Source organism: Dendrobates tinctorius, unplaced genomic scaffold (genome assembly GCF_039654945.1).
Source record: "Dendrobates tinctorius isolate UK_male_01 unplaced genomic scaffold, ASM3965494v1 ptg000162l, whole genome shotgun sequence".
Taxonomy (NCBI): Eukaryota; Metazoa; Chordata; class Amphibia; order Anura; family Dendrobatidae; genus Dendrobates; species Dendrobates tinctorius.
In genome coordinates this window covers 66,509,460-66,653,638 of record NW_027361829.1, presented here as the reverse complement: position 1 = coordinate 66,653,638, position 144,179 = coordinate 66,509,460, and the positions used below count along the sequence as shown (strand labels likewise).

Genomic DNA, 144,179 nt, shown 5'->3' with positions numbered 1-144,179 from the left:
GTAGGCAATGTTTTTTTTTTTTTTTCTTTCTTTCTTGTCCATGCTATAAAGTACACTAGTGGCTAGGCCACTGAAAGGCTTGTGAGGAAAAGGGAAGTGATCCCCATATAGTGGTGCATTTGGAAAGTGCCAGTTGAGAAATCTCTCTGATCTCTCGTCCCACTTCTGCCGAGAGATGATATATTTAACAGTCCGGATACCTGCCCACGGTTTTTAGTGGCGAAACTTACTACATCACCAGTTTTTTTTTTTTTCATTTTTCAGCAAAAACGGACCATGGTCAAGATTGGTAGATCAGCTGACACAAACGCTAATAGTGGGTCACAAACAACCAAAAAGATGGAAAAATGTATCACAAAACAAAGTGGACCTAAACAAGGGCCATCGCTGTATAAGGACCCAGATGATGACCCAGATTTGGAGGAATCGCGGGAGGATCCTTCTGACTTTGCAGACTCAGATAAACCTATTTTTAGAAGCTTCATTAAAAGTATTTTGTTGTCAGCCTTGGCCCCCCTTGCAAAAGATTTATCTACAATTAAAAAGGACATTCAGCAAATTGGCAGCAGTGTGGAGGAGCTGGAGGAGGCGCAGTCAAAACTGTCCGCCTTCGCTGGGGATCTAAAAACGGGCCTTCAGCAACAGGAAGATCATATTAATTCCCTCTATACTGCAATGGGAGATATTGAAAACAGGAACAGAAGAAACAATCTCAGAGTCCAGGGAGTGCCGGAGGCGACCAACCGAGAGGATGTACCAGCCATTCTTTATGAACTCTTTCTGCCTATGCTAGACACAGAAGAAGGAAAGATGTTAATTCTTGAGAGAGCACATAGGGCACTAAAACCCAAGCCCAAACCATCAGAATTCCCTAGAGAGATAATTTGCAGAATTCTGGACTTCCACATGAAAGAGAAAATTCTCAAAAAGACAAGGACACTAAGCTCATTGGAATATAAAGGCTCTACAATTTGTGTTTTCCAGGATCTGGCACCATCAACCTTGTCTAAGTGATTCTTATTGAAACCCTTTACAGATGCCCTCAAGCAGAGACAGTTTCCTTTCAGATGACTTTTCCCATTCGGTCTATTCATCACAGCAGGTGGCAAGAGATTTACAGTTAAGTCATCTTCCGACATTGCCAAAGTATGTGCAGAGCTGGATATTCAACTCGACTCGCTGCCTGATCTTCGTCTCGCCCGCACTAATTTCAGTCTTCCGGATCTGCCATTGCAAGAACCCTGGAGAAGAGCGAGCAACTCTAAAGAACAAAGAAGCAGAAAAAGACAAGCAGGGAAGCCGCATTCCTCCAGCGATTGAATTAGGGACCCTTGTCTCCTAACCATTTCTGTATGGATCCTTTAAGCTGATCCACAGTGACTGCCTAGTTAACATATGGAACAAATTGAAAAGTTGTCATGTTTTCTCCTTTTTACACTCCCTGATGGGTATTACAGTGGTATTTATAATTTTGCTTATTACAAAGAACGTTGCTAATTTAGGGCAACAAGCCCTTTTTGTTGAATATATGCTAATGTTTTTGTCTTTTACATTTCTCTCTTCCTCTCCCCAACCTTTCCCATGTCCATCGGCGAATCACCTTTCATCTTGTCCTGAGCCCCGGCGCCCACTGACCCGACATGACTGATCGTATGCAAGAAACGACAATAGCATCATACAACGTAACAGGACTGAACGCACCATTTAAAAGAGCTCAGGTATTGGCACATATTAAGAAATTGGGGGCTGACATTGCACTCCTGCAGGAGACCCACTTTATACAGGAAAAAATCCCGAGTTTTGAGAAACACTACTATAATACATGGTTCCACTCGTTTCCCTCTTCCAGGAAGGGGAGGGGAGTGGCAATCACTCTTGCAAAAAATACACCATTTCAGTATATCGACATGGTTCATGACAGAGATGGTAGATATATTTTTATAAAGGGGAAGTTGGCACACAAACTGGTCACGATAGGATGTGTATATGCCCCCAACAGAAAACAAGACACCTGGTTTTCCAGAATTATGAGAGAGACAAGTCAATTTGTAGTGGGCACTTTTATCCTGGGAGGTGACCTGAATGTTCCTCTTGAACCACCAATATACTCCTCTACTGGGAAATCTAGTGTTCCTAAGGCCTGTTTCACACATCAGTTTTTTCAAATCAGTCAAAATCCGCCAAAAAGTGAAAATGGCAGATCCGCTAAAAATGTGTAAAAACGAATGCCAGCTGATGGTACGGATCCGTTTTTTGACGGATCCGCTATACGGATTTTTGTACGGATCCGTCAAAAAGTGGATCCGTTCCATCCGCTGGCATCCGTTTTTTCCATCCGTTGGATCCGTTTTCTGGCTGATCCGTTTTTCCACACCTCCAAAATAGGATGCTCCCAAATATGATTGGCTCTTGGAAAATGCTCCCAAATGTGATTGGATACTGGAAACTAGGGAAAACTATATCTAGGGTGTTGTAATTCAATATCTTTGAAAGGTTTTAGAACTGGTGGCAGCGATGGAAGGAGTTATTGCGAGTATTAACAGCTTCTGTGTGGACTTTGATCTTCACTTCAATCGGTTGGCAATTATTGCTCTCCAGAGGGAGAAAAGAAGACTGCGAATCTTGCGTCTGAGGAGATGACAGCAGTGGATTCATCCGATAAATGCACAGAGATTTACCTTTGGCGTGTTTTCTACACTATACCTGGAATTGAGGGATAACCCGGACAAGTTCTTTAGCTATGTGCGCATGAGGCAGGACTTGTTCGAGATATTGGTGGAGCATGTTGGAGCACAAATCCGGAGAAGTGACACCTACATGCGGTTTTCTATTTCACCGGCGGAGCGTTTAATGGTGACCCTTCGGTAAGTTATCTATTTTTTAAAAGGTTTCAGATTCTGCAGACTTTTTTATTGTTATGTTATGGCTTGTAGTTTTTATTAATTTTACTTTTTTCCCTTTTTTTTTTTTACAAGTTTCCTGGCAACTGGAGAATCATTCACCTCCCTCCATTACCAGTTCCGCCTTGGTATTTCAACTATATCTGGAATTGTACAACAGACCTGCCGGGCATTGTGGGATTGTCTACAGGAGGAATACATCCCACAGCCAACACAGGAGAGGTGGCTGGAGATTGCCGACAACTTTCAACAAATCTGCCAGTATCCAAATTGCGTTGGTGCTGTAGATGGGAAGCATATCAGGATTGTGAAACCCATCGGATCTGGATCAGAATTTTACAACTACAAGAAAATCTTCTCCATTGTACTTATGGCCATTGCCGTGGACATTGGTGCGTATGGGCGTTCAAACGATTCTCAGGTCTTCAAGATGTCCGCAATGGGCCGTCGTTTGTATGGAGACAATTTTGACTTCCCACCACCAAGACCACTCCCTGGAACAACAGGCCCACCAATGCCATTTGTGTGTGTTGGTGATGATGCATTTCAGCTGTCCAAACAACTTCTCAAGTAATATGGTAGTCGTGGATTGACACACGGCAAAAAATTTTTTAACTATCAATTGACCAGAGCGCGAAGAGTGGTGGAGTGTGCTTTCAGGATTTTAACTGCAAAATGGAGAGTGCTGTTAACAGCAATAAAAATGAAAACAGAGACTGTGGATGAGGTGGTGAAGGCATGTGTCATCCTGCACAACTTTGTACTTTCAAAGGAACCTGTTTCCATGGAAGAAAATTTTTCTGAAACCACCTTGTGGGATTATCAGCAGCCAACTGTTCGGAGTACTGGGTCAGTGGCAAGAATGTGGGACACATTTGCAGATTATTTTCTGACACCAGAGGGAAAACTTGACTGGCAAGATGACATGGTATAATTTTTTTTAATTTTTTTATACCAATTGTGGGTAATAAGTGTGTTTTTTTTTTTTTTACCTTGTACACCACTGGTGTACTTTTGAAATGTTACCAAGTGTTTGTACACCACCGGTGTACTTTTGAAATGTTACCAAGTGTTGTGTTTTTTTACCTTGTACACCACCGGTGTACTTTTGAAATATTGCCAAGTGTTTGTACACCACCGGTGTACTTTTGAAATGTTACCAAGTGTTGTGTTTTCTTTACCTTGTACACCACCGGTGTACTTTTGAAATGTTACCAAGTGTTGTGTTTTTTTTACCTTGTACACCACCGGTGTACTTTTGAAATGTTACCAAGTGTTGTGTTTTTTTTACCTTGTACACCACCGGTGTACTTTTGAAATGTTACCAAGTGTTTGTACACCACCGGCGTACTTTTGAAATGTTACCAAGTGTTGTGTTTTTTTTACCTTGTACACCACCGGTGTACTTTTGAAATGTTACCAAGTGTTGTGTTTTTTTTACCTTGTACACCACCGGTGTACTTTTGAAATGTTACCAAGTGTTGTGTTTTTTTTACCTTGTACACCACCGGTGTACTTTTGAAATGTTACCAAGTGTTGTGTTTTTTTTACCTTGTACACCACCGGTGTACTTTGAACCTTTATAAAGAACAAAAAAGAAACTACACAATAAAGTTCTTTTAAAAAAAAAAACCTTGTTTATTTGTGAAATTTTTCAGTTATATATTAGAAAACTTTGTTTATTTTTTGGTGGAATTTTTTTAAATTTTTTGTAGAACAAACAACATTTTTTATTACATCACAAATGCTGGTACCGTTGGGTGGAGATACTATCAGAGAGGTTAACACGGTTGACCACATCGGGGGGGTGGAGGACTGGGAAGGGAGTTGGTGAGGATCAGAAGTGGAAGGGGGGTTGAAAACATGAGGTTGGGATGGGAGTGGATGGACAGACGAGGTTTGTGGGAACATTGAAGGTGTGTGTGGGGGTGTGTATGGTGAGGGCATTGGGGTATCATGCAATGGGGAAGGAAGGTACTGGGAAGAATGGAATGGGGAACTAGAGAAAGGAGAGGGAGGGGTAGGAGGAGCGATGGTTGTATGATGGATGGATGGTGGAAGGATGGACGGTAGAAGGATGGACAGAGGGAGGATGGACAGAGGGAGGATGGACAGGGGGAGGATGGACAGGGGGAGGATGGACAGGGGGAGGATGGGATGCTTCAGAGAGTACCTCCACTAGAGCATTGTGACAGGCTTGCATCACACGCATCTGCTGGTGAGTACTTAAACCTTCCTTTTGCCAGACAACTGATTGAAAAAAAATATGTATCGGCGTCTGGTATGACTCTGAATTCATCCGTTCCATGTATCCTCTGAGTTCCATGATACTTTGATTGATCATGGTCAACCCAGAAGATAACTGTTGTCCATAAGTGTGGAAACCCTGCTGGACGGATGTGTTCATACTCCGTCAGTCAAGGTCATCCTTTCCAGACCTCTCTGACGCTGCCGGCCAGAACCAAAAGTTGGTCGAGATGTTGCGGCAGTGTCAGAGGGGTGGGGTAAAGGGTACTGTAAGTCGTCACCAGCAGCTTCATGTGATGAAGTCTGCCCTGCTGCTCCAGTGCTGGTGGAGGGGATAGAGGGACGAGACAAGAGGGAAGGTAGAGAGGGTTCGGATACCTCGATGTGGTCACCGGGGGGCAGTCTCACAAGGGATCCCTCCAGAGGGAGGCAACTCAGATGCAGGCTCCCGAGTGCTGCAGACGATGCTAAAAAAAGAGAAAAAAAATATTAATATATTGATATTTAAATTAACTTTGCTGAAAAAAAAATTGGTTAAACATTTGTACTACAGAAATGGTGTGTGGAATATTTACCTTCTGCTCACCATCGTCGACCGGAGGAACAACAGGGTTCTGTAATTTTTATACTGGGTGCTCCAGCGTCCTCCCGATCCACTTGGGGCCTGCATCTCCTTGTTGAAGTCCCTCTTATTATTTATTATTATTATTATTTATTATTATTTATTGTTATAGCGCCATTTATTCCATGGCGCTTTACATGTGAGGGGGGTATACATAAAAACAAGTACAATAATCTTAAACAATACAAGTCATAACTGGTACAGGAGGAGAGAGGACCCTGCCCGCGAGGGCTCACAATCTTCAAGGGATGGGTGATAATACAGTAGGCGAGGGTAGAGCTGGTCGTGCAGCGGTTTGGTCGATCGGTGGTTACTGCAGGTTATAGGCTTGTCGGAAGAGGTGGGTCTTCAGGCTCTTTTTGAAGGTTTCGATGGTAGGTGAGAGTCTGATATGTTGTGGTAGAGAGTTCCAGAGTAGGGGTGATGCGCGAGAGAAATCTTGTATGCGATTGTGGGAAGAGGAGATAAGAGGGGAGTAGAGAAGGAGATCTTGTGAGGATCGGAGGTTGCGTGCAGGAAAGTACCGGGAGACGAGGTCACAGATGTATGGAGGAGACAAGTTGTGGATGGCTTTGTATGTCATGGTTAGGGTTTTGTAATGGAGTCTCTGGGCAATTGGGAGCCAGTGAAGGGATTGACAGAGGGGAGAAGCTGGGGAATAGCGGGGGGACAGGTGGATTAGTCGGGCAGCAGAGTTTAGAATAGATTGGAGGGGTGCGAGAGTGTTTGAGGGGAGGCCGCAGAGCATGAGGTTGCAGTAGTCAAGGCGAGAGATGATGAGGGCATGGACTAGGGTTTTTGCAGATTCTTGGGTGAGGAATGAACGGATGCGTGAAATATTTTTGAGTTGAAGTCGGCAGGAAGTGGAAAGGGTTTGGATATGTGGTTTGAAGGAGAGATCAGCATCAAGGATTACTCCGAGGCAGCGAGCTTGTGGGACTGGGGAGAGTGGGCAGTCATTTACTGTAATTGATAGGTTCGTAGGGGGGGTCACGTGAGATGGGGGAAAGATGATGAATTCTGTTTTGTCCATGTTGAGTTTCAGATATCTTGAAGCGATCCCTGATCGACCGCCACCGTGTGATAACCCTGTCACCTGTGAAGGAAAAAAACAAAGTGGTTAGTATTCAACACTTCACATGCTGTAATATAAGTTACTGAAATTGGAATACTTACGCACAAAATCCCTGGCCCTCGCATCGAGCTCCTCCCAGTTTTCAACAACCTCCAAACACACCTCATCCCAGAGCCGTCGGGTGGTTGGTTGGTCGGCGTGGTATCGGTTTGCCATGTTCCACAGCGGCTCCTGAGGTTGCACTGCCTGGATGAGGTCATCCACATCTATTATCAGAGCCTCTTCCAATGCTCTCTGGGGAGCACGTTGTGAAACCTGTGAAGAAAAAAAAAAAAAAAAAAAAATTATTACATTCAATTCAAACACATGAGGTTCATTAATCAATCACCCAAATAAAGGGTTACTTACCGTTCGCCGACCACCAGAGGCAGCACCTTGACGACGCTGGGATGTCCTGGGAGTCCTTAAATCACAGAGATATGGCACAAAAAAAAAAATAAATAACATTTCCCATATGTTTACTTTACATCAGCACAATTTTGGGACCAAAATTTTTTTTTGTTAGCAAGTTATAACGGTTAAAGGTTGACCAGCGATTTCTTATTTTTGCAACACCATTTTATTTTTACGGACCACATCACATTTGAAGTCACTTTGAGGGGTCTATATGATAGAAAATACCCAAAAGTGATACCATTCTAAAAACTTCACCCCTCAAGGTGCTCAAAACCACATTCAAGAAGTTTACTAACCCTTCAGGTGCTTCACAGAAATTTTTTGAATGTTTAAAAAAAACATGAACATTTAACTTTTTTTCCCAAAATAATTACTTCAGGTCCAATTTTCTTTTATTTTACCAAGGGTAACAGTAGAAATTGGACTGCAAAAGTTATTGTGCAATTTGTCCTGAGTATGCTGATACCTGGTATGTGGGAGGGAACCACTGTTTCGGCGCATGGCAGAGCTCAGAAGGGAAGGAGCGCCATTTGACTTTTTCAATGCAAAATTGGCTGGAATTCAGATCGGACGCCATGTCACATTTGGAGAGCCCCCGATGTGCCTAAACAGTGGAAACCCCCCACAAATGACAACATTTTGGAAACTAGACCCCCAAGGAACTTATCTAGATGCGTGGTGAGAACTTTGAACCTCCCAGGGCTTCACAGAAGTTTATAACGCCCGGGCGTGAAATGAGCAAAATCATATTTTTTCCACAAACATGATCTTTAAGTCCTCATTTTTTTATTTTGCCAAGGGTAACAGGAGGAACTGGACCCCAAAAGTTGTTGTCCAATTTGTCCTGAGTATGCTGATACCCCATATGTGATAGAAAACTACTGTATGGTCACACGTCGGGGCTCGGAAGGGAAGTAGTGACATTATGGAATGCAGACTTTGATGGAATGGTCTGCGGGTGTCATGTTGCCTTTGGAGAGCCCCTGATGTAGCTAAACTGTGGAAACCCCCCACAAGTGACCCCATTTTGGAAACTGGACCCCCCAAGGAACTTATCTAGATGTGTGGTGAGCAGTTTGAACCCCCCCAGTGCTTCACAGAAGTCTATAATGCCCAGGTGTGAAAATAAAAAAAATCATATTTTTTTTCACAAACATGATCTTTTAGTCCCCATTTTTTTATTTTCCCAAGGTTAACAGGAGAAATTGGACCCCAAAAGTTGTTGTCCAATTTGTTTTGAGTATGCTGATACCCCATATGTGGGAGAAAACTACTATATGGGCACACGTCAGGGCTTGGAAGGGAAGTAGTGATGTTTTGGAATGCAGACTTTGATGGAATGGTCTGCGGGTGTCATGTTGCGTTTGGAGAGCCTCTGATGTGCCTAGACTGTTGAAACTCCCTACAAGTGACCCCATTTTGGAAACTAGACCCCCAAGGAACTTATCTAGATGTGTGGTAAGCACTTTGAACCCCAAGTGCTTCACAGAAGTTTATACCGCCCGGGCGTGAAAATAAAAAAATCATATTTTTTTTCCACAAAAAAGATATTTTTGCCCCCAATTTTTTATTTTCCTAAGGGTAACAGGAGAAATTGGACCCCAAAAGTTGTTTTGCAATTTGTCCTGAGTAGGCTGATACCCCATATGTGGGGGTAAAATGCTGTTTGGGCGCATGGCAGAGCTTGGAAGGGAAGGAGCACCGTTTGACTTTTTCAACGCAGAATTGGCTGGAATTGAGATCAGACACCATGTTGCGTTTGGAGAGCAGCTTATGTGCCTAAACAGTGGAAATCCCCCAATTCTAACTCCAACCCTAACCCTAATCTCAGCCCTAACCCTAATCTCAGCCCTAACCCTAATGGGAAAATGGAAATAAATGCTGTGTCAGATCAGCGATGTGACAGGCGCTGCGCAAGGCCTCCTCATGCCTGCACTCTGCAGGCAGTGAGGAAGCCGCCTCCCTGCAGGCCTCCGAAGGTCCCCGCTGCCATATTGGATCCGGGGACCTGCAGGGAAGGAGGCCCCCAGTGCAGGGCAACACATCGCGCTGCGCTTGGGGTCTCAGGGAAGCACGGAGGGTGCCCCCTTCCTGCTGATGCGTCCCTGATCCTCCGGTACACTGCGATCATGTTTGATCGCAGTGTGCCAGGGGTTAGTGTGCCAGGGGTTAATGTGCCGGGGGCGGTCCATGACCACCCCTGACACATAGTGCCGGGTGTCAGCTGTGATACTCAGCTGACACCCGGCCGCGATCAGCATACTATCCTGTCCCCGGTCATAGGGGCCCGAGTCCCGTAGACGGGATAGTACGTCAGATGTCAGGAAGGGGTTAATTAATGCAGTTCTGGGACCCCTGGTTCTGCTAGTCTCAGTTTCTGTTTTCAGTTTGTTTCTGCAGCCTTCTTTGTGTTCTATGTTAAGAGGTGACCCGTTTTTGTACCCAGCCCTTATATCATTCAGGGACCCCCTTCCCTCTATCTATAGGTCTTTGCTTGAGATTAGCCTAGGATCGTCGGTGGGTCTATTCACAAGAAATAGGTCACCCACTCTATCGTAGGGCATCAGCCTAGCCGCAGTGCAGGGTCAGTTTTCCCCCTCCTACCCTAGTCCTGTGCTGCAGAACCGTAACACCTCTCACACATCCAAACCAGATCTCACACTTTGCACTGACGAGGGGCAGTACCTCAAAACACAGTGTCTGCAAATTGAGATTCTGGCTTAGCTTTTATCCTAAGTCATGTAACAAGGCTCGTTAAAGGGTCAACATTGACTTTTAGGATTGCTACTTCCAATAGGTGGCGTTCTCCTCTTCCTCTCTGAAGAGACAATTTGTATAATTAACTTATGATTTTAATTTTTTTTTCTGCTGCCAGTCTATATTTGCTGCTGTGTAACTGTTTGGGTATGACACTTGCACACCGCAAATACTGCAGCCATAGGAGACTAGAGACGCACAGACCACAATCTCCTATATTGTGTCTGTCTCAGCTATGGACTGTGCATTCCCCATGGGGTGTCCAGTTCACAGCTGCGGGGGAGTCAGGTGCCATTTTATTGTAGTCCAGAACTGTGCTCTTGGCTACAATTTACACCCCCATATCAACAGCTCACGCAGCTGTTGGTGACAGGAGGTCTGCACAGTAGTTGTGAGATGTGGTGAGCACAGATCAGGAGCCTGATGCTGTACTAATATCAGGCTATTGAGCAGCTCGGTAGCCTGGGATTAGTCGTACAATGTCAGGCTGCTGACCTGTACTCACTTCAGTATTCAGAGTTCATCATCACACTGCTGTGCTCTGAACACTGACTCATCTCTGCTCAGTCAGAGTAAAGCCTTATTCAGATGTCCCCACATTATACATTTGAGTGAGGCTTTACACTGAGCACAGCCATGTATCTAGTCCCATCATGTGTGACGGTCTGCTGAGCCATGTATCTCATGCGGCCACTGAATGAAATGGTGCGCAGCCCACCTTCAACTAATAGAATCAGTGCTAATGACCGACCTCTGTGTCACTTTCCACTTGTCAATACCAATTTGCCGCCACTAACAAAATGGCTCCTACACTTCGTCCTGTCTTATCCTTTGGCAAACATCTAGAAGGCGAGGAGTGACGTCTCACACATGGAGCAGATCCCACCAATGTGTACTGCAGTTGCACTATCTCACATTACACTAAATTTTTACGGCAAATATCAGCAGTTGCCCCCACTCCCTCCAGTTTTTCAAGTTGAAAATATGAGCAAAAATTGCTATTTTTTACCATTAAAAATATACGTTTTTGCATTTTTTTTTCCAATTGTTGAGAAAAAAAATGGACACATTCCCTTTAAATCTGCCAGATCCATTTATCATCTACTGTAGATTATAAAGGGAATGTTGCTGATGAAATGTAGCCATTAAAATGAAGTGTTATGCTCTTACTGGAACTAATTGTTCTTTGTTCTGGCTCTGACCGCCGTGAAGCCTAAATGCCTGTAGGTCCACTCTGATTGTCACTTGGGATCAGGAAAAAACTTTATTTTTTTTAATAAAACCAATCGGTTCATGTTTTGTACTCCTTTAAGTCAATAAGGTAAAGCAAAGTTCTATGATCAACCTCCCACCCTTCCTTCTGATGTCTGCTCCTTCTGACATGAATATATTCTCAAGGTCCATACAAGAACATGGCCTAACTATTATTGGCATAGTGTGTTTTTTTAACCTATGCGTTGTCTTAAGCGTTTTGGGTTGAAAAATAACCTGAATAAATGTTCGGCAGTCCTCACTAAGGAATTTGGCAGGAGATAGCAGTAATTACATATACTACTACTACTTTTTGAAGCTATCTACAAGGATGCAGAGGGCACCATCAGATAATAAGACTAATTAGAGGGGATCCAACCACAGTATGTCCAAATTGCATGTAAATCACAAAAAAAAGAACCAAGAAGACATACATCAAATGCAGGGATCACCATAGAAAATAGCTTAGTTACTCACCGATAACGGTGTTTCTCGGAACCCATGACAGCACCACGGAGAGAGGGGATCCGCCCTTCAGGGACAGGAACCTACAGATAAAAGGGCGGTACCTCTCCTCCGCCTTCAGTTGGTTACAGAGCATCAGAGGGTCTCCAGGTTAGTTAGACAACAGAAATACATACACAATATTATAATACTGCTTACTTATCAAAGCACCGTGCCTAAACGGAAACACTCTACTAACAATAACACGTGCTCACTAGAGTTGAGCGACTTTTGGTTTTTTAGGGTCGCGTTTCGTTTCATGAAACCCGACTTTTCCAAAAGTCGGGTCGAGCAAGATCGTCCGATTATAAGGAAAAGTCGGGGTCATCCCGAAACACGAAACCCAATGTAAGTCAATGGGGAATAAAAGTCGGCAGTGAGAGGAGGACAGGAAACACACCTACAGTGCCCATTTGAATGCCAAAAGCATCAATTCTTCTTACTTAAGCTTGTCAACCTTAATTAACTTCATAATACAAGTTACGCACTGAAAAATGGGGGTTATTTGGCTAAAGTTGTGGGGGGGGGAGGGCTGGCTGCAGGTTTTCATGTGCCCTGGGCGAAAGAGCGCCCCTTTAACACATACCACAACTCATCATGCTCCGATACGGCAGATAAATAGCGGTATAGTACAATGAAAAATACCTCACTTTTTACATCTCATGACGAGGCCCATCTATTTCTCCATACAGAATCATTGGTCCCATATAATGTTTGAAACAGTATATGATGAGCTCCACATAATGCTACAGTATATGTTGGTCCCCATGGATGAAGCTCCACTCTCTTATGGGCCCAAATAATGCTCCAAACATAATGGGCCCCATTTCTAATGCTCTAGTGTATAATGGGCCCTGTAAATGCTGCTCCAGTGTCTGATGTCCACCTTTGGAATGTTCCAGTGTATGGTGGGCCCCATCTATCATTCTCCAGAGTATAGTGCTCCCCAAAAATTGCTGTCCCAACATTGAAAACAATCAAATAAGTCTCCTCGCTAGGGAATCCCTGTACTTGTCTGGACAGGTGCTGTAGCTTGCTTAACAGCTCGCCAGCCGTTCTCACGCCCAGTATGGATTGCACGTGATTGCACAAAGGTTAGAAAGGGTACCGTATCCCTGGATAACATGTATGGATAGCGTACACATTCAAAATATATGTCTCAGGAGGCAGGCTCAGACGGTGTTAGGCCCAGTATGGATTGCACGTGATTGCACAAAGGTTAGAAAGGGTACCGTATCCCTGGATAACATGTATGGATAGCGTACACATTCAAAATATATGTCTATACAGCATGAGGCAGGCTCAGACGGTGTTAGGCCCAGTATGGATTGCACGTGATTGCACAAAGGTTAGAAAGGGTACCGTATCCCTGGATAACATGTATGGATAGCGTACACGTTCAAAATATATGTCTCAGGAGGCAGGCTCAGATGGTGTTAGGCCCAGTATGGATTGCACGTGATTGCACAAAGGTTAGAAAGGGTACCGTATCCCTGGATAACATGTATGGATAGCGTACACATTCAAAATATATGTCTATACAGCATGAGGCAGGCTCAGACGGTGTTAGGCCCAGTATGGATTGCACGTGATTGCACAAAGGTTAGAAAGGGTACCGTATCCCTGGATAACATGTATGGATAGCGTACAAATTCAAAATATATATCTATACAGCATGAGGCAGGCTCAGACGGTGTTAGGCCCAGTATGGATTGCACGTGATTGCACAAAGGTTAGAAAGGGTACCGTATCCCTGGATAACATGTATGGATAGCGTACACATTCAAAATATATGTCTCAGGAGGCAGGCTCAGACGGTGTTAGGCCCAGTATGGATTGCACGTGATTGCACAAAGGTTAGAAAGGGTACCGTATCCCTGGATAACATGTATGGATAGCGTACACATTCAAAATATATGTCTATACAGCATGAGGCAGGCTCAGACGGTGTTAGGCCCAGTATGGATTGCACGTGATTGCACAAAGGTTAGAAAGGGTACCGTATCCCTGGATAACATGTATGGATAGCGTACACATTCAAAATATATGTCTCAGGAGGCAGGCTCAGACGGTGTTAGGCCCAGTATGGATTGCACGTGATTGCACAAAGGTTAGAAAGGGTACCGTATCCCTGGATAACATGTATGGATAACGTACACATTCAAAATATATGTCTATACAGCATGAGGCAGGCTCAGACGGTGTTAGGCCCAGTATGGATTGCACGTGATTGCACAAAGGTTAGAAAGGGTACCGTATCCCTGGATAACATGTATGGATAGCGTACACATTCAAAATATATGTCTCAGGAGGCAGGCTCAGACGGTGTTAGGCCCAGTATGGATTGCACGTGATTGCACAAAGGTTAGAAAGGGTACCGTATCCCTGGATAACATGTATGGATAGCGTACACATTCAAAATATATGTCTATACAGCATGAGGCAAGCTCAGATGGTGTTAGGCCCAGTATGGATTGCACGTGATTGCACAAAGGTTAGAAAGGGTACCGTATCCCTGGATAACATGTATGGATAGCGTACACATTCAAAATATATGTCTATACAGCATGAGGCAGGCTCAGACGGTGTTAGGCCCAGTATGGATTGCACGTGATTGCACAAAGGTTAGAAAGGGTACCGTATCCCTGGATAACATGTATGGATAGCGTACACATTCAAAATATATGTCTATACAGCATGAGGCAGGCTCAGACGGTGTTAGGCCCAGTATGGATTGCACGTGATTGCACAAAGGTTAGAAAGGGTACCGTATCCCTGGATAACATGTATGGATAGCGTACACATTCAAAATATATGTCTATACAGCATGAGGCAGGCTCAGACGGTGTTAGGCCCAGTATGGATTGCACGTGATTGCACAAAGGTTAGAAAGGGTACCGTATCCCTGGATAACATGTATGGATAGCGTACACATTCAAAATATATGTCTATACAGCATGAGGCAGGCTCAGACGGTGTTAGGCCCAGTATGGATTGCACGTGATTGCACAAAGGTTAGAAAGGGTACCGTATCCCTGGATAACATGTATGGATAGCGTACACATTCAAAATATATGTCTATACAGCATGAGGCAGGCTCAGATGGTGTTAGGCCCAGTATGAATTGCACGTGATTGCACAAAGGTTAGAAAGGGTACCGTATCCCTGGATAACATGTATGGATAGCGTACACATTCAAAATATATGTCTATACAGCATGAGGCAGGCTCAGACGGTGTTAGGCCCAGTATGGATTGCACGTGATTGCACAAAGGTTAGAAAGGGTACCGTATCCCTGGATAACATGTATGGATAGCGTACACATTCAAAATATATGTCTATAAAGCATGAGGCAGGCTCAGATGGTGTTAGGCCCAGTATGGATTGCACGTGATTGCACAAAGGTTAGAAAGGGTACCGTATCCCTGGATAACATGTATGGATAGCGTACACATTCAAAATATATGTCTCAGTAGGCAGGCTCAGATGGTGTTAGGCCCAGTATGGATTTGACGGCCCAGATTACACAGCGGAGGAGCAGGGAGAGGTAAAGATTGCAAATGCTGGGGCCCTGCCCAAGCAAGGGGGGCCCACTCGTGGGCGTCGGTACTGGCACTGGGCCCCTCATAGTACAGCGGTGTGTCTGACGGCGGGTGTGCACCACCACCGTCAGAGACACTTGATTGCACTATGAGGGACCCTGTGCCAGTGCCCGCGCCCAAGAGTCGGCCTACCCACCTGTCCAGGGCAACGGCACTCGCACGGTGTCGTGCGCTAGGTGTTGACCCCGGCCATGGGGGGGGAGGCAGCACAGTTAGGGAGTTTTAGAAAGTGGCATATGTTGATGTTGGACATTCAGCTGATGCAAAAGGCGAAATAAGTGAAGTACCAGGAAGAGGTGGACCAAAGCAAGCCATTTTTCTGTCACCCTATGTGTCATCAGGGGAAGGTGGGACAAAATCCTTGGAAACCCATGCGTGGTTCATTTTAATGAAGGTTAGATCATCCACATTTTGGGTTGACAGACGGGTCCTTTTTTCTGTCAGGATTGATCCAGCTGCACTGAAGACTCTTTCCGATAGCACACTTGCAGCTGGGCAAGTGAGCTCCTGTAAGGCATATTGGGCCAATTCAGGCCAGGTGTCCAGTTTAGCGGCCCAATAGTCAAAGGGGAATGACCTGTGTGGGAGAACATCGATATAGGAGGAAAAGTAGTTTGTAACCATAGTTGACAACTGCTGTCTCCTGTCACTTTCCATCGATGCAGTATTACCAGTTGTGTGAGCGGTATTTGAAAAATCAGTCCACAACATTGTCATGAAACCCCTGTCTCCAACGCCACTTCTGCTGTGTGCACCACGAACACCTCTGCCAAGCTGCCCCCGGCCCGTACGGCTCGTGTGAGAACCATCACCGCTGCTGTGTGCTGGGAATGCCTCAAGCAACCGATTTACCAGAGTTGCTTGTTTATTAGCCAATATTAGGTCAAGGTTCTCCTGTGGCATGATGTTTTGTAATTTGCCTTTATAGCGTGGATCCAGGATGCTGGCCAACCAGTAGTCGTCATCGTTCATCATTTTGGCAATGCGGGGGTCCCTTTTTAGGATCCGCAAGGCATAATCTGACATGTGGGCCAATGTTCCCGGTGTCAATGATGCACTGCGAGTGCTGGGTGGAGGAACACTTTCTGGCAAATCCACATCCCTCCAGTCACGCACAAACCCTGTACCAGACCTTGCCACGCCAACATTTTCACTTGCCCCACGAGATGCATCCTCCTCCCCTAAGTAATCATCCCCATCATCCTCCTCCTCCTCTTCTTCCTCCACCTCGTCCAGGAGAGGTCCCTGAGCAGACAATGGCTGAATGTCATCAAGGATTCCCTCCTCCTCTTCCTCCTCATCAACATTGGCTGCAGACGCCTGCTCCTTAAGGTGCGTCAAAGTTTGCATGAGCAGACGCATAAGTGGGATGCTCATGCTTAGGATGGCGTCGTCTGCGCTTACCAGCCGTGTGCATTCCTCAAAACACTGAAGGACTTTACAAAGGTCTTTCAGCTTCGACCACTGCACGCCTTTCAACTCCATGTCTGCTCTCAAAGTGCCTGGCCGTGTATCCTCCCACAAATGCATTATGGCCTGCCTCTGCTCGCACAGCCGCTCCACCATGTGCAGGGTGGAGTTCCACCTTGTTGCAATGTCGATAATGAGGCGGTGGTTGGGAAGGTGGAGCAATCGCTGCAGCTTCTGCATACGAACGGAGTGTACAGGCGACCGGCGGTTGTGCGCGCACAGTCTTCGCACCTTCTGGAGCAGGGCTGTTAACTCCGGATAATTTTTGAGGAAGCACTGCACCACCAGGTTCAAGGTGTGAGCCAAGCAAGGTATGTGGCTGAGTTTTGAAAGGGCTATGGCTGCCACAAAATTACAGCTGTTATCACTAACTACCTTGCCTGCCTCAAGATGTACACTGCCCAGCCATGACTCAGTTTGTCACTTCAAGTACTCGGCCAGCACCTCGGCGGTGTGTCTGTCGCCCAAACACATCATCTGCAACACAGCCTGCTGACGCTTTCCATTAGCTGCTCGATAGGGGGACACATCGTGTGCAACAGTGGCAGCTGCAGATGGAGTGCTCGTACGACTGCGCTCTGTGGACGAGCTTTCGCTTCTGGAGGAGGAGGAGGAGGAGGAGGAGGAGGATCGAACGCCTACAGCCAACTGTTTCCTATACCGTGGGGTAGGCAGCACTGTCCCACCACCGCTGTCCCCTGTGGACCCTGCATCCACCACATTAACCCAGTGCGCAGTGATGGACACGTAACGGCCCTGGCCATGCCGACTGGACCATGCATCAGTTGTGAGGTGCACCTTTCCGCTCACTGACTGCTTGAGTGCATGGACAATGCGGTCTTTCACATGATGGTGGAGGGCTGGGATGGCTTTGCGAGAGAAGAAGTGGCGACTGGGTAGGTCATAGCGTGGTACTGCATAGGCCATGAGTTCGCGGAAAGCTGTGCTTTCCACCAACCGAAAGGGCATCATCTCAAACGAGATTAGTTTGGCAATGTGGGCGTTCAAACCCAGTGTACGCGGATGAGAGACTGAGTACTTTCTTGACCTACTCATAGTGTCTGGGAGGGTGAGCTGGACTTGAGAGCTGCATATGGTGGAAGTAGCGGTGGACAGGGCGGACTGAGAGAGGGTTGATGATGGTGATGGAGTTGGTGTTCTTTCTGATGGCCTAGAATCAGTCTTTCGTTGATATAACAGTGGGATTCCCTGACTGCTGTGGTCTTGCAACGACACCTCAACATTTGCTGCTGTGCTAACCGGTGGGCTTACAGTGGGGGAAACAATGTAGCGTTGCTGACTACCTTCGTTGTGATCAGTTGCACATGTGGCACTTGAGGTTTGGTGTTGTGTCCACGCTTGCAAGTGCATGCTGGTTAAATGTCTAAGCATGCAACTGGTATTCAAATTTTTCAGATTTTTCCCTCGGCTAAAGGTCTTTGCGCACTTCTTACAGATAACCTTGGCCTGATCATGAGGATTTTGTTCAAAAAAGTGCCACACTGCACTCTTCTTACTTTGGCAGACATTTTGCGGCCTAGCACGCTGTGATCTTTTGACCCTCTGGACAAGCTGTCCAGCAACTCTTTTGATGTTTGGAACCTGTCTTTGGAGTGCTCCGGGCCTGCCAGATAACAGCTGTTGCGATGTCTATGTCTGCTGTGGATGCTCCTCATCTGAGCTATTGGAAGCAGCACCCTCTTCCCCCAATGGATGCCAATCTGGGTCAACAACTGGGTCATCCATCACCTCCTCTTCTATGTCATGTGCACCTTCCTCTGTGTCACCGTGTATGGTGGTATAGTGTGCGGGAAGGGGCACCTGAGTCTCATCAGGGTCAGAATCTGGCTCTGTACACTGCGAGGACAATGTAGTGCTCTGAGTGAATGTACCAGCAGAATCATCCATCAGCGGCTGTGCATCAGTGCACTCCATGTCAGATTCATCTTGGCCTGGGTAATTCACCATTTCACTTGATAATCCAGGCATGGTATGTGAAAACAGCACCATGGAGTAATCAGTAGTATGGCCTGCGTCATCCTTCAATCTTGGTTGGGGTGAAGGACACAAGGAAAGGTGTGGTTCATGAACATGAGCCTCCAATGACGACTCAGTGCTTTTACTTTTTACAACTGAAGAAGAGGAGGCGATAGAGCTGGAGGCTGAGTCAGCAATGTAAGACAAAACTTTTTCCTGATGCTCTGGCTTTATAAGCGGTTTGCCAACTCCTAGAAAACTAAGCGTTCGAGGCCTTATGTAGCCAGACGATGACGCAGGGTCAGCACCTCCTGCATTCGGTCCTATTTTGCTGTTGCCACTACCATCAGATCCACCACCAACACCATCATTACCAGCTGCCAACCCCCGCCCAATTCCACGGCCTCTTCCACCAGCCTTCCTCATTTTTGGTAGAAATGTAGACAAAATCCGACAAACTATATAGTAATGTAAAACAAGGTACAAGGTGTCTATAGGACAGGGGAGATTTAGAATTTCTGCACACACTTGTGGACAGTGGACACTTTTGGATTGTGTGAGGCCCACTGATATCTGAGCGCTATGTGACAGGCTCGATGGCACAGCTGTGACCAAAGTGACGAGAGGATAAGGGAGATTTTGAATCTCTGCGCACACTTTTGGACACTGGACACTTGTGGATTGTGTGAGTCCCACTGATATCTGAGCGCTATGTGACAGGCTCGATGGCACAGCTGCCTGTGACAAAAGTGACGAGAGGATAATGGAGATTTTGAAACTCTGCGCACACTTTTGGACACTGGACACTTGTGGATTGTGTGAGGCCCACTGATATCTGAGCGCTATGTGACAGGCTCGATGGCACAGCTGCCTGTGACAAAAGTGACGAGAGGATAATGGAGATTTTGAATCTCTGCGCACACTTTTGGACACTGGACACTTGTGGATTGTGTGAGGCCCACTGATATCTGAGCGCTATGTGACAGGCTCGATGGCACAGCTGCCTGTGACAAAAGTGACGAGAGGATAATGGAGATTTTGAATCTCTGCGCACACTTTTGGACACTGGACACTTGTGGATTGTGTGAGGCCCACTGATATCTGAGCACTATGTGACAGGCTCGATGGCACAGCTGCCTGTGACAAAAGTGACGAGAGGATAATGGAGATTTTGAATCTCTGCGCACACTTTTGGACACTGGACACTTGTGGATTGTGTGAGGCCCACTGATATCTGAGCGCTATGTGACAGGCTCGATGGCACAGCTGTGACAAAAGTGACTAGAGGATAAGGGAGATTGGATTGCTTTTAAAAAAGCAGTTTGCGGAGCAGTGGGTAAACAGCAATGCCAGCATGTCAGGAAGCCTTAAAAGGCAGCCCAACAACCAACACCACTGATACACCACTATATATCCTCCCCTTGCACTGCACACACAGTGACTTGTGTGTTGTGCAGGCCAAATCGCTAGCAGCAGAAGCAGTTTTTTTGTCTTCTTCCCTGCCTAACGCTCTCCCTACAGAATCAGCAGCAACCTCTCCCTATACTAAGATCGGCAGAAGTAAGATGGCGGTCGGCGTGCACGCCCTTTTATACCCCCTGTGACGCCCACCAAAGCAAGCCAATCACTTGCATGCCCTTCTGAAAGATGGTGGTGACCCGTGCCTAGGTCATCACGTTGCCCACAGTGTCCGTGGATCCTGATTGGCTGAAAAAGAGCGCAAAACAAACTTTTGAAACGCGACTTTGGCGCGTAAGTCGCCGACCTCGTGGCCGATCTCATCCTAGGGTCGGGTTTCGTTTCATGAAACCCGACTTTGCCAAAAGTCGGCGACTTTTGAATTTTTTCGACCCGTTTCGCTCAACTCTAGTGCTCACCATACTCGTGAAGGGGAGGGGAATAAGCGGGTGCTGTCATGGGTTCCGAGAAACACCGTTATCGGTGAGTAACTAAGCTATTCTCTCTCACCCATGACAGCACCACGGAGAGAATTTCAGAGATTGGTAGCTTAGGGAGGGACCACCGCCTGAAGGACCCTTCTCCCGAAGTTCAGGTCAGATGTAGAGGCTAGATCTAATCTATAGTGCCTAAAAAAGGTCGAAGGTGATGACCAGGTGGCCGCCTTACAGATTTGTTCTATTGATACCTCAGATCTTTCAGCCCATGAGGTCGCCATTGCCCTTGTGGAATGAGCTCTCAGCCCCTCTGGGATGGTATTCCCGCTGGATGAATATGCCAGGGCAATCGCATCCCTTATCCACCTTGCCAGGGTACTCTTGGATGCTTTGAGCCCCTTCCGAGGACCCTGGAAACACACAAAGAGAGAGCCTTCCTTCCTACACTTTTTGGTGGCCTCTAAGTACTGTACTAGGCACCATTTAACATCTAAAGTGTGGAACTTTTCTTCCCCCTTATTTTTTTGGATTTGGGCAGAAGGAAGGAAGGACTACCTCCTGGGACCTGTGAAAATGTGATGACACTTTAGGTAAATAGGCTGGGTCAGGTTTTAAGATGACTCTATCCTCTAGAATTTTTGTAAAAGGAGGCCCCGCTGACAAGGCTTGAATATCGCTCACTCTTCGGGCTGATGTTAGTGCCACCAGAAGCACCGTTTTAAGAGAGAGGATTTTTAGGGGTGCCGAGTGAATTGGTTCAAACGGAGGGCCTGTCAGTGTTGAAAGTACAAGATTCAGGTCCCATGATGGTAATCATTGACTGGCTATTGGCCTCGATCTGGTTGCGGCTTTAATGAACCGTGCTACCCAGGGGTCACCTGCCACATCATGGTTATAGAGGGCGCCTAATGCCGCTATTTGTACTTTTAATGTGTTGACCGCCAGACCCTGTTCCAGGCCCACTTGTAGGAATTCTAGGATCTTATCAATCTGAACCCCGTCCTGAACCTTTGCCCTAGAGGTGGATAGAAATTTTTTCCATATTCTACCATAAGCTCTCATTGTAACCGGTTTCCTACTCTTTTGTAGTGTAGTTATCAGGTTTTCTGAAAAACCCCTGTCGCTCATCAGTGCCCTCTCAAATTCCATGCTGTTAAATGGAGGTTCGGTGCCTGAGGATGTAGCACTGGGCCCTGCGATAGCAGGTCCGGGAGATCCGGTAGGACCCATGGGTCGGTTACTGAGAGCTTTCTTAGCCAGGAAAACCAGGTTCTTTTGGGCCAGAAGGGGGCTATCAGTATCATTCTTGCCCTGTCCTGCCTGACTTTCTTTAGGACTGCTGGAATGAGCATGATTGGGGGAAAAGCATATGTTAGATTCTGTGTCCATGGGAGCATAAATGCGTCCAGAGTTAGAGGATTCCCCCTGGGATCTAGGGAGCAGAAGGCGTCTACTTTTTTGTTTTTGAAGTCGGCAAACAGATCCACGTCTGGGGTCCCCCACATTTTTACAATCTGCCGAAAAATGGACTGCTTTAGTACCCATTCCCCCTGTCGCAATTGGGTGCGGCTCAGAAAGTCTGCCCTTTGATTCTCCGTACCGCGGATGTGTAGGGCTGTCAGAGATAATAGGTTTGCCTCCGCTAGTTTGAGGATTTTGGCGGATGTGTCCATTAGGGTTCGGGACCTGGTTCCCCCCTGGTGGTTTATATAGGCCACTGTGACCCGATTGTCCGAAAGGATACGGACATGGTGGTTCTGGAGTAGGGGTAGGAAGTGTGTTAGGGCATAGCCTACTGCTAGAAGCTCCTTTTGATTTGAGGAGGCTCTTAATTCTTGATTTCCCCATTCGCTCTGAGTCACCTCGTTGTTCATGTGCGCTCCCCATCCCGTGGGACTGGCATCTGTTGTCACTACGTGTGTTATCTTTGGTGCCCAGGGGAACCCCTTGGACAGGTTCTCCTGGTTTCCCCACCAAGCTAGGGAATGAATAGTGCTTGAATTTAGGGTAATGCGACCCTCTAGGTGTCCCCCTACTACTGCCTGGTTGGCCAATACTTCCCACTGGAGATTTCTCGTGTGTAACTGAGCCCATTGAACTGCTGGTAGGCAGGCAGATAGTGAACCCAACAGTGACATGGCTTTCCTTAGTGTTATGGAGGGATTTTGGATTGCTCTTGCTGTAATTTGAGCGATCTTCTCCTTTTTGTGGTTTGGGAGGCGACACTCCTGAATGCTTGAGTCTAGTGTTAGGCCCAAGAATTCTTGTACCCTGCTGGGCTCCAATCTTGATTTTTTTAGATTTAGAAGCCAGCCCAGGTCTTGTAGAGTGTTCATCACCCTGTCTCTCTGTTCCCTGCATTTTTGAGCCGAGCTGCCCGCTATTAGGAAATCGTCTAGATATGGGATTATTATTATATCCTGTTCCCTTATATGAGCCATCATTTCCGCTACTATTTTGGTGAATACTCGCGGGGCTATCGATATTCCGAACGGCAGGGCTCTGTACTGAAATTCTTTGACCTTGCCTTTTATTGAGACGGCTAATCTCAGATACTTCCTGGAGTCTTTGTGGATAGGGATGTGATAATAAGCGTCGCTGAGGTCCAACACAGTCATGTAGCAATTTGGGAACAGGACTTTGGTGGTAGATTTGATCGACTCCATTTTGAAGCTCTGGTTCTTGACGTATTTGTTTAGCTTTCTCAGATTTATAATTGTACGAAAGGTGCCGTCTGGTTTGGTCACTAGAAAAAGAGGGGAGTAGAACCCTCTGCCCATATCCTGCAGGGGGACCTCCTGGAGGACTCCTTTTTTTTACTAGGCCTAGAACCTCGTTTTCTAGCGCTTCCTGTTCTCGCATGCTGGATCTCAGCGGCGTTGTTACATATTTTTGAGGCGGGAGAGAGAAAAAGTTTATCCTTAGGCCCTCCTGGATTAGGTTTATTATCCAGGGGTTTGTTGAAATTCTCCTCCAGGCTGGAAGGAAAAAGGATAACCTTCCTCCCACCCTTGGCGTACTGTCACTTGGAGGGCTTTTTGTCCCGGGGAGAGTTATTAAAGAAGAAGCCTCTATCTCTTCTTTTATCATCCCACTTTTGTTCCCTTGGTGGTCTTCTCTGAAAAAAACCTCCTATTCCGAAAGGGTCTTTTAAATGCCGCTGGCCCTAAATTTGGGAATCCTTTTTTCTTGTCCCCTGCTTTCTGGAGGATGTCATCTAACGTTTCCCCAAAAAGGAATTTTCCTTCACAGGGGATGGAGCATAATTTCATTTTGGTCTGAAGGTCCCCTGGCCAACTTTTAAGCCATAGTGTCCTTCGGGCCGCGTTTGAAAGTGCTGCTGTTTTGGACGACAGTCTGACTGAATCGGCCGATGAGTCTGCTAGGAATGCAGCCGCTCCCCTTATTACTGGGATAGAATCTAGAATTTTATCTCTAGGTGTCCCTTCCCTCAGCTGTTTCTCAAGTTGGTCCACCCATACCATTAGGGCTCTTGAGGTACATGTCGCCGCTATCGCTGGCCTGAGGTTACCGCCTGCAGACTCCCAAGCCCCCTTTAGAAAGGTATCTGCCTTCTTTTCTAGGGGGTCCCTGAGGGTGCCCATGTCCTCAAAGGGAAGGGCGAATTTCTTTGAGGCTTTAGCGACTGCCACATCGAGTTTCGGGGCTCTGTCCCAAGACGTGGATGCCTCCTCCTCAAAGGGATATTTCCTTTTAAGGGAAGGGACTGTAGTATTTTTCCTGTCTGGCTTGTCCCATTCCCTTTTGATTAGACCCTTGACGATTTCGTTTAGCGGAAATACTCTCCGTTTTTTCTGGCCTAGCCCCCCGAACATTATGTCCTGGACTGTCTTATCCGGCCTCGGGTCCAATACCCCCATGGTAGACCTTACAGCTTTCACCAGTTTGTCTACCTCTTCTAGGGGAAAACAATGGCGTCCTCCTGTTTCCTCGTCTGAGGATGAGGAGCCGGATTCTGAGGATTTAGTCGAGATTTCTCCCGATGTGGAAGAGTCTGACTGGGAGGTTTCTACCGTGTCTTTTTTCCTCGTTTTATCCTTATGTTTAAGGGATTCAAGGGCGCTCTGAACCTCTGATTTAATTGCGGCCCTTAGGTCAGATGCGAAATCCGGAGTCTCCTGACAAACAATCTCTTTTGTACAGGACTCGCATAGTTTTTTCTCCCATGATACCTGTAGGGGTTTAGCGCAAGTGGGACATTCCCTGTTCTTCTTTTTAGCCTTCTTCTTTCCCTAATAAGGGAGAGGGATTACATTACAAGGGTGACATTCATGAAGATCACTTACCCCAAAAAAAGGCGCGCGGCTGCAGGTACCGGTTCGGGAGACGGAGTCAGGTCCTGTATAGGCTGATCTCCTGGTGGCGTTCTGCTCCTCGCTGCTGACGTGCTACGCCGCGTGGAGTGACTGCTGGAACAGCACTCTGTGTTTCGTTCCTTTTGTCGGTGGTGGTGCTGCTGCTGTTTCAGCTGCTGCCTCTGCTCCTGTTGCTGGTCGCTATCCTCCATTGTTAGGATCGCTTCCAGCCAGGAGTTTCTGCACCTCACCTTTTTTAAACTTGGCGCCGCGTGACGTCACCGCTCCCCCTGCACGCGCTGGTCGGGAAGCGCGCTCCTGCGCATGCGCCCGGTTCCGGGACCCGGAAGTCGTTGGTCTACTTCCGGGGCAGCGGCCATCTTGGTACTCTCCGTACCATGGCGCTGCCCACGCTCCACTGGGTCCCGCTGAGCCCCGACCTCCTTTCCGGAGCGGCGACTCCGGCGTCTCCCCCCCCGCTCACTCGGCAGCCCGCATCGGCCCCGGCGGTGGCGGCTTCGGGCACCGCACCTGCCGTGACAGGGGCCTCCCCGCTGCCGGTACCCGGACAGGCCGGCCCCGGACTTCTCACAGGTACGCCGTACTGTGGGTCCCCCCGTCAGGGACAGGAACCCAACTGAAGGCGGAGGAGAGGTACCGCCCTTTTATCTGTAGGTTCCTGTCCCTGAAGGGCGGATCCCCTCTCTCCGTGGTGCTGTCATGGGTGAGAGAGAAATTGTCAATTTTGTTACATGGGATACACAAACCACCAAAAAAAGATTAAAAACATTTAAAATAGACAGCGGTTATTAAACATAACCTATAATCATGGGAGCAGTAACAAGCTCTATATAACATCACACAATTGTATATGTATAATGTGTGTAGCTAGTCCACATAATCAATATAATGTGTAAAATACACTAAGCCCTATGCAAAAAAAAAATTTCAGATGTATATTGTTGCTAAATGCATTAATTTAAGTACATCAAAAACCATGTCCTGAGTGCAAATGTTGAGAAGTATATATGGAGGGAGGTTTACTATTGATTTAATTTATAAGTGTTTTGGCTCTCTTTAACCCTTCAGTTCTTTTTCATCTACTGAATACGGGTTAATATAGTGGTCCACATCACAGTTTATTATACTGGACTAATATTTGATGCCACAATACCTTACCTTGATGTGCTTTATTGTGATCTTATCGTGTACTTCTTACATCTCCTCTCCCTTCATATATACAGTACTTCTCAACAGGCTATCTGACTATGGAGCTAGCCTGGTATTTATCTCGACCCATGCGCCAGACCACAGACTATTTAAAAGTTATTCTTTGCAGTCTCCATTTGGACTACAAGCAGTGAGCTAGATCCATTTTTTTTCTTTCTTCTTGATGGCTATAACTTAATTACTTAATCTAAGCTCACATTGTGTCTTTGTCTACGGTCGGGGGCTTGCAGCTGAAGCCCTAGAAAAAAGTTTTCCGATGTTTGTGTTAATGAAGCCATTGATTTTAATGATGTAGATGGAGTCACTGTGTGCTCTGTAGGACATAATTTTTGGCCTTGTATGCCTTTTTGAGGCAGACACCAAGATGGCATCTTGGTGCCTGCCTCAAATAGGCATATAATGATGCCAACATAGAACACTGACTCTGCCTGCATCATTATAGTCAATGTTCCTGTTGGTGCGAACATCTGAATCCCATTCTCCGAGGCTTCAGACACAAATACCGACAGAGCCACTGATCATAGTCCAACGTGAATATAGTCCAAGTAGGACTGTGCTAGGATGTCCAAGTCCTACTGGTTATGCATGTCTCTAGAAGCTTTTATAAGGGAATAATTGTTACGGCTAGATGATGACCAGGTCACATCATCTCCCACATTGGCAAGTATGTACAGTCATGGCCAAAAGTTTTGAGAATGACACAAATATTATATTTTCACATGATCTGCTGGCCTCTGGTTTTTATGTGTGCTTGTCAGATGTTTTTATCACATACAGAAATATAATTGCAATCATATTATGAGTAGCAAAAGGTTATATTGACAGTTAGAATGAGTTAATGCAGCAAGTCAATATTTGCAGTGTTGACCCTTCTTCTTCAGGACCTCAGCAATTCTCCCTGGCATGCTCTCAATCAACTTCTGGATCAAATCCTGACTGACAGCACAGCAGTCCATTCTTGCAAAATCAATGCTTTTATTTTGTCTGAATTTGAAGGTTTTTGTTTGTCCACCCGTCTCTTGATGATTGACCACAAGTTCTCAATGGGATCAAGATCTGGGGAGTTTCCAGGCCATGGTCCCAAAATCTCTATGTTTTGTTCCCTGAGCCATTTAGTTATCACCTTTGCTTTATGGCAAGGTGCTCCATCATGTTGAAAAAGGCATTGTTGATCGCCAAACTGCTCTTGGACGGTTGGGAGAAGTTGCTCTTGGAGGACATTCTGGTACCATTCTTTATTCATGGCTGTGTTTTTAGGCAAGACTGAGAGAGAGCCCATTCCCTTGGCTGAGCAGCAACGCCACACATGAATGGTTTCAGGATGCTTGACAGTTGGCATGAGACAAGACTGGTGGTAGCGCTCACCTGGTCTTCTCCGAATAAGCCATTTTCCAGATGTCCCAAACAATCGAAAAGGGGATTCATCAGAGAAAATGACTTTACCCCAGTCCTCAGCAGTCCACTCCCTGTACCTCTTGCAGAATATCAGTCTGTCCATGATGTTTTTCCTGGAGAGAAGTGGCTTCTTTGCTGCCCTCCTTGAGACCAGGCCTTGCTCCAAGAGTCTCCGCCTCACAGTGCGTGCAGATGCACTCACACCTGCCTGCTGCCATTCCTGAGCAAGCTCTGCACTGCTGGTAGCCCGATCCCGCAGCTGAAACAATTTTAAGAGACGGTCCTGGTGCTTGCTGGTCTTTCTTGGGCGCCCTGGAGCCTTTTGGCAACAAGGGAACCTCACTCCTTGAAGTTCTTGATGATGCGATAGATCGTTGACTGAGGTGCAATCTTTCTAGCTGCGATACTCTTCACTGTTAGGCCATTTTTGTGCAGTGCAATGATGACTGCACGTGTTTCTTTAGAGATAACCATGGTTAACAGAAGAGAAACAATGATGCCAAGTACCAGCCTCCTTTTAAAGTGTCCAGTGGTGTCATTCTTACTTAATCATGACGGATTGATCTCCAGCCCTGTCCTCATCAACACCCACACCTGTGTTAATGGAGCAATCACTGAAACGATGTTAGCTGGTCCTTTTAAGGCAGGGCTGCAATGATGTTGAAATGTGTTTTGGGGGATAAAGTTCATTTTCTAGGCAAATATTGACTTTGCAAGTAATTGCTGTTAAGCTGATCACTCTTTATAACATTCTGGAGTATATGTAAATTGCCATTAGAAAAAATAAAGCAGTAGACTTTGTAAAAATTAATATTTGTGTCATTCTCAAAACTTTTGGCCATGACTGTAGTGAGTAAAGGGAACTTGTCACCTCATTTTTCAGCTATAAGCTGCGGCCACTGCCTTTCTACAGCTTTCTAGAATGCTGTAGATAAGCCCCGAAAGGCAGTGGCCGCAGCTTATAGCTGAAAAACGAGGTGACAGGTTCCCTTTAACAATGTTAGCCTATGGAGCATCAGAATAAGGCGCCATAGGCTTGAATTATAGAAGAAACTTCTCGCTCACGCCGAGAGTATACAGTGAGCTAAAGAGCGATGACAGGCGATTCCGACAGCTAAATAGGAAAGGGTTATTTACAGTTAGAGCAGTCCCACTGTGGAATGCCGACCACAAGAACTAGTAATTGCAGACACTACAGCAGCTTTTAAAAAGGGCTGGATGATTTCCTCAATACACATAACATTGTGAGTTATATTTAATTTAGTGTCAAAATGGACAATTAGTGGAGAAAGGTTAAACTTGATGGACCTAGGTCTTTTTTCAACCTATGTATGTAGCTATGACATCACACAAAAGTGGAGCCGGACAGAGCTTGATCCCAGAGAAGACGGCAGTAGGGAAGTATATTACCCCACCACACTACAATACATACACGTTTAGTGAAAAAACAAAACTTCATGAGGGTGCTTCAAACATGTATGACGTACAGTATTGGTATGCCATATATTTCAGAAATATTCTATTACAAAGGAACATTAATTAATTCAGAATTTTTATTTTATTTTTTTAAAATTAGGAATTCCCCATCAGTATGTCTTTGGTGTGTGGGAGGAAACCGGAGTACCCGGAGGAAACCCACGCAAACACGGGGAGAACATACAAACTCCTTGCAGATGTTTTCCTTAGTGACATTTAAACCCAGGATCCCAGTGCTGCAAAGCAACAGTGCTAACCACTGAGCCACCGTGCTGCCCAAGTACAGCTTTGATGATGGACTTGCTGTACTAGATGTACAGTATATGGTGCCCTAATGACAGATTGGACACATGCATCTTCTGATGCTGCGAGCGGCCCTGGATAATCCTCGCCGGCAGGATGATATAATCCGGCGGAAGATGGAACCTAGGAGAAGAGATATAAAACTAATGTAGGTAATGGAACTCCATATTAGAGGATACTGCTTTGGTGTCATTGTGGCAGGACGGTAGATAAATCTTATCCGTGCAGAGGAACAGGATCATTGTCAGTCATCATACATGTGACAATCCCACCACTGACAGATAGCATCTTCTCCACATGAATTATTCTCACTGGCCAACATCAAACAATATAGACTTTATTATCACACTTACGTCTTCTAGGTTTTCGCTCTTCTACTATTTGGGCATTTTGCTCTTCTACCAATATTATTGCAGAGTTATTTTTCTTCTCAACTAGAAATTCATATAAAAAGTAAAAAAAAAAACAAGTCAGTGATCATTGTCAATCATCATACATGTGGCAATCGTATAACTGGGAGTTAACATCTCCTCCTCGTGAATAATTCTCAATCGCCAACATCAGACCACATAGACCTTATTGTCACACTTACCTCTGCTAGGCTCTGTCTCTGCTGCTATTTCTGGGTCTTGATCGTCTCCCAGTTTTATTGCAGATGTATTTTTCATCTCAACTGGAAATTCATGTAAAAAAGTAAGAAAAACAAGTCAATGATTATTGTCAGTCACAGATGTGAAAATCCCACCATTGACATATAATATATCATCCTCGTGAATTATTCTGTCGCTGACATCAGACAACAAAGACCTTATTGTCACACTTACCTCTGCTAGGCTCTGTCTCTACAATTATTTCTGGGTCTTGATCTTCTCCCAGTTTTAATACAGATGTATTTGTCTCAACTGGAAATCCATGTAAAAAAGTAAGAAAAACAAGTCAATGATCATTGTCAGTCATAGATGTGAAAATCCCACCATTGACATATAATATATCCTCCTCGTGAATTATTCTCAGTCGCCGACATCAGACAACATATACCTTATTGTCACACTTACCTCTGCTAGGTTCTGTCTCTACTACTATTACTGGGACTTGCTCTTCTCCCAGTTTTAATACAGATGTATTTGTCTCAACTGGAAATTCATGTAAAAAAGTAAGAAAAACAAGTCATTGATCATTGTCAGTCATAGATGTGAAAATCCCACCATTGACATATAATATATCCTCCTCGTGAATTATTCTGTCGCCAACATCAGACAACATAGACCTTATTGTCACACTTACCTCTGCTAGGCTCTGTCTCTACTACTATTTCTGGGTCTTGATCTTCTCCCAGTTTTAATGCAGATGTATTTGTCTCAACTGGAAATACATATAAAAAAGTAAGAAAAACAAGTCAATGATCATTGTCAGTCATAGATGTGAAAATCCCACCATTGACTAATAGTGATGAGCGAGTGTGCTCGTTACTGGAGTTTTCCGAGCATGCACGGGTTTTCTCCATGTATTTTGAGCGTACTCGTGAATTAAGTTTTAGTCCTTGCAGCTGCATGATTTGTGGCTGCTGGAACGCCTGAATACATGTGGGGATTTTTGCTAAAGAACGGGCAATCCCCACATGTATTCAGGCTGTCAGCCGCAAATCATGCAGCTGCAGGGACTGACTGTTTGATGTCGGCAACTGAGAATAATTCCCGAGGAGGATATATTTTATGTAGTGATGAGCAAGTGTGCTTGTTACTTGAGTTTTCCAAGCATGCTCAGGTATTCTCTGGGTGTTCTCCGAGTATTTTGGGTGTGCTCTGAAATTAAATTTTAGTCCCCGCAGCTGCATGGTTTGCAGCTGCTAGACAGCCTGAATACATGCGGGGATGACTGCTCGTTTCTTCGGAAATCCTCACATGAATTCAGGCTGTCTAGCAGTCTCAAATCATGCAGCTGCAGGGACTAAAACTTGATTTCCGAGCACGCCAAAACTACTCAGAGAACACCCAAACATGTTCGGAAAACTCGAGTAAAGAGCACACTTGCTCATCACTACATATAATATATCCTCCTCGTGAATTATTCTGTCGCCGGCATCAGACAATATAGACCTTATTGTCACACTTACCTCTGCTAGATTCTGTCTCTGCTACAATTTCTGGGTCTTGCTCTTCTCCCAGTTTTAAAGCAGATTTAATTTTCATCTCAACTGGAAATTCATGTAAAAAAAAGAAAAACAAGTCAACGATCATTGACAGTCATAGATGAGACAATCCACCACTGACATATAACATCTCCTCCTCATGAATTATTCTCAGTAGCCGACATCACACAACATAGACCTTATTGTTACACTTACCTCTGCTAGGCTCTGTCTCTGCTACTATTTCTGGGTTTTTCTCTTCTCCAAGGTTTAATGCAGATTTATTTTTGTTCTCAACTGGAAAATCATATAAAAAAGTAAGAAAAACATGTCAATGATAAACTCCTATAAGATTAGATTCATATCAAGTCATAAGATTAGAGTCATATCTTTATGGTTGCTGATGCTGGATTGCTATGAGCACAACCCTGTGGTCGGCGTTCATAGCACACCTGTAATTCTGCTACATAGAGATGATCTATGCATCTCCTCTATGTAGCAGAGGCGATCGAGTTATGGCAGTTTCTAGCCTCCTATGGAGGCTATTGACGCATGCCAAAATTAAAAAAATGTAAAAAAATTAAAAAAACAAGAGTTTAAATCACCCCTCTTTTGCCCCATCCAAAATTAAACAATAAAAAATAATAAATCTTACACATATTTGACATTACCATGTTCAGAATCACCCGATCTATCAATAAAAAAAGGATTAACCCGATCGCTAAATGACTGAGCGAGAAAGCAAATCGAAACGCCAGAATTGTGTTTTTTTGGTCGCCGCGAAATTGCATTAAAATGCAATAACTGGCGATCAAAAGAACGTATCTGCACAAAAGTGTTATCATTAAAAACGTCAGCTCGGCCTGCAAAAAATAAGCCCTCAACCAACCAGAGATCACGAAAAATGGAGACGCTACGAGTCACAGAAAAGGGCGCAATTTTTTTTGCAAAGTTTGGAATTTTTCTTCACCACTTAGATAAAAAAGAACCTAGACATATTTGGTGTCTACAAACTTGTAATGACTTGGAGAATCAAAATCGCAGGTCAGTTTTAGCATTTAGTGAACCTAGCAATAAAGCCAATCAAAAATTAAGTGCGGGATTGCACTTTTTTTGCAATTTTACTGCACTTGGAATTTTCTTCCCATTTTTTGTTACACGACTTCATAAAGCCAATGGTATTGTTCAAAAGTACAACTCGTCCCACAAAAAATAAGCCCTCACACGGCCATATTGACCTTAAAATAAAAAAGTTATGGCTCTGGAAAGAAGGGGAGTGAAAAACAAAAACGCAAAACCGAAAACAGCTTTGGGGGTTAAGGGGTTAAAACATCTGTGGCACATTAAGGTTATATATAGGGTTAGTTTGGGGCCTGATCGAGCCATGGGCAGATTATTCATGATCAGTATCAGGCACCAGACTGTATGGCCCCTTATACCTTTAATGCACAGCACAAAAGAGTGAGAATTTTATACATTAACGTGTTGGATTGTTGTTTATTTTAAAGGCACAAAAAAGCAGTGATTTTCTGAGCCCTCATGTAACATTTACAGTACACCTTTTGATCAGTGACGACAACAAGATGTCCTATAGACCTGCACATACCTGACAATATGGGAGAGGGTGACTTGTTTTCAGTAGTGAAACACTGATTATCACCATCATTTCTAGTAGGAGAAGATTCTTTCTGCCTGTTTGGTAGAAGAAAAATAAATAAATTACAAGTGAAAGCAATTAAAAATAAAAAGACTCGTTTTTTTATGGGCAATTAGGACACTTGGACAAAATGAAGGGTATACCTTGCACAGGACTGCCTTCTGTCAGCAAGAGAGAAGAATAACTAGTAATAAAGGGCTTTAATGAAATGGAAATGAAAGGCTGGTCACAATGATCAGCTGTTATCTCCAGCGTTATGACAAGCCAGACATTACAGTGATGATCAATCATGAGGCGGTAGGTTCTGGATTTAGTATTGTGTCATATGCGTCTTGTATTTGGTATTCTGAAGATATGTCAGTACTATACCCCATAATAATAATCTACTCACACATCTGAGTGTTTTGTGCTGGTCTCTAGAGAACAATCTGGAGATGGCTCATTATCTTCATTGCTCATCATCCTGGTATTGGTTGCATATAGCTAAAATACACAGAGTAAAATTAAATATAAATATATATACATATAATATTTTCATACTATTTTAGTTATAGTTTTGTGTATTTACAGATCACATACTTACCTTAGAAAGTCTTTGAGAAGATGACACATAGTTTAGGCTTTCTGGCCAATCACTGACCTCCTCATTTGTGTCACACTCATCTGAATCCATATGTTTGGGTCTCTGAATGCCAGCTACAAAATACAAGTATTATCAGAGATTATTAATATAATCACAGACAGTCACCATGTTATTACTAATAATGATGGAAACATATTGTCACATAAAATAAAAGACAAGACAAACGGCAGCTTTAACCAGATGACGTCTCATTCTACTTACTGGGAAAGTAGTGGGTGTCCTCCTCTGACCTAAGAATTGGCCTAAACTCTGGCTCCTGATTTTCAAGATTCTCAAAATCTAACTTACTCAGGAATGGATGACTCTTGATTTCATTTGCTCCTCCTGGAAACGGAAGACAAGAAAAAAGTGATACAGACAATGTTAGGAAGACTGTACATTTTATGGTAATCTAAACTGAAGACAGAGCAGAGCCAAAATATACTGTAAGTCATGGCATGAAGAATGGGAAATAGACAAGGAGGTAACGCAGAGACCTCAGTGCTGATCCTCATGGAAATGATCTATTTGTCAGGTCACAGAGGAGTTATAAGTCATTATTAATACTACTATATACATTACCTGTCCCGAGTCTATGTGTTGGATCTTTTCTGAGCAGCTGAGTAATGAAGTTTTGAGCATCAGGATGAACAGCAAGATTTTTAAATTTCAAAGTGATGTCATCTGTTATATAAAAAGTAAATGTTACCGAAAAGAATGTCTCTACATTTACTATCATTTAAAAAAACTATCAAAACAACAAGTAACTAAACCAAAGTATGAACCTAACAACTGAACCAAATTACTATGGCATCACACAGCATTCAGATTATTTTACTTACCCTTTTTAATTCTGCGCAAAATCTCTTTTTGGCAGCTTCCGTTAAATGGCAAATAGCCGGTAAGAAATTCAAATGTGATGATCCCTATTGACCACCAGTCAATAGGCCTTCCATAGCCCTTCTGTAAGATGACTTCTGGGGCCATATAATGCAAGGTGCCTCTCCTCTGGAAACCAACAGAACAATGAGAAGATGATCAATGAAAATTACTGTGACAAATAATATCAGTGGAAAAGTTTTCTATGTGAGAAAATATGAGAGAAGCAGAAATAGATCAGATCTGTAAAGAATAAGTTTTCAATCTATAGCTAACCTCTTTATCACGGAACTCTCTGGCGATGTCTTTAGTTCGAGCCTTGTAAATGTCTGATGTTGGTCTCATAAGTCCGAGTTTTGAAAGCCCAAAATCTGTGACTTTGATATGTCCAGATGATGATCTTATGAGGCTGTGAAAGAAAAGATATTGTCAGCCCTAAGTAATAACCCATAGACTGTATACCAAACTATAACTGTCTCTCCCTTTATTATACTGCAGCGTTCACTTACTTTCCAGGCTTCAGGTCTCGATGAACCACACCAAAGCTGTGCAGATATTCCACAGCAAGAACCGTTTCTGCAATGTACAAGCGGGTCAAGGCGAGGGGTAAACGACCATATATATCAATGAGAGTCTGACAGTCTCCTCCTAGAGCAGAAAGCAAATATGACAGGTGAGAGTTTGTTACAATGTAAATTACACATGAAGAGTGTGAATGAGAAATAAGCTGAGACATTGGGGCAGGGAGTCAATCATAGAGATACACTGTGTGATGTAGAGCATATACTGTATCCTGCAGAGTAATCCTATACAAAAAGAGAGCTGAGATCTGCCCCTGCTGGTAAACGCTTACATTACACTGTGAATCTCTGACAGCGGCATTTACAGCAGGTGACCTGGAGGTGAGCTGCTCTAAGCACTCATCGCCCCCATTCCATGTCAGTGGTTTGCTATGGCTGCTGAGTGTCTGCGGAAGACTACTATCCTTGCCATTATGGTACTTCTGTGAAGCTCAGTGTGTCACTTGGCTTCATAGGGGACCAAGATTTTCACCATATTCTGCAATGCCCATATTGCAGTACATAGTAATTACGATTATATAATCGCAAGTTCAGGTCCCTTATGGAGACTAAAAAATAAAATAATAATAAAAATATTTGGGGAAAGAAAATAAATATAAAAATCACTTTTTCTCCATTCAAAATAAATAATAAAAAAACAAATAAACTCAGATGGAATTGCAGTGTTTTTGATCGCCCAACATCAGAAAAAAATGCAATAAGAAGCAATGAAAATTATTATCTGTCAGAAAAAGGCAACCTTCCTAAACTGTTCTTATGAGCATGTAGATTAATGACATATAAATACATTGGTACCTTTATATATTTAAGCAGAAATGGGCTTAATATATATGCAATGGATATGTCTTACCTGCTTCAAAGTCCATGACCATACAAAGATGTCGTTTAGTTGGGAAGGAACAAAGCGTGGAGACAACAAAGGGACAATCAGCGAATATTGCGATGTCCCTTTCCAGATAGGCCATTTCAAGATACTTTGGAAGTTCCAGTTTACTCCGGTCTTGTTTCTTCATGGCGAATACCTTGTTTGTGTCTTTATGACGCACTAAGTTGATGGCCCTGTAGAGGAGAAAAATCCATAATTTATACAGAATTCTTACTAACAGTCTGTCTATATGTCAAATGATCCTAATAGTTAATAGTGATTAATAGTGATGAGCGAGTATGCTCGTTACTCGAGATTTCTGAGCATGCTCGGGTGGTCTCCGAATACTTTGGTCGTGCTTGGAAATTTAGTTTGTGTCACCGCAGCTGCATGATTTGTGGCTGCTGGACAGCCTGAATACATGTGAGGAGGATTGTGTGTTTGTTAGGAAATCCCCACATGTATTCAGGCTGTCTAGCAGCCACAAATCATGCAGCTGCAGTGACACAAACTAAATCTCCAAGCACATCCAATACTCGGAGAACACCCGAGCATGCTCGGAAATCTCGAGTAACGAGTATACTCGCTCGTCACTAATAGTTAATACTAGATGTATGGCCGTCACTAGAAATCAATGTTTGGAAATACACAAAATAACTCAGCATAAATGATCACTTATGGGAGGCTTTCATCCATATCACATGATAACTGAGCTGAATCGTGACAAATAGATGTGGACTAGATGACTAGATGTAGATTAGATCTAGTGCACAGTGGTACCGATAACAACAGCTTGACACACAAAAAACAAGTCCTTACAAAGCTCTATGGGATGAGAAAATAAAAATGTTACGGATCTTGGAATACAGTAACATTTAGACGTGGACTCAGATACAGGAATTTCCATAAGGCAGGACATATAGACAGAGGCATCATCATAAGGAGTTTGGGAAAAATGTAGATTATACATAACGCTCACCCAAAAGATCCACTGCCGATCTCTTTGATCTTGGTATAGTCGCTCTTACTTGGTTTTCTCATAGGGGTCAATGATCTGAGTATGGCCTAGAAGAATAAGAAATGACAATAAGATATATAAGTTGCAGGAAGATAAAAGCTGCAGATGCAGGAACTTCTCCACATTCTGTCCCCGCTGATTACCCTGCAGCAGATGTAGAGGACATGATACCAGCAGGACGCTCCCCAGACACTATTATATTATAGGGATATCCTCCATACACATGTATCATTGTATGGAGGGGATGGTAAGGGACATCACACAGAGGAGACAGGAATAATAATAATTGGTCCAATCTACATTAAGAATAGAGTTAACCCATTGTACTCTGGGGTGTAACATGTGAGGTGTAATTCATACCCCGTTATCTGATGATATACAGATGTTTTCTCTGATACTTACACTGGCAGATTCGGGGATCTCTGGTGTCTCAGATATTCCACCATCAGCAGTTGCCGGCTCAGTTGTCTCTAATATAATGATAAAATAATGAGACATCATGTATTAGACGATATCAGTACTTAATATATAACACATCGATATAAGGAAGGAAAGACAAGTAAATGGTATAATACTAGTTATATGAATATTCTGCACATACTGTATATACTTATGGCACATCCATAGATAGATATACTCTACCATAAAGGTGTGATTGTTCGGGATCTGACAAGGACTTGGATGGGGACCCTGTGAGGTTCTTTGTGCATTTTGGGGCTGAGAAGATCCCAGAAGAGAGAACCAGAGGGGTTTTCAGATTTGCATGAGACCTCTCCATTACATTCTATAGGAGGTTCAGGAACCATCACCGGCCTCATACAGAGGAGTAAATTTATATATACTCTGGTGTCTCCATAATATTAACATTTGTAGGAATACGAGATGATCAGCTTACCTTCAATCAGATCACTTTTTAGCCCTGGCTCACTGGTATTGGGGTCAGTGATATTTCGGTGTTGCCCCTCTTTGGAGTCACCGGCCGGTGTTTCCTGATGGATGTAATATGTGCAATTAATATAACAATTCACAAATACTAAATTACAGTACACAAAAGACAGGACAGACTAAACCTGGATTTACATAATGGCGGGGAATATACACGGCCGTCCAGTACATCCACATTAATATATAAGGGACTTGTATATACAACAGTTCTCCAATAACATCTATTACCAGAACTGCAGCATTTACAAGAAGGAAGATTGTGAAGATAAAGCGAGACAGATGTGATATGAAAGGTCCGCACCACTGAGAACAGTACAGACTATCACCACAGAGGATGGAGCAGAGACAGGCTGCCATAAAAGATCCTGTATCTGCCTGGAGCGGACAGGAGGCTTCTAACATGAGAAATATGACAATCTGATATATGACTAGTAATCTGGAGAAGATCAGACAAGAAAGACCTGAGATATAGAAGATGATGGATTCTTACCAAATGCTTCAGTGGGCGGGCAATAAACTCTAGTACATACAGGACCTCTTGGGCCAATTGTTTAAAAAAGGCCAAATCTCCATATTGGGATCTTTCTTCAGTCTATAAAAATGGAAATAAGCAAGAAAGAAAAATCATGAGAGAAAGTAGAGAATATAGGACGCTATTTATGTCACCATTTTACTCCTGCAATCTAAAGCTACAATTAATACATATATGGATATTTCTTATAAGCTATAAATTATATTGCTATTGGCCAAAATACATATTTCATGTAAAGAAACTTGCATTTTATAAATATTATTCATTATTGTTTCATGTGCTGTGAATATTATTCATTATTATTGTTTTATGCTTTGCCCAGATTGTCTGTTATCTGTTGTAGTAATGTCCTGATGTTCTTCTGTAAATGCTCAAGATATTCTGAGCTTATACGACCTTGGTCGTATTTGGTCAGGCAGTCACTCACTAGCTTCACAACCAGCCGGTAAGTGAAGCTGAGGACGCCATCGGGTATTGGTAGCACATTGTCAGGGGCATAGGTGGTAAGAATCCCCTGGAGTAGTGCCAACTCCTCAAGTTTATCTGAAGAAATTCCAGACATTTCAAACAAATCCAAGCGCAGTCAGTATATCACCAGCTTCGCAGCCAATCACTGACAACAATGACAGTGATTGGCAGTAAGCACTTGGGTAGGTAGTGGCGGTGCATTATGATGTCATAGTGGAATCTTGTGGTGGAATGTTAGCATGTTATCAGTGATGTCATCATGGAATCAGGGACGGAATCTTAACTCATTTACAACTTTGAAAGTATAGGTACGTCCATGGTCGTGTGCCTGTCTTTTTAGGCAGCGATAGAGCCTGCATCTCTACCCACACATGACAGTTGATGGTGTGATCAGCTGTCATGTCCCGCAAATAGATGCAGATGGATTTTGGCTGTCAACCACTTAAATGCTGCTGTCAATCACTAACAACGGCATTTAAGACATTCGGACCGAAACCGTGTCTCAAGTCTCGCTCATCAGAGCCCTTGTCACATGACTCTGGGGGTTGCGATGGGTTGTCATGACAGCCGGGGGTCTGCAGAAGACCAGTGTGCCTGTCCATTGATCATCTTTTATGAACACCGACCCATGGCCGGCGTTCAGATTTTTTTTCCACCACTTAAGTAAAAAAAAAAGGACCTATACATGTTTGGTATCTGCATTCTTGTACTGTCCTGTAGAATCATATTACCAGGTCAGTTTTAGCATTTAGTGAATATTTAAAATAAAAAAAAAATATATATTGTGGAATTGCACTTTTTTGCAATTTCACCGCATTTGAATTTTTTTCCCCGTTTTCAAGTACAATATATATAATCTATGGTGTCATTAAAAACTACAACTCGGCCTGCAAAAAACAAGCCCTCATAGGCTATATTGATGGTAAAAAATGTTCTGGCTCTGAGAAGAAGGGGAGCAAAAAAACGAAAGCACAAAAACGGAAAATCGCAAGGTGGTGAAGGGGTTAAAGGGGCATCTCACCATAACGGGAAGTTGCCTAGCAACATTCTAGGAACAATTAAGTTGGCAACATTATGGGTTAAGCATCAGAACCAGAATCAGGGAAAGAGGGAAAGCCATGGCTTTGCTGTTCTGATCAGGCTTTTATATCCGTCTTTCCCACCCAAAATTATTTTAACCAGGTTTTGGAAGCTAAATATTCTTTACATGTGTAACCATTTACTTTTTTTTTGCATATTGTGACCAGGGTGGACTGAGAGTAAGATTCAGCCCTAGCATTGTAGAGCACGCAGGCCCACGCTATCACCGCCCCCCTCCCCAACTTGTATTTTATGAATATTATCCATTATTGTTTTATATGCTTTGCCCAGATTGTCTGTTACTTACCTGTTGTACTAATGTCCTGATGTTCATCTGTAAATGCTCAAGATATTCTGAGCTTATACGACCTTGTTGGTATTTGGTCAGGCAGTCGCTCACTAGCTTCATAACCAGCCGGTAAGTGAAGCTGAGGACGCCATCGGGTATTGGTAGCACATTGTCAGGGGCATGGGTGGTAAGAATCCCCTGGAGTAGTGCTAACACTTCACGTTTATGTGAAGAAATGCAAGGCATTTCCAACAAATCCAAGCGCAGTCAGTATATCACCAGCTTCGCAGCCAATCACTGACAATAATGACACCTAGGCAGTAAGCACTTGGTTAAGTAGTGGCGGTGCATTATGATGTCATAATGGAATCTTGTGGTGGAATGTTAACATGTCATCAGTAATGTCATAATGGAGTCCGAGGATGGAATCTTAAAGGGGCATCTCACCATAAAAGGAAGTTGCCTAGCAATAATTAACATGGCAACATCATAGGCTGAGCATCAGTTCCAAACTCAGGCCAGGAGGGAAGAATCATGGGTTTGATCAGTGAAGCAGGCTTTTACATCTGTCTTTCCCCCCATAAAATATGTTAAACAGAGTTTGGACGCTAAATGTTCATCACTTCTGTAAACATTTCCTTTTTCTGGATATTGTGACTTGGGATGGACTGGGACTAAAATACAGCATTCTGCATTTCAAGCCCATGCTGACACCTCCCCTTTCCCTAGATTGAGGTCTCTAATTCTAATTTTATCCTACCTGGAGGAAATCAATAATTTACTATTATCTATATTTATGGTGCTTGAACCTCTAGGTTCAAGCAACATATTGTAATCCGATTTCTTATATTTATAGTGCTTTCAATAAACCACTATATTGTAATCCGAACGCTGCTAACTTATTCTTTTTCTTCTTATTATTATTAAGTTGATTTCCGCAATTAATGCGGCCCGAACCGCTACACGCACAGAATCCGTTGAGGTGTCGTTTTGAAGCCAGCGTCCACGAGAGGTGTGCTAAGTATTTTTCGTGTCGATCGGATTTGTAGTTTTTGCGCAATTTGCGTTTGAAAATTTTTTTCCCCGTCATTGGAATGCATTGTCTCAATGCTTTTCAATGGGAAATGGCAAAACGTGCCCTGAGGCGATTGAAATGGCAGTTAAGCTCATTGATATGCGCAGGCACACCCAGTTACTATGCCAACGCCTACGAACATCACATGACACCTCCAGGACAGAGCTTCTGCCACATAATATCAGCTCTTAAAGCGAAACCCATAGCACTAATGCAAATCTAGCTTCATCACATGACGCATGCCCCTGAGAGAGAATATCCGCCAAAGTTGATTTAGAAGCCCAGTGAGCCAAACTAGCTCTTAAAGGGCAGACGCGCCAAAGTGATTGTTAAAGGGCCAGCGTACCGAAATGAGTCTTAAAGGGCCGGCACACCAAACGGAAAGCTGAGTGACCCCAGGCTACAAATCGGAGGCTGAGCCAGCCTGGCCTCCAAATCGGAGGCTGATCGACCCCGGCATTCAAATCGGAGGCTGAGCCACCCCGGCCTCCAAATCGGAGGCTGAGCCACCCCGACCTCCAAATCAGAGGCTGAGCCACCCCGGCCTCCAAAAAAGAGGCTGAGCGACCCCAGGCTCCAAATAGGAGGCTGAGCCACCCCGGGCTCCAAATCGGAGGCTGATCCACACCGGCCTCCAAATCAGAGGCTGAGCCACCCCGGCCTCCAAATCGGAGGCTGAGCCACCCCGGCCTCCAAATCGGAGGCTGAGCCACCCCGGCCTCCAAATCAGAGGCTGAGCGACCCCGGCCTCCAAATCGGAGGATGAGCGACCCCGGCCTCCAAATCGGAGGCTGAGCCACCCCGGCCTCCAAATCGGAGGCTAAGCCACCCCGGCCTCCAAATCGAAGGCTGAGCCACCCCGGTCTCCAAATCGGAGGCTAAGCCACCCCGGCCTCCAAAATCGAAGGCTGAGCCACCCCGGCCTCCAAGTCGGAGGCTGAGCCACCCCAGCCTCCAAATCGGAGGCTGAGCCACCCCGGCCTCCAAATCAGAGGCTGAGCCACCCCGGCCTCCAAAAAAGAGGCTGAGCGACCCCAGGCTCCAAATAGGAGGCTGAGCCACCCCGGGCTCCAAATCGGAGGCTGATCCACACCGGCCTCCAAATCAGAGGCTGAGCCACCCCGGCCTCCAAATCGGAGGCTGAGCCACCCCGGCCTCCAAATCGGAGGCTGAGCCACCCCGGCCTCCAAATCAGAGGCTGAGCGACCCCGGCCTCCAAATCGGAGGATGAGCGACCCCTGCCTCCAAATCGGAGGCTGAGCCACCCCGGCCTCCAAATCGGAGGCTAAGCCACCCCGGCCTCCAAATCGAAGGCTGAGCCACCCCGGCCTCCAAATTGGAGGCTAAGCCACCCCGGCCTCCAAATCGAAGGCTGAGCCACCCCGGCCTCCAAGTCGGAGGCTGAGCCACCCCAGCCTCCAAATCGGAGGCTGAGCCACCCCGGCCTCCAAATCAGTGGCTGAGCCACCCCGGCCTCCAAATCAGAGGCTCATCGACCCCGGCCTCCAAATCGGAGGCTCAACGACCATGGCCTCCAAATCGGAGGCTCAACGACCCCGGCCTCCAAATCAGAGGCTCATCGACCCCGGCCTCCAAATCGGAAGCTCATCGACCACGGCCTCCAAATCGGAGGCTCTTTTATCTCGGCCTCCAAATCGGAAGCTCATCGACCCCGGCCTCCTAATCGGAGGCTGAGCGACCCCAGCCTCCAAATCTTACACAGAGTGGCCCCACCCACCAAATTGGACCCAGAGAGGCCCTTCCCACCAAACCGGACCCTGAGGGGCCCCACCCACCAAATTGGACCCAGAGGGGCTCCACCCACAAAATCGGACCGAGAGGCCCCAGCCACAAAATCTGACCCTGAGGGGCCCCGCCCATCAAATCAGATGCTGTGGGGCCCCGCCCACTAAATTGGACCCAGAGTGGCCCCGCCCACCAAATCGGACCCTGAGAGGCCCCGCCCACCAAATTGGACCCAGAGAGGTCCAGCCCACCAAATCGGACCCAGAGTGGTCCCACCCACCAAATCGGACCCAGAGGGGCTCCTCCCACAAAATCAGACCCTAAGGGGCCCCACCCACAAAATCAGACCCTGAGGGGCCCCTGCCACAAAATCAGACCCTGAGGGGCTCCACCCACAAAATCGGACCCTGGGGGCCCCGGGCACAAAATCGGACACTGATGGGCACCAGCCACAAAATCGGACCCTGAGGGGCCCCACCAACAAAATCGGACCCTGAGGGACCCCGGCCACAAAATCAGACCCTGAGGTGCCCCAGCCACAACATCGGACCCTGAGGGGCCCCACCCACAAAATCGGACCCTCAGGGATCTTGGCCAGCAAATCAAGCCCTGAGGAGCCCAGGCCACCGAATCGGATCCTGAGGGGCCCCACCCACCAAATCAGACCCTGAGGCCAAAGTGGCCCCTGAGTGGCACCCACAGTTAAAACGGATCCTGAGTTGAAAGTCTTGCAGGGGCAGCAGGCAAGTCTCTCTTAAAGGGGCAGCCCGGGCACCATTTCAAACCACTATCTGTACTTCCTTCAAGAAATACACATCTAATTATTATTATTAAGTTGATTTCCGCAATTAATGCGGCCCGAACCGCTACACGCACAGACGCCGTTGAGGTGTCGTTTCGAAGCCAGCGTCCACGAATGGTGTGCTAAGTATTTTTTGTGTCGATCGGATTTGTAGTTTTTGCGCAATTTGCGTTTGAAAATTTTTTTTCCCGTCATTGGAATGAATTGTCTCAATGCTTTTCAATGGGGAAATTTTGCCACAGAGAAAACATGCCCTGAGGCGATTCAAATGGCAGTTAAGCTCATTGATATGCGCAGGCACACCCAATTACTATGCCAACGCCTATGACCTTTAAATGATGCCCCCAGGACACAGATTCTGCCAGATAATATCAGCTCTTAAAGCGAAACCCACAGCACAAATGCAAATCTAGCTTCATCACATGACGCATGCCCCTGAGAGAGAATGTGCGCCAAAGTGGATATAGAAGCCCAGTGCGTCAAACTGGCTCTTAAAGGGCCGACACGCGAAAGTGATTCTTAAAGGGCCGACGCACCAAAATGAGTCTTAAAGGGCCGGCGCGCCAAATCGAAAGCTGACTGACCCCAGGCTCCAAATCGGAGGCTGATTGACCACGGCCTACAAATCGGAACTAGAGTGGCCTCGCCCACCAAATCGGACTCTGTGGGGCCCCGCCCACCAAATCGGAACCAGAGTGGCCCCGCCCACCAAATCGGACCCAGAGTGGCCCCGCCGCCAAATCGGACCCAGAGTGGCCCCGCCCGCCAAATCGGACCCAGAGTGACCCCGCCCGCCAAATCAGACCCAGAGTGGCTACGCCCACCAAATAGGACTCTGTGGGGCCCCGCCCACCAAATCGGACCCTGACGGGCCCCGTCCACCAAATCGGACCCAGAGGGGGTCCGCCTGCCAAATCAGACCCAGAGGGGCCCCGTCCAACCAATCGGACCCAGAGGGGCCCCGTCCACCGAATCGGACCCAGAGGGGCCCCGCCCACCGAATCGGACCCTGAGGGGCCCCGTCCACCAAATCGGACCCAGAGGGGCCCCGCCCACCAAATCAGACCCTGAGGGGCCCCGCCCACCAAATCGGACCCAGAGTGGACCCACCAACCAAATCTGACTCTGAGGGGCCCCGCCCACCAACTTGGACCCTGAGGGGCCCCGTCCACCAAATCGGACCCAGAGGGGCCCCGTCCACCAAATCGGACCCAGAGGGGCCCCGCCCACCAAATCAGACCCTGAGGGGCTCCGCCCACCAAATCAGACCTTGAGGGGCCCCGCCCACCGAATCGGACCCTGAGGAGCCCTGCCCACCAAATCAGATTGCATCCACCAATTGAAGCCCTGAGGAGCCCAGGCCACCGCATCGGATCCTGAGGGTTCCCACCCACCAAATCAGCCCCTGAGGGGCCCCACCCACCAAATTGGACCTGGAGAGGCCCCACCCACCAACTTGGACCCAGAGGGGCTCCGCCCACAAAATCAGACCCCCCTCTAGTCCTGGTATGCATTACTCCCTCGTCGCTGTCCTGGTATGCATGGCTCCCCCCTCCCGTCATATGCATGCTTCCTATGATAAAAAAACAGAAAATTCCGCCAACGCACACATTTATTGCATTTCATAGTGATCTTAACATAGCACAACCCGTGTGCTGGATCATAGTACTGGACACATCAAAACATGCATAGATGGCAAAAAAGAGATGTACTAGTCCAAAATAATTACAAATAATGTAGAAAATTTTATTGTTTAAAAATTTCACTAACAAAGTGCGCTCAGAAAAAACACAGGGAAGGACATGAGGAAAATTATGGAAATAGTGCACAATATGTAGCTGTAGAAAAGGCGCTACACCCCAATGAAAAACCACATAAAGAAATTACAAAATTACTAAGAAAATATTCCTATACTCTCTCACTCAATACTCTCTCACCCACAAAGCTCTCCACTGTTCTGCACCGCCTTATATCTCCTCTTTTATCTCTGTCTATCGCCCTACACGTGCCCTCCGTTCTACAAATGACCTAAGACTAACATCCCCCGTAATCCGAACCTCGCACCTCCGTCTCCAAGACTTCTCTCGTGCTGCTCCAGCTCTCTGGAATGCACTTCCCCAGACGATCAGACTGATACCTAGCCCTGACCTATTCAAGCGCGCTTTGAAAACCCATCTCTTCAAAGAAGCCTATCACATCAACTACTCAGCAAGCAAACTTTGCCCTGTTCCCTCCTTCCAAATATTATTCTGAATCTGCACCCTACTATTCATCTGTCTCCACACCCTTCATGCACATGATAACTGCACTTGATACTTGTCTATTGCACTTAAACACACGGGCTGATGACCGGATCATGCAGCTTTATATGAAAATCCCTATTATAATTGCCAGACCTGAATTAACAAGCATTTCTCACCTACTGTGTCCCCCCATTTCCTTGTAGATTGTAAGCTTGCGAGCAGGGACCTCACTCCTAATGTCATTATTTGAATTGTCTTAACTTGTATTGAATTTATTGTCTGTACATGTCCCCGCTTAATTGTAAAGTGCTGCGGAATATGTTGGCGCTATATAAATAAAAATTATTATTATTATTATTCCTAATGGGGAAGAGCCAGATATTATAAATAGAGATATATAGGACAAATGTCTATATCACATGTTCTAATGATGGTAGGTCAGCAAATAAAAAGTTATACCGAGAATGGCAATATTACCTACATGCAGAAAGAGGCTCAGCTTTCAGTGGTGATCCAGGGGGTGTGCGCGCTCGCCCCAACGCACGTTTCTGCCTTTGCCTTCGTCAGTGGGCACAATAGCATCTGCCATGGCTGAAGACCGAGACCCGACCCCCCCCACACCGACTGGCGGCATATAGCCACTGTCCATCAGTGGCAGGGGCTTATCGCCGCCGCCGTTGCCATCAGCTCGCCGTTACCATCAGCTCCCCTCCCCCTTCCCTCCGTTTCTGTGATCACTGTGATAAACTCTCACAGTGATCAAAATAAAAAAGTAAGTACACCCCCATTTATCACCCCCATTTATCACCCCCATAGGCAGGCATAAATAATAAAATAAAAAAAATATAGGGTTAGGGTTAGAAATAGGGTTAGGGTTGGAATTAGGGTTAGGGTTGGAATTAGGGTTAGGGTTGGAATTAGGGTTAGGGTTGGAATTAGGATTAGCATTGTAATTAGGGTTAAGATTAGGGTTAGGTGTGGGTTGGGGTTAGGGTTAGGCTTGTGGTTAGGGTTCGAGTTGGGATTAGGGTTTGGGGTGTGTTGGGGCTAGAGTTGGAGTTAGAATTGAGGGGTTTCCACTGTTTAGGCACATCACGACGTCTCCAAACGCGACATGGCGCCACCATTTATTCCATCCAATTTTGCGTTAAAAAATTCAAACAGTGCTCCCTCCATTCCGAGCCCCGATGTGAGCTCAAACAGTGGTTTACCCCCACATATGGGATATCAGCGTACTCAGGAAAAATTGCATAACAACTTTGGCTGTCTAATTTCTCCTGTTACCCTTGGGAAAATAAAAAATTGGGGGCTAAAATAAATATTTTTGTGGAAAAAAAATGATTTTTTATTTTCACGGCTCTGCATTATATACTTCTGTGAAGCACTTGGGGGTTCAAAGTGCTCACCACACATCTAGATAAGTTCCTTGGGGGGTCTAGTTTCCAAAATGGGGTCACTTGTGGGGGGTTTCCACTTTTTAGGCACATCAGAGGCTCTGTAAACGTAACATGACACCCGCAGACCATTCCATCAAGTCGGTATTTCAAAACGTCACTACTTCCCTTCCGAGCCCCGACTTGTGCCCAAACAGTGGTCCCCCCCACACATGGGGTACCAGCGTACTCAGGACAAACTGGACAAAAACATTTGGGGTCCAATTTATCCTGTTACCCTTGTGAAAATAAAAAATTGTGGGCTAAATCATTTTTTGAGGAAAAATTTTTTAAAAAAAAATTCTTACAGCTCGGCGTTATACACTTCTGTGAAGCACCTGGGGGGTTCAAGTGCTCACTATGCATCTAGATAAGTTCCTTAGGGGGTCTAGTTTCCAAAATGGGGTCATTTGTGGGGGAGCGCCAAAGTTTAGGCACACAGGGGCTCTGCAAACACAACATGGTGTCCGCTAACGATTGGAGATAATTTTCCATTCAAAAAGTCAAATGGCGCTCCTTCCCTTCTGAGCCCTGCAGTGCGCCCAAACAATGGTTCCCCCCACATATGGGGTATCGGTGTACTCAGGACAAACTGGACAACAACTTTAGGGGTCCAGTTTATCCTGTTACCCTTGGGAAAATAAAAAACAGCGGGCTAAAAAAATCATTTTTGAGGGAAAAAAAATGATTTTTTATTTTCATGGCTCTGCATTTATAAACTTCTGTGAAGCACTTGGGGGTTCAAAGTGCTCACTACACATCTAGATAAGCTCCTTGGGGGATCTAGTTTCCAAAATGGGGTCACTTGTGGGTGCTTTCTACTGTTTAGGCACATCAGGGGCTCTGCAAATGCAACATGATGCCCGCAGAACATTCCATCAAAGCCTGCATTCCAAAATGGCACTCCTTCCCTTCTTAGCTCTCCCATGCGCCCAAACAGTAGTTCCCCCCACATATGAGGTATCAGTGTACTCAGGACAAATTGCACAACAACTTTTGTGGTCCAATTTCTCCTGTTAGCCTTGTGAAAATAAAAAATAGCGGGCTAAAAAAATCATTTTTGAGGAAAAAAAGATTTTTTTATTTTCACTGCTCTGCGTTATACACTTCTGTGAAGCACATGGGGGTTCAAAGTGCTCACTATGCATCTAGATAAGTTCCTTATGGGGTTTAGTTTCCAAAATGGGGTCACTTGTGGTGGAGCTCCAATGTTTATGTACACAGGGGCTCTCCAAACGCGACATGGTGTCCGCTAACGATTGGAGCTAATTTTCCATTCAAAAAGTCAAATGGTGCTCCTTCCCTTCTGGGCCCTGCCGTGTGCCCTAACAGTGGTTTGTGACCACATATGAAGTATCGGTGTACTCAGGAGAAATTGCCCAACAAATTTTAGGATCCATTTTATCCTGTTGCCACTCACGTCCCTCCCTCTTTCACTCCACATACGACCCTTTCTCTCACTCCATCTCTCACACTCACACAGTCATCGCCGCTGCTCCACGATCCCCGACATCTTCTTCCGCCGGCGCCATCTTGGATACCGTTGTAGTCCATGCCGGCGACATGTTCTTGCAGTGACGCCATCTTGGATTGGCGAAATCCCGCGATACTCAAGATGGCGTCGCCGCAAGAACATGTCACATGCGTGGACGATGTCGGAATCCACGATGGCGTCGGCGAAATCTCGCGAGATTTCGCTGATGCCAACTTGGATCCCGCAGAATGTCGTCATTTACCTCACGTTGACTTGCTGTGCGGACGTGTTGCCTTGCTCCTCTGCCTGTTCACTGCCGGTGTCTAATTGCAGGGCCAATTTGCCTTGACCACTTCATAACTACTGCTGCTTTGCTCCTCTGCCTGTTCACTGCCGGTGTCTAATTACAGGGCCAGTTTGCCTCTACCACTTCATAACTACTGCTGGGCAATTACAGGGCCAATTTGCCGCTACCACTTCATAACTACTGCTGGGCAATTACAGGGCCAATTTGCCGCTACCACTTCATAACTACTGCTGGGCAATTACAGGGCCAATTTGCCGCTATCACTTCATAACTACTGCTGGGCAATTACAGGGCCAATTTGCCGCTACCACTTCATAACTACTGCTGGGCAATTACAGGGCCAATTTGCCGCTACCACTTCATAACTACTGCTGGGCAATTACAGGGCCAATTTGCCGCTATCACTTCATAACTACTGCTGGGCAATTACAGGGCCAATTTGCCGCTATCACTTCATAACTACTGCTGGGCAATTATAGGGCCAATTTGCCGCTACCACTTCATAACTACTGCTGGGCAATTACAGGGCCAATTTGCCGCTACCACTTCATAACTACTGCTGGGCAATTACAGGGCCAATTTGCCGCTACCACTTCATAACTACTGCTGGGCAATTACAGGGCCAATTTGCCTCTACCACTTCATAACTACTGCTGGGCAATTACAGGGCCAATTTGCCGCTACCACTTCATAACTACTGCTGGGCAATTACAGGGCCAATTTGCCATTACCACTTCATAACTACTGCTGGGCAATTACAGGGCCAATTTGCCGTTACCACTTCATAACTACTGCTGGGCAATTACAGGGCCAATTTGCCATTACCACTTCATAACTACTGCTGGGCAATTACAGGGCCAATTTGCCATTACCACTTCATAACTACTGCTGGGCAATTACAGGGCCAATTTGCCGTTACCACTTCATAACTACTGTTGGGCAATTACAGGGCCAATTTGCCGCTACCACTTCATAACTACTGCTGGGCAGTTACAGGGCCAATTAGTATCTGTTAACACTAAGCTACTCCAGGACGCCTTCTTCACTGCCAGATAACTGCCAAATAGACTCCTTTACCTGTGCCAACATGAGTCATCAGCTTTAGCACTATGACAAAAACAACGCCGTGCTAATGAGACTCCTGAGGAAAAACACCATCGCCTTGACAAGATTAAGGCTTATAAATGCCGTCGCCTCACACACGAATCCCCTAACTCTAAATCCATTAGATTGGCTGAAGAAGCATTTGCACTCCATCTCCGTCAACAACAGACGGTTTCTTCCTCATCATTATTATTAGACTCACAACAGAATGCTTCCACATCAGCATGTGGAACAAGTTACTACCACACTTCATCCTATATGCCGTTCACTGACATAACTAATCAGCAATCTGTTTCTGCCCTATCAATACCACCATTAGTCAATACCGATGCACAGTATGGCAATGCCAGTGAAAGGAAAGCCGCTTTAGCACTACGTCAAAAAGAGACTCCTGAGGAAAAACAGCATCGCCTTGACAAGATTAAGGCTTATAAACGCCGTTCTCTCACACACAAATCCCCTAACTCTAAATCCATTAGATTGGCTGAAGAAGCCTTTGCACACCATCACTGCCGACAATAGACGGCTTCTTCCTCATCATAATTAGTAGACTCACAACAGGATGCTTCCACATCAGCATGTGGAACAAGTTACTACCACACTTCATCCTATATGCCGTTCACTGACATAACTAATCAGCAATCTGTTTCTGCCCTATCAATACCACCATTAGTCAATACCGACGCACCGTTTCTTCACATACAAGCTGCACAAGTTAGCCCGCAGAAAGTGCAACCAAGACAAATATATGTTGGTCTCAAAACTAGGCGCACCCCCTCGGTTGGACATGCACTTCTACTACAACCTCACATTTTCACTAATGATGAAAATAGTATTACTTATCACAGCTGTGGTGACATGACCCATGTATGTGAGCATTGCCAAGCTTTGCATTTTGCAGCAGAGATACCTTCTGATAACAACTTTATGCTCTGCTGTCAGAAGGGTAAAGTCCATGTACCTATACTACAATATCCTGATGTCTTTACACGTTTGCTGAAAGGGCAAAGTGAATTTAGCAAAAATGTCATGGATAATATTCGAAGTATTAACAGTTCCTTTGCTTTTGCCTCCATGGGTGCAAATATTTCACCACCTCCTGGATATGGCCCATACTGTTTCCGCATACATGGGCAGATCTATCATAGAACTGGAACACTACATCCCTCAGATGACCAACAACGCGCATTTGCCCAACTTTGCATTCTCGATACCGCTACTGCAAACGAACAACGCTTACGATGTAAAGGAAATCAAAAATGTCATCCTACATTGATGAACATTATTGCCCTTCAAATCCAAACTATTAATCCTTTTGTGGCAGCTTATCAAATGTTACGTGATGTGGAAGAGCAAGAAAAAATTAACTCTCTACAAAACGGAACTGTCATGCCAAACATCACTATGGCTATTAAACAAGATCGTACTCAAGACCCTCGACGCTACAATAATCCCACTGTCAGTGAAGTAGCAGTCGTGTTTCAAAATGACAATGGTGAGCCACCTTTCAATAGAGACATATTAATTCATTTAAAACCTGATCCCCACAACCCTTTAGCTCCAAAAACACAACAAATTAGCATTCTCCATAGCAATTTGGATGCCCTCCTCTATCCAATATTTTTCCCTTATGGAGACCAAGGATGGCATGATGGACTCAAACAACAAGGCAAAAGTTCGAGGAGGATCACACAACTCCAAAACTATTGCTACATGTTATCTGTCAGAAATTACTTTAATCCACTCCTCAATGGTGGTAAGCTAACACAGCAATATTTAGAATAAATAGGTAGAAGACATAATAATGTGGAGGCCGGATAATCAATGATTAAACGGCCATGAAAAAATGATCAATAATATATATTGTATATCATGATCCACATATTAAGACTAACCAATATAAGGAACACTGCACATTTAATAGAAACTACCCAAAAAGGAAAAAGCAGTCAAAATTCCATAAAATACAAGTTTTATTAGATGATATTTAAAAAATTGTTATAAGGACATACAGTGCATGGTTGGGGAGAGACAGAAAATATAACGACATCATGGTCAAAAGGACCAGCCAAACTGCGAGCATAGCACCAGGAAATAAAAATGTGTAGGATGTAAGCAGATTTCCGATAATCGGTCAGGGAAAGAGTGGCAACCATTGTTATGGCAAGGAGTGTACAGAGACATCACCATGTAGCCAAAGGCTACTGCCCTTTCAAATAAAAGAATTCCCTGCCCGTAGAGTGCACACAACATACATAACCGATGCTATGTAAAGCATCAGAGATAGAAGCAAATAGCTATATTCCTATACCTGGAAGCAGTGGTGGCAGTGAGGTCGATCCAGTCCCCGACGCGCGTTTCGGAGCCAGAGGACTCCTTCCTCAGGAGGCCCCTGAGGAAGGGGTCCTCTGGCTCCGAAACGCGCGTCGGGGACTGGATCGACCTCACTGCCACCACTGCTTCCAGGTATAGGAATATAGCTATTTGCTTCTAGCTCTGATGCTTTACATAGCATCGGTTATGTATGTTGTGTGCACTCTACGGGCAGGGAATTCTTTTATTTGAAAGGGCAGTAGCCTTTGGCTACATGGTGATGTCTCTGTACACTCCTTGCCATAACAATGGTTGCCACTCTTTCCCTGACCGATTATCGGTAATCTGCTTACATCCTACACATTTTTATTTCCTGGTGCTATGCTCGCAGTTTGGCTGGTCCTTTTGACCATGATGTCGTTATATTTTCTTTCTCTCCCCAACCATGCACTGTATGTCCTTATAATAATTTTTTAAATATCATCTAATAAAACTTGTATTTTATGGAATTTTGACTGCTTTTTCCTTTTTGGGTAGTTTCCACAGCAATATTTAGTAGATGCTTATGTCAAAATCGAAGCTAATCGCCTACATTACATCCACAACCACCAAAAAGATTTAAAAGTGGAGGATTACTGCCTCCTTCAAGAACATCTACTCAAAAAATCGGTTCAAAAGGGCATCCTTATTGGAAAAACCGTCATTGTACCATCTTCTTTTGAAGGCAGTCCAAGAAACATGAAAATAGGGGGGGAAGCCAGCACTGCTTGAGGTTAGAACGCATAAATTGGAGTGCATATGCACATAATATCTAGCTGTATTCAAAAATGAGATATTTAGCAAAAAAATTGATCAATTCAATTGAGCCACCCCGCCGCGCCAAGGCAATCTCATGTGGGGGGTCCTACTCTACATTTTTAATAAATGCTGTACCATTACGGCCTCGTAAATACATTTAGAGCATGACCACATCAAGTGCAATCTGTACCTGGACATTACTGGATCGCTCCCATGAAGCCAGATGAAGCAAGTGCAGATGAAGGCCAACCAGTTCTGAACATAGACATATCAGGATTGGCCTCCACACATTGCCCGACCAGCAAACATAGATGAAGGGCGATGTTGGCCCAGACACAGGTGCACAATTAAATAAAGCTTGGGGCAGGGCGGGGCTGCCGTGTGTGCACAGCAGCCTAATCCATCACAATGAACACAGAAAAATTATAGCGGACATAACCAAGCGTGCACGGCAATAGTGGTGGTGAGCCACAAACAAACAACAAGAAAATAGGGGGGGAAGCCAGCACTGCTTGAGGTTAGAACGCATAAATTGGAGTGCATATGCACATAATATCTAACTGTATTCAAAAATGAGATATTTAGCAAAAAAATTGATCAATTCAATTGAGCCACCCCGCCGCGCCAAGGCAATCTCATGTGGGGGGTCCTACTCTACATTTTTAATAAATGCTGTGCCATTCCGGCCTCCTAAATACATTTAGAGCATGACCACATCAAGTGCAATCTGTACCTGGACATTACTGGATCGCTCCCATGAAGCCAGATGAAGCAAGTGCAGATGAAGGCCAACCAGGTCTGAACATAGACATATCAGGATTGGCCTCCACACATTGCCCGACCAGCAAACATAGATGAAGGGCGATGTTGGCCCAGACACAGGTGCACAATTAAATAAAGCTTGGGGCAGGGCGGGGCTGCCGTGTGTGTGCACAGCAGCCTAATCCATCACAATGAACACAGAAAAATTATAGCGGACATAACCAAGCGTGCACGGCAATAGTGGTGGTGAGCCACAAACCAACAACAAGAAAATAGGGGGGGAAGCCAGCACTGCTTGAGGTTAGAACGCATAAATTGGAGTGCATATGCACATAATATCTAGCTGTATTCAAAAATGAGATATTTAGCAAAAAATTTGATCAATTCAATTGAGCCACCCCGCCGCGCCAAGGCAATCTCATGTGGGGGGTCCTACTCTACATTTTTAATAAATGCTGTACCATTACAGCCTCGTAAATACATTTAGAGCATGACCACATCAAGTGCAATCTGTACCTGGACATTACTGGATCGCTCCCATGAAGCCAGATGAAGCAAGTGCAGATGAAGGCCAACCAGTTCTGAACATAGACATATCAGGATTGGCCTCCACACATTGCCCGACCAGCAAACATAGATGAAGGGCGATGTTGGCCCAGACACAGGTGCACAATTAAATAAAGCTTGGGGCAGGGCGGGGCTGCCGTGTGTGTGCACAGCAGCCTAATCCATCACAATGAACACAGAAAAATTATAGCGGACATAACCAAGCGTGCACGGCAATAGTGGTGGTGAGCCACAAACAAACAACAAGAAAATAGGGGGGGAAGCCAGCACTGCTTGAGGTTAGAACGCATAAATTGGAGTGCATATGCACATAATATCTAGCTGTATTCAAAAATGAGATATTTAGCAAAAAAATTGATCAATTCAATTGAGCCACCCCGCCGCGCCAAGGCAATCTCATGTGGGGGGTCCTACTCTACATTTTTAATAAATGCTGTGCCATTCCGGCCTCCTAAATACATTTAGAGCATGACCACATCAAGTGCAATCTGTACCTGGACATTACTGGATCGCTCCCATGAAGCCAGATGAAGCAAGTGCAGATGAAGGCCAACCAGGTCTGAACATAGAAATATCAGGATTGGCCTCCACACATTGCCCGACCAGCAAACATAGATGAAGGGCGATGTTGGCCCAGACACAGGTGCACAATTAAATAAAGCTTGGGGCAGGGCGGGGCTGCCGTGTGTGTGCACAGCAACCTAATCCATCACAATGAACACAGAAAAATTATAGCGGACATAACCAAGCGTGCACGGCAATAGTGGTGGTGAGCCACAAACCAACAACAAGAAAATAGGGGGGGAAGCCAGCACTGCTTGAGGTTAGAAGGCATAAATTGGAGTGCATATGCACATAATATCTAGCTGTATTCAAAAATGAGATATTTAGCAAAAAAATTGATCAAAAATTGCACGCTTGGTTATGTCCGCTTTAATTTTTCTGTGTTCATTGTGATGGATTAGGCTGCTGTGCACACACACGGCAGCCCCGCCCTGCCCCAAGCTTTATTTAATTGTGCACCTGTGTCTGGGCCAACATCGCCCTTCATCTATGTTTGCTGGTCGGGCAATGTGTGGAGGCCAATCCTGATATGTCTATGTTCAGACCTGGTTTGGCCTTCATCTGCACTTGCTTCATCTGGCTTCATGGGAGCGATCCAGTAATGTCCAGGTACAGATTGCACTTGATGTGGTCATGCTCTAAATGTATTTAGGAGGCTGTAATGGCACAGCATTTATTAAAAATGTAGAGTAGGACCCCCCACATGAGATTGCCTTGGCGCGGCGGGGTGGCTCAATTGAATTGATCAATTTTTTTGCTAAATATCTCATTTTTGAATACAGCTAGATATTATGTGCATATGCACTCCAATTTATGCGTTCTAACCTCAAGCAGTGCTGGCTTCCCCCCCTATTTTCTAGTCCAAGAAACATGCAGCAGCGCTACCAGGATGCTATGGCTATTGTTACGAAGTATGGTCGACCAGATCTATTTATCACCATGACATGTAATCCTATGTGGAGTGAGATTACTACACATTTAGAACCGTGGCAGCGTGTTGAACACAGACCAGACTTGGTTGCACGCGTCTTTAAAATTAAACTGGAATCCCTCTTAAAAGACATTAGCAGTGGATTATTTGGAAACTTCACTGCAATGGTCCATGTCATTGAATTTCAGAAGCGTGGTCTCCCACACGCTCATATTTTAATTAGAGTTGAGCGACTTTTGTTTTTTTATGGTCGAGTTTCGTTTCGTGAAACCCGACTTTTCCAAAAGTCGGGTCGAGCAAGATCGGCCGATTATAGGGAAAAGTCGGGGTCGTCCCGAAACACGAAACCCAATGTAAGTCAATGGGGAATAAAAGTCGGCAGTGAGAGGAGGACAGGAAACACACCTACAATGCTCATTTGAATGCCAAAAGCATCATTTCTTCTTACTTAAGCTGGTCAACCTTAATTAACTTCATAATACAAGTTACGCACTGAAAAATGGGGGTTATTTGGCTAAAGTTGTTGGGGGGTAGGGCTGGCTCCAGGTTTTCATGTGCCCTGGGCGAAAGAGCGCCCCTTTAACACATACCACAACTCACCATGCTCCGATACGGCAGAGAAATAGCGGTATAGTACAATGAAAAATACCTCACTTTTTACATCTCATGACGAGGCCCATCTATTTCTCCATACAGAATCATTGGTCCCATATAATGTTTGAAACAGTATATGATGCGCTCCACATAATGCTACAGTATATGTTGGTCCCCATGGATGAAGCTCCACTCTCTTATGGGCCCAAATAATGCTCCAAACATAATGGGCCCCATTTCTAATGCTCTAGTGTATAATGTGCCCTGTAAATGCTGCTCCAGTGTCTGATGTCCACCTTTGGAATGTTCCAGTGTATGGTGGGCCCCATCTATCATTCTCCAGAGTATAGTGCTCCCCAAAAATTGCTGTCCCAACATTGAAAACAATCAAATAAGTCTCCTCGCTAGGGAATCCCTGTACTGGTCTGGACTCCTCGTCGTCCCCATCTTCCATCTCACTGCACAGTATTTCAACCTTGCAAGTGCTGTGATCCTGAGCAAGCAGGGGGGGCCCACTCGTTGGCAATGGCACTGGCACAGGGCCCCTGATAGTACGGTGGTGTGTCTGATGGCGGTTGGGCCGAACCTGCACTTTCATCTGCAGCTTCCTCTTTGTCACCGTGTAAGATGGAACTGTATATGGGAAGGGTAACCTGAGTTTCATCAGGGTCAGATTCAGGCCGGGTAGCGTGCGAGGGGAATGTAGTGGTCTGGGTCAATGTACCAGCAGATTCATCGAGCAGTGGCTGGGCATCAGTGCACTTGTGTCGCCCCCAGGAGTACGGTCACCACAGTGGCATTACCTTCCTCCTAGGGAGTGTGATGTCATGCTTGGGAGCAACGAAGGATCTCTCTAGCAGGTTAACTGATTGGGCGGCGTTATTCCCACGAGTCATGACCCTCCAAACAGCGTTCATGAAGGCAAAGTGTTTGTTTTCCGTGGGCAGTATGGTTGCAAAGCTGAACCTTAAAGGAATGTCCAGAAGGGCACCACCAGGAGTGGAGCCTACGGCGTAATTTGACTCAACACGGGCAACCTCAACCATGCCAGCTACAGAACATATGCACACATTGCAAGCTTAATTCCGTTAACGATCGAGACTCCGTCATGCCCCGCGGTCCGAGTCCGGCTTACTAAAGGAACACGTGAGGCTCTGGCACATGAGATTGGCCAATAACTGGTGTGTCATGCCCTTACATGTCCGTGGCTGCATGTGCGTTACACTGAAAAGGCCAGCGTTTGTAGCTTACAGGTGCAGATAACCCGCTGAACAACGTTAGTGATGGGGATCACTGATTACAATTATTACTCACGAACGATGATTTCCCAGTAAGTGCAGGTCAACCGCAGTTCCGGAATTAGGCCTAACCATCATTCCTGAAAAAATGAAAAACTTACGTGTGCAAACCACAGGTGCTGTAGCTTGCTTAACAGCTCGCCAGCCGTTCTCACGCCCAGTATGGATTACACGTGATTGCACAAAGGTGAGAAAGGGTACCGTATCCCCAGATAACATGTATGGATAGCGTACACATTCAAAAGATATGTCTATACATCAGGAGGCAGGCTCAGACGGTGTTAGGCCCAGTATGGCTTGCACGTGATTGCACAATGGTGAGAAAGGGTACCGTATCCCCGGATAACATGTATGGATAGCGTACACATTCAAAAGATATGTCTATACATCAGGAGGCAGGCTCAGACGGTGTTAGGCCCAGTATGGCTTGCACGTGATTGCACAAAGGTGAGAAAGGGTACCGTATCCCCGGATAACATGTATGGATAGCGTACACATTCAAAAGATATGTCTATACATCAGGAGGCAGGCTCAGACGATGTCAGGCACAGTATGGATTTGACGGCCCAGACTACACAGCGGAGGAGCAGGGAGAGGTAAAGATTGCAAATGCTGGGGCCCTGCCCAAGCAAGGGGGGCCCACTCGTGGGTGTCAGTACTGGCACTGGGCCCCTCATAGTACGGCGGTGTGTCTGACGGCGGATGTGCACCACCACCGTCAGAGACACTTGATTGCACTATGAAGGACCCTGTGCCAGTGCCCGCGCCCAAGAGTCGGCCTACCCACCTGTCCAGGGCAACGGCACTCGCACGGTGTCGTGCGCTAGGTGGTGTCCCCGGCCATGGGGGGGGAGGCAGCACAGTTAGGGAGTTTTAGAAAGTGGCATATGCTGATGTTGGACATTCAGCTGATGCAAAAGGCGAAATAGGTCAAGTCCCAGGAAGAGGTGGACCAAAGCAAGCCATTTTTCTGTCACCCTATGTGTCATCAGGGGAAGGTGGGACAAAATCCTTGGAAACCCATGCATGGTTCATTTTAATGAAGGTTAGATCATCCACATTTTGGGCTGACAGACGGGTCCTTTTTTCTGTCAGGATTGATCCAGCTGCACTGAAGACTCTTTCCGATAGCACACTTGTAGCTGGGCAAGCGAGCTCCTGTAAGGCATATTGTGCCAATTCAGGCCAGGTGTCCAGTTTAGCGGCCCAATAGTCAAAGGGGAATGACCTGTGTGGGAGAACATCGATATGGGAGGAAAAGTAGTTTGTAACCATAGTTGACAACTGCTGTCTCCTGTCACTTTCCATCGATGCTGTATTACCAGTTGTGTGAGCGGTACTTGAAAAATCAGTCCACAACATTGTCATGAAACCCCAGTCTCCAACTCCACTTCTGCTGTGTGCACCATGAACACCTCTGCCAAGCTGCCCCCGGCCCATACGGCTCGTGTGAGAACCATCACCGCTGCTGTGTGCTGGGAATGCCTCAAGCAACCGATTTACCAGAGTTGCTTGTTTATTAGCCAATATTAGGTCAAGGTTCTCCTGTGGCATGATGTTTTGTAATTTGCCTTTATAGCGTGGATCCAGGATGCTGGCCAACCAGTTGTCGTCATCGTTCATCATTTTGGCAATGCGGGGGTCCCTTTTTAGGATCCGCAAGGCATAATCTGACATGTGGGCCATTGTTCCCGGTGTCAATGATGCACTGCGAGTGCTGGTTGGAGGAGCACTTTCTGGCAAATCCACATCCCTCCAGTCACGCACAAACCCTGTACCAGACCTTGCCACGCCAACATTTTCACTTGCCCCACGAGATGCATCCTCCTCCCCTAAGTAATCATCCCCATCATCATCATCCTCCTCCTCTTCTTCCTCCAACTCGTCCAGGAGAGGTCCCTGAGCAGACAATGGCTGAATGTCATCAACGATTCCCTCCACCTCTTCCTCCTCGTCAACATTGGCTGCAGACGCCTGCTCCTTAAGGTGCGTCAAAGTTTGCATGAGCAGACGCATAAGTGGGATGCTCATGCTTAGGATGGCGTCGTCTGCGCTTACCAGCCGTGTGCATTCCTCAAAACACTGAAGGACTTTACAGAGGTCTTTCAGCTTCGACCACTGCACACCTGTCAACTCCATGTCTCCTCTCAAAGTGCCTGGCCGTGTATACTCCCACAAATGCATTATGGCCTGCCTCTGCTCGCACAGCCGCTCCACCATGTGCAGGGTGGAGTTCCACCTTGTTGCAATGTCGATAATGAGGCGGTGGTTGGGAAGGTGGAGCAATCGCTGCAGCTTCTGCATACGAACGGAGTGTACAGGCGACCGACGGATGTGCGCGCACAGTCTTCGCACCTTATGGATCAGGGCTGTTAATTCCGGATAATTTTTGAGGAAGCACTGCACCACCAGGTTCAAGGTGTGAGCCAAGCAAGGTATGTTGCTGAGTTTTGAAAGGGCTATGGCTGCCACAAAATTACGGCCGTTATCACTAACTACCTTGCCTGCCTCAAGATGTACACTGCCCAGCCATGACTCAGTTTGTCGCTTCAAGTACTCGGCCAGCACCTCGGCGGTGTGTCTGTCGCCCAAACACATCATCTGCAACACAGCCTGCTGACGCTTTCCACTAGCTGCTCGATAGGGGGACACCTCATGTGCAACAGTGGCAGCTGCAGATGGAGTGCTCGTACGACTGCGCTCTGTGGACGAGCTTTCGCTTCTGGAGGAGGAGGAGGAGGGTGGAACACCTACAGCCAACTGTTTCCTATACCGTGGGCTAGGCAGCACTGTCCCACCACCGCTGTCCCCTGTGGACCCTGCATCCACCACATTAACCCAGTGCGCAGTGATGGACACGTAACGGCCCTGGCCATGCCGACTGGACCATGCATCAGTTGTGAGGTGCACCTCTCCACTCACTGACTGCTTGAGTGCATGGACAATGCGGTCTTTCACATGATGGTGGAGGGCTGGGATGGCTTTGCGAGAGAAGAAGTGGCGACTGGGTAGGTCATAGCGTGGTACTGCATAGGCCATGAGTTCGCGGAAAGCTGCGCTTTCCACCAACCGATAGGGCATCATCTCAAACGAGATTAGTTTGGCAATGTGGGCGTTCAAACCCAGTGTACGCGGATGAGAGACTGAGTACTTTCTTGACCTACTCATAGTGTCTGGGAGGGTGAGCTTTACTTGAGAGCTGCATATGGTGGAAGTAGCGGTGGACAGGGCGGACTGAGAGAGGGTTGATGATGGTGATGGAGTTGGTGTTCTTTCTGATGGCCTAGATTCAGTATTTCGTTGATATAACAGTGGGATTCCCTGACTGCTGTGGCCTTGCAACGACACCTCAACATTTGCTGCTGTGCTAACCGGTGGGCTTACAGTGGGGGAAACAATGTAGCGTTGCTGACTACCTTCTTTGTGATCAGTTGCACATGTGGCACTTGAGGTTTGGTGTTGTGTCCACGCTTGCAAGTGCATGCTGGTTAAATGTCTAAGCATGCAACTGGTATTCAAATTTTTCAGATTTTTCCCTCGGCTAAAGGTCTTTGCGCACTTCTTACAGATAACCTTGGCCTGATCATGAGGATTTTGTTCAAAAAAGCGCCACACTGCACTCTTCCTACTTTGGCAGACATTTTGCGGCCTAGCACGGTGTGATGTCTTGACCCTCTGGACAAGCTGTCCAGCAACTCTTTTGATGTTTGGAACCTGTCTTTGGAGTGCTCCGGGCCTGCCAGATAACAGCTGTTGCGATGTCGATGTCTGCTGTGGATGCTCCTCATCTGAGCTATTGGAAGCAGCACCCTCTTCCCCCAATGGATGCCAATCTGGGTCAACAACTGGGTCATCCATCACCTCCTCTTCAATGTCATGTGCACCTTCCTCTGTGTCACCGTGTATGGTGGTATAGTGTGCGGGAAGGGGCACCTGAGTCTCATCAGGGTCAGAATCTGGCTCTGTACACTGTGAGGACAATGTAGTGCTCTGAGTGAATGTACCAGCAGAATTATCTATCAGCGGCTGTGCATCAGTGCACTCCATGTCAGATTCATCTTAGCCTGGGTAATTCACCATTTCACTTGATAATCCAGGCATGGTATGTGAAAACAGCTCCATGGAGTAATCAGTAGTATGGCCTGCGTCATCCTTCAATCTTGGTTGGGGTGAAGGACACGAGGAAAGGTGTGGTTCATGAACATGAGCCTCCAATGACGACTCAGTGCTTTTACTTTTTACAACTTCAGAAGAGGAGGCGATAGAGCTGGAGGCTGAGTCAGCAATGTAAGACAAAACTTTTTCCTGATGCTCTGGCGTTAAAAGCGGTTTGCCAACTCCTAGAAAACTAAGCCTTCGAAGCCTTATGGAGCCAGACGATGACGCAGGCTCAACACCTCCTGCATTCGGTCCTATTTTGCTTTTGCAACTACCATCAGATCCACCACCAACACCATCATTACCAGCTGCCAACCCCCGCCCAATTCCACGGCCTCTTCCACCAGCCTTCCTCATTTTTGGTAGAAATGTAGACAAAATCCAACAAACTATATAGTAATGTAAAACAAGGTACAAGGTGTCTATAGGACAGGGGAGATTTAGATTTTCTGCAGACACTTGTGGACACTGGACACTTGGATTGTGTGAGGCCCACTGAATATCAGAGCGCTATGTCACAGGCTCGATGGCACAGGTGTGAAAAAAGTGACTACAGGATAAGGGAGATTTTGAATTTCTGCAGACACTTGTGGACACTGGACACTTGGATTGTGTGAGGCCCACTGAATATCAGAGCGCTATGTCACAGGCTCGATGCAGCAGGTGTGAAAAAAGTGACTACAGGATAAGGGAGATTTTGAATTTCTGCAGACACTTGTGGACACTGGACACTTTTGGATTGTGTGAGGCCCACTGAATATCAGAGCGCTATGTCACAGGCTCGATGGCACAGGTGTGAAAAAAGTGACTACAGGATAAGGGAGATTTTGAATTTCTGCAGACACTTGTGGACACTGGACACTTTTGGATTGTGTGAGGCCCACTGAATATCAGAGCGCTATGTCACAGGCTCGATGGCACAGGTGTGAAAAAAGTGACTACGGGATAAGGGAGATTTTGAATTTCTGCAGACACTTGTGGACACTGGACACTTGGATTGTGTGAGGCCCACTGAATATCAGAGCGCTATGTCACAGGCTCGATGGCACAGGTGTGAAAAAAGTGACAACAGGATAAGGGAGATTTTGAATTTCTGTCGACACTTGTGGACACTGGACACTTTTGGATTGTGTGAGGCCCACTGAATATCAGAGCGCTATGTCACAGGCTCGATGGCACAGGTGTGAAAAAAGTGACTACAGGATAAGGGAGATTTTGAATTTCTGCAGACACTTGTGGACACTGGACACTTGGATTGTGTGAGGCCCACTGAATATCAGAGCGCTATGTCACAGGCTCGATGGCACAGGTGTCAAAAAAGTGACTACAGGATAAGGGAGATTTTGAATTTCTGCAGACACTTGTGGACACTGGACACTTTTGGATTGTGTGAGGCCCACTGAATATCAGAGCGCTATGTCACAGGCTCGATGGCACAGGTGTGAAAAAAGTGAATTGTAGAATTGGGCAGAATAGGAATCTCCCTAGAGTGTAGGTCTGTAAGAACGGAACAAGTCCTCCACTTATCCTTCCACAGTGACACACAGCTTCACTGTGGCTGTGATAACAGCCGTTACACGGTACTGTGTGAGGAGCGCACACCGCTGTATGGTGTGAATAAATGCACGCTCAGTACCTCAGCAGTACAAAAAAAAAAATTGGGATTGCTTTGAAAAAAGCAGTTTGCAGAGCAGTGGGGAAACAGCAATGCAGCTGTCAGGAAGCCTTAGAAGGCAGCCTAACAACCAACACCGCTGATCCACCACAATATAGCCTCCCCTTGCACTACACACACAGTGACTGGTGTGCTGCACAGGCAAAATCGCTAGCAGCAGAAGCAGTTTTTTTTTCTTCTTCCCTGCCTAACGCTCTCCCTACAGAATCAGCAACCTCTCCCTATGCTAAGATCGGCAGAAGTAAGATGGCGGTTGGCGTGCACGCCCTTTTATAACCCCTGTGGCGCGAACAAAAGCAAGCCAATCACTTGCATGCCCTTCTGAAAGATGATGGTGACCCCTGCCTATGTCATCACGTTGCCCACAGTGTCCGTGGATCCTGATTTGTTGAAAAAGAGCGCTAAACAAACTTTTGAAACGCAACTTTGGTGCGTAAGTCGCCGACCTCGTGGCCAACCTCATCCTAGGGTCGGGTTTCGTTTCATGAAACCCAACTTTGCCAAAAGTCGGCGACTTTTGAAATTGTTCGACCCGTTTCGCTCAACTCTAATTTTAATTATTCTTGACAGCCTGTCTAAATTACGGACTGAGGCGGACATAGACAATATAGTCTGGGCTGAAATACCTGATGAAACAATCTACCCTCAGCTCCATAACATTGTTCTTCAACACATGATTCATGGTCCCTGTGGAGAACACAATCCTAATTCTCCCTGTATGGATCTTGGAAAGTGTAGCAAAGGTTTCCCTAAACAGTACCAACCATAAACCATCAAAGAAAAGGAAGGCTATCCCACTTACCGCAGAGCCATTGGCAAAACATATGAACACCATTCTAAGACGATTGACAATTCATGGGTAGTTCCATATAACCCATTTTTACTCACCAAATACAAGTGCCATATTAATGTAGAAATATGTGCTTCCATTCAAAGTGTAAAATATTTATTTAAATACATTTACAAAGGACATGACAAAGCCAACCTTGAAATTTCCCAAAATAACATCCAACATGATGAAACACACCAATTTACGGATACCAGATATGTTAGTGCACCTGAGGCTGCATGGCGGATATTTGCTTTTCCTATGCATAAACAATCTCATGCCATCATTCGCCTAGCCTAATTCTCAACCACTCTATTTTCATGAGAATGACTCTGCAGACAACATCCATCAAAAGCTCAATTCCAATTCTACACTTATGGCGTATTTCAACCTTAATAAGATCGACCACAATGCACATAACTATTTCTACCGCGAAATTCCAGAACACTACGTTTGGAAACAAGGCACATGGGAACAAAGAAAACGAGGGGGTCTCACAGTTATTGGAAGAATGTATACTGTTAGTATGAAAGACCAAGAACGCTATTATTTACGTGTGTTACTGCATGTAAAAGCTGCTACCAGTTTTGACAGCATTAAAACCGTCAATAGAGTTATTCATGAAACCTTTAAGGATGCTGCGTTAGCACTCAGATTATTATTCGATGATAGCATCTGGAGACACTTTAAGAGATGCTTGCATTCTTAACATGCCTTCCCTACTTAGAGACATGTTTGCTTATATCTGTATTTTTGGCCCCCCCAGTAAGCCACTTGAATTGTGGAATGAATTTAAGGACCATTTTTTTACAAGACTACTGTCATACATACCATAGCGACACTGAGGAGTGTATCGATTGTGAAGGATATGCTATGAAAGATGTCCTAGATGTCCTCATAGTCCATGGAAAAACTTTTGCTGATTTCAATTTACCACGCCCAGCAAAAAATATTAAACACCTCCTTAAACAATATGATAAGGATTATGAGTTAAAAAAAAGCTGCAGCGATGAAAGAAACTCTTAATCAGGAGCAACTTTTTGCCTATGATGTCATTACTGAAGCTTTACAAAATAGCAGTTTAACACCAAAGTGCTTTTTTCTCGACGGACCTGGTGGCAGTGGAAAGACCTACCTATACCATCTACTTACACATCATTTAAGAGGACAAGGAGAAATTGTCTCACCTGCAGCGACTACAGGAATAGCATCTAACTTGATACAAGGAGGCCGAACAATCCACTCTCTATATAGCATACCTATTCCGATCAACGAAACATCCGTTTCCAGGATTAAAAATGATACAAATGCAGGAAAACATTTACAGAGTACAAAACTTTTTATTATTGATGAGTGCACTATGGTCCAAAAACATGCATTGAATGTGATAGATAGACTTCTACGTGACATCATGACAACAAATGTTGCTGAAATACATAAAACACCGTTTGAAGGTAAAGTTATTGTTCTTGGAGGAGACTTCAGACAATGTGTTCCTGTCATCGCTCAAAGAACAAGAATAGACATTGTAGATTCCTGCATTAAATATTCACAATATTGGCAACATTTTACCAGACTACCGCTAATCAACAACATGCGCTCCACTGATCCTGAATACAGCACTTGGTTGCTTAAACTTGGAAATGGTGAGCTGTCTAATGAACATAACCTTGGAGAGGATGTCATTGAAATTCCTCCAGACATGCTTTGCACTGGCTCTATAGTAACCGAGATCTTTGGAGACCATATTTGCATTGATGTTAATGACAAACAAAGCCTCAACACAGCTGCATCACATGCTATACTCTGTCCAAAAAATGATGACGTAGATTTTCTGAACTGTAAAGTAATGGATCGCATCAGTGGTGATTATACTGTATATACAAGCGATGATTCTGTCGATGCTGATGAGGCATAGGAATGTGAAAACTACCCAGTTGAATTTTTAAACTCTCTGACACCACCAGGAATGCCATCACATCTCTTAAAACTTAAAATTGGCACCATTGTGATGCTATTAAGAAACCTAAACACCAAGAAAGGTCTCTGCAATGGCACTCGCCTCATTGTCACTGCCTTACTTCGCAACATCATACAGGCTAAAGTGATTACTGGCTCAGCTGAAGGAGACATTGTATTTATTCCACGCATCGATTTGTGTCCTTCAGAAACTGGGTTACCTTTTAAATTAAAACGTCGACAGTTTCCTCTAAAACCTGCTTTTGCTATGACCATTAACAAATCCCAAGGACAGACCCTCAATCGAGTTGGCATTTTTTTGCCCGAACCTGTATTTGCCCATGGACAATTGTAGGTTGCATTCTCCCGAGTACAGCAACGCAGCAACGTTAGGGTCAAAGTGGTGGATACACCACTTCAAGGACAATTGCTACCTAATAGCCCAAAAATCTTCACTAGAAATGTCGTTTACAAAAATGTCTTACTTTAAACTATTTAAGTTGGTCCTGGAATTGATAGATATATAGATATATAAATGATAGTTATATTCTAAATAGATATAGATAATAGACTTCTAAGACTTCTATACATAGCTTGATATATGTTATATATATATATAGATATTCTAAGCAGATAGATATATCATACACTAATTATCTCTTTCACATATATGTCATAGACATATTTAAATCCATAAAACATACATAGGTATAGGTATATATAGATTAAAAAAATAAATAAATACAAATACAAAAACAAAACAAATTTAGGCACACATACATAGATTTCAACTACATAGCTAACACATACCTACACAACTTGGGTAATAATTATTTTTTTATTTATTTATAGAGTAATATTATTTCAATAGCACTTTACATACGTCAGTAATAGAGTTGAGCGACTTTTGTTTTTTTAGGGTCGCGTTTCGTTTCGTGAAACCCGACTTTTCCAAAAGTCGGGTCGAGCAAGATCGTCCGATTATAGGGAAAAGTCGGGGTCGTCCCGAAACACGAAACCCAATGTAAGTCAATGGGGAATAAAAGTCGGCAGTGAGAGGAGGACAGGAAACACACCTACAGTGCCCATTTGAATGCCAAAAGCATCAATTCTTCTTACTTAAGCTTGTCAACCTTAATTAACTTCATAATACAAGTTACGCACTGAAAAATGGGGGTTATTTGGCTAAAGTTGTGGGGGGGGGGAGGGCTGGCTGCAGGTTTTCATGTGCCCTGGGCGAAACAGCGCCCCTTTAACACATACCACAACTCATCATGCTCCGATACGGCAGATAAATAGCGGTATAGTACAATGAAAAATACCTCACTTTTTACATCTCATGACGAGGCCCATCTATTTCTCCATACAGAATCATTGGTCCCATATAATGTTTGAAACAGTATATGATGAGCTCCACATAATGCTACAGTATATGTTGGTCCCCATGGATGAAGCTCCACTGTCTTATGGGCCCAAATAATGCTCCAAACATAATGGGCCCCATTTCCAATGCTCTAGTGTATAATGGGCCCTGTAAATGTTGCTCCAGTGTTTGATGTCCACCTTTGGAATGTTCCAGTGTATGGTGGGCCCCATCTATCATTCTCCAGAGTATAGTGCTCCCCAAAAATTGCTGTCCCAACATTGAAAACAATCAAATAAGTCTCCTCGCTAGGGAATCCCTGTACTTGTCTGGACAGGTGCTGTAGCTTGCTTAACAGCTCGCCAGCCGTTCTCACGCCCAGTATGGATTGCACGTGATTGCACAAAGGTTAGAAAGGGTACCGTATCCCTGGATAACATGTATGGATAGCGTACACATTCAAAATATATGTCTCAGGAGGCAGGCTCAGACGGTGTTAGGCCCAGTATGGATTGCACGTGATTGCACAAAGGTTAGAAAGGGTACCGTATCCCCGGATAACATGTATGGATAGCGTACACATTCAAAATATATGTCTCAGGAGGCAGGCTCAGACGATGTTAGGCACAGTATGGATTGCACGTGATTGCACAAAGGTTAGAAAGGGTACCGTATCCCTGGATAACATGTATGGATAGCGTACACATTCAAAATATATGTCTCAGGAGGCAGGCTCAGACGGTGTTAGGCCCAGTATGGATTGCACGTGATTGCACAAAGGTTAGAAAAGGTACCGTATCCCCGGATAACATGTATGGATAGCGTACACATTCAAAATATATGTCTCAGGAGGCAGGCTCAGACGATGTTAGGCCCAGTATGGATTGCACGTGATTGCACAAAGGTTAGAAAGGGTACCGTATCCCTGGATAACATGTATGGATAGCGTACACATTCAAAATATATGTCTCAGGAGGCAGGCTCAGACGGTGTCAGGCACAGTATGGATTGCACGTGATTGCACAAAGGTTAGAAAAGGTACCGTATCCCCGGATAACATGTATGGATAGCGTACACATTCAAAATATATGTCTCAGGAGGCAGGCTCAGACGATGTTAGGCCCAGTATGGATTGCACGTGATTGCACAAAGGTTAGAAAGGGTACTGTATCCCTGGATAACATGTATGGATAGCGTACACATTCAAAATATATGTCTCAGGAGGCAGGCTCAGACGGTGTCAGGCACAGTATGGATTGCACGTGATTGCACAAAGGTTAGAAAGGGTACCGTATCCCCGGATAACATGTATGGATAGCGTACACATTCAAAATATATGTCTCAGGAGGCAGGCTCAGACGGTGTTAGGCCCAGTATGGATTGCACGTGATTGCACAAAGGTTAGAAAGGGTACCGTATCCCCGGATAACATGTATGGATAGCGTACACATTCAAAATATATGTCTCAGGAGGCAGGCTCAGACGATGTTAGGCCCAGTATGGATTGCACGTGATTGCACAAAGGTTAGAAAGGGTACCGTATCCCAGGATAACATGTATGGATAGCGTACACATTCAAAATATATGTTTCAGGAGGCAGGCTCAGACGGTGATAGGCCCAGTATGGATTGCACGTGATTGCACAAAGGTTAGAAAGGGTACCGTATCCCTGGATAACATGTATGGATAGCGTACACATTCAAAATATATGTCTCAGGAGGCAGGCTCAGACGGTGTTAGGCCCAGTATGGATTGCACGTGATTGCACAAAGGTTGGAAAGGGTACCGTATCCCCGGATAACATGTATGGATAGCGTACACATTCAAAATATATGTCTCAGGAGGCAGGCTAAGACGGTGTTAGGCCCAGTATGGATTGCACGTGATTGCACAAAGGTTAGAAAGGGTACCGTATCCCTGGATAACATGTATGGATAGCGTACACATTCAAAATATATGTCTCAGGAGGCAGGCTCAGATGGTGTCAGGCACAGTATGGATTGCACGTGATTGCACAAAGGTTAGAAAGGGTACCGTATCCCCGGATAACATGTATGGATAGCATACACATTCAAAATATATGTCTCAGGAGGCAGGCTCAGACGGTGTTAGGCCCAGTATGGATTGCACGTGATTGCACAAAGGTTAGAAAGGGTACCGTATCCCTGGATAACATGTATGGATAGCGTACACATTCAAAATATATGTCTCAGGAGGCAGGCTCAGACGGTGTTAGGCCCAGTATGGATTGCACGTGATTGCACAAAGGTTAGAAAGGGTACCGTATCCCTGGATAACATGTATGGATAGCGTACACATTCAAAATATATGTCTCAGGAGGCAGGCTCAGACGGTGTCAGGCACAGTATGGATTGCACGTGATTGCACAAAGGTTAGAAAGGGTACCGTATCCCCGGATAACATGTATGGATAGCGTACACATTCAAAATATATGTCTCAGGAGGCAGGCTCAGACGGTGTTAGGCCCAGTATGGATTGCACGTGATTGCACAAAGGTTAGAAAGGGTACCGTATCCCCGGATAACATGTATGGATAGCGTACACATTCAAAATATATGTCTCAGGAGGCAGGCTCAGACGGTGTTAGGCCCAGTATGGATTGCACGTGATTGCACAAAGGTTAGAAAGGGTACCGTATCCCCGGATAACATGTATGGATAGCGTACACATTCAAAATATATGTCTCAGGAGGCAGGCTCAGACGGTGTTAGGCCCAGTATGGATTGCACGTGATTGCACAAAGGTTAGAAAGGGTACCGTATCCCTGGATAACATGTATGGATAGCGTACACATTCAAAATATATGTCTCAGGAGGCAGGCTCAGACGGTGTCAGGCACAGTATGCATTGCACGTGATTGCACAAAGGTTAGAAAGGGTACCGTATCCCCGGATAACATGTATGGATAGCGTACACATTCAAAATATATGTCTCAGGAGGCAGGCTCAGACGGTGTTACGCCCAGTATGGATTGCACGTGATTGCACAAAGGTTAGAAAGGGTACCGTATCCCCGGATAACATGTATGGATAGCGTACACATTCAAAATATATGTCTCAGGAGGCAGGCTCAGACGGTGTTAGGCCCAGTATGGATTGCACGTGATTGCACAAAGGTTAGAAAGGGTACCGTATCCCCGGATAACATGTATGGATAGCGTGCACATTCAAAATATATGTCTCAGGAGGCAGGCTCAGACGGTGTTAGGCCCAGTGTGGATTGCACGTGATTGCACAAAGGTTAGAAAGGGTACCGTATCCCCGGATAACATGTATGGATAGCGTACACATTCAAAATATATGTCTCAGGAGGCAGGCTCAGACGGTGTTAGGCCCAGTATGGATTGCACGTGATTGCACAAAGGTTAGAAAGGGTACCGTATCCCCGGATAACATGTATGGATAGCGTACACATTCAAAATATATGTCTCAGGAGGCAGGCTCAGACGGTGTTAGGCCCAGTATGGATTGCACGTGATTGCACAAAGGTTAGAAAGGGTACCGTATCCCTGGATAACATGTATGGATAGCGTACACATCCAAAATATATGTCTCAGGAGGCAGGCTCAGATGGTGTCAGGCACAGTATGGATTGCACGTGATTGCACAAAGGTTAGAAAGGGTACCGTATCCCCGGATAACATGTATGGATAGCGTACACATTCAAAATATATGTCTCAGGAGGCAGGCTCAGACGGTGTTAGGCCCAGTAAGGATTGCACGTGATTGCACAAAGGTTAGAAAGGGTACCGTATCCCTGGATAACAAGTATGGATAGCGTACACATTCAAAATATATGTCTCAGGAGGCAGGCTCAGACGGTGTTAGGCCCAGTATGGATTGCACGTGATTGCACAAAGGTTAGAAAGGGTACCGTATCCCTGGATAACATGTATGGATAGCGTACACATTCAAAATATATGTCTCAGGAGGCAGGCTCAGACGGTGTTAGGCCCAGTATGGATTGCACGTGATTGCACAAAGGTTAGAAAGGGTACCGTATCCCCGGATAACATGTATGGATAGCGTACACATTCAAAATATATGACTCAGGAGGCAGGCTCAGACGGTGTCAGGCACAGTATGGATTTGACGGCCCAGATTACACAGCGGAGGAGCAGGGAGAAGTAAAGATTGCAAATGCTGGGGCCCTGCCCAAGCAAGGGGGGCCCACTCGTGGGCGTCGGTACTGGCACTGGGCCCCTCATAGTACAGCGGTGTGTCTGACGGCGGGTGTGCACCACCGCCGTCAGAGACACTTGATTGCACTATGAGGGACCCTGTGCCAGTGCCCGCGCCCAAGAGTCGGCCTACCCACCTGTCCAGGGCAACGGCACTCCTTAAGGTGCTCAAAACCACATTCAAGAAGTTTATTAACCCATTAGGTGCGTCACAGGAATTTTTTTGAATATTTAAAAAGAAATGAACATCTAACTTTTTTTCACAAAAAAAATACTTCAGGTTCAATTTTTTTTATTTTACCAAGGGTAACAGGAGAAATTGGACTGCAAAAGTTATTGTGCAATTTGTCCTGAGTACGCTGATACCTGATTTGTGGGGGGGAATGACTGTTTCGGCGCATGGCAGAGCTCAGAATGGAAGGAGCGCCGTTTGACTTTTTCAATGCAAAATTGGCTGGAATTCAGATCGGACGCCATGTCACGTTTGGAGAGTCCCTGATGTACCTAAACAGTGGAAACCCCCTACAAGTGACCCCATTTTGGAAACTAGACCCCCCAAGGAACTTATCTAGATATGTGGTGAGAACTTTGAACCCACAAGGGCTTTACAGAAGTTTATAACGTACAGCGGTACAATTAAAAAATCATATTTTTTCCACAAAAATGATCTTTTCACCCCAATTTTTATTTTCCCAAGGGTAACAGGACCCTAAAAGTTATTGTGCAATTTGTCCTGAGTACGCTGATACCCCACATGTGGGGGTAAACCACTATTTGGGCGCATGGCAGAGCTCGGAAGGGAAGCAATGCCATTTGACGTTTTTGGCTGGAATTGAGATCGGACACCATGTTGCGTTTGGAAAACCCCTGATGTACCAAAACAGTGGAAACCCCCCACAAATGACACCATTTTGGAAACTAGACCCCCTAAGGAACTTATCTAGATGTGTGGTGAGAACTTTGAACCCCCATGGGCTTCACAGAAGTTTATAACATACAGCCATACAATTAAAAAATCATATTTTTTCCACAAAAATGATCTTTTCACCCTCAATTCTTATTTTTCCAAGGGTAACAGGACCCTAAAAGTTATTGTGCAATTTGTCCTGAGTACGCTGATACCCCACATGTGGGGGTAAACCACTATTTGGGCGCATGGCAGAGCTCGGAAGGGAAGCAGCGCCATTTGACGTTTTTGGCTGGAATTGAGATCGGACACCATGTCGCGTTTGGAAAACCCCTGATGTACCAAAACAGTGGAAATCCCCCACAAATGACACCATTTTGGAAACTAGACCCCCTAAGGAACTTATCTAGATGTGTGGTGAGAACTTTGAACCCCCATGGGCTTCACAGAAGTTTATAACATACAGCCATACAATTAAAAAATCATATTTTTTCCACAAAAATGATCTTTTCACCCTCAATTCTTATTTTTCCAAGGGTAACAGGACCATAAAAGTTATTGTGCAATTTGTTCTGAGTACGCTGATACCCCACATGTGGGGGTAAACCACTATTTGGGCGCATGGCAGAGCTCGGAAGGGAAGCAGCGCCATTTGACGTTTTTGGCTGGAATTGAGATCGGACACCATGTCGCGTTTGGAAAACTCCTGATGTACCAAAACAGTGGAAACCCCCCACAAATGACACCATTTTGGAAACTAGACCCCCTAAGGAACTTATCTAGATGTGTGGTGAGCACTTTTACCCCCCCAGTGCTTCACAGAAGTTTATAATGCCCGGGTGTGAAAATAAATAATTTGTATTTTTTCCACAAACATGATCTTTTAGTCACCATTTTTTTATTTTCCCAAGGGTACCAGGAGAAATTGGACCCCAAAAGTTGTTGTCCAATTTGTCCTGAGTATGCTGATACCCCATATGTGGGAGAAAACTACTGTATGGGCACACGTCGGGGCTCGGAAGGGAAGTAGTGACGTTTTGGAATGCAGACTTTGATGGAATGGTCTGCGGGTGTCATGTTGCCTTTGGAGAGCCCCTAATGTACCTAAACAGTGGAAACCCCCCACAAATGACACCATTTTGTAAACTAGACCCCCCAAGGAACTTATCTAGATGTGTGGTGAGCACTTTAAACCCCCCAGTGCTTCACAGAAGTTTATAACGCCCGGGCGTGAAAATAAAAAATTCGTATTTTTTCCACAAACATGATCTTTTAGTCACCATTTTTTTATTTTCCCAAGGGTACCAGGAGAAATTGGACCCCAAAAGTTGTTGTCCAATTTGTCCTGAGTATGCTGATACCCCATATGTGGGTGAAAACTACTGTATGGGCACACGTCGGGGCTCGGAAGGGAAGTAGTGACGTTTTGGTATGCAGACTTTGATGGAATGGTCTGCGAGTGTCATGTTGCCTTTGGAGAGCCCCTAATGTACCTAAACAGTGGAAACCCCCCACAAATGACCCCATTTTGAAAACTAGACCCACTAAGGAACTTATCTAGATGTGAGGTGAGCACTTTGAACCCCCAAGGGCTTCACAGAAGTTTATAATGCCAGGGCATGAAAATAAAAAAATCGTATTTTTTCCAGAAACATGATCAATTAGTCCCCAATTTTTTCATTTTCCCAAGGGTAACAGGAGAAATTGGACCCCAAAAGTTGTTGTCCAATTTGGCCTGAGTACGCTGACACCCCATATGTGGGAGAAAACTACTGTATGGACACACGTCGGGGCTCGGAAGGGAAGCAGTGACGTTTTGGAATGCAGACTTTGATGGAATGGTCTGCGGGTGTCATTTGCGTTTGGAGAGCCCCTGATGTACCTAAACTATTGAAACTCCCCACAAGTGACCCCATTTTGGACACTAGACCCCCCACGGAACTTATCTAGATGTGTGGTGAGCACTTTGAACCCCCAAGTGCTTCACAGAAGTTTATAACACTCGGACGTGAAAATAAAAAAATCATTTTTTTCCACAAAAATGATATTTTTGCCCCCAATTTTTTATTTTCCTAAGGGTAACAGGAGAAATTGGACCCCAAAAATTGTTTTGCAATTTGTCCTGAGTAGGCTGATACCCTACATGTGGGGGTAAAACACTGTTTGGGCGCATGGCAGAGCTTGGAAGGGAAGGAGCACCATTTGACTTTTTCAACTCAGAATTGGCTGGAATTGCGATCAGACGCCATGTTGCATTTGGAGAGCCCCTGATGTGCCCAAACAGTGGAAACCCCCAATTATAACTCCAACCCTAACCCCAACACACCCCTAACCCTAATCTGAGCCCTAACCCTAGCCCTAACCCTAGCCCTAACCCTAGCCCTAACCCTAACCCTAGCCCTAGCCCTAACCCTAGCCCTAACCCTAGCCCTAACCCTAGCCCTAACCCTAGCCCTAACCCTAGCCCTAACCCTAAGGCTGTGTGCACACGCTGCGGATTTTGCTGCGGTTCCGCAGCGGTTTTGGCTGCTGCGGACCCCAGTACCATGATTCCCTATGGGAATCAAAAACCGCAGTGCAGACGGTGCGGAATTTTCCACGCGGATTATTTGCGGTTTTCAATCCGCAGAAAGAATTGACATGTCAATTCTTTCTGCGGATTCTCCTGCGGTTTGCCATCTCCTCTAATGAGGAGATGAAAAACCGCAGAGCAATCTGCAGGTAAAACCGCAGGTCTTTTGACCTGCGGTTTCACCTGCGGATTTTACAAAATCCGCGCGGATGAATCCGCACCTAATCCGCAGCGAGTGCACACAGCCTTACCCTAACGGGAAAATGGAGATAAATACTTTTTTTTTAGTTTTATTATTTTTCCCTAACTAAGGGGGTGATAACGGGGGGTTTGATTTACTATTTATGGCGGTTTTTATGTTTGGCGGCTGTCACACGCTAAAAGACGCTTTTTATTGTAAAATAGTTTTTGCATCACCACATTTTGATAGCTATAATTTTTCCGTATTTTGACCCACTGAGTCATGTGAGGTCTTATTTTTTGCGGGACGAGTTGACGTTTTTATTGGTACCATTTTCGGGCACGTGACATTTTTTGATCGCTTTTTATTCCTAGTTTTGGGACGCAGAATGAACAAAAACCAGCGTTTCATGAATTTCTTTTGGGGGGGTGCGATTACACCGTTCCGCGTGCGGTAAAATCGATAAAGCGGTTTTATTCTTCGGGTCAGTACGGTTACAGCGATACCTCATTTAGGTCGTTTTTTTATGTTTTTGTCGGTTTTATGCAATGAAAACTATTTTATATAAAAAATAATTATTTTTGCATCGCTTTATTCTGCGAGCTATAACTTTTTTATTTTTTCGCTGATGATGCTGTGTGGTGGCTCGTTTTTTGTGGGACAAGATGACGTTTTCAGCGGTACCATGGATATTTATATGCGTCTTTTTGATCGCGCGTTATTACACTTTTTGTTTGGCGGTATGATAATAAATCATTATTTTTTGCTTCGTTTTTTATTTTTATTTTTTAAGGGGTTCGCTAAAAGGGTTAACTAATGGGACAGTTTTATAGGGCGGGTCATTACGGATGCGGCGATACCTAATATGTGTACTTTTATTGTTTTTTTTTTTATTATTTTCAAAAAATGAATTTATTGGGGAATATTTTTTTTTTTTTTACTAATTTATTTGGCGATTTTTTTTAATTTATTTTTACATTTTTTTTTAATTTTTTTTTAACTTTATTACATAGTCCCAGGTGGGACATCACTGTCCTGTGACAGATCGCTGATCTGTCACATCACAGATCACTGTGACAGATCAGCAATCTGTCACAGGCATTGAAGCAGACTTCCTCTTGCCTGCGCTTTGCAGGCACTGAGGAAGCCAGCTTCCTCAGGTCCCCGAAGGCCCCCATCGCCATCTTGGATTCGGGGGCCTGGAGGATAGGAGCCCCCCGCAGCAGCGCTGCACATTGCGCTGCCGTGGGGGGCTCAGGGAAGCACGGAGGGAGCCCCCTCCCTGCCGATGCTTCCCTTTAACTCCCGATACACCGCGATCATGTTTGATCGCGGTGTGCAAGGGGTTAACGTGTCGGGGGCGGTCCGTGACCGCCCCTGACACATAGTGCCGGGTGTCAGCTGTGATAATCAGCTGACACCCGGCCGCGATCAGCGGCGCTCACCACGTGGGCGCCGCTGATCGCGGTAGATGTACTATCCCGTCCATGGGTATAGGGGCCCGGGCCCCATGGACGGGATAGTACGTCTGATGTCAGGAAGGGGTTAAGGTGCGTCAAAGTTTGCATGAGCAGACGCATAAGTGGGATGCTCATGCTTAGGATGGCGTCATCTGCGCTTACCAGCCGTGTGCATTCCTCAAAACACTGAAGGACTTTACAAAGGTCTTTCAGCTTCGACCACTGCACGCCTGTCAACTCCATGTCTGCTCTCAAAGTGCCTGGCCGTGTATCCTCCCACAAATGCATTATGGCCTGCCTCTGCTCGCACAGCCGCTCCACCATGTGCAGGGTGGAGTTCCACCTTGTTGCAATGTCGATAATGAGGCGGTGGTTGGGAAGGTGGAGCAATCGCTGCAGCTTCTGCATATGAACGGAGTGTACAGGCGACCGGCGGATGTGCACGCACAGTCTTCGCACCTTCTGGAGCAGGGCTGTTAACTCCGGATAATTTTTGAGGAAGCACTGCACCACCAGGTTCAAGGTGTGAGCCAAGCAAGGTATGTGGCTGAGTTTTGAAAGGGCTATGGCTGCCACAAAATTACGGCCGTTATCACTAACTACCTTGCCTGCCTCAAGATGTACACTGCCCAGCCATGACTCAGTTTGTCGCTTCAAGTACTCGGCCAGCACCTCGGCGGTGTGTCTGTCGCCCAAACACATCATCTGCAACACAGCCTGCTGACGCTTTCCACTAGCTGCTCGATAGGGGGACACATCGTGTGCAACAGTGGCAGCTGCAGATGGAGTGCTCGTACGACTGCGCTCTGTGGACGAGCTTTCGCTTCTGGAGGAGGAGGAGGAGGAGGAGGAGGGTCGAACGCCTACAGCCAACTGTTTCCTATACCGTGGGCTAGGCAGCACTGTCCCACCACCGCTGTCCCCTGTGGACCCTGCATCCACCACATTAACCCAGTGCGCAGTGATGGACACGTAACGGCCCTGGCCATGCCGACTGGACCATGCATCAGTTGTGAGGTGCACCTTTCCGCTCACTGACTGCTTGAGTGCACGGACAATGCGGTCTTTCACATGATGGTGGAGGGCTGGGATGGCTTTGCGAGAGAAGAAGTGGTGACTGGGTAGGTCATAGCGTGGTACTGCATAGGCCATGAGTTCGCGGAAAGCTGTGCTTTCCACCAACCGAAAGGGCATCATCTCAAACGAGATTAGTTTGGCAATGTGGGCGTTCAAACCCAGTGTACGTGGATGAGAGACTGAGTACTTTCTTGACATACTCATAGTGTCTGGAAGGGTGAGCTGGACTTGAGAGCTGCATATGGTGGAAGTAGCGGTGGACAGGGCGGACTGAGAGAGGGTTGATGATGGTGATGGAGTTGGTGTTCTTTCTGATGGCCTAGAATCAGTCTTTCGTTGATATAACAGTGGGATTCCCTGACTGCTGTGGTCTTGCAACGACACCTCAACATTTGCTGCTGTGCTAACCGGTGGGCTTACAGTGGGGGAAACAATGTAGCGTTGCTGACTACCTTCGTTGTGATCAGTTGCACATGTGGCACTTGAGGTTTGGTGTTGTGTCCATGCTTGCAAGTGCATGCTGGTTAAATGTCTAAGCATGCAACTGGTATTCAAATTTTTCAGATTTTTCCCTCGGCTAAAGGTCTTTGCGCACTTCTTACAGATAACCTTGGCCTGATCATGAGGATTTTGTTCAAAAAAGTGCCACACTGCACTCTTCCTACTTTGGCAGACATTTTGCGGCCTAGCACGCTGTGATCTTTTGACCCTCTGGACAAGCTGTCCAGCAACTCTTTTGATGTTTGGAACCTGTCTTTGGAGTGCTCCGGGCCTGCCAGATAACAGCTGTTGCGATGTCGATGTCTGCTGTGGATGCTCCTCATCTGAGCTATTGGAAGCAGCACCCTCTTCCCCCAATGGATGCCAATCTGGGTCAACAACTGGGTCATCCATCACCTCCTCTTCAATGTCATGTGCACCTTCCTCTGTGTCACCATGTATGGTGGTATAGTGTGCGGGAAGGGGCACCTGTGTCTCATCACGGTCAGAATCTGGCTCTGTACACTGCGAGGACAATGTAGTGCTCTGAGTGAATGTACCAGCAGAATCATCCATCAGCGGCTGTGCATCAGTGCACTCCATGTCAGATTCATCTTGGCCTGGGTAATTCACCATTTGACTTGATAATCCAGGCATGGTATGTGAAAACAGCTCCATGGAGTAATCAGTAGTATGGCCTGCGTCATCCTTCAATCTTGGTTGGGGTGAAGGACACAAGGAAAGGTGTGGTTCATGAACATGAGCCTCCAATGACGACTCAGTGCTTTTACTTTTTACAACTGAAGAAGAGGAGGCGATAGAGCTGGAGGCTGAGTCAGCAATGTAAGACAAAACTTTTTCCTGATGCTCTGGCTTTAAAAGCGGTTTGCCAACTCCTAGAAAACTAAGCGTTCGAGGCCTTATGTAGCCAGACGATGACGCAGGGTCAGCACCTCCTGCATTCGGTCCTATTTTGCTCTTGCCACTACCATCAGATCCACCACCAACACCATCATTACCAGCTGCCAACCCCCGCCCAATTCCACGGCCTCTTCCACCAGCCTTCCTCATTTTTGGTAGAAATGTAGACAAAATCCAACAAACTATATAGTAATGTAAAACAAGGTACAAGGTGTCTATAGGACAGGGGAGATTTAGAATTTCTGCACACACTTGTGGACAGTGGACACTTTTGGTTTGTGTGTGGCTCACTGATATCTGAGCGCTATGTGACAGGCTCGATGGCACAGCTGCCTGTGACCAAAGTGACGAGAGGATAATGGAGATTTTGAATCTCTGCGCACACTTTTGGACACTGGACACTTGTGGATTGTGTGAGGCCCACTGATATCTGAGCGCTATGTGACAGGCTCGATGGCACAGCTGCCTGTGACCAAAGTGACGAGAGGATAATGGAGATTTTGAATCTCTGCGCACACTTTTGGACACTGGACACTTGTGGATTGTGTGAGGCCCACTGATATCTGAGCGCTATGTGACAGGCTCGATGGCACAGCTGCCTGTGACCAAAGTGACGAGAGGATAATGGAGATTTTGAATCTCTGTGCACACTTTTGGACACTGGACACTTGTGGATTGTGTGAGGCCCACTGATATCTGAGCGCTATGTGACAGGCTCGATGGCACAGCTGCCTGTGACCAAAGTGATGAGAGGATAATGGAGATTTTGAATCTCTGCGCACACTTTTGGACACTGGACACTTGTGGATTGTGTGAGGCCCACTGATATCTGAGCGCTATGTGACACGCTCGATGGCACAGCTGCCTGTGACCAAAGTGACGAGAGGATAATGAAGATTTTTAATCTCTGCGCACACTTTTGGACACTGGACACTTGTGGATTGTGTGAGGCCCACTGATATCTGAGCGCTATGTGACACGCTCGATGGCACAGCTGCCTGTGACCAAAGTGACGAGAGGATAATGGAGATTTTGAATCTCTGCGCACACTTTTGGACACTGGACACTTGTGGATTGTGTGAGGCCCACTGATATCTGAGCGCTATGTGACAGGCTCAATGGCACAGCTGTGACCAAAGTGACGAGAGGATAATGGAGATTTTGAATCTCTGCGCACACTTTTGGACACTGGACACTTGTGGATTGTGTGAGGCCCACTGATATCTGAGCGCTATGTGACAGGCTCGATGGCACAGCTGCCTGTGACAAAAGTGACGAGAGGATAATGGAGATTTTGAATCTCTGCGCACACTTTTGGACACTGGACACTTGTGGATTGTGTGAGGCCCACTGATATCTGAGCGCTATGTGACACGCTCGATGGCACAGCTGTGACCAAAGTGACGAGAGGATAATGGAGATTTTGAATCTCTGCGCACACTTTTGGACACTGGACACTTGTGGATTGTGTGAGGCCCACTGATATCTGAGCGCTATGTGACACGCTCGATGGCACAGCTGCCTGTGACCAAAGTGACGAGAGGATAATGGAGATTTTGAATCTCTGCGCACACTTTTGGACACTGGACACTTGTGGATTGTGTGAGGCCCACTGATATCTGAGCACTATGTGACACGCTCGATGGCACAGCTGCCTGTGACCAAAGTGACGAGATGATAATGGAGATTTTGAATCTCTGCATTACTTTTGGACACTGGACACTTGTGGATTGTGTGAGGCCCACTGATATCTGAGCGCTATGTGACACGCTCGATGGCACAGCTGCCTGTGACCAAAGTGACGAGAGGATAATGGAGATTTTGAATCTCTGCGCACACTTTTGGACACTGGACACTTGTGGATTGTGTGAGGCCCACTGATATCTGAGCGCTATGTGACACGCTCGATGGCACAGCTGCCTGTGACCAAAGTGATGAGAGGATAATGGAGATTTTGAATCTCTGCGCACACTTTTGGACACAGGACACTTGTGGATTGTGTGAGGCCCACTGATATCTGAGCGCTATGTGACACGCTCGATGGCACAGCTGCCTGTGACCAAAGTGACGAGAGGATAATGGAGATTTTGAATCTCTGCGCACACTTTTGGACACTGGACACTTGTGGATTGTGTGAGGCCCACTGATATCTGAGCGCTATGTGACAGGCTCGATGGCACAGCTGCCTGTGACCAAAGTGACGAGAGGATAATGGAGATTTTGAATCTCTGCGCACACTTTTGGACACTGGACACTTGTGGATTGTGTGAGGCCCACTGATATCTGAGCGCTATGTAACACGCTCGATGGCACAGCTGCCTGTGACCAAAGTGACGAGAGGATAATGGAGATTTTGAATCTCTGCGCACACTTTTGGACACTGGACACTTGTGGATTGTGTGAGGCCCACTGATATCTGAGCGCTATGTGACAGGCTCGATGGCACAGCTGCCTGTGACCAAAGTGACGAGAGGATAATGGAGATTTTGAATCTCTGCGCACACTTTTGGACACTGGACACTTGTGGATTGTGTGAGGCCCACTGATATCTGAGCGCTATGTGACACGCTCGATGGCACAGCTGCCTGTGACCAAAGTGACGAGAGGATAATGGAGATTTTGAATCTCTGCGCACACTTTTGGACACTGGACACTTGTGGATTGTGTGAGGCCCACTGATATCTGAGCGCTATGTGACAGGCTCGATGGCACAGCTGCCTGTGACAAAAGTGACGAGAGGATAATGGAGATTTTGAATCTCTTCGCACACTTTTGGACACTGGACACTTGTGGATTGTGTGAGGCCCACTGATATCTGAGCGCTATGTGACACGCTCGATGGCACAGCTGCCTGTGACCAAATTGACGAGAGGATAATGGAGATTTTGAATCTCTGCGCACACTTTTGGACACTGGACACTTGTGGATTGTGTGAGGCCCACTGATATCTGAGCACTATGTGACACGCTCGATGGCACAGCTGCCTGTGACCAAAGTGACGAGAGGATAATGGAGATTTTGAATCTCTGCATTACTTTTGGACACTGGACACTTGTGGATTGTGTGAGGCCCACTGATATCTGAGCGCTATGTGACACGCTCGATGGCACAGCTGCCTGTGACCAAAGTGACGAGAGGATAATGGAGATTTTGAATCTCTGCGCACACTTTTGGACACTGGACACTTGTGGATTGTGTGAGGCCCACTGATATCTGAGCGCTATGTGACACGCTCGATGGCACAGCTGCCTGTGACCAAAGTGATGAGAGGATAATGGAGATTTTGAATCTCTGCGCACACTTTTGGACACAGGACACTTGTGGATTGTGTGAGGCCCACTGATATCTGAGCGCTATGTGACACGCTCGATGGCACAGCTGCCTGTGACCAAAGTGACGAGAGGATAATGGAGATTTTGAATCTCTGCGCACACTTTTGGACACTGGACACTTGTGGATTGTGTGAGGCCCACTGATATCTGAGCGCTATGTGACAGGCTCGATGGCACAGCTGCCTGTGACCAAAGTGACGAGAGGATAATGGAGATTTTGAATCTCTGCGCACACTTTTGGACACTGGACACTTGTGGATTGTGTGAGGCCCACTGATATCTGAGCGCTATGTAACACGCTCGATGGCACAGCTGCCTGTGACCAAAGTGACGAGAGGATAATGGAGATTTTGAATCTCTGCGCACACTTTTGGACACTGGACACTTGTGGATTGTGTGAGGCCCACTGATATCTGAGCGCTATGTGACAGGCTCGATGGCACAGCTGCCTGTGACCAAAGTGACGAGAGGATAATGGAGATTTTGAATCTCTGCGCACACTTTTGGACACTGGACACTTGTGGATTGTGTGAGGCCCACTGATATCTGAGCGTTATGTGACAGGCTCGATGGCACAGCTGCCTGTGACCAAAGTGACGAGAGGATAATGGAGATTTTGAATCTCTGCGCACACTTTTGGACACTGGACACTTGTGGGTTGTGTGAGGCCCACTGATATCTGAGCGCTATGTGACACGCTCGATGGCACAGCTGCCTGTGACCAAAGTGACGAGAGGATAATGGAGATTTTGAATCTCTGCGCACACTTTTGGACACTGGACACTTGTGGATTGTGTGAGGCCCACTGATATCTGAGCGCTATGTGACACGCTCGATGGCACAGCTGCCTGTGACCAAAGTGACGAGAGGATAATGGAGATTTTGAATCTCTGCACACACTTTTGGACACTGGACACTTGTGGATTGTGTGAGGCCCACTGATACCTGAGCGCTATGTGACAGGCTCGATGGCACAGCTGTGACAAAAGTGACTAGAGGATAAGGGAGATTGGATTGCTTTTAAAAAAGCAGTTTGCGGAGCAGTGGGTAAACAGCAATGCCAGCGTGTCAGGAAGCCTTAAAAGGCAGCCCAACAACGAACACCACTGATACACCACTATATAGCCTCCCCTTGCACTGCACACACAGTGACTTGTGTGTTGTGCAGGCCAAATCGCTAGCAGCAGAAGCAGTTCTTTTGTCTTCTTCCCTGCCTAACGCTCTCCCTACAGAATCAGCAGCAACCTCTCCCTATACTAAGATCGGCAGAAGTAAGATGGCGGTCGGCGTGCACGCCCTTTTATACCCCCTGTGACGCCCACCAAAGCAAGCCAATCACTTGCATGCCCTTCTGAAAGATGGTGGTGACCCGTGCCTAGGTCATCACGTTGCCCACAGTGTCCGTGGATCCTGATTGGCTGAAAAAGAGCGCAAAACAAACTTTTGAAACGCGACTTTGGCGCGTAAGTCGCCGACCTCGTGGCCGACCTCATCCTAGGGTCGGGTTTCGTTTCATGAAACCCGACTTTGCCAAAAGTCGGCGACTTTTGAATTTTTTCGACCCGTTTCGCTCAACTCTAGTCAGTAATACTGTCCCTCTTGAGGCTCACTATGTAAATATCCTATCCACATAAAAACATAGGTGTGATACATTTACACATAATTCTCAATATTACTGTAACACACATTAAGTATAAAAGTGAGATGCATATCATCAAAATTCTTTCATTTGGTGATATAAACCCGGATGTCAAGGTCCAGCATCATATTTGCTGCTGAGATATGTTATTTCCTCTTAACAGGGCCGGGTTTTTGTGAACAGCTAAAGAAATGGGCGGGATGGCTGTTCACCACATCTTCTCAAGGTGTGCTACTCACAGTGCCGCACAACACATGGTCAACGCTACATCACTATCCTCCCGATGCGATAGCATCGGGCCCTAATCTAGTATCCACATAATGCTCCATCAGTATTATGGGCCCCATATATTACTGCATACAGTATAATGGGCACCATATACTACTTCATACAGCATAATGGGCCCCATATATGACTCCACACAGTATAATGGGCCCAATATATTACTTCATACAGTATAATGGGCCCAATATATTACTTCACACAGTATAATGGGCCCCATATATGACTTCACACAGTATAATGGGCCCAATATATTACTTCATATAGTTTAATAGGTCCCATATATGACTTCATACAGTATAATGGGCCCAATATATTACTTCATACAGTATAATGGGCCCCATATATTACTTCATACAGTATAATGGGCCCCATATATTACTTCATACAGTATAATGGGCCCCATATATGACTTCACACAGTATAATGGGCCCAATATATTACTTCATACAGTATAATGGGCCCCATATATTGCTTCATACAGTATAATGGGCCCCATATATGACATCATACAGCATAATGGGCCAAATATATTACTTCATACAGTATAATGGGCCCCATATATTACTTCATACAGTATAATGGGCCCCATATATTACTTCATACAGTATAATGGGCCCCATATATTACTGCATACAGTATAATGGGCACCATATATTACTTCATACAGTATAATGGGCCCCATAAATGACTTCATACAGTATAATGGGCCCCATATATGACTTTATACAGTATAATGTGCCCCATATATTACTTCATACGGTATAATGGGCTTCATATATTACTTCATACAGCATAATAGGCACCATATATTATTAATACAGTATAATGGGCCCCATATATGACTTCATACAGTATAATGGGCCCAATATATTACTTCATCCAGTACAATGGGCCCCATATATTACTTCATACAGCATAATAGGCACCATATATTACTTAATACAATATAACGGGCCCCATATATTACTTCATCCAGTATAATGGGCCCCATATATTCACACAGTATAATGGGCCCCACATATTACTTCACACAGAATAATAGGCACCATATATTACTTCATACAGTATAATGGGCCCCATATATTACTTCATACAGTATAATGGGCCCCATATATTACTTCATACAGCATAATAGGCACCATATATTACTTCGTACAGCATAATGGGCCCCATATATTACTTCATACACTATAATGGGCATCATATATTACTTCATACAGCATAATGGGCCCCACCATATATTACTTCATACAGTATAATGGGCCACATATATTACTTCATACAGTATAATGGGCCCCATATATTACTTCATACTGCATAATGGGCCCCATATATTACTTTATACAGTATAATGAGCCCCATATATTACTGTATACAGTATAATGAGCCCCATATATTACTGTATACAGTATAATGGGCCACAAATATTATTTCATACAGCATAATGGGCCCCATATATTACTTCTTACAGTATAATGGGCCCCATATATCACTTCTTACAGTATAATGGGCCCCATATATTACTTGATACAGAATAATAGGCACCATATATTACTTCGTACAGCATAATGAGCCTCAGATATTACTGCATACAGTATAATGGGCACCATATATTACTTCATACAGTATAATGGGCCCCATTTATTACTTCATAAAGTATAATGGCCCCCATATATTACTTCATACAGTATAATGGGCATCATATATTACATCATACAGCATAATGGGCCCCACCATATATTACTTCATACAGTATAATGGGCCCCATATATTCATACAGTATAATGGGCCCCATATATGACTTCATACAGTATAATGGGCCCCATATATGACTTCATACAGTATAATGGGCCCCATATATTACTTCATACAGTATAATGGGCCCCATATATGACTTCATGCAGTATAATGAGCCCCATATATTACTTCATACAGTATAATGAGCCCCATATATTACTGTATACAATATAATGGGCCACAAATATTATATCATACAGCATAATGGGCCCCATATATTACTTCTTACAGTATAATGGGCCCCATATATCACTTCATACAGTATAATGGGCCCCATATATTACTTGATACAGAATAATAGGCACCATATATTACTTCGTACAGCATAATGGGCCTCATATATTACTGCATACAGTATAATGGGCATCATATATTACTTCATACAGTATAATGGGCCCCATATATTACTTCATAAAGTATAATGGGCACCATATATTACTTCATACAGTATAATGGGCATCATATATTAAGTTCATACAGCATAATGGGCCCCACCATATATTACTTCATACAGTATAATGGGCCCCATATATTCATACAGTATAATGGGCCCCATATATGACTTCATACAGTATAATGGGCCCCATATATTACTTCATACAGTATAATGGGCCCCATATATTACTTCATACAGTATAATGGGCCCCATATATTACTTCATACAGCATAATAGGCACCATATATTACTTCTTACAGCATAATGGGCACCATATATTACTGCATACAGTATAATGGGCCCCATATATTACTTCATATAGCATAATGGACACCATATATTACTTCATACAGTATAATGGGCACCATATATTACTTCATATAGCACAATGGGCACCATATATTACTTCATACAGTATAATAGGCACCATATATTACTTCATACAGTAGAATGGGCACTGTTGTGAGCTCATCTGTTCATTCATCTTTTGTGTCCGAGGATCTCCCTCTTCTGGTGAAGGAAGGTAGTGAGGCTGATTTAGATGAAAGAAACCAAACACCTGATCAAGTAGATGGTGACTGGGTAACGGGAACTTCAGACTGGATATAAGGCAGCCGACGCCCTTCTGAGTCGCTGGTGATTTCTCTGCTGGATTCTTGGAGACCAGTCTGATTCCTGCTTCCCAAAGATAAGTTTTTGCTCTGCTATTGAACTTATTAGTTTTGGTTTTGTTTGATTTGTTTTTTGGAGTTCAGCAATCCCCGGCCGGGGGTGTGCTGGATTCTTTTTCCTTGATCAGTGTTCTCTTTTGCTCTGCTTCCAGAATATTCTGAGTGCTGATATAGGGTTTGAAGTCTAGTGACTTCAGGGTCCTTTTTGCTTATCAGTTGGTAATATTTTTTAGCAGGGTTTTTTCAGATTGCAGACAGCAGCTTTTCTGTCCTGTCCTTTTTAGTTAGCTTGGGCCCCATTGTTTGCTCAACCTATCTTTCTATCTGTGTTAGTGTTTTCATCTTGCTTCACCGTCATTATATGTTAGGGGCTGCCTATTGCTTTGGGGTCTGCTCTGGGGCAGTCAGTTTTTCCCTTTTCTCTCTTTAGGCTTATGTAGATCTCCGTGTTGTGAGTTCATTTTCCCCTTCACTACTGAGGCCCGAGGAACTCCCTCTTCTGGTGAAGAAAGGTAGTGAGCCTGATTGTCAAACACCTGGGGCTGATGATGATGACTGGCTGAGTGGAGTTAATGACTGGATATAAGGCTGCCGACGCCCTCCTGGCCTGCGGGTGATTTCTCTGTGGACTTCTAGGAAACCAGTCTGATTCCTGCTCATCTATAGCAAAGATTTCTGCTTTGCCTTTTTGCATTAGTGTTTTGTTTTCCTTGCTTTTCTGGATTCTGCCATTCCCTGCTGGGGTGAGCTGAATCTCCTTTTGCCTGTTGCTCTGTCTTCAGAATATTCCTGAGTACTGACATAGCCTTTTTTGAAGCCTAGGGTCTTCAGGGCCTTTTTTACTGTCAGTTTGTTGGCTCTTCTTTTCATAGGGTTTTTCACGGATTGCAGACAGCAGCCTTCCTGTCCTTTCCTATCTAAGCTAGCTTGGGCCCCATCTTTACTCAGTCTGTCTTTCTGTCTGTGTTTTGTTCTTTCTTCTTGCTTCACCGTCATTATATGTGGGGGGCTGCCTTTTGCTTTGGGGTCTGCTCTGGGGCAGTTTAGATTTCCCTTTCTGTCTTTAGGCTATGTAATCCTCCGGCTGTGATCGAGGGGCCTAGGGCATCATAGGAGCCCCCCACGGCTACTGCTAGTTGTGTTGATAGGTTGAGGGGTCTGCAATCCGATAGCTGCCAACTTCTCTGGTTTTCTGGATTTAGCTAGCGTTTCTGTTTTTGCCTCCTACGGTGACTCAATCATAACAGAATCACCCGCCATATCGCAGATCCTAGGGTACTCAATTGCAGGAAAGAATTGTATAAAAAAAAAAAAAAAAAAAAAAGGTTTGTATATTTTTTCCTCTATATCTCTGAGGCCGTAGGGGGAATTTTTTTTTTTTCTCTCAATGGAGATAAAGCAATTGTCTGATCGTGTGGAGCAGCTCGCTGCGGAAGTGCGGGAATTTCCGCCTACCTTGCTCATTCACATGCTGCTGAACCAAAGATTCCTACACCTGATGTATTTTTTGGGGATCAGTCTAAATTTTTGAATTTAAAAAATAATTGTAAATTATTTTTTGCCTTGAAGCCTAACTCGTCAGGGAGCTCCGCGCAGCAGGTTAAAATTGTCATCTCTTTGCTGCGTGGCGATCCCCAGGATTGGGCGTTTTCTTTGAAACCAGATGATCCTATTCTGACTAATGTGAACGCATTTTTTCAGGCCTTGGGCTTGTTGTATGACGAACCTAATGCCATTGATCAGGCTGAAAAGACCCTGCTGGCATTGAACCAGGGTCGTGATTCTGCAGAATTGTACTATCAAAAATTCCGAAAGTGGGCAGTACTTACTACCTGGAATGATAATGCCTTGGCTGCTCTCTTTCGGAAGGGGTTGTCAGAAGCCGTAAAGGATACTATGGTGGGATTTCCTGTTCCCTCTGGTCTTGACGATTCTATGTTTTTAGCCATTCAGGTTGATCGGCGTTTGCGCGAACGCAGAGCTGCACGAGAGGTGTTGCCACCTGTTGAACAGATGTCTGAACCTATGCAATGTGATAGAGTTTTTTCCAGAGAGCAGCGTCAGGAGTTCAGAAGGCGTAAAAAGTTGTGTTTTTTCTGTGGAGATGCCTCGCATATTATTTCTGTCTGTCCTAAACGCGAGAAACGCCTTGCACACACGTTTTCTGTTGGTGGTGTTCAACCTAAGTTTCTTCTGGCTATTACTCTGATTTGCTCCCTGTCCACATTTTCCGCCAAGGCTTTTGTGGATTCGGGAGCAGCTCTAAACCTAATGGACTTGGATTTTGCTAAACGTTGTGGATTTCCGATGACACCTCTGCAGACGCCTATCCCTTTGAGGGGGATTGATGCTACTCCTTTGGCTAAAAATAAACCTCAGTTTTGGACCCAGGTGGTAATGCGGGTCGCCCCAGACCATCAAGAAAATTGCAGGTTTTTGGTGTTACATAATCTGCATGATACTATTGTTCTGGGGTTTCCATGGTTACAAATTCATAATCCAGTTTTGGATTGGAAATCTGTGTCTGTGGTGAGTTGGGGTTGTCGGTGTGCCTTTAGTGAGGCTCCGGTGTTTTCCACCTCTCCTCAGTCGCATGATGTTCCTGATTATTTGGCGGACTTTTATGATGTATTTAGTGAGAATGAGTCTGCGTCTCTGCCTCCTCATAGGAGTTATGACTGTGCAATTGAACTGAGCCCGGGGTGTAAATTTCCCAAGGGTCGGCTCTTCAATTTATCTGTACCCGAGCACGAGGCTATGCGATCCTATATTAAGGAGGCGTTGGAGAAGGGTCATATTAGACCATCCTCGTCACCCTTAGGTGCCGTTTTTTTTTTTGTAGCCAAAAAGGATGGATCATTAAGACCTTGTATTGATTATCGTGCTCTCAACAAAATTACTGTTAAATATCAGTATCCGTTACCCCTGATTTCTGATCTATTCTCCAGAGTTAAAGGTGCTTGCTGGTTTACCAAGCTTGACCTCAGCGGGGCGTATAATCTTATACGCATTAAGCATGGGGATGAATGGAAGACGGCGTTTAATACTCCGGAGGGACATTTTGAGTACCTGGTGATGCCTTTTGGGCTCACTAATGCCCCTTCTGTCTTCCAGTGCTTCATGAACGATATTTTCCGAGATTTTGTCGATAAATTTTTGATTATCTATCTGGATGATATTTTGATCTTCTCCAAGGATTGGGATTCTCATGTGGAACATATTCGGACTGTGTTCTGGATCTTGAGGGAGAATTCCCTGTATGTCAAAGTATCTAAATGCCTTTTTGGAGTACAGAGGATTTCTTTTTTGGGATTTATTTTGTCCCCGTCAACTATTGAAATGGACCCGGCCAAGGTACAGGCAATTTACGATTGGGTTCAGCCCACTTCTTTGAAGGCCCTCCAGAAGTTTTTGGGTTTTGCTAATTTTTATCGGAAATTTATAGCAAAATTTTCTAGTATTGCCAAGCCATTGACTGATTTGACTAAGAAGGGTGCTGATGTGTTAAATTGATCTCCGGAGGCTGTTTCTTCCTTTCAGGAGCTGAAGCGAAGATTCACCTCTGCCCCGGTTTTGCGGCAACCTGATGTCTCACTTCCGTTCCAGGTAGAGGTGGATGCTTCTGAGATTGGTGCAGGAGCTGTTTTGTCCCAAAAGGATCCTGTAACATCTAAAATGTATCCCTGTGCTTTCTTTTCCCGAAAGTTCTCTCCATCTGAACGTAACTATGATGTGGGGAATAGGGAACTGTTGGCCATGAATTGGGCATTTGAGGAGTGGAGACATTGGTTGGAGGGAGCTAAGCATCAAGTCGTGGTCCTCACTGACCACAAGAATTTGATTTACCTAGAGTCGGCTAAGCGCTTGAACCCTAGACAGGCTAGGTGGGCCTTGTTTTTTACACGTTTTGATTTTGTGGTTTCTTTTCTTCCTGGAACTAAGAATGTCAAGGCTGACGCCCTCTCTCGGAGCTTCTTTGCTGATTCTCCTGTGGTGACCAAGCCTGCTACCATCTTAGGCGAAGGGGTAGTTCTTTCTGCCATCTCGCCCGATTTGAGACGTGCTCTGGAAGAGTTCCAGGAGGACAAACCTGAGCGTTGTCCCAGTGGAAAGTTGTATGTTCCTGACCAGTGGAAGAAGAGAGTGATGTCTGAAGTTCATTGCTCTGCTTTGGCTGGTCATCCAGGTATTTTTGGTACTAGAGATCTGGTGAGTTGGTCTTTTTGGTGGCCCTCCTTGTCTCGTGATGTCAGGAATTTTGTGCAGTCCTGTGGGACGTGCTCCCGGTCTAAATCGTGTTCTCGCTCTAGTGGGTTGTTGATGCCTTTGCCTGTCCCCAAGAGGCCATGGACCCATATTTCAATGGATTTCATCTCTGATATGCCTGTCTCTCAAAGAATGACTGTTATTTGGGTGATTTGTGATAGGTTCTCTAAGATGGTTCATCTTGTACCACTCCCTAAGTTGCCGTCTTCCTCTGAATTGGTGCCCCTGTTTTTACAACAGGTGGTTCGCTTGCACGGGATTCCTGAGAACATTGTATCTGACAGAGTAGTTCAGTTTGTGTCTAGATTTTGGAGAACTTTCTGTTCCAAGCTGGGAATTCAGTTGTCCTTCTCCTCTGCTTTTCACCCTCAGACCAATGGGTAGACAGAGAGAACAAACCAGACCTTGGAGTCATATTTGAGATGTTTTATTTCTGCTGATCAGGATGATTGGGTTTCATTTTTGCCCTTGGCCGAATTTGCTTTAAATAATAGAGCTAGTTCTGCCACTTTGATGTCACCTTTTTTTTGTAACTTTGGGTTTCATCCTCGATTTTTCTTCAGGGCAGGTGGAGCCCTCTGCCTGTCCAGGTGTTGACACTGTGGTGGAGAGAATGCACCAGATCTGGGACCAAGTGGTCGATAAGTTATCTCTCTCCCAGGAAAAGGCCCAGCGGTTTTCCAACCGACATAGGACCATTGGTCCCCAGTTTAAGGTTGGTGATATGGTGTGGTTATCATCATAAAATATTGCTATGAAGGTGGCTTCTCCTAAGTTTAAGCCTAGATTTATTGGACCTTACAAGATTTTGGAGATTATTAATCCGGTCTCTTTTCGTTTGGCTCTTCCTGTCACATTTAAAATCCATAATGTGTTCCATAAATCTTTGTTGAAGAGGTTTGTTGAACCTGTTGTTCCGGGGGTTGCACCTCCAGACCCTGTATTGGTTGAAGGTAACATGGAATATGAGGTAGAGAAAGTACTGGATTCCCGTCTGGCTAGACGGAGACTCCAGTATTTGGTTAAGTGGAAGGGTTATGGTCAGGAGGATAATTCCTGGGTCTCTGCCTCTGATATTCATGCCAAAAGATTGGTGCGTGCCTTTCATCGGGCTCACCCTGATCGCCCTGGTGGCGTGGTTGAGGGTTCGGTGACCCCTCCTCAAGGGGGAGGTACTGTTGTGAGTTCATTTTCCCCTTCACTACTGAGGCCCGAGGAACTCCCTCTTCTGGTGAAGAAAGGTAGTGAGCCTGATTGTCAAACACCCGGGGCTGATGATGATGACTGGCTGAGTGGAGTTAATGACTGGATATAAGGCTGCCGACGCCCTTCTGGCCTGCGGGTGATTTCTCTGTGGACTTCTAGGAAACCAGTCTGATTCCTGCTCATCTATAGCTAAGATTTCTGCTTTGCCTTTTTGCATTAGTGTTTTGTTTTCCTTGCTTTTCTGGATTCTGCCATTCCCTGCTGGGGTGAGCTGAATCTCCTTTTGCCTGTTGCTCTGTCTTCAGAATATTCCTGAGTACTGACATAGCCTTTTTTGAAGCCTAGGGTCTTCAGGGCCTTTTTTACTGTCAGTTTGTTGGCTCTTCTTTTCATAGGGTTTTTCACGGATTGCAGACAGCAGCCTTCCTGTCCTTTCCTATCTAAGCTAGCTTGGGCCCCATCTTTGCTCAGTCTGTCTTTCTGTCTGTGTTTTGTTCTTTCTTCTTGCTTCACTGTCATTATATGTGGGGGGGCTGCCTTTTGCTTTGGGGTCTGCTCTGGGGCAATTTAGATTTCCCTTTCTGTCTTTAGGCTATGTTGTCCTCACGCTGTGATCGAGGGGCCTAGGGCATCGTAGGAGCCCCCCACGGCTACTGCTAGTTGTGTTGATAGGTTGAGGGGTCTGCAATCCGATAGCTGCCAACTTCTCTGGTTTTCTGGACTTAGCTAGCGTTTCTGTTTTTGCCTCCTACGGTGACTCAATCATAACATCTCCGGCTGTGACGAGGTGTCTAGGATCACCGTACTAACACTCCACGGCTACTGCTAGCTGTGTGATAGGATTTGGGGTCTGCAATCCGCTAGTTTCCAACCTCTCTAATTTTCTGGGCTGAGCTTGTGTTTTGTTTTTTCCTCCTCGGTGACTCAATCATAACAGAATCACCAGCCATACCGCAGATTCTAGGGTACTCAAAAGCAGGAAGGAATTGTTAAAAGGGAAAAGAAAAAAAAGTGTCAGAATTTTTTTTGTGTATATTTTTTCCTTTTTTTCTCTGAGACCGTAGGAGGAATATTTGTTTTTTCTAAAGGAGTTTAAGCAATTGTCTGATCGTGTGGAGAAGCTTGCTGCTGAAGTGCGAGGAATTTCCACCTATCTTGCTCATTCACACGCTGCTGAACCAAAAATCCCCACTCCTGATGTGTTTTTTGGGGATCGGTCTAAATTTTTGAATTTTAAGAATAATTGTAAATTATTTCTTGCCTTGAAGCCTAACTCATCGGGGAGCTCTGCGCAGCAGGTTAAAATTGTCATCTCCTTGCTGCGCGGCGATCCCCAGGATTGGGCGTTTTCTTTAGTACCAGATGATCCTATTCTAACTAATGTGGATGCATTTTTTCAGGCCTTGGGGTTGTTGTATGATGAACCTAATGCGATTGATCAAGCTGAAAAGACCCTGTTGGCATTGAGCCAGGGTCAAGATTCTGCAGAACTGTACTGTCAAAAATTCCGAAAGTGGGCGGTCCTCACCACTTGGAATGATGGTGCCTTGGCAGCTCTCTTTCGGAAGTATTTGTCAGAAACCATAAAAGATACTATGGTGGGATTTCCTGTTCCCTCTGGTCTTGACGATTCTATGTCATTAGCCATTCAGGTTGATCGGCGTTTACGTGAACGTAAAATTATACGGGAAATGCTGCCACCTGTTGAACAAATGTCTGAACCTATGCAATGTGATAGAGTTTTGTTTAGGGCGCAACATCAGGAGTTCAGAAGGCGTAATAAGCTGTGTTTTTTCTGTGGAGATGCCTCTCATATTATTTCTGTCTGCCCTAAACGAGAGAAACGTTTTGCACACACATTTGCAGTAGGTGGTGTACAACCTAAGTTTCTTCTGGCAATTACTCTGATCTGCTCCCTGTCCACATTTTCTGCTAAAGCCTTTGTGGATTCAGGAGCAGCCTTGAACCTAATGGATTTAGATTTTGCTTAACATTGTGGATTCCCTATGACACCCCTGCGGACGCCTATTCCTTTGAGGGGTATTGATGCTACTCCTTTGGCGAAGAATAAACCTCAGTTTTGGACCCAGGTGGTAATGCGGGTCGCCCCAGACCATCAAGAAAATTGCAGATTTTTGGTATTGCATAATTTGCATGATACCATCGTGCTGGGGTTCCCCTGGTTGCAAATCCATAATCCAGTTTTTGATTGGAAATCTCTGTCTGTGGTGAGTTGGGGTTGCCGGTGTGCTCTTAGTGACACTCCTGTTTTCTCCACCTCTCCCCAGTCGCATGAGGTTCCTGACTATTTGGCTGATTTTTATGATGTGTTTAGTGAGAGTAAGTCTGCGTCTTTGCCTCCTCATAGGAGTTATGACTGTGCAATTGAGCTGAGTCCGGGGTGTAAATTTCCCAAGGGTCGACTTTTTAATTTATCTGTACCCGAACATGAGGCTATGCATTCTTATATTAAGGAGTCGTTGGAGAAGGGTCATATTAGACCATCCTCTTCACCCTTGGGTGCTGGGTGTTTTTTTGTGGCCAAGAAGGATGGTTCATTAAGGCCCTGTATTGACTATCGCTCCCTTAACAAAATTACTGTTAAATATCAGTATCCGTTACCCTTGATTTCTGACCTATTTCCTAGAGTTGAAGGTGCTTGCTGGTTTGCCAAGCTTGACCTCAGGGGGGCGTATAATCTTATTCGCATTAAGCATGGGGATGAATGGAAGACAGCGTTTAATACTCCGGAGGGACATTTTGAGTACCTGGTGATGCCTTTTGGGCTCACTAACGCCCCTTCTGTCTTCCAGTGCTTCAAGAACGATATTTTCCGGGACTTTGTGGATAAGTTTCTGATCATCTATTTGGATGATATTTTGATCATTTCCAGGGATTGGGACTCTCATGTGGAACATGTTCGGACTGTGTTCCAGATTTTGAGGGACAATTCCCTGTATGTTAAGGGATCGAAATGTCTTTTTGGTGTACAGAGGATTTCATTTTTGGGATTTATTTTGTCTCCGTCAACTATTGAAATGGACCCGGCCAAGGTACAGGCCATTTATGATTGGGTGCAGCCCACTTCTTTGAAGGCTCTCCAGAAGTTTTTGGGTTTTGCTAATTTTTATCGTAAGTTCATAGCCAATTTTTCTGTTATTGCCAAACCATTGACTGATTTGACTATGAAGGGCGCTGATTTGCTGAATTGGTCTCCAGAGGCTGTTTCTTCTTTTCAGGAGCTGAAGCGGAGGTTCACTTCTTCTCCGGTTCTGCGACAACCCGATGTCTCACTTCCATTCAAGGTGGAGGTGGATGCTTCAGAGACTGGTGCAGGAGCTGTTTTGTCCCAAAAAGATCCTGTAACATCTAAAATGAACCCCTGTGCCTTCTTTTCCCGAAAGTTCTCTCCTTCGGAACGCAACTATGATGTGGGGAATCTAGAACTGTTTGCCATGGAGTGGGCATTTGAGGAGTGGAGACATTGGTTGGAGGGAGCTAGACATCAAGTTGTGGTCCTCACTGACCACAAGAATTTGATCTACCTTGAGTCGGCTAAACGCTTGAATCCGAGACAGGCCAGGTGGGCCTTGTTTTTCACACGTTTTGATTTTGTGGTCTCCTTTCTCCCGGGCACTAAGAACGTTAAGACTGATGCCCTCTCTAGGAGTTTTTTGGCCGATTCTCCTACTGTGACCAAGCCTGCTACCATCTTAGGTGAGGGGGTGGTTCTTTCTGCCATCTCGCCTGATTTGAGACGTGCTCTGGAGAAGATTCAGGAGGATAAGCCTGAGCGTTGTCCCAGTGGTAGGTTATATGTTCCTGACCAGTGGAGGAGTAAAGTGATGTCTGAGGTTCATTGCTCCGCGTTGGCTGGTCATCCAGGTATTTTTGGTACTAGAGATTTGGTGAGTCGGTCTTTTTGGTGGCCTGCCTTGTCTCGTGATGTCAGAAATTTTGTGCAGTCCTGTGGGACTTGCTCCCGATCTAAGCCTTGTTCTCGTTCTAGTGGGTTGTTGATGCCTTTGCCGGTGCCCATGAGGCCATGGACCCATATTTCAATGGATTTTATTTCTGATCTGCCTGTCTCTCAGAGGATGACTGTTATCTGGGTGATTTGTGATAGATTCTCTAAGATGGTCCATCTTGTACCACTCCCTAAGTTGCCATCTTCCTCAGAGTTGGTGCCCTTGTTTTTGCAACAGGTGGTTCGCTTGCACGGGATTCCTGAGAACATTGTATCGGACAGATGAGTTCAGTTTGTCTCTAGATTCTGGAGGACCTTTTGTTCCAAGTTGGGAATTCAGTTGTCCTTCTCCTCTGCATTTCACCCTCAGACCAATGGGCAGATGGAGAGAACAAACCAGACTTTGGAGGCTTATTTGAGATGTTTTCTATCTGCTGATCAGGATGATTGGGTCTCATTTTTACCCTTGGCCGAATTTGCTTTAAATAATAGAGCTAGTTCTGCCACTTTGATGTCACCCTTTTTCTGTAACTTTGGGTTTCTTCCTCGATTTTCTTCAGGGCAGGTGGAGTCCTCTGCCTGTCCAGGGGTTGACACTGTGGTGGAAAGAATGCAGTAGATTTGGGACCAAGTGGTGGATAAGTTGTCTCTTTCCCAGAAAAAGGCCCAGCGGTTTTCTAACCGGCATAGGACCATTGGTCCCGGGTTTAAGGTGGGTGATATGGTCTGGTTGTCAAAGAATATCTCTATGAAAGTGGCTTCTCCAAAGTTTAAACCTAGATTTATTGGACCTTACAAGATTTTGGAGATTATTAATCCGGTCTCTTTTCGGTTGGCTCTTCCTGTCACATTTAAGATTCATAATGTGTTTCATAAGTCCTTGTTGAAGAGGTTTGTTGAACCAGTGGTTCCTATGGCGGCACCTCCTGACCCTGTGTTGGTTGAAGGTAGCATGGAATATGAGGTAGAGAAGATACTGGATTCCCGTCTGGCTAGACGTAGACTCCAGTATTTGGTTAAGTGGAAGGGTTATGGTCAGGAGGATAATTCCTGGGTCTCTGCCTCGGATATTCATGCCGAAAGATTGGTGCGTGCTTTTCATCGAGCTCATCCTGATCGGCCTGGTGGCTTGGATGAGGGTTCGGTGACCCATCCTCAAGGGGGAGGTACTGTTGTGAGCTCATCTGTTCATTCATCTTTTGTGTCCGAGGATCTCCCTCTTCTGGTGAAGGAAGGTAGTGAGGCTGATTTAGATGAAAGAAACCAAACACCTGATCAGGTAGATGGTGACTGGGTAACGGGAACTTCAGACTGGATATAAGGCAGCCGACGCCCTTCTGAGTCGCTGGTGATTTCTCTGCTGGATTCTTGGTGACCAGTCTGATTCCTGCTTCCCAAAGATAAGTTTTTGCTCTGCTATTGAACTTATTAGTTTGGTTTTGTTTGATTTGTTTTTTGGAGTTCAGCAATCCCCGGCCGGGGGTGTGCTGGATTCTTTTTCCTTGATCAGTGTTCTCTTTTGCTCTGCTTCCAGAATATTCTAAGTGCTGATATAGGGTTTGAAGTCTAGTGATTTCAGGGTCCTTTTTGCTTATCAGTTGTGTTGGTAATATTTTTTAGCAGGGTTTTTTCGGATTGCAGACAGCAGCTTTTCTGTCCTGTCCTTTTTAGTTAGCTTGGGCCCCATTGTTTGCTCAACCTATCTTTCTATCTGTGTTAGTGTTTTCATCTTGCTTCACAGTCATTATATGTTGAGGGCTGCCTATTGCTTTGGGGTCTGCTCTGGGGCAGTCAGTTTTTCCCTTTTCTCTCTTTAGGCTTATGTAGATCTCCGGCTATGACGAGGTGTCTAGGATCACCGTAGGAAAACTCCACGGCTACTGCTAGTTGTGTGATAGGATTAGGGGTCTGCAATCCGCTAGTTTCCAACCTCTCTAATTTTCTGGGCTGAGCTTGTGTTTTGTTTTTTCCTCCACGGTGACTCAATCATAACAGGGCACCATATATTACTTCATACAGTATAATGGGCACCATATATTACTTCATACAGTAAAATGAGCCCCATATATTACTGTATACAGTGTAATGGGCCCTAAATATTATTTCATACAGCATAATGGGCCCCATATATTACTTCTTACAGCATAATGGGCCCCATATATTACTTCATACAGTATAATGGGCCCCATATATTACTTCATACAGTATTATGAGCACCATATATTACTGCATATAGTATAATGGGCACCATATATTATTTCATACAGTATAATGGGCCCCATTTATTACTTCATACAGTATTATGAGCACCATATATTACTGCATACAGTATAATGGGCCCCAAATATTATTTCATACAGCATAATGGGCCCCATATATTACTTCATACAGTATAATGGGCACCATATATTACTTCATACATCATAATGGGCACCATATATTACTGCATAAAGGATAATGGGCACCATATATTACTTCGTACAGCATAATGGGCAGCATATATTACTTCATACAGCATAATGGGCACCATATATTATTTCATACAGTGTTAATGGGCCCCATATATTTCTTCTACCCAAACCCCGCTGTTCTGGTCTCCTCAGTGTATTCTGATCCTCCGCAGTGCTTGGCACAGGGACATCATTAACTTTGCCTATATAATTGTCCACTTGGACTGATAGTAATAGTGATTTGCTTGTACCCTGTTGTCTGGCGCTGGTCCACTTTATGGGGGTGCTCAGGGCATATGATTATACACCAGTAAAAAGTATGAGAGGCTCAATGTGACCAGTGTCACCTAGTTTCCTACCCCTCTTATTCGACTGGTACTGTGGGCACACTGACTTGTACTGAGGAAAAGAAAGAAAGAACAGAGAGAAAAAGAAAACAGAGACAAAGAAAGAAAGAACAGAGAGAGAAAAAAAGAGGGGAAGAGGGGAAAGAAAGAAATAACATAGAAAGAAAGAAAGAAGAAGGTAAGAAAGAGAGAGAGAATGAAAGATTCAATAAAGATACTACAGCAGCCCGGCTCCCACTGTAGAGCCCACCTGAGCCTCCCGATGCAGGACATATCATGATCCGCTCACATGGCCAGCATCCCGAGTCCACGGTGATCCTGCTGTCCGCGCTGTTGGGGGAGGATACGGTGATGGATCTGAAGCATTCCCTGAAGTGCCTCCATGGTTCCGTCACAATCTCCTCCCGAAATTACCTCATTTCCAGTCAGCTTCTAGCACGTCACTTCCAGTGGAACGTCACGGGCGAATTATAAAGTGCTCCTCGGTGCTCCGCCGTGTACTCCTGTGTCCGCGGGAAAAGTAAGCTCCCAGCCGGGGCAGTGGGGCAGAATCTCTCTCAAAATCGGGACTGTCCCGCTGGGAGGTATGAATGCTCCCCACCATACACCTTGTACACGTATGGCTCCGCATACATCATACCCACACGGTTCTGCTTTTTAGGCCTCATACACACACGGCTCCGTTCTGTACACCTCGCACACACACGGCTCCACTCTGTAAACCTCGTACACATGCGGCTCTGCTCCGTACACCTTGTACACATGTGGCTATGCTCTGTAAACCTTGTACACAAATGGCTCCACTCCGTAAACCTTGTACACATGCGACTTTGCTCCATACACCTCGTACACACGCGGTACCGCTCCATACACCTCACACACACGCGACTGCTCCGTACACCTCGCACATGCACTGCTCTGCTCTCTACACCTCGCTCATGCGCTGCTCCGCTCCATACACCTCGCACATGCGCTGCTCCCCTCCATACATATCGCACATGCGCTGCTCCGCTCCGTACACCTCGCTCATGCGTTGCTCCGCTCCATACTCACGGCTCCACTCCGTGAACACACACGGTTCCGCTCTGTACACACACACGGCTCTGCTCCGTACACATCTCTGCTCCATACACCTCGCACATACGTGGCTCCGCTCCATACACCTGGCACACACAGCTCCGCACACCCCACACACTCGCGGCTCTGCTCCGTACACCTGGTACACACACAGCTCCACTCCGTACACATCTCTGCTCCATACACCTCGTACACACACAGCTCCACTCCTTACACATCTCTACAACGTACACCTCGTACAAGTGCAGCTCTGCTCCGTGCACCTCCCACACGCGTGGCTCCGCTCCTTACACCTCGTACACACGCGGCTCCACTCCTTACACATCGTACACATGCGCCTCCGCTCCTTACACCTCGTACACACGTGGCTCCGATCCGTACACCTCACACACTCAAGGCTCTGCTCCGAACACCTCGTACACGCACACGGCTCCACTCCGTACACCTCACACACGTGCGGCTCTGCTCTGCTCTCGGTCCTCGTACACATGCGGCTCTGCTCCTTACACCTCGTACACACGCGGCTTCGCTCCGTACACCTCACACACTCGAGGCTCTGCTCCATACACCTTGTACACACACACGGCTCCGCTCCTTACACCTCGTACACACGCGGCTCCACTCCTTACACATCATACACACGCGGCTCCGCTCCTTACACCTCGTACACACGCGGCTCCGCTCCTTACACCTCGTACACACACGGTTCTGCTCCTTACACCTTGTACACACGTGGCTCCGCTCCGTACACCTCAAATACTCGAGGCTCTGCTCCTTACACCTCGTACACACACACGGCTCCACTCCCTACACCTCGCACACGTGCGGCTCTGCTCCGTACACCTCGGTCCTCGCACACATGCGGCTCTGCTCCTTACACCTCGTACACACGCGGCTTCGCTCCGTACACCTCACACACTCGAGGCTCTGCTCCATACACCTTGTACACACACACGGCTCCGCTCCGTACACCTCGTACACACGCGGCTCTGCTCCTTACACCTCGTACACACGCGGCTCCACTCCTTACACCTCGTATACATGCGGCTCCGCTCCTTACCCCTCGTACACATGCGGCTCTGCTCCTTACACCTTGTACACACGCGGCTCCGCTCCTTACACCTCACATGCTCGAGGCTCTGCTCCGTACACCTCGTACACACACACGGCTCCACTCCCTACACCTTGTACATGTGCATCTCTGCTCCGTACACCTCAATCCTCGTACACACGCGGCTCTGCTCCTTACATCTCATACACACACAGCTCTGCTCCTTACACCTCATACACACGCGGCTCTGCTCCTTACACCTCATACACACGCGGCTCTGCTCCTTACACCTCATACACACGCGGCTCCGCTCCTTACACCTCGCACACACGCGGCTCCGCTCCTTACACCTCGCACACACGCGGCTCCGCTCCTTACACCTCGCACACACGCGGCTCCGCTCCTTACACCTCGCACACACGCGGCTCCGCTCCTTACACCTCGCACACACGCGGCTCTGCTCCTTACACCTCGCACACACGCGGCTCCGCTCCTTACACCTCGCACACACGCGGCTCCGCTCCTTACACCTCGCACACACGCGGCTCCGCTCCTTACACCTCGCACACACGCGGCTCCGCTCCTTACACCTCGCACACACGCGGCTCCGCTCCTTACACCTCGCACACACGCGGCTCCGCTCCTTACACCTCGCACACACGCGGCTCCGCTCCTTACACCTCATACACACGCGGCTCCTCTCCTTACACCTCATACACACGCGGCTCCGCTCCGTACACCTCACACACTGGAGGCTCTGCTCCGTACACCTCGGTCCTCGTAGACACGCGTCTCTGCTCCTTACACCTCATACACATGCGTCTCTGCTCCTTACACCTCATACACACGCGTCTCTGCTCCTTACACCTCATACACACGCGGCTCTGCTCCTTACACCTCATACACATGCAACTCTGCTTCTTACACACGGCTCTGCTCCTTACACCTCATACACACGCGGCTCTGCTCCTTACACCTCATACACACGCGGTTCTGCTCCTTACACCTCATACACATGCAGCTCTGCTTCTTACACCTCGTACACACACGGCTCTTCTTCTTACACCTCGTACACACACGGCTCTGCTCCTTACACCTCTTACACACGCGGCTCTGCTCCTTACACCTCATACACATGCGGCTCTGCTGCATACACCTCGTACACACGCGGCTCTGCTCCTTACACCTCATACACACGCGGCTCTGCTCCTTACACCTCATTCACACGCGGCTCTGCTCCTTACACCTCGCACACACGCGGCTCCGCTCCTTACACCTCGCACACACGCGGCTCCGCTCCTTACACCTCGCACACACGCGGCTCCGCTCCTTACACCTCGCACACACGCGGCTCCGCTCCTTACACCTCGCACACACGCGGCTCCGCTCCTTACACCTCATACACACGCGGCTCCTTTCCTTACACCTCATACACACGCGGCTCCGCTCCGTACACCTCACACACTGGAGGCTCTGCTCCGTACACCTCGGTCCTCGTAGACACGCGTCTCTGCTCCTTACACCTCATACACATGCGTCTCTGCTCCTTACACCTCATACACACGCGTCTCTGCTCCTTACACCTCATACACACGCGGCTCTGCTCCTTACACCTCATACACATGCAACTCTGCTTCTTACACACGGCTCTGCTCCTTACACCTCATACACACGCGGCTCTGCTCCTTACACCTCATACACACGCGGTTCTGCTCCTTACACCTCATACACATGCAGCTCTGCTTCTTACACCTCGTACACACACGGCTCTTCTTCTTACACCTCGTACACACACGGCTCTGCTCCTTACACCTCTTACACACGCGGCTCTGCTCCTTACACCTCATACACATGCGGCTCTGCTGCATACACCTCGTACACACGCGGCTCTGCTCCTTACACCTCATACACACGCGGCTCTGCTCCTTACACCTCATTCACACGCGGCTCTGCTCCTTACACCTCATACACACGCGGCTCTGCTCCTTACACCTCGTACACACAGCTCCGCTCTGTACACCTCGCGTAGACACACAGCTCCGCTCCATACACCTCACACACTCTCAGCTCTGCTCTGTACACCTCATACACACACACGGCTGCACTCCGTGTACACACACAGCTCCATTCCGTACACATCTCTGCTCCGTACACCTCGTACACTTGCAGATCTGCTCCGTACACCTCACACACTCGCGGCTCTGCCACATACACCCTGTAAACCCCCCTGACCCCACAAATAAACTTCCCTCATCCAGGACGATGACAGCCAGCACAGACAGCAGAGTCCTGCATAAAACAAGGGCTGATGCGCACAGGACCTGTGATGAGGTCATAGGAGGGGAGGAGTCAGGGTCACATGATCAGGGGGCCCTGACTCCTTCCCTCCTGTGATCTCATCAATTACAGCCTCTTGCACAACTGCAGCACCAGCGTGCAAAGGCTAAATTGTAGTTGCTGTGGGTAGAAGAGCGCATAATGCTGCCCCCTAATGCCTGCCGCTTCAGCACCTGGCTCAACTTGGCTCATTATAGCTGCGGCCCTGGTTCAAAGTGCTCACTATGCATCTAGATAAGTTCCTTGGAGGGTCTAGTTTCCAAAATGGGGTCACTTCTGGGGGAGCTCCAATGTTTAGGCACACAGGGACTCTCCAAACGTGACATGGCAACCGCTAAATATCCCAGCATATTTTCCATTCAAAAAGTCAAATGGCGCTCCTTCCCTTCTGAGCCCTGCTGTGCGCCCAAACAGTGGTTTATGACCACATATGAGGTATCGGTGTACTCAGGAGAAATTGCTTAACAAATTTTAGGATCCATTTTATCCTGTTACCCATGTGAAAATGAAAAAATTGATGCTAAAAGGAAATTTTTGTTGGAAAACTTAAAATATCCATTTTTTCCTTCCACGTTGCTTTAGTTCCTGTGAAGCACCTGAAGGATTAATAATCTTCTTGAATGTAGTTTGAGGGGTGCAGTTTTTATAATGGTGTCACTTTTGGGTATTTTCTGCCATATAGACCCATCAAAGTGACTTCAAATGTGAGGTGATCCCTAAAAAAATGGTTTTGTAAAGTTTGTTGTAAAAATGAGAAATCGATGGTCAACTTTTAACCCTTATAACTTCCTAACAAAAAAAAATTTGTTTCCAAAATTGTGCTGATGTAAAGTAGACATGTGGGAAATGTTATTTATTAACTATTTTGTGTCACATAACTCTCTGGTTTAACAGAATAAAAATTCAAAATTTGAAAATTGCGAAACTTTCAACATTTTCGCCAAATTTCCGTTTTTTTTCAGAAATAAAAGCAAAAATTATCGACTTAAATTTACCACTAACATGAACGTTCCTGAGTTATTACCTCATAAAAGCACACTGGTCAGAATTGCAAAAAATGGCCAGGTCATTAAGGTCAAAATAGGCTGGGTCATGAAGGGGTTAAACAGAATTTCCAGGACAAGAATATTGATCTTTGATCCCATCAGATGAATGGGTATCCATCCCTTGCTATCCTGGCCAATCAGCTGGTCACAGCACTCCAGCAAGAGCAGCCTTCCCTGCATTGTCTACCTACCATGCACAGTTCCATACACCTTATAGTGGCTATTCCTGGTATTGCAGTTTTGTTCTATTCACTTAAGCGTAGCCGTCATTTACATTTTTATTGCATAAATCAATGGTACACATATAAAATAAGCAACGTTGTAATATCTTATCAGATAAACCTGCTTTCTCCTCCTCCTGGACTGATTTTTCACTCTCAAGTGATGGTTAAGATCTGTGTTCAGTGAAGACAGACTTTCCGATTACTGAGATAAGAGATGTCAGTTGGTGCTTATAAAGTTTTATGGAGAGAGGAACTAGAGACAGACATTCTACTGCAGGTTACACTATAAATTATACTGAGCTGCAGTACCAGGCATGACCACCACAATGGTCTGGTGCTGTGCCCATCCCTTCAACCAGCTGATTGGCTCCCGATCCTATGGATAGACCATCAATATTGTAGTCACGGAAAACCCATCTAAACTGATGGCCCTGTACATGCAACTACGACCAGCAATGACTGTATTCCAAGGGCAGCAGATGTAAGCAAATTGATGAACGCTTACCTTCTAAATGTGTAATTTATCACCCTGGAAGAAGAATCTGCTACTTTTTTTTCCTGTCTCGCAGCCTTATTAATGCAGTCTGTGATTGCCTTGTAAAAAGAAAAGTGCATTTGTCACTTCATTAAACTTGTGGTCTTTTCATTCTTCTATAGTATTTGTGAGAACAGAGAATTCACCATCGCATCAAATAACCTGTACTTTATGGTGATTTTACAGCAATCCGTCAATTTATCAAGTGCAATTAGTGTTGAGCGATACCACCCGATATTGAAAAATATCGGATCGGATTGGATCGGCTGATATAAAAAAAGTATCGGGTATCACCGATTCCGATCCCGGAAGTCCCATTCAAGTCAATGGAACAGAAATATCGGAATTAAAAAAAACCCTTTCTTTCCTTGTAGGTTAATTCTACATGAACAATCAACTAATAATAATGTAGAATGTATTGTGGGAGGTGTAGCAGACATTAAAGCCATAGAGGTTTAGCCCAATCAAATGGAATAGCAGGAATTAATTTTTTTTTTTTTAAAGACGTTCGGAGTTACAAAGATATTGACTATGTTAACCTCTTTTATATTTTGTCAGATATGAATGTTTCACTACTTCCATGCTCTTCACCATCTTTTTTACTTTTCCCACACTTTCTCCTTCATCATCCTCAGCAGCAGCAGAAGCATCTTTTTCATCAACTTCTTCTTCACCTTATTCATCTTCTTCTTCTTCCTATTATTCTTTTTTTGTACATTATTCATATTCTTCTTATTCAACGATTATTCTTCTTCATATTCTACTTCTTCATCTTCTTCCTATTCTTCTTCATCATATTCTTATTTGTGACAGGCATTCCTGTAGTTGTTATCTATAAAAGTTTGAAGATTACACCTTCCGTTCTGCCAGTCACAAAAGATTTACAACAGGATTTGTCCGTGTTCAGTTTGGCCTGCAGCAGCAGCCATTTTCCAGGGGCACCACGAGGAGGAACGGACTCACCCCCATACACTGCTTAGTCTTCTTCTGCTTATAATTTAGATAATATCATTTGCTCTGATTTTTAGTCTTATGCTTAATGTTCTTCTGCTTTTGGTTTTTCTGCTTCTTGGTCTTCTGTCTCTTGTTGTTCTGCATCTTGGTGGTTGTCTTCATGTTCTTTGTCCTCTTGGTCATCTTCTTCAGGGTCATCTTTTTGGTCTTCTTCAGTGTGGTCTTCAGGGTCGTCGTCTTCAGGGTCATCGTCAGGGAGATCCAGAGTGAGAACCAAAAACCATTTCCACAAGTTTGAACTTGGAAAAGTAGCAGATTTGAGAGACCCCACCCCTCTTTTGTGTGACATGCACATAAAGAGCTGGCTTACACCACGTGCCCATACTAGGAAGCGGCCTATCTTCATCCTGTTCATTTAGACACTGTTCACATGTTCAGGTTTTAAATACATTAGATAGGGACTGCTTCAATAGGGTTACCTTGATGCAGTGAAGCAGCTTGATATACAATTTTTTGCAAAAAAAGTGTCGACTAAATACCCTGTATTTGTTATTATCTTTTCATCAGCACTTGCTGACTACTGTTATATGTTTTACTGCAGGATATTTCTGCACAATTGTCATTCTGTGCTCTCTGTTTGTGTTTGAGTCAGTGGGTGGTATGAACAGTGTCCTACCGACTTGTTCATATGTGTGCATGTCACATGTGTTTTTAATCCAGTTTTTTCCGTGCCTATGCATGATTTGAGAGACCCCACCCCTCTTTTGTGTGACATGCACATAAAGAGCTGGCTTACACCACGTGCCCATACTAGGAAGCGGCCTATCTTCATCCTGTTCATTTAGACACTGTTCACATGTTCAGGTTTTAAATACATTAGATAGGGACTGCTTCAATAGGGTTACCTTGACGCGGTGACGCAGCTTGATTTTTTGCAAAAAAAATTGATTTATTTTTGCAAAAAAAGTGTCGACTAAATACCCTGTATTTGTTATCATCTTTTCATCAGCACTTGCTGACTACTGTTATACGTTTTACTGCAGGATATTTATGCACAATTGTCATTCTGTGTTCTCTGTTTGTGTTTGAGTCGGTGGGTGGTATGAACAGTGTCCTACCGACTTGTTCATATGTGTGCATGTCACATGTGTTTTTAATCTAATTTATTAAAGTAGCAGAAGGTACAAGAAGGCTGAGGAACTGCCGAGAACCAGCTGACGATACTGGAACCCGGATGGGTAGCAGAAGGAACAAGAGAAAATGGAACTAGCGAGGACCAGCTGACTGTGCTGGAACCCGGAGGGGCAGCAGAAGGAACAAGAGCCAATGGCACAACCGTGGACCAGCTGACAGTGCTGGAACACGGTTACTAAGCAGGAGGTACCTGTGCTACAAAGCACTACCAAGGACCAGCAGACGTTGCTGGAACTCGGATACCGAGAAGGAGGCACCTAGGCCAAAGGCACTGCCGAGAACCAGCTGACAGTGCTGGAACCCGGATGGGTAGCAGAAGCTGCAAGAGCAAATGAAACTAGCGAGGACCAGCTGACAGTGCTGGAACCCGGAGGGGCAGCAGAAGGAACAAGAGCCAATGGCACAACCGTGGACCAGCTGATGGTGCTGGAACACGGTTACTAAGCAGGAGGTACCTGTGCTACAAAGCACTACCAAGGACCAGCAGACGTTGCTGGAACTCGGATACCGAGAAGGAGGCACCTAGGCCAAAGGCACTGCCGAGAACCAGCTGACGGTGCTGGAACCCGGATGGCTAGCAGAAGCTGCAAGAGCAAATTAAACTAGCGAGGACCAGCTGACGGTGCTGGAACCGGGAGGGGCAGCAGAAGGAACAAGAGCCAATAGCATAACCATTTAACCAGCTGACGGTGCTGGAACACGGTTACTAAGCAGGAGATACCTGTGCTACAAAGCACTACCAAGGACCAGCAGACGTTGCTGGTAGAGTTGAGCGAAACGGGTCGAAAAATTTCAAAAGTCGCCGACTTTTGGCAAAGTCGGGTTTCATGAAACGAAACCCGACCCTAGGATGAGGTCGGCCACGAGGTCGGCGACTTACGCGCCAAAGTCGCATTTCAAAAGTTTGTTTTGCGCTCTTTTTCAGCCAATCAGGATCCACGGACACTGAGGGCAACGTGATGACATAGGCACGGGTCACCACCATCTTTCCGAAGGCCATGCAAGTGATTGGCTTGCTTTGGGGGGCGTCACAGGGGGTATAAAAGGGCGTGCACGCCGACCGCCATGTTACTCATGCTGATCTCAGAATAGGGAGAGCTGCTGCTGCTGATGATTTTGTAGGGAGAGCATTAGGCAGGGAAGAAGACACCAAAAACTGCTTCTGCTGCTAGCGATTTTGCCTGTATAACACACCAGTCACTGTGTGTGCAGTGCAAGGGGAGGCTATATAGTGGTGTATCAGTGGTGTTGGTTGTTGGGCTGCCTTCTAAGGCTTCCTGACATTCCTGCATTGCTGTTTACCCACTGCTCCGCAAACTGCTTTTTTAAAAGCAATCCCAATTTTTTTTTTTGTCCTGCTGAGAAGAAAAAAAAAACTGCTTCTGCTGCTAGCGATTTTGCCTGTACAACACATCAGTCACTGTGTGTGCAGTGCAAGGGGAGGCTATATAGTGGTGTATCAGTGGTGTTGGTTGTTGGGCTGCCTTCTAAGGCTTCCTGACATTCCTGCATTGCTGTTTACCCACTGCTTCGCAAACTGCTTTTTTAAAAGCAATCCCAATTTTTTGTCCTGCTGAGGTACTGAGCGTGCATTTTTTCACACCATACAGCGGTGTACGCTCCTCACACAGTACCGTGTAACGGCTGTTATCACAGCCACAGTGAAGCTATCAGTGTGTCACTCTGTGAGAATAAAACGAGGACATGTTCTGTTCTTACAGACATGCACTCTAGGGAGATTCCTATTCTGCCCAATTCTACATACACCTTGTAGTTTGTGATACACTAGCCAATTTCTGCCTGTGACATAGCGCTGTGATATTCATTGGGCCTCACACAATCCAAAAGTGTCCAGTGTCCACAAGTGTGTGCAGAAATTCAAAATCTCCCTTATCCTCTAGTCACTTTGGTCACAGCTGTGCCATCGAGCCTGTCACATAGCGCTCAGATATCAGTGGGCCTCACACAATCCAAAAGTGTCCAGTGTCCACAAGTGTGTGCAGAAATTCAAAATCTCCCTTATCCTCTAGTCACTTTGGTCACAGCTGTGCCATCGAGCCTGTCACATAGCGCTCAGATATTCATTGGGCCTCACACAATCCAAAAGTGTCCAGTGTCCACAAGTGTGTGCAGAAATTCAAAATCTCCCTTATCCTCTAGTCACTTTGGTCACAGCTGTGCCATCGAGCCTGTCAAATAGCGCTCAGATATTCATTGGGCCTCACAAAATCCAAAAGTGTCCAGTGTCCACAAGTGTGTGCAGAAATTCAAAATCTCCCTTATCCTCTAGTCACTTTGGTCACAGCTGTGCCATCGAGCCTGTCACATAGTGCTCAGATATTCATTGGGCCTCACACAATCCAAAAGTGTCCAGTGTCCACAAGTGTGTGCAGAAATTCAAAATCTCCCTTATCCTCTCGTCACTTTTGTCACAGCTGTGCCATCGAGCCTGTCACATAGCGCTCAGATATTCATTGGGCCTCACACAATCCAAAAGTGTCCAGTGTCCACAAGTGTGTGCAGAAATTCAAAATCTCCCTTATCCTCTAGTCACTTTGGTCACAGCTGTGCCATCGAGCCTGTCACATAGCGCTCAGATATTCATTGGGCCTCACACAATCCAAAAGTGTCCAGTGTCCACAAGTGTGTGCAGAAATTCAAAATCTCCCTTATCCTCTAGTCACTTTGGTCACAGCTGTGCCATTGAGCCTGTCACATAGCGCTCAGATATCAGTGGGCCTCACACAATCCAAAAGTGTCCACAAGTGTCTGCAGAAATTCAAAATCTCCCTTATCCTCTCGTCACTTTTGTCACAGCTGTGCCATCGAGCCTGTCACATAGCGCTCAGATATTCATTGGGCCTCACACAATCCAAAAGTGTCCAGTGTCCACAAGTGTCTGCTGAAATTCAAAATCTCACTTATCCTCTAGTCACTTTGGTCACAGGCACAGCTGTGCCATCGAGCCTGTCACATAGCGCTCAGATATCAGTGGGCTTCACACAATCCAAAAGTGTCCAGTGTCCACAAGTGTGTGCAGAAATTCAAAATCTCCCTTATCCTCTAGTCACTTTGGTCACAGCTGTGCCATCGAGCCTGTCACATAGCGCTCAGATATTCATTGGGCCTCACACAATCCAAAAGTGTCCAGTGTCCACAAGTGTGTGCAGAAATTCAAAATCTCCCTTATCCTCTAGTCACTTTGGTCACAGCTGCGCCATCGAGCCTGTAACATAGCGCTCAGATATTCATTGGGCCTCACACAATCCAAAAGTGTCCAGTGTCCACAAGTGTCTGCTGAAATTCAAAATCTCACTTATCCTCTTGTCACTTTGGTCACAGCTGTGCCATCGAGCCTGTCACATAGCGCACAGATATTCATTGGGCCTCACACAATCCAAAAGTGTCCAGTGTGTGCAGAAATTCAAAATCTCCCTTATCCTCTAGTCACTTTGGTCACAGCTGTGCCATCGAGCCTGTCACATAGCGCTCAGATATTCATTGGGCCTCACACAATCCAAAAGTGTCCAGTGTCCACAAGTGTCTGCTGAAATTCAAAATCTCCCCTGTCCTATAGACACCTTGTACCTTGTTTTACATTACTATATAGTTTGTTGGATTTTGTCTACATTTCTACCAAAAATGAGAAAGGCTGGTGGAAGAGGCCGTGGAATTGGGCGGGGGTTGGCAGCTGGTAATGATGGTGTTGGTGGTGGATCTGATGGTAGTGGCAAGAGCAAAATAGGACCGAATGCAGGAGGTGTTGAGCCTGCGTCATCGTCTGGCTACATAAGGCCTCGAAGGCTTAGTTTTCTAGGAGTTGGCAAACCGCTTTTAAAGCCAGAGCATCAGGAAAAAGTTTTGTCTTACATTGCTGACTCAGCCTCCAGCTCTATCGCCTCCTCTTCTGAAGTTGTAAAAAGTAAAAGCACTGAGTCGTCATTGGAGGCTCATGTTCATGAACCACACCTTTCCTTGTGTCCTTCACCCCAACCAAGATTGAAGGATGACGCAGGCCATACTACTGATTACTCCATGGAGCTGTTTTCACATACCATGCCTGGATTATCAAGTGAAATGGTGAATTACCCAGGCCAAGATGAATCTGACATGGAGTGCACTGATGCACAGCCGCTGATGGATGATTCTGCTGGTACATTCACTCAGAGCACTACATTGTCCTCGCAGTGTACAGAGCCAGATTCTGACCCTGATGAGACTCAGGTGCCCCTTCCCGCACACTATACCACCATACACGGTGACACAGAGGAAGGTGCACATGACATAGAAGAGGAGGTGATGGATGACCCAGTTGTTGACCCAGATTGGCATCCATTGGGGGAAGAGGGTGCTGCTTCCAATAGCTCAGATGAGGAGCATCCAAAGCAGACATCGACATCGCAACAGCTGTTATCTGGCAGGCCCGGAGCACTCCAAAGACAGGTTCCAAACATCAAAAGAGTTGCTGGACAGCTTGTCCAGAGGGTCAAAAGATGACGGTGTGCTAGGCCGCAAAATGTCTGCCAAAGTAGGAAGAGTGCAGTGTGGCACTTTTTTGAACAAAATCCTCATGATCAGGCCAAGGTTATCTGTAAGAAGTGCGCAAAGACCTTTAGCCGAGGGAAAAATCTGAAAAATTTGAATACCAGTTGCATGCTTAGACATTTAACCAGCATGCACTTGCAAGCGTGGACACAACACCAAACCTCAAGTGCCACATGTGCAACTGATCACAACGAAGGTAGTCAGCAACGCTACATTGTTTCCCCCACTGTAAGCCCACCGGTTAGCACAGCATCAAATGTTGAGGTGTCGTTGCAAGGCCACATCAGTCAGGGAATCCCACTGTTATATCAACGAAAGACTGATTCTAGGCCATCAGAAAGAACACCAACTCCATCACCATCATCAACCCTCTCTCAGTCCGCCCTGTCCACCGCTACTTCCACCATATGCAGCTTTCAAGTCCAGCTCACCCTCCCAGACACTATGAGTAGGTCAAGAAAGTACTCAGTCTCTCATCCGCGTACACTGGGTTTGAACGCCCACATTGCCAAACTAATCTCGTTTGAGATGATGCCCTTTCGGTTGGTGGAAAGCGCAGCTTTCCGCGAACTCATGGCCTATGCAGTACCACGCTATGACCTACCCAGTCGCCACTTCTCTCGCAAAGCCATCCCAGCCCTCCACCATCATGTGAAAGACCGCATTGTCCGTGCACTCAAGCAGTCAGTGAGCGGAAAGGTGCACCTCACAACTGATGCATGGTCCAGTCGGCATGGCCAGGGCCGTTACGTGTCCATCACTGCGCACTGGGTTAATGTGGTGGATGCAGGGTCCACAGGGGACAGCGGTGGTGGGACAGTGCTGCCTAGCCCACGGTATAGGAAACATTTGGCTGTAGGCGTTCGACCCTCCTCATCCTCCTCCTCCTCCAGAAGCGAAAGCTCGTCCACAGAGCGCAGTCGTACGAGCACTCCATCTGCAGCTGCCACTGTTGCACACGAGGTGTCCCCCTATCGAGCAGCTAGTGGAAAGCGTCAGCAGGCAGTGTTGCAGATGATGTGTTTGGGCGACAGACACACCGCTGAGGTGCTGGCCGAGTACTTTCAGCGACAAACTGAGTCATGGCTGGGCAGTGTACATCTTGAGGCAGGCAAGGTAGTTAGTGATAACGGGCGTAATTTTGTGGCAGCCATAGCCCTTTCAAAACTCAGCCACATACCTTGCTTGGCTCACACCTTGAACCTGGTGGTGCAGTGCTTCCTCAAAAATTATCCGGAGTTAACAGCCCTGCTCCAGAAGGTGCGAAGACTGTGCGCGCACATCCGCCGGTCGCCTGTACACTCCGTTCGTATGCAGAAGCTGCAGCGATTGCTCCACCTTCCCAACCACCACCTCATTATCGACATTGCAACAAGGTGGAACTCCACCCTGCACATGGTTAAGCGGCTGTGCGAGCAGAGGCAGGCCATAATGCATTTGTGGGAGGATACACGGCCAGGCACTTTGAGAGCAGACATAGAGTTGACCGGTGTGCAGTGGTCGAAGCTGAAAGACCTCTGTAAAGTCCTTCAGTGTTTTGAGGAATGCACACGGCTGGTAAGTGCAGACGACGCCATCCTAAGCATGAGCATCCTACTTATGCGTCTGCTCATGCAAACTTTGATGCACCTTAAGGAGCAGGCTTCTGCAGCCAATGTTGATGAGGAGGAAGAGGAGGAGGGAATCCTTGATGACATTCAGCCATTGTCTGCTCAGGGACCTCTCCTGGACGAGGTGGAGGAAGAAGAGGAGGAGGAGGAGGATGATGGGGATGATTACTTAGGGGAGGAGGATGCATCTCGTGGGGCAAGTGAAAATGTTGGCGTGGCAAGGTCTGGTACAGGGTTTGTGCGTGACTGGAGGGATGTGGATTTGCCAGAAAGTGCTCCTCCAACCAGCACTCGCAGTGCATCATTGACACCGGGAACATGAGCCCACATGTCAGATTATGCCTTGCAGATCCTAAAAAGGGACCCCCGCATTGCCAAAATGATGAACGATGACGACTACTGGTTGGCCAGCATCTTGGATCCACGCTATAATGGCAAATTACAAAACATCATGCCACAGGAGAACCTTGACCTAATATTGGCTAATAAACAAGCAACTCTGGTAAATCGGTTGCTTGAGGCATTCCCAGCACACAGCAGCGGTGATGGTTCTCACACGAGCCGTACGGGCCGGGGGCAGCTTGGCAGAGGTGTTCGTGGTGCACACAGCAGAAGTGGCGTTGGAGACAGGGGTTTCATGACAATGTTGTGGACTGATTTTTCAAATACCGCTCACACAACTGGTGATACTGCATCGATGGAAAGTGACAGGAGACAGCAGTTGTCAACTATGGTTACAAACTACTTTTCCTCCCATATCGATGTTCTCCCACACAGGTCATTCCCCTTTGACTATTAGGCCGCTAAACTGGACACCTGGCCTGAATTGGCACAATATGCCTTACAGGAGCTCGCTTGCCCAGCTGCAAGTGTGCTATCGGAAAGAGTCTTCAGTGCAGCTGGATCAATCCTGACAGAAAAAAGGACCCGTCTGTCAACCCAAAATGTGGATGATCTAACCTTCATTAAAATGAACCACGCATGGGTTTCCAAGGATTTTGTCCCACCTTCCCCTGATGACACATAGGGTGACAGAAAAATGGTTTGCTTTGGTCCACCTCTTCCTGGGACTTGACCTATTGCACCTTTTGCATCAGCAGAATGTCCAACATCAACATATGCCACTTTCTAAAACTCCCTAACTGTGCTGCCTCCCCCCCCCATGGCCGGGGTCACCACCTAGCGCACAACACCGTGCGAGTGCCGTTGCCCTGGACAGGTGGGTAGGCCGACTCTTGGGCGCGAGCACTGGCACAGGGTCCTTCATAGTGCAATCAAGTGTCTCTGACGGTGGTGGTGCACACCCGCTGTCAGACACACCGCCGTACTATGAGGGGCCCAGTGCCAGTACCGACGCCCACGAGTGGGCCCCCCTTGCTTGGGCAGGGCCCCAGCATTTGCAATCTTTACCTCTCCCTGCTCCTCCGCTGTGTAATCTGGGCCGTCAAATCCATACTGTGCCTGACACCGTCTGAGCCTGCCTCCTGATGTATAGACATATATTTTGAATGTGTACGCTATCCATGCATGTTATCCGGGGATACGGTACCCTTTCTAACCTTTGTGCAATCACGTGCAATCCATACTGGGCCTAACACCGTCTGAGCCTGCCTCCTGATGTATAGACATATATTTTGAATGTGTACGCTATCCATACATGTTATCTGGGGATACGGTACCCTTTCTAACCTTTGTGCAATCACGTGCAATCCATACTGGGCCTAACACCGTCTGAGCCTGCCTCCTGATGTATAGACATATATTTTGAATGTGTACGCTATCCATACATGTTATCCGGGGAAACGATACCCTTTCTAACCTTTGCGCAATCACGTGAAATCCATACTGGGCCTAACACCATCTGAGCCTGCCTCCTGATGTATAGTCATATATTTTGAATGTGTACGCTATCCATACATGTTATCCGGGGAAACGGTACCCTTTCTAACCTTTGTGCAATCACGTGCAATCCATACTGGGCCTAACACCGTCTGAGCCTGCCTCCTGATGTATAGACATATATTTTGAATGTGTACGCTATCCATACATGTTATCTGGGGATACGGTACCCTTTCTAACCTTTGTGCAATCACGTGCAATCCATACTGGGCCTAACACCGTCTGAGCCTGCCTCCTGATGTATAGACATATCTTTTGAATGTGTACGCTATCCATACATGTTATCCGGGGATACGGTACCCTTTCTAACCTTTGTGCAATCACGTGCAATCCATACTGGGCCTAACACCGTCTGAGCCTGCCTCCTGATGTATAGACATATATTTTGAATGTGTACGCTATCCATACATGTTATCTGGGGATACGGTACCCTTTCTAACCTTTGTGCAATCACGTGCAATCCATACTGGGCCTATCACCGTCTGAGCCTGCCTCCTGATGTATAGACATATATTTTGAATGTGTACGCTATCCATACATGTTATCCGGGGAAACGGTACCCTTTCTAACCTTTGTGCAATCACGTGCAATCCATACTGGGCCTAACACCGTCTGAGCCTGCCTCCTGATGTATAGACATATATTTTGAATGTGTACGCTATCCATACATGTTATCTGGGGATACGGTACCCTTTCTAACCTTTGTGCAATCACGTGCAATCCATACTGGGCCTAACACCGTCTGAGCCTGCCTCCTGATGTATAGACATATATTTTGAATGTGTACGCTATCCATACATGTTATCCGGGGAAACAGTACCCTTTCTAACCTTTGTGCAATCACGTGCAATCCATACTGGGCGTGAGAACGGCTGGCGAGCTGTTAAGCAAGCTACAGCACCTGTGGTTTGCACACGTAAGTTTTTCATTTTTTCAGGAATGACGGTTAGGCCTAATTCCGGGACTGCGGTTGACCTGCACTTACTGGGAAATCATTGTTCGCGGGTAATAATTGTAATCAGTGATCCCCATCACTAACGTTGTTCAGCGGGTTATCTGCACCTGTAAGCGACAAACGCTGGCCTTTTCAGTGTAGCGCACATGCAGCCACGGACATGTAAGGGCATGACACACCAGTTATTGGCCAATCTCATGTGCCAGAGCCTCACGTGTCCCTCTAGTAAGCCGGACTCGGACCGCGGGGCATGACGGAGTCTCGTTCGTTAACGGAATTAAGCTTGCAATGTGTGCATATGTTCTGTTGCTGGCATGGTTGAGGTTTCCCAGGTGGAGTCGAATTTAACCGTAGGCTCCACTCCTGGTGGTGCCCTTCTGGACATTCCTTTAAGGTTCAGCTTTGCAACCATACTGCCCACGTAAAACAAACACTTTGCCTTCATGAACGCTGTTTGGAGGGTCATGACTCGTGGGAATAACGCCGCCCAATCAGTTAACCTGCTAGAGAGATCGTTCGTTGCTCCCAAGCATGACATCACACTCCCTAGGAAGAAGGTAATGCCACTGTGGCGACCGTACTCCTGGGGGCGACACAAGTGCACTGATGCCCAGCCACTGCTCGATGAATCTGCTGGTACATTGACCCAGACCACTACATTCCCCTCGCACGCTACACGACCTGAATCTGACCCTGATGAAACTCAGGTTACCCTTCCCATATACAGTTCCATCTTACACGGTGACAAAGAGGAAGCTGCAGATGAAAGTGCAGGTTCGGCCCACCCGCCATCAGACACACCACCGTACTATCAGGGGCCCTGTGCCAGTGCCGTCGCCAACGAGTGGGCCCCCCCTGCTTGCTCAGGATCACAGCACTTGCAAAGTTGAAATACTGTGCAGTGAGATGGAAGATGGGGACGACGAGGAGTCCAGACAAGTACAGGGATTCCCTAGCGAGGAGACTTATTTGATTGTTTTCAATGTTGGGACAGCAATTTTTGGGGAGCACTATACTCTGGAGAATGATAGATGGGGCCCACCATACACTGGAACATTCCAAAGGTGGACATCAGACACTGGAGCAGCATTTACAGGGCCCATTATACACTAGAGCATTAGAAATGGGGCCCATTATGTTTGGAGCATTATTTGGGCCCATAAGACAGTGGAGCTTCATTCATGGGGACCAACATATACTGTAGCATTATGTGGAGCTCATCATATACTGTTTCAAACATTATATGGGACCAATGATTCTGTATGGAGAAATAGATGGGCCTCGTCATGAGATGTAAAAAGTGAAGTATTTTTCATTGTACTATACCGCTATTTCTCTGCCGTATCGGAGCATGATGAGTTGTGGTATGTGTTAAAGGGGCGCTCTTTCTCCCATGGCACATGAAAACCTGCAGCCAGCCCTCCCCCCCCACAACTTTAGCCAAATAACCCCCATTTTTCAGTGCGTAACTTGTATTATGAAGTTAATTAAGGTTGACAAGCTTAAGTAAGAAGAATTGATGCTTTTGGCATTCAAATGGGCACTGTAGGTGTGTTTCCTGTCCTCCTCTCACTGCCGACTTTTATTCCCCATTGACTTACATTGGGTTTCGTGTTTCGGGACGACCCTGACTTTTCCCTATAATCGGACGATCTTGCTCGACCCGACTTTTGGAAAAGTCGGGTTTCACGAAACGAAACTCGACCCTAAAAAACCAAAAGTCGCTCAACTCTAGTTGCTGGAACTCAGATACCGAGAAGGAGGCACCTAGGCCAAAGGCACTGCTGAGAACCAGCTGACGGTGCTGGAACCCAGATGGGTAGCAGAAGCTGCAAGAGCAAATGAAACTAGCGAGGACCAGCTGACGGTGCTGGAACCTGGAGGGGCAGCAGAAGGAACAAGAGCCAATGGCACAACCGTGGACCAGCTGACGGTGCTGGAACACGGTTACTAAGCAGGAGGTACTTGTGCTACAAAGCACTACCAAGGACCAGCAGACGTTGCTGGAACTCGGATACCGAGAAGGAGGCACCTAGGCCAAAGGCACTGCCGAGAACCAGCTGACGGTGCTGGAACCCGGATGGGTAGCACAAGGTACCCATAATAAACAAAGTTGCAAGGCCGCGAGCAGGACGCAGTTACCTAAACCCACAGTCCAACAGGGGGTGCTTGTCCTATTGGCACTACGGAACCAGCCTTTATTACCAGAACCCACAGCCCACATAGGAAGCACCGAAACTGCAGGCACCATAGACTTGGCTAACTCGACTGCAAAACGACAGGACAACGTATTGGTGGCAAAGTGACATTGACACTACCCGGAAACAGCAGGCGTGCTGGAACCAGGCTGGGCAGGAGGGAGTACCCGTGTGTTATGAATGAGTCACCGTAGGAGGCAAAAACAGAAATGCAAGCTAAGTCCAGGAAACCAGAGAAGTTGGCAGCTATCGGATTGCAGACCCCTAAACCTATCAACACAACTAGCAGTAGCCGTGGGGGGTTCCTACGATGCCCTAGACCCCTCGATCACAGCCGGAGGACTATATAGCCTAAAGACAGAAAGGGAAATCTAAACTGCCCCAGAGCAGACCCCAAAGCAAAAGGCAGCCCCCAACATATAATGACGGTGAAGCAAGAAGAAAGAACACTAACACAGACAGAAAGATAGACTGAGCAAAGACGGGGCCCAAGCTAACTAGATAGGAAAGGACAGGAAGGCTGCTGTCTGCAATCCGTGAAAAACCCTATGAAAATAAGAGCCAACAAACTGACAGTGAAAAAGGCCCTGAAGACGCTAGGCTTCAAAAAGACTATGTCAGTACTCAGGAATATTCTGAAGACAGAGCAAAAGGAGATTCAGCTCACCCCAGCAGGGAATGGCAGAATCCAGAAAAGCAAGGCAAACAAAAACAAAGCACAAATGCTAAAAGGCAAAGCAGAAAACTTAGCTTTAGAGGAGCAGGAATCAGACTGGTCTCTTAGAAGTCCACAGAGAAATCACCCGCAGGGCAGAAGGGCGTCGGCAGCCTTATATCCAGTCCGTGACTCCACTCAGCCAGTCATCATCATTAGGCTCAGGTGCCTGATAATCAGGCTCATTACCTTCCTTTACCAGAATAGGGAGTTCACCAGACCTCAGTGACTAAGGGGAAAATGAACTCACAACAGTACCTCCCCCTTGAGGAGGGGTCACCGAACCCTCAACCATGCCACCAGGGCGATCAGGGTGAGCCCGATGAAAGGCACGCACCAATCTTTTGGCATGAATATCAGAGGCAGAGACCCAGGAATTATCCTCCTGACCATAACCCTTCCACTTAACCAAATACTGGAGTCTCCGTCTAGCCAGACGGGAATCCAGTATTTTCTCTACCTCATATTCCATGTTACCTTCAACCAATACAGGGTCCGGAGGTGCCACCCCAGGAACAACTGGTTCAACAAACCTCTTCAACAAGGACTTATGGAACTCATTATGGATTTTAAATGTGACAGGAAGAGCCAAACGAAAAGAGACCAGATTAATAATCTCCAAAATCTTGTAAGGTCCAATAAATCTAGGCTTAAACTTAGGAGAAGCCACCTTCATAGCAATATTTTATGATGATAACCATACCATATCACCAATCTTAAACTGGGGACCAATGGTCCTATGTCGATTGGAAAACCGCTGGGCCTTTTCCAGGGAGAGAGATAACTTATCCACCACTTGGTCCCAGATCTGGTGCATTCTCTCCACCACAGTGTCAACACCTGGGCAGGCAGAAGGCTCCACCTGCCCTGAAGAAAATCGAGGATGAAACCCAAAGTTACAAAAAAAAGGTGACATCAAAGTGGCAGAACTAGCTCTATTATTTAAAGCAAATTCGGCCAAGGGCAAAAATGAAACCCAATCATCCTGATCAGCGGAAATAAAACATCTCAAATATGACTCCAAGGTCTGGTTTGTTCTCTCTGTCTGCCCATTGGTTTGAGGGTGAAAAGCAGAGGAGAAGGACAACTGAATTCCCAGCTGGGAACAGAAAGTCCTCCAAAATCTAGACACAAACTGAACTCCTCTGTCAGACACAATGTTCTCAGGAATCCCGTGCAAGCGAACCACCTGTTGCAAAAACAGGGGCACCAACTCAGAGGAAGACGGCAACTTAGGGAGTGGTACAAGATGAACCATCTTAGAGAACCTATCACAAATCACCCAAATAACAGTCATTCTTTGAGAGACCGGCATATCAGAGATGAAATCCATTGAAATATGGGTCCATGGCCTCCTGGGGACCGGCAAAGGCATCAACAACCCACTAGAGTGAGAACAAGATTTAGACCGGGAGCAAGTCCCACAGGACTGCACAAAATTCCTGACATCATGAGACAAGGTGGGCCACCAAAAAGAGCGACTCACCAGATCTCTAGTACCAAAAATACCTGGATGACCAGCCAATGCAGAGCAATGAACTTCAGACATCACTCTCTTCTTCCACTGGTCAGAAACATACAACTTTCCACTGGGACAACGCTCAGGTTTGTCCTCCTGGAACTCTTGCAGAGCAAGTCTCAAATCAGGCGAGATGGCAGAAAGAACTACCCCCTCGCCTAAGATGGTAGCAGGCTTGGTCACCACAGGAGAATCAGCAAAGAAGCTCCTAGAGAGGGCGTCTGCCTTGACATTCTTAGTTCCAGGAAGAAAAGAGACCACAAAATCAAAACGTGTAAAAAACAAGGCCCACCTAGCCTGTCTAGGGTTCAAGCGTTTAGCCGACTCTAGGTAAATCAAATTCTTGTGGTCAGTGAGGACCACAACTTAATGTTTAGCTCCCTCCAACCAATGTCTCCACTCCTCAAATGCCCATTTCATGGCCAACAGTTCCCGATTCCCCACATCATAGTTACGTTCAGATGGAGAGAACTTTCGGGAAAAGAAAGCACAGGGATTCATTTTAGATGTTACAGGATCCTTTTGGGACAAAGCAGCTCCTGCACCAATCTCAGAAGCATCCACCTCTACCTGGAACGGGAGTGAGACATCAGGTTGCCGCAAAACCGGGGCGGAGGTAAATCTTCGCTTCAGCTCCTGAAAGGAAGCAACAGCCTCCGGAGACCAATTCAACACATCAGCACCCTTCTTAGTCAGATCAGTCAATGGCTTGGCAATACTAGAAAATTTTGCTATAAATTTCCAATAAAAATTAGCAAAACCCAAAAACTTCTGGAGGGCCTTCAAAGAAGTGGGCTGAACCCAATCAAAAATGGCCTGTACCTTGGCCGGGTCCATTTCAATAGTTGACAGAGACAAAATAAATCCCAAAAATGAAATCCTCTGTACTCCAAAAAGGCATTTCGATCCTTTGACATACAGGGAATTCTCCCTCAAGATCTTGAACACAGTCCAAATATGTTCCACATGAGAATCCCAATCCTTGGAGAAGATCAAAATATCATCCAGATAGATAATCAAAAATTTATCGACAAAGTCTCGGAAAATATCGTTCATGAAGCACTGGAAGACAGAAGGGGCATTAGTGAGCCCAAAAGGCATCACCAGGTACTCAAAATGTCCCTCCGGAGTATTAAACGCCGTCTTCCATTCATCCCCATGCTTAATGCGGATAAGATTATATGCCCCCCTGAGGTCAAGCTAGGTAAACCAGCAAACACCTCTAACTCTAGAGAATAGATCCGAAATCAGGGGTAACGGATACTGATATTTAACAGTAATTTTGTTGAGGGCACGATAATCAATACAAGGCCTTAAAGAACCATCCTTTTTGGCCACAAAAAAAAACCGGCACCCAAGGGTGAAGAGGATGGTCTAATATGACCCTTCTCCAACGCCTCCTTAATATAGGATCACATAGCCTCGTGCTCGGGTACAGATAAATTGAAGAGCCGACCCTTGGGAAATTTACACCCCGGGCTCAGTTCAATAGCACAGTCATAACTCCTATGAGGAGGCAAAGATGCAGACTCATTCTCGCTAAATACATCATAAAAGTCCGCCAAATAGTCAGGAACATCATGCGACTGAGGAGAGGTGGAAAAAACCGGAGCCTCACTAAAGGCACACCGACAACCCCAACTCACCACAGACACAGATTTCCAATCCAAAACTGGATTATGAATTTGCAACCAGGGAAACCCCAGAACAACAGCATCATGCAGACCATGCAACACCAAAAATCTGCAATTTTCTTGATGGTCTGGGACGACCCGCATGACCACCTGGGTCCAGAACTGAGGATTATTTTTCGCCAAAGGAGTAGCATCAATCCCCCTCAAAGGGATAGGCGTCTGCAGAGGTGTCATCGGAAATCCACAACGTTTAGCAAAATCCAAGTCCATTAGGTTTAGCGCTGCTCCTGAATCCACAAAAGCCTTGGCGGAAAATGTGGACAGGGAGCAGATCAGAGTAATTGCCAGAAGAAACTTAGGTTGAACACCACCAACAGAAAACGTGTGTGCAAAGCGTTTCTCTCGTTTAGGACAAACAGAAATAATATGCGAGGCATCTCCACAGAAAAAACACAGCTTATTACGCTTTCTGAGCTCCTGACGTTGCTCCCTGGACAAAACTCTATCACATTGCATAGGTTCAGACGTCTGTTCAACCGGTGGCAACACCTCTCGTGCAATCCTGCGTTCACGTAAACGCCGATCAACCTGAATGGCTAATGACATAGAATCGTCCAGACCAGAGGGAACAGGAAATCCCACCATAGTATCTTTTACGGCTTCTGACAAACCCTTCCGAAAGAGAGCAGCGAAGGCATTATCATTCCAGGTAGTAAGGACCGCCCACTTTCGGAACTTTTGACAGTACAACTCTGCAGAATCTCGACCCTGGTTCAATGCCAACAGGGTCTTTTCAACCTGATCAATAGCATTAGGTTCGTCTTACAACAACCCCAAGGCTTGAAAGAATGCGTTCACATTAGTCAGAATAGGATCATCTGGTTTCAAAGAAAACGCCCAATCCTGGGGATCGCCACGCAGCAAAGAGATGACAATTTTAACCTGCTGCGCGGAGCTCCCTGACGAGTTAGGCTTCAAGGCAAAAAATAATTTACAATTATTTTTGAAACTCAAAAATTTAGATCGATCCCCAAAAAATACATCAGGTGTAGGGATCTTTGGTTCAACAGCATGCGAACGAGCAAGGTAGGCGGAAATTCCCCGCAGTTCCGCAGCGAGCTGCTCCACACGATCAGACAATTGCTTTATCTCCATTGAGAGAAAAAAAAAAAATTCCCCCTACGGCCTCAGAGATATAGAGGAAAGAATATACACACTCTTTTTTTTTTTTTAAAACACAATTCTTTCCTGCTATTGAGTACCCTAGGATCTGCGGTATGGCGGGTGATTATTTTATGAATGAGTCACCGTAGGAGGCAAAAACAGAAATGCAAGCTAAGTCCAGAAAACCAGAGAAGTTGGTAGCTATCGGATTGCAGACCCCTAAACCTATCAACACAACTAGCAGTAGCCGTGGGGGGTTCCTACGATGCCCTAGACCCCTTGATCACAGCCAGAGGACTATATAGCCTAAAGACAGAAAGGGAAATCTAAACTGCCCCAGAGCAGACCCCAAAGCAAAAGGCAGCCCCCAACATATAATGACGGTGAAGCAAGAAGAAAGAACACTAACACAGACAGAAAGATAGACTGAGCAAAGACGGGGCCCAAGCTAACTAGATAGGAAAGGACAGGAAGGCTGCTGTCTGCAATCCGTGAAAAACCCTATGAAAATAAGAGCCAACAAACTGACAGTGAAAAAGGCCCTGAAGACGCTAGGCTTCAAAAAGACTATGTCAGTACTCAGGAATATTCTGAAGACAGAGCAACAGGCAAAAGGAGATTCAGCTCACCCCAGCAGGGAAAGGCAGAATCCAGAAAAGCAAGGCAAACAAAACACAAATGCTAAAAGGCAAAGCAGAAAACTTAGCTTTAGAGGAGCAGGAATCAGACTGGTCTCTTAGAAGTCCACAGAGAAATCACCTGCAGGGCAGAAGGGTGTCGGCAGCCTTATATCCAGTCCGTGACTCCACTCAGCCAGTCATCATCATTAGGCTCAGGTGCCTGATAATCAGGCTCATTACCTTCCTTTACCAGAATAGGGAGTTCACCAGACCTCAGTGACGAAGGGGAAAATGAACTCACAACACCCGTGCCAAAGACACTGCTGAGAACCAGCTGACGGTGCTGGAACCCGGATGGGTAGCAGAAGCTGCAAGAGTCAATGGAACTAGCGAGAACCAGCTGACGGTGCTGGAACCCAGAGTGGCAGCTGAAGGAACAAGAGCCAATGGCACAACCGTGGACCAGCTGACAGTGCTGGAATACGATTAATAAGCAGGAGGTACCTGTGCTACAAAGCACTACCAAGGACCAGCTGACGGTGCTGGAACTCGGATACCGAGAAGGAGGCACCTAGTCCAAAGGCACTGACGAGAACCAGCTGACGGTGCTGGAACCCAGAGTGGCAGCTGAAGGGACAAGAGCCAATGGCACAACCGTGGACCAGCTGAAGGTGCTGGAACATGGTTAATAAGCAGGAGGTACCTGTGCTACAAAGCATTACCAAGGACCAGCTGACGGTGCTGGAACTCGGCTACCGAGAAGGAGGCACCTAGGCCAAAGGCACTGCCGAGAACCAGCTGACGGTGCTGGAACCCGGATGGGTAGCACAAGGTACCCATAATAAACAAAGTTGCAAGGCCGCGAGCAGGACGCAGTTACCGAAACCCACAGTCCAACAGGGGGTGCTTGTCCTATTGGCACTATGGAACCAGCCTTTATTACCAGAATCCGCAGCCCACATAGGAAGCACCGAAACTGCAGGCACCATAGACTCGGCTAACCCGACCGCAACACGACAGGACAACGTATTGGTGGCAAAGTGACGTTGACACTACCCGGAAACAGCAGGCGTGCTGGAACCAGGCTGGGCAGGAGGGAGTACCCGTGCCAAAGACACCATCTGAGCAGCAACTGGCGATGTTGGAGCCCAGGGTCAATCATGCAGGAGGCTGAGGCCTACTTGGAGCGAGTAGTAAATAAGATGTAGTGTGATTTTGGAGGCAGCAGGAGACTTTGTCGTCCACACAGCAGGGGAGCAGCTGGCGTTACTGAACCCCACAAACACTGGAGCATGTGTTTTTGTCTGTGCAGACGACACTTCCGAGCAACAACTAGCTGTGTTGAAGCCCAGGATCAAACATGGAGCAGGCTGAGGCCTACTTGAAGCAAGTTTTATACCGGTTGTAAACTACTACTGATTGTAACCGTGCTCCACTTAAGCCTCTGGCTCTTCTGTCTCTAGTATTTCCCCTGGCCTCCAACCCCGCCAGTTACTGCTCTGAAGTGGCATCTGCACAATCCACACTTGTTCCTGGGTTACAGGGGCTCAGTCACGTCAGTTGATCCCCTGATGTGTGTCCGTCAAGGTCTCCTGCTCTGTCCACATTCCCACTACTAGTAATGGGAATGTGGACAGAGCAGGAGACATTGCCGGACACACATCAGGGGATCAATTGACGTGACTGAGCCCCAGTAACACAGGAACAAGTGTGGATTGTGCAGACGCCACTTCAGAGCAGCAACTGGCGGGGTTGGAGGCCAGGGGAAATACTAGAGACAGTGCAGCCAGAAGCCTAAGTGGAGCACGGTTAAAAATCAGTAGTAGTGTGACTGTGTAGGCAGCAGGAGACTTTGCCATCCACACAGCAGGGGAGCAGCTGGCATTACTGAACCCCACTGACACAGGAGCTATTGTGTTTATCTCTGTGAAGACGGCACTTCTGAACACCAACTGGCGTTGTTGGAGCCCGGGATCAAGCATGGAGCAGGCTGAGGCCTTATGTTTTTTGCATGTGGAGGCAGCAGGAGACATTGCAGTCCACACAGCAGGGGAACAACTGACGTTACTGAACCCCACTAACATAGGAGCTAGTGTGTTTTACTCTGTGAAGACGGCACTTCTGAGCACCAACTGGCGTTGTTGGAGCCCAGGATCAAGCATGGAGCAGGCTGAGGCCTGATGTTTTTTGCATGTGGAGGCAGCAGGAGACATTGCCGTCCACACAGCAGGGGAACAGCTGACGTTACTGAACCCCACTAACACAGGAGCTAGTGTGTTTTACTCTGTGAAGACGGCACTTCTGAACACCAACTGGCGTTGTTGGAGCCCAGGATCAAGCATGGAGCAGGCAGAGGCCTGATGTTTTTTGCATGTGGAGGCAGCAGGAGACATTGCCGTCCACATAGCAGGGGAACAGCAGACGTTACTGAACCCCACTAACACAGGAGCTAGTGTTTTTCTCTGTGCGGACAGCACTTCCAAGTGACAACTGGCTGTGTTGAAGCCCAGGATCAATCATGCAGCAGGCGGAGGCCAACTTGCAGCAAGTTTTATGTAGTTTGTAGACTACTACTGATTGTAAACGTGCTCCACTATGGCCTCTGGCTCCACTGTCTCTAGTATTTCCCCTTGCCTCCATTCCCGCCAGTAACTGCTCTGAAGTGGCGCCTGCACAATCCACACTTGTTCCTGTGTTACTGGGGCTCAGTCACGTCAGTTGATCCCCTGATGTGTGTCCGGCAATGTCTCCTGCTCTGTCCACATTCCCACTACTAGTGCCAGACATGGGATGTGAGTGAGGTTGCCTAGGTCCAGAGCTGCCACCAGATTTCGGCCATTGTCACACACTACCAAGCCCGGCTGGAGATTTGCTGGCACAAACCACACGTCCTGCTTGATGGCATTCCAGAGCTCCTGCGCTGTGTGGCTTCGATTCCCCAAAGAAATTAACTTGAGTATGGCCTGTTGACGTTTGGCCACGGCTGTGCTCATATCGGTCGTAACAGGTTCCTGAGGCGCTGTTTCTGAGGAACTTGAGTAGGAGGAGGAGTCAATGTGTAGAGACTGGATTCCTGCAATCCATGGAGTTGGCAGAACATGTACAGCGCTACTCTCCAGATCTGTACCCAGCTCCACAACATTGACCCAATGGGCAATGAGGGAAAGGTATCGTCCCTGTCCATGGTTACTGGTCCACACATCGGTGGTCAGGTGGACCTTGCTACTGACGGCGTTTAGTAGCGCATGTTTTATTTTTCCCTCCACATGTTTTTGCAGGGCAGGGACAGCTTGTCTGCTGAAATAAAGGCAGCTCGGCACGGTGTATTGTGGGACTGCTAATGCCATGAAGTTCCGGAAGGTGTCAGTCTCCACCAGCCTGAATGAGAGCATTTCAAGTGCCAGTAGTTTGGCAATGCCAGCATTCAGAGCCTGTGCTCAGGGATGGTTTGCCGAGTATGGCCGCTTTTTATCCCATGCCTGTGCTACCGATGGCTGTAGAGTGGCCTGGGAGTGTGAGGATGACTGGGAACGTGGTGCTGTGGGTGGAATGTCACTGGGTCTCCAGACAACAGTGCCAGAGGTTCTTCCTTGGCGATCCTGTGAGGAAGCCAAACCAGCTGTGTGTGAGCTGGAGGAAGAGGCCCCAACACGAGCTGAAGAGGTGGTAGGTGGTGCTGTACGTTGGTCTACATCTTCAGTGTGTCTGTGTAACTCCACCTCATGCTTGGTCCGCACATGTTTCCACATATTTGTGGTATTGAGGTTGCTGACATTTTTCCCTCTTTTGACTTTCTGATGACACAGCTTGCATTTGACAAAGCAAATGTCATCTGCAACTGTGTCAAAAAAGGACCACACACTGCAAGTCTTGGGAGCGCCCGTTTTGGCTATTGGAAGAGGAATGCTCCTAACGGGTGCCGAAGTGGAGGCTACAGGCCACCAAGTCTGCCCCCTCCCTCTCCCTACTGTTTTGGCCGTTCGGGGAATCTCTTCCTCAGAGCTGCTCCCACCACCTTCCTGTTCATCACGCCATGATGGGTCAAGGACCTCATCATCTACACTCCCCTCTTCAAACACCTGCTTCTCCTGGGTTGTCTCACCAGCACCGTACGCACCAGAAAGTGGCACCTGAGTCTCGTCATCATCTGATGCGTACTGAGTTGTGCTGACTAGAGTTGAGCGACTTTTGGTTTTTTATGGTCGAGTTTCGTTTCGTGAAACCCGACTTTTCCAAAAGTCGGGTCGAGCAAGATCGGCCGATTATAGGGAAAAGTCGGGGTCGTCCCGAAACACGAAACCCAATGTAAGTCAATGGGGAATAAAAGTCGGCAGTGAGAGGAGGACAGGAAACACACCTACAGTGCCCATTTGAATGCCAAAAGCATCAATTCTTCTTACTTAAGCTTGTCAACCTTAATTAACTTCATAATACAAGTTACGCACTGAAAAATGGGGGTTATTTGGCTAAAGTTATGGGAGGGTAGGGCTGGCTCCAGGTTTTCATGTGCCCTGGGCGAAAGAGCGCCCCTTTAACACATACCACAACTCATCATGCTCCGATACGGCAGAGAAATAGCGGTATAGTACAATGAAAAATACTTCACTTTTTACATCTCATGACGAGGCCCATCTATTTCTCCATACAGAATCATTGGTCCCATATAATGTTTGAAACAGTATATGATGCGCTCCACATAATGCTACAGTATATGTTGGTCCCCATGGATGAAGCTCCACTGTCTTATGGGCCCAAATAATGCTCCAAAGATAATGGGCCCCATTTCTAATGCTCTAGTGTATAATGGGCCCTGTAAATGCTGCTCCAGTGTCTGATGTCCACCTTTGGAATGTTCCAGTGTATGGTGGGCCCCATCTATCATTCTCCAGAGTATAGTGCTCCCCAAAAATTGCTGTCCCAACATTGAAAACAATCAAATAAGTCTCCTCGCTAGGGAATCCCTGTACTAGTCTGGACTCCTCGTCGTCCCCATCTTCCATCTCACTGCACAGTATTTCAACCTTGCAAGTGCTGTGATCCTGAGCAAGCAGGGGAGGCCCACTCGTTGGCGACGGCACTAGCACAGGGCCCCTGATAGTACGGTGGTGTGTCTGATGGCGGGTGGGCCGAACCTGCACTTTCATCTGCAGCTTCCTCTTTGTCACCGTGTAAGATGGAACTGTATATGGGAAGGGTAACCTGAGTTTCATCAGGGTCAGATTCAGGCCGGGTAGCGTGCGAGGGGAATGTAGTGGTCTGGGTCAATGTACCAGCAGATTCATCGAGCAGTGGCTGGGCATCAGTGCACTTGTGTCGCCCCCAGGAGTACGGTCGCCACAGTGGCATTACCTTCCTCCTAGGGAGTGTGATGTCATGCTTGGGAGCAACGAAGGATCTCTCTAGCAGGTTAACTGATTGGGCGGCGTTATTCCCACGAGTCATGACCCTCCAAACAGCATTCATGAAGGCAAAGTGTTTGTTTTACGTGGGCAGTATGGTTGCAAAGCTGAACCTTAAAGGAATGTCCAGAAGGGCACCACCAGGAGTGGAGCCTACGGCATAATTTGACTCAACACGGTGTGAGAATCATGTGGGAATAGTGGATGAGGGCAGGTATATCTCACCCAGATTCCTTTCCTATGTGGCCTAGTCTGGTCAGTATCGCACCTGCTTGCTAATGAATAATGGGAGGTGGATATAAAAGGATGCCAGGTGGTTGTGGGAGTGTCTCAGCCTGGGAACACAGAGAGCCTGTCTGTGTGAGAGACACACGTGAGTGAGAGCAGTGCCCACTGCAACTGTGGTTTGGCTGGATGGGAGAAGCCCGCCAGTTGGTAGTTAGGTTGTACTTTGTTTAGTTAGTGCCGGACAGGCAAGGATTTGTTTTATGTTTTATTTTTTTATGCATTGCTTTCACCATTAATAAACCTGACCCAGTGTCAGTTATACCCGAATCCCAGCTCTGCGCCTGAGTTTCATGCTGAACGCACGTGACCTTTGACCCCAGCAAAGGCGATCCCGGAGTGTTTTATCACATTGTGGTGGAGAATGCGGGCATCACGTTGCAAGCATGAGCATGGAGGACGTGGTGAAAGCGCTGGTACAGTCCACCGCCGTCCAGCAAGAAGCTAATCGGGTGATGATGGCCCAGCTGAAGGAGTTGGTGGACATGACAGCTACCGATCGTTCGCTTCTCCAGCAGGTGGCACAGCGCCTGGCAAGCCTACATGAGGTTAACCTGGAAGCCGAGTCGAGAGTGATTCACGTGAGTCGGTACTGGCAGAATATGACGACCGAAGATGACGTCGAGGCATACCTGACCACGTTTGAACGGACGGCGGTACGAGAAAAATGGCCGAAGGCACAATGGGCCGGCCTGATTGCCCCGTTTCTTTCCGGTGAGGCCCAAAAGGCTTATTATGACTTAGAGCCTGAAGCTGCGCAGGACTTTGACAAACTGAAAGCCGAGATCTTGGCCCGGCTGGGAGTGACGACCGCTGTCCGTGCACAGAGAGTGCATCAATGGACTTATCAGCCGGATAAACCACCGCGGTCACAGATGTTCGACCTGATCCACGTGACGAAGAAGTGGCTACAACCCGAGGTGCTGACAGCGCCAGAGATAATCCAGAGAGTCATCATGGACAAGTACCTGAGAGCTCTACCGCCAGCCCTGAGGAAGTGGGTAAGCCATGGAAATCCTACGACGGCAGATCAACTGGTGGATCTGGTTGAACGTTACTCCGTGGCGGAAGGACTCCGAGACGACGTTACCCCACCTCGTTCTTCATCATCTCCACGTGGAACCGGTAAGACTGTTCCAGGGAGTAGGGGAGATGGAAAAATCCCTAAGACAGTGGGGGAGGAAAATGGGACTGCCCGCACTGCGAGGCCGAGAGTAGCGAACTATGGTCTAAGCAAGGGGCCCGTTAGGTGTTTCCGCTGCCAAGAGATGGGACATATTGCTGCGAACTGTCCGGTCACTACTGAACCCATGCAATGCGACGTCACAGACTCTAAAAACCGCGTGTCTATGGTTGCACGGGTAGTGAGTGTGAATGCCGGTCAAAAGGATGCGGAAAAACACTTGTGTGATTTAACTGTTGATGGCAAAAATGTGGTGGCATTGTTAGACTCGGGAAGTGTGGTGACTCTGGTGAAGGCCAGTCTGGTGTCAGCCCCGACTGGACCATCAGACAAATTTTCTGTAACGTGTGTGCATGGAGACACCTGTTCGTACCTCACCACGGTCATATGCATTACTACTTCCTATGGGTCTGTGCAACATAAAGTGGGACTCGTCCCGGCGTTATTGCATGATGTTATCCTGGGCCAGGATTTTCCCCACTTCTGGCAATTGTGGGAGAATCAGTTGATGCCCTTGGGTAATCGTGTACATGATTCTTCTCCCAGGGCGCGTGGGGGTCCCGAACCCCTGGAGGAGGTCTCCCTGGAAGACTCGGGGGAAGAGTCTGCGGGAAATGACCTGCAGTTCCCGTTTTCAGTCATGGCGGGTGATACGGAGGAGACCGGGGAAGAGGAGGAGGCCGACAGCCGTCCACCTCCCCGTTTGCCGGATTTAGAAGTTCAGAAAGATGACTTCCAAAGCGAGCAAATAAAGGATCCTACCCTTTCTCAGGCTAGGACAAATGTAAAAGTGATAAACGGGGTACCCGTAGAACCTGGCTCTAGGCTGGCATATCCTTACATGGTTCTGGAGAATGATTTACTCTATCAGATAGAGAAAAAGGGGGAAGGTACGGTGCAACTATTAGTCGTGCCAAAACCCTACCGGCGGCAGGTGCTGGACCTGGCCCACGGACATGTGATGGGAGGTCACCTGGGAGTCCAGAAAACCACCGAAAGGATATTACACTGTTTTGTTTGGCCAGGCATGCATCACGATATTCGTGTATATTGTGAGTCTTGTCCTGACTGCCAAGCCTCTGCACCTAAGCCCCGGTTCTGTAGCCCTTTGGTACCCCTACCTATTATTGAGGTCCCGTTTGAGAGGATTGGGATGGATTTAGTTGGACCCCTTCCACGGTCTGCACGTGGACACCAACATATCCTGGTCATCTTGAATTATGCCACTCGTTACCCGGAGGCCATCCCTTTGCGTAACATGGCCACCAAGACGATTGCCAAGGAACTGGTGCATGTGTTTAGTCGGGTCGGTATACCAAAACAGATACTCACCGACCAGGGGACCCCCTTTATGTCCAGGGTAATGAAGGAGCTCTGCCGATTGTTACAAATCGAACCGTTACGCACATCCGTGTATCATCCTCAAACAGACGGGTTGGTCGAACGGTTCAATAAAACTCTGAAGCAGATGCCGTTAAAGGTGATAGACAAGGATGGGAAGAACTGGGACTATTTACTTCCGTATTTGCTTTTTGCCATCAGGGAAGTACCCCAGTCTTCCACGGGATTCTCGCCTTTCGAGTTATTGTACGCCCGACGTCCTCGCGGACTGTTAGACGTTGCAAAAGAAACCTGGGAGGGTCAGGTCACTCCGTTTAAAACGGTGATAGATCACGTCACACAAATGCAGGACCGTATTGCGGCTGTTATGCCTATAGTCAAAGAACACATGATGCAGGCTCAAGGAGCCCAAAAAAGAATCTATGATAGGGGCGCCAAGATCCGTACGTTTGCACCCGGAGATAGGGTGTTGATCCTGGTCCCCACGGTGGACAGTAAGTTCCTGGCAAAGTGGCAGGGCCCCTTTGAGATTAAGGAAAGAGTTGGTGAAGTAAACTACAAAGTATACCAGGCAGGTAAGCGGAAACCTGAACAGATTTATCATGTAAATCTGATAAAACCCTGGAAAGATCGGTCTGCCTTGTCAGCGGAGCTGGCCCGTCCCGTCTGCTCGCATACCGTACCGGAGGTACGGGTTGCAGAGACTCTCTCGGAGCGGCAAAAGACTGAGGTCAGGCAGTTTCTACTTCACAACCAAAAGTTTTTCTCAGAAAAACCCGGGCAGACTACGCTAATGAAACATGACATCGTAACAGAACCTGGTGTCACAGTTCACGTAAAGCCCTACCGAATCCCGGAAGCGCGCCGTGAAGCCGTTTCCCGAGAAGTGAAGGCAATGTTAGAGTTAGGTGTCATTGAGGAATCGCACAGTGCTTGGTCCAGCCCGATTGTGCTAATTCCTAAACCGGACGGCACCATCCGGTTCTGCAATGACTTCAGGAAACTGAATGCGGTCTCAAAATTTGATGCCTACCCTATGCCCCGGGTCGACGAGTTAATAGATCGGTTAGGAAAAGCCCGGTATATTACGACCCTAGACCTAACAAAGGGGTATTGGCAGATCCCTCTGGTGGAGGCTGCCAGAGAAAAGACGGCATTTGCTACCCCAGAAGGTCTATTTCAGTATGTGTATATGCCGTTTGGACTGCACGGAGCACCGGCGACCTTCCAGAGACTGATGGATCGAGTCCTGAGGCCACATAGGCAGTACGCTTCGGCCTATTTGGACGACATTGTCATTTACAGCTTGGACTGGGAGACTCATCTCCAGAAAGTACAAGCTGTGATTGACGACCTGTGGGAGGCAGGTCTAACCGCGAACCCCAAGAAATGTCACATCGGGCTAGAAGAAGCCCGGTATTTGGGGTATGTAATTGGGAGGGGTGTTGTTAAACCCCAGGTTGATAAGATTCAGGCGGTTCAGGACTGGCCACAACCTGTCAACAAGAAGCAGGTGCAAGACTTCCTGGGGATCGCCGGCTATTATCGCCGGTTCATACCCAATTTTGCAGCCATCGCTACCCCCCTGACAGATCTTACAAAAGGGAAAGACTCCGTCATGATTAAATGGAGTTTAGCGGCTGAAGAAGCCTTCCATAGCCTAAAATGGGCACTTTGCTCTCAGCCCGTACTGGTGACTCCGGACTTCCGCAGCGCGTTTGTGGTACAAACGGATGCCTCTGATACCGGTATCGGGGCAGTACTCTCACAAGTGAGGGACGGAGTGGAACACCCAGTCCTCTATCTCAGCAGGAAGCTGAATAAACACGAGCAAAGGTATGCAGTCGTAGAAAAAGAGTGCTTCGCCATTAAGTGGGCTCTAGAGGCCCTCAAATATTACCTGGTGGGCCAAAAGTTCAGGCTGATCACGGACCATGCCCCTCTCAAGTGGATGCACTTGAACAAGGAACGGAATAGCCGGGTGACCCGGTGGTTCCTTGCCCTGCAGGCCTACACTTTTATGGTGGAGCACCGCCCAGGGGTACAGATGGGAAATGGAGATGCCCTGTCCCGAGTGCACTGTTTGGCGGGTGTCATTGCTCGACCGGAGAGGTCTGAGCAGAGGGGGGGGGATATGTGAGAATCATGTGGGAATAGTGGATGAGGGCAGGTATATCTCGCCCAGATTCCTTTCCTATGTGGCCTAGTCTGGTCAGTATCGCACCTGCTTGCTAATGAATAATGGGAGGTGGATATAAAAGGATGCCAGGTGGTTGTGGGAGTGTCTCAGCCTGGGAACACAGAGAGCCTGTCTGTGTGAGAGACACACGTGAGTGAGAGCAGTGCCCACTGCAACTGTGGTTTGGCTGGACGGGAGAAGCCCGCCAGTTGGTAGTTAGGTTGTACTTTGTTTAGTTAGTGCCGGACAGGCAAGGATTTGTTTTATGTTTTATTTTTTTATGCATTGCTTTCACCATTAATAAACCTGACCCAGTGTCAGTTATACCCGAATCCCAGCTCTGCGCCTGAGTTTCATGCTGAACGCACATGACCTTTGACCCCAGCAAAGGCGATCCCGGTTTGTTTTATCACAACGGGCAACCTCAACCATGCCAGCTACAGAACAGATGCACACATTGCAAGCTTAATTCCGTTAACGAACGAGACTCCGTCATGCCCCGCGGTCCGAGTCCGGCTTACTAGAGGGACACGTGAGGCTCTGGCACATGAGATTGGCCAATAACTGGTGTGTCATGCCCTTACATGTCCGTGGCTGCATGTGCGCTACACTGAAAAGGCCAGCGTTTGTCGCTTACAGGTGCAGATAACCCGCTGAACAACGTTAGTGATGGGGATCACTGATTACAATTATTACTCGCGAGCGATGATTTCCCAGTAAGTGCAGGTCAACCGCAGTTCCGGAATTAGGCCTAACCGTCATTCCTGAAAAAATGAAAAACTTATGTGTGCAAACCACAGGTGCTGTAGCTTGCTTAACAGCTCGCCAGCCGTTCTCACGCCCAGTATGGATTACACGTGATTGCACAAAGGTGAGAAAGGGTACCGTATCCCCGGATAACATGTATGGATAGCGTAGACATTCAAAAGATATGTCTATACATCAGGAGGCAGGCTCAGACGGTGTTAGGCCCAGTATGGCTTGCAAGTGATTGCACAAAGGTGAGAAAGGGTACCGTATCCCCGGATAACATGTATGGATAGCGTACACATTCAAAAGATATGTCTATACATCAGGAGGCAGGCTCAGACGGTGTTAGGCCCAGTATGGCTTGCAAGTGATTGCACAAAGGTGAGAAAGGGTACCGTATCCCCGGATAACATGTATGGATAGCGTACACATTCAAAAGATATGTCTATACATCAGGAGGCAGGCTCAGACGGTGTTAGGCCCAGTATGGCTTGCACGTGATTGCACAAAGGTGAGAAAGGGTACCGTATCCCCGGATAACATGTATGGATAGCGTACACATTCAAAAGATAGGTCTATACATCAGGAGGCAGGCTCAGACGGTGTTAGGCCCAGTATGGCTTGCACGTGATTGCACAAAGGTGAGAAAGGGTACCGTATCCCCGGATAACATGTATGGATAGCGTACACATTCAAAAGATATGTCTATACATCAGGAGGCAGGCTCAGACGGTGTTAGGCCCAGTATGGCTTGCACGTGATTGCACAAAGGTGAGAAAGGGTACCGTATCCCCGGATAACATGTATGGATAGCGTACACATTTAAAAGATATGTCTATACATCAGGAGGCAGGCTCTGACGGTGTCAGGCACAGTATGGATTTGACGGCCCAGACTACACAGCGGAGGAGCAGGGAGAGGTAAAGATTGCAAATGCTGGGGCCCTGCCCAAGCAAGGGGGGCCCACTCGTGGGCGTCGGTACTGGCACTGGGCCCCTCATAGTACGGCGGTGTGTCTGACGGTGGGTGTGCACCGCCACCGTCAGAGACACTTGATTGCACTATGAGGGACCCTGTGCCAGTGCCCGCGCCCAAGAGTCGGCCTACCCACCTGTCCAGGGCAACGGCACTCGCACGTTGTCGTGCGCTAGGTGGTGACCCCGGCCATGGGGGGGGGGAGGCAGCACAGTTAGGGAGTTTTAGAAAGTGGCATATGTTGATGTTGGACATTCAGCTGATGCAAAAGTCGAAATAGGTCAAGTCCCAGGAAGAGGTGGACCAAAGCAAGCCATTTTTCTGTCACCCTATGTGTCATCAGGGTAAGGTGGGACAAAATCCTTGGAAACCCATGCATGGTTCATTTTAATGAAGGTTAGATCATCCACATTTTGGGTTGAAAGACGGGTCCTTTTTTCTGTCAGGATTGATCCAGCTGCACTGAAGACTCTTTCCGATAGCACACTTGCAGCTGGGCAAGCGAGTGTTATGCGGGGCTTAGGTCAAAGGAGGCTGACAAACCCGGGCCCCTGCGGAGTCCCTCAAACTAGGGAAAACCCTGTCTGACCCTCAACCCAGGGTTTTTGCTAAAGGTGCAAATGCCTCTCCTTATCTCCTGCTCAGCCCTAAGCTGAACCCTCCACCCTCCACCCAGTGAGTTGTAAAACCACCAAAGCCCACACAGTAATGACAGACAGGGAGAACTCAAACCACACCGCGCCGCATACACACAGGACAATACTATAATGTGAACAGGGCAAAACAAAGCACAAATATAGGAAGGCGAAAAGGTAACAACGGATCATACGACACCAGATATGAATTTCTCTCTCCAACACCTCCTCTCCAGACCGGAACCACTTGGCACAAAACACAAGCTATAATCGGCGATGCCCACAGGCCAGCACGACTATTTAAAGACCGTGGGCGTGACCAAACATCCCACCTGTTTTCCAGCTAGATTAACCCCAGATAACCTGAGTAAAATCAAGCCGGCGCCACTGAGGCTATAGTGGACGGAGATGGAACTACCGCTGCCTGCCGGACGCTGTGGTGTGAACAGCGTCCGACATGACAGTACCCCGTCTTCTACGAGGGACCCCAGGGCCCTCAAGACTCATAGGACCCGGCTTGTCCGGATGGCGGCGGTGAAAGGAACTGACCAGTCGATCCGCGTGTATGTCCGAGGCTGGTACCCAAGACCTCTCCTCCGGACCATACCCCCGCCAGTGCACCAAATACTGAAGAGTACGGCGCAGTACTCGAGAGTCCACCACTCTAAATCGCCATCCACCATGACTGGAGGTGGCATCGGCGTCGTGTCCACAGAGCCTACCACCTTTTTCAATAAAGACCTGTGAAACACGTTGTGTATCTTGTATACCGCAGGAAGCTCCAACCGATAAGCGACCGGGTTAATGATGGCAGCAATCTTAAAAGGGCCAATAAATCTTGGACCCAATTTCAATGATGGAACTTTGAGTTTTATGTTTTTAGTAGCTAACCACACCCAATCACCCACACACAGGTCCGGACCTGGCACGCGTCTAGAGTCAGCCACACGTTTGTATCTTGCACTCATGCTCAGCAATCGCTGTTTCACACTCCTCCAGACCGATGATAGTTGAACTCCTAATCGGTCCTCCTCTGGGACGCCCCCAGAGACCCCCTGACGCAAGGTACAAAATTGAGGATGGTGCCCATAAACACAAAAGAATGGAGACTCTCCCGATGATTCTTGGCGGTGATTATTTAATGCGAACTCGGCCAAGGGAAGGAACGTCGACCACTCCTCTTGGTTGTCAGACACAAAACATCGCAAATACTGCTCCAGATTTTGGTTCATGCGCTCAGTTTGACCATTTGACTGCGGATGAAACGCCGACGAATGAGACAACTTGATCCCCAATCGTGAGCAAAAAGCTTTCCAAAACTTTGCCACAAACTGGGTACCCCTATCAGACACTATGTCCGATGGAACTCCGTGCAGTCTGACCACCTCCTGCACAAAGACCTGAGCCAACGTCTTCGCGTTGGGCAAGGAAGGCAACGACACAAAATGCACCATCTTCGAAAATCGATCAACCACCACCAGGATGACCGTGTTCCCCGCCGAGGCAGGCAAATCTGTGATAAAGTCCATGGAGATTTTTGTCCATGGCCTACTAGGTATCCCCAGCGGCTGTAGAGTGCCAGCAGGACGGGTTCTGGGCGACTTGGCCCTGGCGCACGTGATGCAAGCTGTCACGTACGAAACCACGTCCTGACGGATTTTTGGCCACCAGAAGCGGCGCGATACCAGTTCCAAGGTGCCCCTAACCCCTGGATGACCGGCCAGGACCGAGTCGTGGTGTTCCCCCAACACCTTAAGACGAAGATGAAGGGGTACGAACGACTTATTAGCTGGAAGTCCTGGTGGTACCTCCTCCTGGGCCTCGGCAATCTCCGCCTCTACCTCAGTCGTGAGTGCCGAAACCACTACACCTTCCTGGAGGATGGGTACCGGATCTTCCCGAGGTTCTCCCCCCGGAAAACACCTGGACAAGGCATCCGCCTTGGTGTTTTTCGCCCCAGGACGGTAAGTCACCAGAAAGTTAAAACGTGTAAAAAACAATGCCCAGCGAGCCTGCCTGGGAGACAGACGCTTGGCCGACTCCAGATAGAGCAGGTTTTTATGGTCGGTGATGACTGTGACCTGGTGGGCCGCCCCCTCCAAGAAGTGTCGCCATTCCTCAAAAGCCAATTTGATGGCCAACAACTCCCTGTTGCCGATGTCGTAATTTCGTTCGGCCGGCGACAGTTTCTTGGAGAAGTAGGCGCATGGACGCAAATTGCTCAAGGACGAGCCCTGTGACAGTACTGCCCCCACTCCCACCTCAGACGCATCGACCTCCACCGTAAAAGGTTTAGATACGTCCGGTTGCACCAGAATGGGGGCTGAAGCAAAACAGTTCTTCAGAAGCTCAAATGCACGCACCGCATCCTCAGACCAGATAGCGAGATTGGTACCTTTTTTCGTCATGTCCGTGAGCGGTTTGGCTATAGTAGAGAAATTCTTAATAAACTTCCTATAATAGTTAGCAAACCCAAGGAACCGCTGGAGCGCTTTTAGATTACCAGGCCGTTCCCATCGCAGCACCGCTTGCACCTTCGCAGCATCCATTTTAAACCCTGCGGCGGACACAATATATCCCAAAAAAGGCAACTCTTGAACAAAAAACATGCATTTTTCGAGCTTAGCATAGAGCTTATTCTCACGGAGCAGCTGTAACACCTGCCTGACATGCTCTAAATGAGTGTCCTGGTCGCTCGAATAAATGAGGATATCATCCAGGTACACAATCACAAATTTCCCCAGCACATGAGCAAATACATCATTTATGAAATGTTGGAACACAGCCAGCGTGGTTGTCAACCCAAATGGCATAACTAGGCTTTCAAAATGACCCTCAGGGGTATTAAATGCCGTCTTCCACTCATCCCCGTGACGGACCCTTATGAGGTTATATGCCCCCCTGAGGTCAAGTTTGGAAAACCACTTCGCACCCGCCACCTGGTTGAACAAATCAGGGATCAGAGGCATCGGGTAGGGATCACGGACCGTAATCTGGTTTAACTCCCGGAAATCCAGACACGGGCGTAACCCCCCATCTTTTTTCTTAATGAAGAAAAACCCCGCTGCTACAGGTGAGGATGAAGGCCGGATGTGCCCTTTACTTAAACTCTCCGCAATGTAATCCTTAAGAGCTTGTCTCTCCGGACCTGAAATACTAAACATCCTCGCCTTTGGCAATTTAGCCCCGGGTTTTAACCTAATCTGACAGTCATAGGCTCGATGTGGAGGTAGTTCTGAGCAACCCCTCTCAGAGAATACGTCCGCAAAATCCAGCAATGCCTCCGGAAGGCTGGACTTCACGGCGGACACACATGTGGCCAAGCAATTTTCCTGGCAGAAACTGCTCCACTGGACTATGTCCTGGGTTCTCCAGTCAATCACTGGGTTGTGCTTAGACAACCATGGGAAACCCAGGACTATTTGTGCTGGGAGATTATTGAGTACCTTACAAGTAACCCACTCAGAATGTAGGACCCCAATGTGGAGTTTAACCTCAGCTACAAACTCAGTAATCTCCCCCTGTGGGAGGGGAGCGGCATTAATGGTAACCACGCGAATAGGATGAGGGAGTTTTTCGATCTTGAAACCTGCCATGCGTGCAAACTCCTCATCCATGAGATTGGTGGCTGAACCGCTATCCACAAACACTGATATTGGTAGCTCTCTGCCCGCAATAATAACCCTGGCAGGGAGCATACATTGAGATACCATCATGGAGGATATGCATACGCTCAGTTGGGCCTCCTCCATACCCTCTGAGCTTACCAGTTTTCCGCCGGTGCGACTTTCTTTGGTAGCACAGGACAAGCATTTACATAATGATCTCTTTTACCACAGTAAAAACATGCTCCATGCTTCCTGAACCCAGGAACGCGGCGCTGCACATGCGATACCCCCGCGATTTGCATAGGTTCCGTGGGGTCACCTGCAGCAACCACACTGGCACCCCTGCTTTCCCCCAGAGGCAGCGTCTCCTGCGCCCCTTGACGCAAACGGCGATCAATACGAATAACCAAACTCATGGCAGACTCCAAAGATGCCGGAGTCTCATACATCAGGAGGGCCTGTTTAACTCTTTCTGAGACCCCATGAATAAACTGACTCCGCAGCGCTGAGTCGTTCCACTGTGTGTCTACTGCCCAACGGCGAAATTCTGAACAATAGTCTTCCGCCATACGTTCCCCCTGACGGAGGGCGCGGATTTTAGATTCCGCCAAAGCCAATCTGTCGGGGTCATCATAAATGAGCCCGAGTGCTGAAAAAACATTCTCAACCGAATGAAACGTAGCAGAGTCGGCTGGTAAGGAAAACGCCCATGCTTGGGGGTCCCCACTCAGTAAAGATAACACCAGACCCACCCGCTGAGCCTCATTTCCTGAGGAGACCGGGCGCATGCGGAAGTATAACTTGCAAGCCTCCCGAAAGATGACAAATTTGCTGCGTTCCCCGGAAAATCGTTCAGGCAGCGGAATCTTAGGCTCTGCACCTGCACCTGCAGAAGCCGCTTGCACATTAGCTACAACCAGGCCCTGCTGCTGAACTGCCCCCTTCAACTCGGTGACCTGTACGGACAGCGCCGCCAACTGGCGGTTTATGGAAGTCATGGAATCCATGGAAAAATGTTGGGCCGATTATAATGTTATGCGGGGCTTAGGTCAAAGGAGGCTGACAAACCCGGGCCCCTGCGGAGTCCCTCAAACTAGGGAAAACCCTGTCTGACCCTCAACCCAGGGTTTTTGCTAAAGGTGCAAATGCCTGAGCCTCCAGCCTCTCCTTATCTCCTGCTCAGCCCTAAGCTGAACCCTCCACCCTCCACCCAGTGAGTTGTAAAACCACCAAAGCCCACACAGTAATGACAGACAGGGAGAACTCAAACCACACCGCCTTGCATACACACAGGACAATACTATAATGTGAACAGGGCAAAACAAAGCACAAATATAGGAAGGCGAAAAGGTAACAACGGATCATACGACACCAGATATGAATTTCTCTCTCCAACACCTCCTCTCCAGACCGGAACCACTTGGCACAAAACACAAGCTATAATCGGCGACGCCCACAGGCCAGCACGACTATTTAAAGACCGTGGGCGTGACCAAACATCCCACCTGATTTCCAGCTAGATTAACCCCAGATAACCTGAGTAAAATCAAGCCGGCGCCACTGAGGCTATAGTGGACGGAGATGGAACTACCGCTGCCTGCCGGACGCTGTGGTGTGAACAGCGTCCGACATGACAGCGAGCTCCTGTAAGGCATATTGTGCCAATTCAGGCCAGGTGTCCAGTTTAGCGGCCCCATAGTCAAAGGGGAATGACCTGTGTGGGAGAACATCGATATGGGAGGAAAAGTAGTTTGTAACCATAGTTGACAACTGCTGTCTCCTGTCACTTTCCATCGATGCTGTATTACCAGTTGTGT

At 46.7% G+C, this 144,179-nt stretch overlaps 1 protein-coding gene across 1 annotated transcript; it reads right to left on the bottom strand.

Moving 5' to 3' along the window:
- Positions 1-29,454: 29,454 nt before the first annotated feature.
- On the bottom strand, positions 29,455-139,730 carry LOC141052555 (microtubule-associated serine/threonine-protein kinase 3-like). Its single transcript, XM_073549809.1, has 23 exons — positions 138,954-139,730; positions 106,971-107,059; positions 38,662-38,763; positions 38,122-38,215; positions 37,629-37,696; positions 37,188-37,273; positions 36,194-36,402; positions 35,272-35,410; positions 35,039-35,171; positions 34,726-34,891; positions 34,466-34,567; positions 34,106-34,228; positions 33,845-33,957; positions 33,653-33,744; positions 33,211-33,296; positions 31,821-31,901; positions 31,590-31,670; positions 30,761-30,838; positions 30,532-30,609; positions 30,301-30,378; positions 30,069-30,149; positions 29,830-29,910; positions 29,455-29,599 (listed from the first exon to the last, which is right to left on the bottom strand). The coding sequence occupies exons 6-23, from the start codon at positions 37,247-37,249 to the stop codon at positions 29,505-29,507; spliced, it is 1,878 nt and encodes a 625-aa protein (XP_073405910.1). The 5' UTR covers positions 37,250-37,273; positions 37,629-37,696; positions 38,122-38,215; positions 38,662-38,763; positions 106,971-107,059; positions 138,954-139,730; the 3' UTR covers positions 29,455-29,504.
- Between the last annotated feature and the right edge of the window lie 4,449 nt (positions 139,731-144,179).

Coding starts and splice junctions, on each gene's coding strand:
- LOC141052555 (XM_073549809.1), bottom strand. CDS start 37,249: ATGAGAAAACCAAGTAAGAGCGACTATACCAAGATCAAAGAGATCGGC. Junction 33,297..33,652: donor AGCACAAAACACTCAGATGT/GTGAGTAGATTA, acceptor TCTACCAAACAG/GCAGAAAGAATCTTCTCCTA. Junction 30,610..30,760: donor AGAGACAGAGCCTAGCAGAG/GTAAGTGTGACA, acceptor ATGAATTTCCAG/TTGAGACAAATACATCTGTA.